At 45.8% G+C, this 144179-nt stretch overlaps 2 protein-coding genes across 2 annotated transcripts; both read left to right on the top strand.

The window, feature by feature from the left end:
* Positions 1 to 732: 732 nt before the first annotated feature.
* Positions 733 to 107796, top strand: LOC130024616 (CAP-Gly domain-containing linker protein 1-like). The gene is given in 12 exon segments (XM_056115319.1): positions 733 to 817; positions 1553 to 2094; positions 3049 to 3173; positions 4272 to 4494; positions 7014 to 7188; positions 7191 to 7210; positions 7565 to 7673; positions 8742 to 8881; positions 9087 to 9881; positions 12118 to 12333; positions 19438 to 19570; positions 107726 to 107796. Coding segments are annotated over 12 exon segments (2634 nt in total).
* A 5847-nt stretch (positions 107797 to 113643) lies between these two features.
* Positions 113644 to 118616, top strand: LOC130024804 (zinc finger protein OZF-like). Its single transcript, XM_056115585.1, has 3 exons — positions 113644 to 113767; positions 115170 to 115259; positions 117129 to 118616. The coding sequence occupies exons 1-3, from the start codon at positions 113644 to 113646 to the stop codon at positions 118583 to 118585; spliced, it is 1671 nt and encodes a 556-aa protein (XP_055971560.1). The 3' UTR covers positions 118586 to 118616.
* Positions 118617 to 144179: the final 25563 nt, after the last annotated feature.

Raw genomic sequence — 144179 nt, forward strand, 5'->3', positions numbered from 1 at the left:
CTCGGGAATCACTCCTGGCAGTGCTTAGAGGACCATATGGGATGCTGGGAATCGAACCTGGGTCAGCCGCGTGCAAGGCAAATGCCTTTCCCAGTGTGCTATCGCTCTCCAGCCACCCATGGCGAAGTCTTGCTGGGTCTTTTTCCCTGGCAGTTCTCAGCCCATAGAAAAAAGTGTGCCTGTTGCTTGCCTTAGCTTCTACGTGTAACCCCGGGCCTCTCACACATGTACATACGCACACACGCACACACAAGACCAGCCATCACTGCTGAGTCGCCTGCCGGCTCGTCAGTGTCTGGACGGGGAGGTGGTCAGAGACACTCGCGGTGCTCAGGGATGATTTCTGGCTCCTGAATGTGTTTGGTGGTGGGAGTGATGGCAGGGAGGGCGTGAGGGTCAGTTGCCTGCAGGGCAAGTACCTGTCCCCTCTGCTCTCTGGCCCCGAATCGGCAGTTGTTTGTTTGTCTGTTTTGGATTGAGTTTTTGCGCAGGAATGGCACTTGGTGGGCTCAGGGGGCTGTGCGGGAGACTGGGGGTCGCACTCGGGGTGGCGAGTGCCAGACTGGCAGCTGTCTGGGCTCCGGAAGCTGCTGTGGTCGCTCGCCTGAGACAGACTCTCTCCTCTGCTCTTCAGAGATTTAGTCCTGAGAACGAGTGTGCCTCAGAAGGCCCCAAAGTGGGCTCGATGGTCGGGGCCTGGTAGTGGCCGCGGCAGCGTCTGACCGCCTGACCATGAGTCTGCTGAGGCCCAGCGGGCTGAAGGCCCCCACCAAGATCCTCAAGCATGGGAGCTGGGCCCTGAAGACACCCTCGGCCGGTAAGTGCGCTCAGCCCAGGCCAACGGAGACTCATTCCCACCCGGGAACCCCATCCCGAGTCCTCGCCCGGGAAGGGCTCCCTGAGCTGTAGACACGTCCGTGGCTCTGGGGACAGCTCTCACACACGAGTGTCACGTTCTGTGAGTTTAGTGTCACGGCAACCGGTGACAGCTGAGGCGACCAACCCGCTCCCTTCTAACTGCTAGCTCCCTGGCCCGGGCTTGGGGACAGGCTTAGGGAGGTGGACTCACCTGGACTAGAGGGCCTCATTGGCGGCCAAAGCCACAGTACAGCGGGGAGGGCAACTGGCACCCCATGTGACTCTCCACCCTCAACCTCACCATGAGTAACCCTGAACGGAGAAACAGAAATAGGCCCTGAGCATTGGCTGGGTTGCTCCCCGCCCAAAAGAAAAAGAAGATGGGCCAGTGGACATAGCAGAAATAAGACACTGGGTTCGAGCTTTCACCTGGCTTGGTCCGTAGTATCACGGGGTGTATCCAAAGATTTCCCTGAGCTGCCCAAAGTATGACTGCGGCCTGGGATGCTGCGGTAGGTGAGCACGTCCGCTTCACGGCTGGCCCGGCCAGGCTTCGCCACAAGCAGCCCCCGTCATTGGCTGGGAGTAGCCACGAGCACTGCTGGGTGTCCCTCTCCCCCAACCACACTTTAACTGCACCTGCACAGGCCCTTCCTGTCCCTTCTGACCCTTTTGACCCTTTCTGCTGTTCCAGCGGCTGCTCCCGTTGAGATGACCGTGCCTGGGGAGAAAAACCCCAGCGCCCCCTCCTCGGAGATGCAGGAGGAGTTTGTGGGCGACTTCCAGGTCGGGGAACGAGTCTGGGTGAACGGGAACAAGCCTGGATTCATCCAGTTCCTCGGGGAGACCCAGTTTGCCCCTGGTCAGTGGGCCGGGATCGTCTTGGACGAGCCCATCGGCAAGAACGACGGCTCGGTGGCGGGTGTGCGCTACTTCCAGTGCGAGCCCCTGAAGGGCATCTTCACCCGGCCGTCCAAGCTGAGTAGGAGCTTGCAGGCCTACGATGAGACCAACTGCCGGCGGCCAGCGCCTGCCGCCTGGGCCACACCGCCCCTGTCGGCCTCCCCGGCCCTTGCCGGCACCACGAAGGTGCCCCAGTCCCCCGCGAAGGAGTCACCGGCCACCCCTCACATCAGCAGCCTGACCAGGACGGCCAGCGAGTCCATCTCCAACCTCTCTGAGGCTGGCTCCCTCAAGAAAGGGGAGCGGGAGCTGAAGCTCGGGGACCAGGTGCTGGTGAGTGCCGAGGGCAGCGGTCGCGGGTGGCTGTCCATTCGCCTGTCTGGTTCATCAGTTCCTCCAGACTCGCGCTTTGGGTGGAAGAAAGGAGTAGCCGGGACGCCTGGTCCTGCAGTTTCCAGCGTGATGGATGCGTGCGGGGATGCTGCCAGTTTTACCAGTTTAGCCAAAACAGGGTGGAGGGGTCATGCCGTGGGGAGGGGTCATGCCTTGCACGCCTCTGACCCGGGGTTTAAATCTTGGTCCCATGTACAGTCCCCCAAGCACATCCCGGAGTGATCCGTGAGCACCAAGCCAAGAGTAAGCCCTGAGCACTCTGAATGTGACTCAAAAACAAACCAATGAACAAAGTTGGAAATCGGTTCTATTTCTCTGGTTTTCGATGTTTTTGCTTGGGGCGTCACAGGGTGGTCGCACACAAAGCCAGTGCCCTTCCCCCGGTGCTCCAGCCCTGTTTGTCAGCATTCCTGTCAGTGTCCAGCGCTGTGATTCTGTTTTGCTCTGTGTCCCGGGAGCCAAGCGTCAAGCCAAGGCATAGTGAAGGAGAACTGGAAGATCGAACTCTGCTAAGATACGAGAACAGTCATTTTCCTTTAGCTGGTTTCTGGCTTAATTGTTCTCCAGCGGTGGGGTTGCCAGTGCTCCGCTCCCACACCCAAGGGGCAGCGACCCCCTCGCCACACCAGGTGGCTGGCCTGGGTCAGAGATTCCCGGGAGTGTGGTCAGCCAGGCCACCAGTGACAGCGAGTGGGTGTGAATGCCGCTGCCTTGCATGGACACTGAGCAGCAGCGTCTGCTCACCCTGTAGGCGTTGCGGGGGGAAATGGCACTTTGACCTTTGGGGTTTCTTCAGGAAATCCCGACTCTGAAGCCAGAATGTTCGTTTGCGGGGGTGGGGGCGCTGTGCGCAGTCCAGGGTGCCTGACCCACGTCCCTCCATCCCTCCAGCAGGTGGGAGGCATGGAGGCCCGTGTGGTGCGCTTCCTCGGGGAGACAGACTTCGCCAAGGGGAATTGGTGCGGCGTAGAGCTGGACAAGCCACTGGGCAAGAACGATGGTGCCGTGGCCGGAACGAGGTGGCTCCCCCTGCCCCCCTAGACAGCCTGGGGCCATGCACGGTGCCCGGGAGGCGCTGAGGGGACTGCAGGCCACTTCACTTGGTTCTTAGGCGGGGCCACTTCCGGTGGCACTCGGGTACCTTGCAGGGATGTGGTTACAGCCTGGGGCCCCCATATGCAGCTGTACTTGGGCCGCAGGAACCCCCCGGGCCTGCTGTCACCCTTCAGATGCCGGGGAGGCTGCTTGGAATCGCCCTTGATTTGCGTGGTGGGGGTGGGCGGCATGCGAGCGAGTGTGGGTGTGAATGTATGAGGGAGTGTGTATGTGAGCGTGTGAGTGTGGGGCTGTGAGAGTGTTGGTGGGGTCGTGGGCATGAGAGTGTTGGTGGGGGTGTGAGCGTGTTTGTGGGGGAATGAGAGCGTGTCAGTGTTGGTTTGAGAGCGTGCAAGTGTTGGTTGGGGTGTGCGTGTGTGTTACTGTGGGGCTGTGGGTGTGTGGAAGTGTTGGTTGGGGTGTGAGTGTGTGTGGGTGTGGGAGTGTCGGTGGGGTGTGAGTGTGAGTGTGTGTTGGTTTGGGTGTGAGTATGTGTGTTTCTGGGGAGTGAGTGTGTGTGAGTGTGGGGCTGTGGACATGTGGGAGTGTCTGTTGGGGTGTGAGTGTGTGTGTTTGATGGGGTGGGAGTGTGAGAGTATGGGAGTGTTGGTTGGGGTGTGAGTGTGTTTGTTGGGCTGTGAGAGTGTGGAAGTGTGGGAGTGTTGGTTGGGGTGTGAGTGTAAGTGTGTGTTGGTTGTGGTGTTTATGTGTGGGAGTGTTGGCTGGGGTGTGTGTGTATGTTAGGTTGTGAGTGTGTGTGAGTGTGGGCTGGTGGAGGGTATGATGTTTGTTGGGGTGTTAGTGTGAGTGTGTTTGTTGGGGTGGGAGTGTGAGAGTGTGGGAGTGTTGTTTGGGGTGCGTGTGTGAGTGTGTTTGTTGGGGTGTGAGTGTGTGGGCATGTGGGGCTGTGGGAGCGTGTTCGTTTGTGGGGGTGTGAGACTGTGGGACTCAGTGGACTTCTGGGTCGGCGCTTGTGTCTCTTGCCGAAGGTGTTTTTGTCCCCCCCTCCTCATTGTCCGCAGGTACTTCCAGTGTCAGCCCAAGTATGGCTTGTTTGCTCCCATTCACAAAGTCACCAAGATCGGCTTCCCGTCCACGACGCCGGCCAAGGGCAAGGTGGCCACCGTGAGGCGTGTGATGGCCACCACCCCCGCCAGCCTGAAGCGCAGCCCTTCGGCCTCCTCGCTCAGCTCCGTCAGCTCCGGGGCCTCATTCGAGAGCAGCAGACCCGGCCGCACGGGACTAGTAAGCAGCCCCCCACCACTGCGGGGTGCTCGGGTCCCCACAGAATCCCACAGCCCCAGGGGCGAGAGGCGGAGCAGGAGCACGTGGGCTGAGCAGCTCCGGGTGGCAGGCGAGTGGCTTCTCAGCCACCACCAGTGACAGGAGCAGGGATGGGCCTTTCCTGGGGTGCTCAGGGCTCCTCTCTGGCCTCAGGCCACCTTAGGGATGAAGTGGGGTAGCTGAAGGGGTGCCTGAGTGTCAGAGCGGGGCCCAGAGACTCTGGGGAACGCTTGGCCCTTCATCTTGCTTCTTTGCTCTCTCCGTCTCTCCCTGCTCCCTCCTGTCCCTCTGCACCGCTGTCCACATGCAGAGTGGCCTCGACTTCTGTCCATTGCGGTGCCGCAATTCAAAGCTGGGGCCTCGTGGCTTCTCCCCTCACGTCTATCTGAGTCATAAACACTAAAGTGTGTCTGAATATGCAAGGGTGCCCTGAGATATTGTCCACAGGGAAACGGGCCCACGATGGAGAGGGTGTCCCGGGGGGCTGGCTTTGCTGGGGGCTGCGCTTCCTGCCGCCGCCTCTGCTCCGTGCTATTGACCCTCGATGCGGAAGAGGAGGGAGTGAGTGTGTGTGCAACAGAAGATACAAAACAGATGACACGGGAACGGGAGCCAGGAGGCCACGTGCCGTGGGCACAGGCCTGGGGCCAGTCCTGTCTTGCTCGACCACCACCAGGTTTCCCTGCCCCACGTGCATCCTCACGTCCGACTCCTCCTTCCCTTCGCCTCACCATTTAGGAGGAGAGCAGACTCAGAAGCCCCTCTCCTTCCCTCGCGAACCAGCCCATTTGTGGAATTTGGTTTTGTTTTTCTGCTTGACTGTGGGCTATACCCTACAGTGCTTCAAGGGGCCGTTTGCAGTGCTGGGGTTTTGCCGGTGCCTCCCACCTCCAAGCAAGAGCCCTACGCCTGAGACGTATCTCCAGCCCCCCCCCCCGCTATCTTGTTTTGTTCTGTTTTGGGGTCACACTTGGCAGAGCTCAGGGCTTTCTCCCACCTCTGTGCTCGGGATTATTCCTGCCGGGCCTCCAGGATTGACCCTGGGCAGCGCTGGGGCTTCGCTCTCCAGCTCTTTGGCCCCTGCCTTGCATATCTTTATGCAGGGTGGAGCTCACTCCTAAACTGAACATCACCGTTAGCGTCTATGACAGGAATATAGAAAGATTCTGTGTGACTTCACGGAAGTATACCTTGACAACATAATTCCATAAGTGCACACACAAGCGTTCATACACACAGTCACTCATACATGTACACATAGTGCATACCGTATATACACAGGCTTATGGGTATACACACACAGGCACATACATGCATAAACACAACGCGCGCATGCACACAGGAACATACATGCACGCATACATACATGCACACGGGTCCGTGCGTGCCCTGTGGAGGCAAGAGAACCTGCGGCTGGACCGCAGCAGGGCGATGGAACAGGGATGGCCGGGCAGAAGGAGCGGAAGTCCTGGCCATCGCCGCTGCAGCCCCCCGCCACCATGTGCCCGAAGAATGAAGATCAGGTCCCGCCTTGTCCCCTCCTGCAGGGGCCGTTGTGCAGAGAGGGATCTGGGTCTGCAGAGCAACATGAGTGACCACGAGCCCAGGATAGAACGGACAGGACCCCCGGTCCCCGCAGCCCTTCAGCCCACTCCCCTCCCCTCCTCACTGTCTTTGCCTCTTCTCTCCTTCCCTTTGTGCTTGGTCTTTCCCTGAGCTGCCCTTGCTGTCCTGCTCGCTGGGCGTGAGCCCTCACACATTCGAACCCACCACTTTTTCCTTTTTTTTCCCCCGGACTTTGGCCATGCCCCAGCAATACTCAGGACTTACTCTGGACTCTGCACTCAGGAGTCACTCCTGGTGAGCTCGGGACCCTATGGGGTGGGTACCTGTAATCCAGCTCAGGTCAGCGGCGTGCAAGGCCAGCGCCTTTCCCGCAAGTTTATCATTCTAGCCTCTCATCTTCCATTTTCGAAGGCAGATGGCAAAGGGGTCTTTTATAGGGTCACACCCAGTGACCCCTGGGGGCACGGGGCCATTCCCAGAGACAAGAGTCTCTGGTTACTGCTATTCAGGCATGGGGCGGGTGCCCGGGAGAGCGAGGTGAGCTGGAAGGAAGAGGAAGAGAGAAGGGACAGGCTGCCCAGGGAGACCCTGACGGACCTGCAAGGCTGAAGATGCTGGAGCCGGCCTCAAGCTCAAGCCAAGGGCTCAGCCTTAAGGAAGCTCAGGCCAGAGCGGGCTGTGGAGGGGGCTGCCTCCGGCTCTGCAGAAGAGTCTCTGGATTCCCACGAGGCCCGAGATCAGTGGAGCCCAGTTCCCGTCCAAGGATCTTCGGGAAGGTTTCATGACGTTTCTGCTGAGAGTCGCTGGCCCATATGCAAGGATGCAGCACTGCTCCATGTGCTTTGCCGAGGATCACCGCGAGCATGCCCGTGTCGGCCGGCCCCATCCCCTTCACGTCTCTTTTTCCTTTGCAGTTGCCGGAAACCTCCTCCCGCTACGCCCACAAGATCTCTGGCACCACCGCCCTCCAGGAGGCGCTGAAGGAGAAGCAGCAGCACATTGAGAAGCTGCTGGCCGAGCGGGACCTAGAGCGGGCGGAGGTGGCCAAGGCCACGAGCCACATGGGGGAGATAGAGCAGGAGCTGGCCCTGGCCGGAACGGGCACGACCAGGTGACGTCTGTGCAGACGGCAGTGCCGGGGCCGAGAGACGCCTGCGGTAGAGGCTGGGCGCGAGCTTGGTGCAGGCGGTGCAGGCAGAGGCCGTGGGTCCCCGTCTGCCGTCGTTGCGGTGGCGTCCGGCGCGTGGTTTGATCGCATGCGCCTTCTGCTCGCCCTGTGGGGGTTTAGGGAGTGCCGAGTTGTCCGCGCCGGTGCTTTCGTGGTGTGGTTCCCCTCTGGCCTTCCAGAAATGCCGTAGCTTAGGTGGGAGATCCATTCAGCTTGCCGTGGTGACAGGTGGCGATGCCAGCCCACAGAGGGCTGTTGGGGGCGGGCGAGGCCACTCACGCGCCATTGCCTCTACAGCACGTTCTGGAGCTGGAGGCCAAGAACAATGAGCTGCGGGCCATGCTGGAAGCGACCGACTGGGAGAAGGTGGAGCTGCTGAACCAGCTGGAGGAGGAGAAGAGATGAGGCCGTGCCCGGAGCTGGGGGCTCCCTCGGCTGGGGCACTCCTGGCCTTCCAGGGCTGTGAGAACCAGAAACCAAAGGGTGCCCAGTCCTGAGCGCGGCCTCACCGGGAGGGCTGGGGGGGGAGCTCAGTGGAGCCAAGCCACCCCCGGCCCTCCCTGCTGTGTCCACCTGGCCTGGTATTCAGGAGGCCTGTGCTGGGTGGCAAGGAACTGTCCTAACCCAGTGGGCCCTGTGGGAGTCCCTGTGGTTAAGTCCCAGGCGGGAGGAAACCCACAGTACTCATGGGGCACGACAGCCGACAGACAGGGCTCAGGGTAGGCTGCAGACAGACGGACGTGGTGCTCAGGCCGGGGTGCAGACAGACGGACGCGGGGCTGAGGCCTGGCCGCAGACAGATGGACACGGGGTGCTGGCCGAGACCGCCTTTTCAGATGGGCTCCCGGCAGTGTGGTGCCCAGGGGCACTGCCAGTGCCTGGCTCAGCCCCTCAGCTCCACGTGCCGACTCGACAGTCACTGGGAGCCCCTCCTCTCCCCGCCCCCGAGTCGTTGGCTGCTTCTCCCCCAGGGGCTCAGTTGTTGTCCCAATGTGGGGACAGGCGCTGGCTGCGAGGGACTGGCATGCGCCGCGGGTCAGTTTTTAACCACCTCTGTTAGCTGCAAGGCAGAAAGGGTTGATATGACACTGCACCTGGCGTTGGCTCGGCCTAGCTTCCTCCTGTAGCCTGTGGGTCCCACCCAGTGTTCGAGGCTGAGGGGACTCGCTGACTTTCTTTTTTTTCTTTTTGGGTCAACCCAGCGATGCTCAGGGGTTACTCCTGCCTCGGAACTCAGGAATTACTCCAGGCATTGCTCCGGGGTCCATAGTGGTATGCTGGGAATTGAACCCGGGTCGGCCACGTGCAAGACAAACGCCCTGCCTGCTGTACTCTCGCTCTGGCCCTCCCCGACTCTCTCAGCCCTCCTGTGTGTGGAGCCGGGGGCTGGGTCAGGCGCATCTACAAGATGGTGGCCCTCATGGGGGGCAGCAGTGACGCCCCTCACAACGTCTCCCTCTCCCCCACAGGAAAGTGGAAGACCTCCAGTTCCGAGTCGAGGAGGAGTCCATCACCAAAGGCGACCTGGAGGTAAAGCCCGGGCAGGTCCCGGAGGCTTGCAGGCTGCAGGCAAGGATGCGGGGCGGCCTGGCCGACCCCGCCGGGACCACTTCTGCTGGAGACTCCAAATCAGACAGGGATACCTGGGGTCATGCACCTGGCAGGGCCCGGCTGACACATCTCTGCTCCTTGGGGCTGGAGGCTGCTCTTGATGAGCGTTTTTCTCTCGTTCTGACAGTCGGGTCTATGCCTTTGCCTCAGCTTTGATTTTCAGTCGAGCAGCACAAATCAAATCCTTTAGAACCCCATTTTTGGGAAGCTTTTCCTTAAAACAAGAAGAAGCAAAGAGTCAGTTTGGAAAAGAAAAATTTCTATTTCTGCTTCTTTTCCTTCCTGCTTTAAGTTCATGGAAATTTTGTTTTCCCACCAGAAGGAGGTGAAGTCCCTGCAGGCGGCCTCTGAGAAGCTCGCCAAGGAGAACGAGTGCCTGAGGACCAAGCTGGACCATGCCAACAAGGAGAACGCGGACGTGATCGCCCTGAGGAAGTCCAAGCTGGAGACGGCCATCGCCCCGCACCAACAGGCCATGGGCGAGCCGAAGGCATCCGTGAGCCAGGGGGCGGGCACCGAGGCGGCCGAGCTGGCCGAGCTCAAGATGCAGATCGAGAGGCTACAGTTCGAGTACCAGCAGGAGGTGGAGAGCCTGAAGGCCCAGCAGGCGGCTGAGCGTGCAGCGCACGCCTCTGAGCTGAAGACGCTCAGGTCGCGGCTCTTCAGGACGGCCCAGGAGCAGAAGAACAGCCTGGAGGCCGCAAGGGCCAAGCTCGACCAGATTGAGGACCAGCACCTGGTGGAGATGGAGGACGCCCTGAACAAGCTGCAGGAGGCGGAGACGAAGGTAAAGCACCTGGACGGGTTGCGGGCCGTGTGTAGTCAGCAAGCCCAGGCCCTGGCCAATGCCACGGCACAGCTGGAGGCCACCCAGCAGAAGCTCTTGCAGCTCGATGGGCTCTGGAAGGCCAGTTCCGAAGGTCAATTGGGAATGGAGAAGCTCAGGCAGCAGCTCCAGGTGGCTGAGCGGCAGATTCAGGAGTTAGAGAATGCAAAGCGGGCCGAGAGCTGCAGGTTGGTACTCAGGCGCCCTCGCCCACTTCCACGCTCGCTCCCTGCATGCTGTGTGTCAGTCTGCTCGCCGCCGTGTTCCGGCTTGGTGCTGACAGGTCTCCCGGTCACGTCCCGTGCGGTTCCCTCTGAGGGGACTGAGAAGGTGTCGGCACGATTCTGGGGCTGTCATTGGTTCCCAGCATCTGGATGCCGTGCTAGCCTTGGCCCCGGCTAATCGGGCCCGTCTGGGGTCTTTCTGAAACAGAGAATTCTTCACGAGGCCAGTGAGAAAACAAGATAGGAGCCCCCAGAGCAAACTCTGCCCCCGCCCCTTGGGCCCGCTGCATACTCGCCGAGTTCGCCCAAACACTTGGACTCGAGTCAGGCCACGAGGGTCTTTCACTGACCTTGCTGACCACCTGCTCGTGTGACGGGCTTTGCCCTCCTCTCCCCGGGGCGCCTCAGTTCCCAGCTGGTGCTCGATGCCTCTGAGCCTCTGAGCTCCCTCAAGGCTGGTGACGTGGCCCATCTTGGTATTTCTCATTGCCAGCCCCTCCCTCCCTGCAGCACAAGCCCCCACCCAGCCCTGCAGAGATTTCATCCCTTTCAGCCTCTAAGGGGTGCTTGGGCCAAGTCCGCCTTCCCGCATGGCCCTCTGCTGGCCACGGGCATGGACTCTCATTGTAGCCCTGACCCTGGGGAAGGACGAGACAGTGAGATCTGGGCCAAGCAGAGGAAGCTGCAGTTCTCACCAAGGACCCTCGAGAAATGCCCTTTTCCTCCTATAGGATTGTCGTGGCAGGGACGCTCCCTCACCCCCAGCGCCCCCCGCGCTGGGCACTTTGTTGGAGAAACTTCTCTGTTGGCCAAGATGGAAGGGCTGTGGGCTTTGTAGACAGGACTGACAGACATAACAGAAGGGCCCTGAGACCCCCGGGAGTTCCTCTCAGGACTCAGGACTCCTTGGCTGGCTTTCCAGAAACACTGGCTGAAACAAATGGAATCAATTCCTAGGACACAGCAGGGGATAGCTGACCCACTTGTTCGCATCAAGATGTAACAAACGTCAAGTTCTGGTGACTGCTGTCTAGTGGATTAGAGGGTCTTCATTTTAAATTTCATATTGAAACCCCTCAAACTTTTAAAGTCACAGAAAAGAAACTACAAGGAAGTAAATCTTGGGGGCCGGAATGATAGTACAATGGGAAGGGCATTTGCCTTGCACGCGGCCCACGTGGGTTCGATCTCCATCATCCCATAGGGTCACTGTCATTGTCTCTACCCTCCCGTTGTTTATCGATTAGCTCGAGCTGACCCAGTAACGTCTCCATTGTGACACTTGTTACTGTGTTTGTCATATTGAATACGTCACGGGGAGCTTGGCAGGCTTTGCCGTGCAGGCGAGATACTCTCAGTGAGCTGGCCGGGTTACTGCCAAGGAGAAATTCCTGAGCACTTAGGGTGACCTAAAAGGACAAAAGAGAAAAAAAAAAAGATATCCTTTTCTTCCCTTCCTCCCCTCCCTTTCCCTTTCTTCCCTGTTTCCTCCCTCCCTCTTTCCTATGCTTAGCCTCCCTCCTCCCTTGCTTACTTCCCCCATTGGTGCTGCAGTTCCAACTCGGGCCTGGTGTATACTCCAGTCCTTTGTGCCGTCTCCTCGCCCCTGGAAAGTCAGTCTTTCTCAAAGGCTTTCTTATTTTCTGGTCACGCCAAAGTTAGGTCTAGAAAACGCCTCTGTTTGGGCCGTTTTCAATAACCACTAGACAGTCATCACCAGAACTGCCGGCGCCAAGGCCTTGGCTTCACGAGCTTCAGGCAATCACACTCACCTCACACCTCTGTTCTTCGGGGTTGTGTTGGGTCATGGGCTTCTCATACGTGTTTTCTGTTTTGTTTTCCCCTTCCCATTCCTGTTTGTCTCCTTGGTCCATTCACTCCATCCTTGTGACTCTGGTAGGCCGATAGCCTGGCCGAAGAGCTGCAGGGGAAGGGGCTAGCGCTTCGTAGTCTTCAGGAGAACTTGAACGAAAGCGGCCGAGCTGAGGGGCCGTGTGTGCGCGCGTGTGTGTGTGCATGTGTGTTTTTTGTGTGCATGCTGGTGAGCAGAGCAGAGGGGCCGTGTGTGTGCGGGTGTGTATGTTTGTGTGTTTGCGTTGTGTGTGTGTGTGTGTGTGCTCGTGTGTGTGCGTGTGTGCTGGGAGCGGGCAGGGGGCCGGCTGCTGACGGTGGCCCCTGGCTCCCCGCAGGAGGAGAAGGTGGACGTGAGCCGCAGCCAGTGCCAGGCTCTGCAGGCCGAGCACACCAAGGCCAGCGTGGAGATCCAGGGGCAGCACGAGGAGGCGCTGCAGGCCCTGCAGAAGCTGCTGCTGCAGGCGAAGGAGAAGCTGCAGGCAGCGGAGGCGGAGAACGGGAGCCTGCTGCGACAGGTGGCCTAGCTGAAGTCGCAAGCCGATAAGGCCAAGGTGGGTGGGCGCAGGGCAGCGCCGCGGCTGATGGCGGCCGTCTCGGGGTCGGGCTCTGTTGGGGGGCCTTGGCCTGCAGCCGCAGACACTTCCCCCACCCGGCGGCGGCTGTGAGAGCAGGAAGGGGGTTGCTCCCGGGGCGCCCGGCAGAGCATGCGGAAGCCCAGGGACCCCAGCTTGGGTTTTCCGTTTTGTTTTGAGCTTGTTCAGTACGTTCAGGCCTTCGTGTTTTCACTTGATTGCTCAAAGGCATTTTTTAGTGTGTATCAGAGAAATGTTAAGGTTTGAGGCTCAGTGGAGAGAAATAGAGCGGCTGGAACTAAGGCAGCAAGAGGGCACTTGCTGTGCACGTGACCCACCGGGGATCCCCAGCATCCCCCATGGTCCCCCAAGCACCCAGGAGGAAGCCGTGACCTCTTCCGGGTGTGAACCCCAAAACAAAAAGGAAAAGAATGTACACACACATATATGTGTGTACATACATAACATGTACCTATGTGTCCATCTTTATATACATACAACAAGTGCATTTGAATACATATGTACGTATTTGGATACATTTTTAGTTTTACATGCTTTATATCATGTATAGTTTATATATTAATGTGTATGCGTATACATATATGTGCTTGTATGTATATGTGTGTATACATATCTATAAGCCAATGGAAAGAAAACGGAAGCGGGGTTACATCAGAGGAAACCAGGGCTGCTGAGTGGCGGCCGTGGCCTGTGTGTGTGTTGGTGCCCGGCCTCTTTCCACCACGCACCGCAGCCAGGGCTACGTCTCCTCTCTGGACCACGTGCACGGCCCAGTTCTGTGGCCAGCAGCCTCGTGTGCATGCTCAGGTCAGTCCCATTCCGGTAACATGGCCGTCAGCGGTCAGCTGCCCAGCACACACCAGTAGCCTGCTGCGGCTCATGGCTGCTGAGCTGGACAGAGAAGATAGCCCTTGCTGCAGAAAGTTCTGGAAAGTACATGGCGGTTCAACTGTGGTGTGCATTGAGACTCAGAAATGAAAACGCACAACCCGTTGCTGACGGGCAGGGAGAGCAGGTGAGGGAGACCCTGACCCGTGTGCGGCCAGTCCTCCTGGAGCCCCTGGGACCCTCCCAAATGACTGCAAACACTGCCCTCCCATTGCTCATCGATTGGCTCGAGCGGGCCCACTAATGTCTCCATTTTGAGACTTGTTACTGTGTTTGGCAAGCAAAAACTGTTGGCTTCAGTCTCCAAAGCTTGGTGGATTCGTCTGGATTTTCTATAAAGTGTATAACTTTGGGGACTAAGTCCATTTCCTGCCTCTGTTTGTCCCTGTGAAAATCGTTTGACAAGCAGTGGTTGCTTTTCCCTTCCCCTCCTGCACAAAGTTCCAAAACAAAATACTTTTTGTAGTTCTTTGAATTGTATTGAAAACTAGTTTTTGAATGCATCCCTTCTAGGACAGAGTGATGGATTTTATAATAGAAGAATTGTAGTGGGGGGAAAAAATCTTATGCCCCAATGTCAAGATCCAACTGTACTTACACCTTCCGGGAAGCTGTCAGGAATCATTTCAGACGGCATTTCAAAAATCAAATCGGCTGATAGTAGAATGGGTAGGGTTCTGCCTTGTACTCGCCAACCCGGGGTTGATCCCCAGCATCCCGTATGGTCCTCCGGCCCTGCCAGCAGTGATCCCTGAGCACAGAACCCTGAGCGAGACCCGAACACCAGCAGGTGTGGGGCCCCCATCCACAAAATAGGCAGGTAGTTATGTTGACGCTAAGAAGCTAACTGTGTTTGAGCCTCTCCATCCTGAGTCTGTGTGTGCGTGTGTGTGAGTGTGTGCGCGTGCGCGTATACACGCGTGTGCAGGTAAGACTACTCTGCCATTTTCATTTCTGGTATTTAGGCCACATGAAGTGCTTGGCTTGCTTGTGCCTGCTTGATCTCATTCTTGTTTCCATTCTTCCCCGCTTTTTGTTTCTGCAGTCCTTAACTTGCTTATTAAGCTCGGCCAAAGAAGAGATGGAGCTGATGTCAGAGGATCGCAGGGCCCTGAGGTCAGAGAATGAATTGCTGGCGAAGGAGAAGAGCTGTCTGAAGTCCGAGAGAGGGTGGTTTCAATTGAAACTCAGAGAAGCGGAGGCCAAAATCTCTTCTCTGCGGGAAGAGCAGAGGAAGTTCTGGCTGTTGAACCAAGCGATTCGCTTGGATAAGGAGAAGGTCATCGAGGCCAGGTGGGCAGCCGAGAAGCTCTGCCAGCAGGAGCGGCTGGACCGAGAAGCCCTCGAGGCGGAGAAAGAGAAAGTGCTGGAAGAGGGCAGGGCGGTGCAGGAGGAGCTCCAGAGGGTGGGCGCGGAGAAGGACGCACTGCAGGTCGCCAAGCTGGGGCTGCAGGCCCTGGTGGAGGAGCTGCAGATGAGCAAGAGCAGCCTGGTGGCCGAGTGTAACAAGGGCCTGGAGGAGAGGGGCCAGCTGGAGGAGCATGTCAAGAAGCTGGTTCTGGAGAACGTATCCCTGGCCAAGGACAAGGACAACATCATCCAGAAGCTGCAGTGCTCCTACGAGTAGCTGGCTCGGGATCAGAAGTCGCTGGTGCAAGAGATCGAGGAGCTCACGGCTGAGAAGGAGGAGGCCGCCCGCGTGGAGTCGGCCCTGCGTGAGCAGCTGAACAGCCTTGGCTCTGAGAAGGAGCTGCTGGGCCAGAAGGCCACGAAGCTCCAGCGGCAGCTGCACTGGCTGCTGAAAGACCAGGCACTGCTGGAGGCGCAGCAGACCGAGCTGCTGGCCGAGCGGGAGGCGTCCCTGCAGGCCCTGGTCCCTGGAGGACACCAGGAACACCAATGCGATGATGCAGAGTAAGGTGGGTGATGGTAGTGACCAGGGCTGTGTAGGCCCAGCCTCAGCCCTGAGAGAAACCATATCCTGGGCCATAGTGATAGCACAGTGGGGAGGGCGTTTGACTTACACACCGAATTCCCAGGTTCAATCCCCGGCATCCCATATGGTCCCCTGAGCACCGCCAGGAGTAATTCCTGAGTGCAGTTGTAGGTGAGCCAGTGCCCTCTGACCTCACAGCCACACTTTCCTGGGCTCGAGTGACTGCTGACAGCCTGAGCTGTTCCACCCTAGCCAGGAGTGATCCCTGAGCATAGAGCCAGGGTTTAGTCCCTACCCCACCGGGTGTGGCCCCCAAACAAACCAAACTGACTACCCACAAAGGTTCTAGATAAGCATGTATACATACACAGACATGTATATATGTATATATGCGTGTATGCTTCAAAAGAGTCGGGGAATATCTACCATTTAAAATATCCGAGAATGATGCCGGAGCAATAGCATAGCAGGTAGGGTGTTTGCCTTGCACATGGCCAACCCAGGTTCCATCCCCGGCATCCCATATGGTCCCCGAAGCACCGCCAGGAGTACTTCCTGGGTGCAGAGCCTGGAGTCACTCCTGAGCAATGCCGGATTGTGACACAAAAAGCCCCCTCCCCAAATGGTTCATTAAAATAACAGAAGCCAAAAAGAGGGAAGCTGAGGAAGAAGGGGCTGTGCTCCCCTGGCGCCCATGAGAACCAGGGGCCACGCACATGCTGCCGGAACCCCACCCCCACACGCTCCCAGCACAAGAGGTGATGCTTAAGGAGTGAGAGGCCCCATGGACAAGGACACATCCCTTCAGTCAAGGGGTCATGTCCTTGCCAGAGCCCTCCAATGCCCTGCCTCTTGCTGCTCTCCCAGAACCTGGGCTTCGGGCTCCCATCAAATTGGCAAATCTTCACTTTGCCAGAGTCGAACACCACTTTGGAGGGCTTCTTCCCTGCCAGGAAGGTTCAGTCGCAAACGGAAACGCCCACCAGCATGTGGCTTTTCCAGCCTCATTGCGCATGCTCTAGGCCCAGAGCTGGGGGAGTCTGGTCCTCTGGGCTGCCTTCCTGCTTCTTGCTCCTGTCGAGGGAGACAGCTGGGTGGGGTCCTCTGGGGTTTGCACACTTGGCTGCAGTCCAGTGCCCGCACCTACCATCACCAGGCCCGGGTCTGGCCTGCAGCAGGAGTCAGCCTTGGGGCCTCCTTGATGTCTCTCCTTCCCCAACCCCCCTTCCATCCCACCCGGGTCTGCAGCGCTTTATCGTTTGAATCCTCTCCGAGGAAGGGGACCATCTGGGTCCCAGTGCCCTGAGGAGTTCCCGCACACCCTCAATTCCTGCACTTCTGCACTTAACAGTGGGCTGAAGTGAACTTTGCACGTGGGCTGTGCAGGTGGACCCTGTGTGGGCTTGTTGGGAACTGAACATTTCCATGTTTTGTTTTGTTTTGTTTTTTTTCAGCTGGAGGAAGAGAGATCTGTGTTTCTTGGCTCTAGTGTGGGATGGCCTGGGCACTCTCAGAGACTGGCCATCAGAACTTGCCTTGAGGGAGAAAAAGAATCAGTCTGTTTTTCTGGTTTTATTTACACTTTCTTTGGGGGCCACACCTGGCGATACTCCAGGCTTCCTCCTGGCTCTGCACTCAGGAATCACTCCTGGCTGCTCTCCGATGGCCCCTACGGGATGTCAGGGATCAAACCTGGGTTGGCTGCATGCGAGGCAAGCACCTTTCCCGCTGTGCTATCACTCAGACCCAACGCGCCTGCCAGTTTTCAAGTGAAACATGAATGTTTGTGCCTACAGTCATGCTTACTTTTGTAAAGTGGGATTTCCCCCCGCCCCATTCATTTGAAAGAAGTGAGTCTGTCTTTGTCTCCCTGCTCTTAGAGGAACCAAGGGGTACCAGCATCTCCTCCTGGGGTCTTCCCTGGGCACCCGGGAGCTTGCGCTCAGGAAGGGAAAGGGGAGCTCTGGCTGCCTCCAACCCTGGGGCGGGGACTGGAAGCGGGGCCCAGCCTCCTCTGTGGCGGGCTCCCATGGCTCCCGCAGATGGCTCACCGTCTCACGCTCTCCTTGAACACAGATTGATTTCCTGAATTCCGTGATTGTGGACCTCCAAAGAAAGAATCAGGACCTCAACATGAAAGTGGAGATGATGTCCGAGGCGGCTCTCAAAGGGAACGGGGACGACCTCAACAATTACGACAGCAACAACTTCGGCCCGGCCACCTCATTCTCTGCACTCTGCAGAAATCTCCAGCAGTTCCTGGATTAGATAGCAAGCTACTTGTGAAACACCTAAAATAACCAATTTACTGTCTTTACAAAGTTTACTTTTTTTCCACTGTGGTTTTAGATGAATGTATGATGAGAAATTCAACATTAATAATTTTGGATTTTCTTATCACAAAAAATTAAATGAAGGACCTGAACCATCAGAAGGTGATCATCCAGTCTGAATGTATTTATCTTCATTTGAATGTTTTCTAGTTCTGTAAAACGTGATAAATAATGTACCATCAGGGCTACATGGATTATAAGAACTTCTATCATTGTATATATGCTTTTGATGTATTTTCCTCTGGAGATTATCAAGTGTCTCACCAGTGAAAGATCGTAATCCATTGACATTTTGAGTAATAAACACGATTGAAATTGTTTCACAAACTATGTAAAGCAGTATTAAAATTTGAGCAAACAATGTTCTATATCTACTTGAATAAAATTATTTCCTTTTTGCCAGTGATAACTGATTATTCTCCGGTTTATTTATAAAAGATTTTTGGCTAGCAATCAAGAACTATAGAGTCAAATAAGTCAAAGAGTTTCTACAATGGAATTCTGATACACCAATTTCTTTTGGTTTCTTTATGTTTGTGCCACACCTGGTGATGTCTTAGGGCTTATTCATGGCTCTGCACTCAGGAATCACTCCTGACAGTGCTTGGGCAGACTATACGGAACGTCAGGGATTGAAGCCAGATTGGCCAAAGCACATGCCCTACCAGCTGACCTATTGCTCTGTGCCTGTATACCATTTTCTTAAAAGTGTTTATCTTGGGCTAAAGAGGTAGTACAGTGAGTAGGTTTCTTACCTTGCATGTGGCTGATCTGGGTTCAATCGCAGGAATCTCATCCAGTCGTCTGTGCCCTGGTAGGAGCAGTCTCTAAGTGCAGAGGCAAGAGTAAACTGTAAGAAGCACTGGGTTGGGGGTATGGTGCCACCAGCAGGTCAGTCTGTAGCTGTGAGGCGAGTGCATCAGCAGCCTGATGGCGCCTTCAGACTTCCAGGTACCCCCAAATTGCTGCTGTGCCTTGGGTCATACCCCAAAAACTTGGGGCAGAGTTTACCAAGAAAGTAAACAGGCAAAAGTTACATACATAGCACAGAGGGTAGGGCGTTTGCCCTGCACGCTTCCTACACGGCCAACTAGAGTTTGATTCTTCCGCCCCTCTCGGAGAGCCTAGCAAGCTACCTAGAGTATGTCACCTGCATGGCAAAGCCTGGCAAGCTACCTGTGATGTATTCGTTATGCCAAATACAGTAACAAGTCTCACAATGTTATTGAGGAAAATTGATAAATTGATGAACATGAGAGGACATTGACAGTGACATAAAATAAGAAGGGAGCCTGAGGCTAGTCAGGGTCGGATACACAGTATCCCACCGTTTCTTTCCTTTTGTTCCCACCTGCAGTGCTCAGGGCACGACTCTGGGGGTGCTGGGGGCGTGGTTCTGTGGCCTGTGAGGAAGGCTGCGCTCCTGCTCCTCCTGCATCTCTCAGCCTCCTGCCGCCCCTGCCTCCCGCAGCCCTCCTCCCAGTTAAAACTGTGAGTTCCGGGGGCGGGGTGGGTGACTCTGGTGCCTGATCCAGGAGCTTGGAATCAAATCCGTGGACTCAGACCTGCAAGGCCGGTGCTCCGCCGCCCAGTTACACCCCTGCCCCCCACCTTTATCTATTTAGCTTGCCCACTCCTCCCATCTTGTTTTTTTCAAAATATTTTGTTTGACGTGCACACCCTGGATCTCGAGTCCAACCCCTGGCTCTGCGCTCAGGATCACTCCCAAGTCCCCTTGGGGCGTCCTTAGGGTGCGGGGGGGGGGGGGGGGTGGATCCTGGTAGGCCTCGTGCAAGACAAGCGCCCTCCCCGCAGTAAATCGATTCTAACCCCGATGGACATCGCTCGGATGGAAGATGCCTGGGACCCCACAGGCCTGTTTGGATGCCTCGGGCCCCTACGCAGCGGTTCACCCATTCCCTGCTGGCCGTCTGCGGTATCGCAGTTCGGAGCCCGTGTGGTCTCTTTGCCGCGGTGCGCCCACCCTCTGCTGGCCGTCTGCGGTATCGCAGTATGGAGCGTGCGTTCAAGGTGGGAGGTCTGTGAGTTGCGTGCGCCTGCAAACCCACCCAGCCTTCCTCCCACGGGTGCAGTCGCTGAGCCCACCCCTGCTTGCACCTATGGGAACCATAGTGACATTATGGACCTGAAAGGAGGAGACACAGGATGGAAGGACTCTTCCGTGTCTTTGGGCTCATAGATACCAGGAGTAACAGTGACACTCTCTGTGACTGTCCACAGCGCCCCAGCTGCCCAAAGCTCACCGTGGTTGTCGTAGACTCTTTCAACAATCATTTATACTCTTAGAAACATGGGGCCGGAACGATAGCACAGTCGGAGGATTTAATCCTGACTCTGCATTCAGAAGTCGCTCCTGGAAGGCTTAGGGCACACCTGTGGGATGATGGGGCTCTAGCTCCAGCCAGCCTCGTGCAAGGGAAACCCTCTACCCAATATGCTCTCTCCAGAACCTTCCTACTATGGTTCTTCCTTCCTTAGGAAGGGTTCTTTGGATATTGTTTTTGTATTTTTTTCTTTTTTGGTCAAAACTGCCCAGCTCGGGGGTTCTTCCTGGCTCCGCACTCAAGAATTACTCCCAGCGGTGCTCAGGGGACACTACGGATGCTGGAAATCAAACTGGGGTTGGCCGCATGCAAGGCAACCCTCCTCGCTGTACCATGCTCTGGGTCCAGGCTCTGCAGAAGCGTCTTGAAGATTAGGGGTTAAGAGTCAGCTGAAGGGTTGCAGCAGAACCTAGAAAGGGAAACCGTCTGAGCCCTGCCCTCTTCTGGCTCAGCTACTTCCCATCCTCTCAAGTCTCCACGCGTCCCCCAGCTCAGAGGCTCTCTCAGACCAGACAGTCTGAGTGTTCTGGAGCTTCAGTACATAGGCCCTTGGTGAATTATTGGGTCAAGCCCTGGGCAAATCCAGGGAGGTCTGGAAGATGCAACCTTTGTTTACTTTGGTTTCCCCTGACAAATGACCTTCACAGCCTGAGTGACTTAGCGACTTTCCCAAAAGTGCTTCCTTCACAGAACCAAGAAAACTTCCCAGAGCTGGAGAGATAGTATTGGGTGAAGGTGCTTGTCTTGCTAGTGACTCTGAGTACAGAGCCAGAAGTAGCCTTGAGCATGGCTGGTGTGCCCCAAACTCCCTCCCACGGAAACCAATCAGACAACAAAAGAAGCAAAGATAAATTAGAAAAAGCCCTGGCTGGGGTTCCCTGTGCTAGGAATAAGGGTAAATAAAGAATATGATTTTGTACTATAAATCACGGTATCAGGGAATTAGCTAAACAGGTTGGGGTGCAGGCTTGCTTCCCATTATTCATGGTCCTGGAGAATAGCCGGGAGCAGTGCTTGAGCACTAAGTTGGGAGCAGCCACGAAGGACTGCTGGGGGTGGCCACATATTCTGGCCACACCACTGGGAGCTGTGGGGGGGGGGTGTATGTCAGTATTAGAAAGGAGAGAAAGCATTGGGGTTTATTTGGTGATTTGGGGGAAGGGTCTGAGGCATTGGAGGCTGTGGTTGGTATCAACCTCAGGGGATTGGACCCATGCCGGGATGTGCTCTACGATGAAGTCACACACCCCCATCTCTCAATACACTTATCTGGTTCTAAGGAGAGGCGAGACTCAGCTATCATTGCAAAGAAGCAGCAGTTTCCGATGTTGGCGGCGATAGAGGGAAAGTGGGCTTTCATCGGTGGCACTAGGCTCCTGTTGGTTTGTTGCTGGTTTGCTGCATTTTTTCAGAGTCTCAGGGAAACATGATATGGGCTTGGAAAGTCTGTGGAACTGTTTATGTCTAAAAGAACAGCATGAGCCAGAGAGAATTACAGAAGGCAGGACTCTTGCTTTGCACGCAGCTGACCCTGGTTCTATCCCCTTCACCATATCTGGTCCCTGATTCCTGCCAGGAGTGATCCCTGAGCACAGCCTCCCAAACAAAACAAAACAAAAACAAGACCAAATATGTTTTCTCTGTCAAATAGATTGTTTTCTTTGATAGGTCATTGTAAAAAGTTCAAATCTGGGGTAATTTTTATTCTTGGCTATAGTTGAGGAGTGGTGAAAGTTTCTTCTTTTTTATTGGGGGGGAGGGGAGTGAGCACTCGTGGCAGGGGTCAGAGGACCTGGGGATAGAACCCAATTGATGTGTTCAAGGCCATCACCTTACTGAATGTACTGTCTCTCTAGCTCCCAAAGATTTTTCAGAACTTCTAGGACCTCAAGTAACTTTTGCACCAAGGAAGTCATATGTAGGCTGGAGAGATAGAACAGGGCTTAAGGTTCTTGCCTTATGTGGGCCCAATCCCAGGTTCATCCCCCACGCCTTGTATGGCCCCCTGGGCATCACCAGGAGCAATCCTTGAGCACAGAATGAAAAATAACTCTTGAGCACTGTGTTGTCAAGTATGGCCCCCTCCACACCCCAAGTGGAAACAAAATGAAGTAGTAGATAGATTGTCAGCAGGAACCCTGGGCAATGACTTCTTGAGAAGTAATGAAACCAAGATGGGGCCTGAAGAAGTGACTCTTTCTCCAACTCTAAAGTAGAAAAACATATTATGGCTGGACCCACTTTGTGGACACAGGAACTAAGGCCTGATAAGATTCTAACTGGCACCAGCCCAGGTCCAGTAAAGGCTGGACCCCTTTTCGGAAAGAAGATCCAGCAGGAGAATGTGATAGGAAATGAAGATGGACCATCGAACGTTTCAAATGTTGGGGCCCAAGCTATAGCACAGCGGGAGGGCCCTTCCTTGCACAGGGCCGACCCCAGTGCGATCCCAAGTGGTCATCCGAGCCCCACTAGGAAAGATTCCTGAGTGTAGAGTCAGAAGTAAGTCGTGAGTACCACGGGTGTGGTCCCAAAACAAAAACAAGCAAACTGAAAATTAAACAAAACAAAACAACAATACCAAGGTATTTTTTTAATCTAGGGTGAAAATCCCACACATGGTGGTCTGAAAATCCCACACCTATACAATCATTCCGCAAGGTCAGTTTTGTGCCCGCAATACTGTGTGTGTGGGGGGGGATGGGGTGGGTAATATAGGGTGGCTGACTAAAAAGCCCAAGTTCTCTCTTGAATGCATCTCTCTCTCATTCACTTTCTCTCTCTCTCTCTCTCTCTCTCTCTCTCTCTCTCTCTCTTCTCTCTTCTCTTTCTCTCTCCCCTTTAACTCTAAGTTAAAACTTTTTGACTTCACTATTTGTCTCTTTCTGAAATTCTTTTCTGGGAGGGAAGGCAGCATTCCTGGTAAGTCTGGGTCAGACTTAGGCCTGCCTTTCTTTTCCTGCCAAGAGTAACCCCTCTCTCTACTCTGGGCCCCGCAGCTCCCAGAGCTGGGAGGTCGGGCCAAGGACCTGGTAAATTCTTTCCCGCAACACTAATGCTATAGAAAATCAATGGTGATATGTGTGGTGTTGGAATTATGTGTCCGCGAAAGCACCAAGAACAGTGTTGCGAATCACAGAACTATCATCCAAACAAATATATTAAAAATAATATAGTTTTGGGCTGGAGTGATAGCACAGTTGGTAGGGCATTTCCTGTGCATGCGGCTCGATTCCCAGCATCCCAGAGAGTCCCCTGAGCACTGCCAGGAGTAATTCTTGAGTGCATGAACCAGCATCGCTGGGTGTGACCCAAAAAGAAAAAAATTTTTATTTTTATTTTTTGCTTTTTGGGTAACACTTGGCTCTGCTCAGGGATTCCTCCTGCCTTTGCACTCAAGGATTACTCCTGGCAGTGCTTGGGGAACCCGATGGGATGCCTTGGATAGAGCCTGGGTTGCTCGCATGAAAGGCAGCATACCTTTGTACTATTGCTCCACCCCCAAAAATAAAATAAAATAATAAAAGAGCACTAGTAAGATGGAAAGAAATTGAAAGGCATTTGAGCACATAAACACACATCAATGATGTGAAGGAGTGACCTAGCTCTAGAGTCAGTCCCAAGTCAACTACATGGAAAATGCCAGATCCAGACTATGACTGCCAAACTCAAAATGTGCTTGTCCAAGTGGAGGGCTGGAGGGTGACAGTGAACCTGGGGACCCCAGTGGGGCGATGGTGATTCTGGTAGTGGGATTCGTGGTGGGATGTTGCATGTGTAAAACTCAACAATCTCCTGCCATGGAACTCAACATTGCTTTAATAAGCCGGAGGATGGTAGAAGACAGTGTGCAAGCTGCCTCTTGGGTTCAGAAGACGACTGGGATCCTGACCATTCTGCAAATGTCAGCTTGGTCTTTCCTGTCTCATCCAGGGAGGGTCAGTGGGGACCCCCTTCCAGTTACCCATAAAATGTGGTTCTGAGATGCCTCTCACCTCTGCCTATGGGGTTTGTTTCTCGCTGCCTCTCTCCAGACTTCTGCCTGACCCTTTTGTCAAAACACTTCAAACATTTCCTCCTAATCCTGTTTCTTCTAATTGGCTACCTATGGAATAAAGAATTTTGAAATTTTTGCTTATTTTATGATCCTTAAAACAAAATTGGAAAAAAACTCAACACAAATACAATTTTGAAAAAAAAAACCCTTATCTATTAATATCTTTGCAAATCACGGTGCTTTATTAAAAACAAACTGAAATAACTTGGAAATTGCAGGGCAGTGTGTATGCGTATATGTGTGTATGTTTGTATATGTGTATAGTCATGTATGTTTGTGTGTGTTGTATGTATGCTTGTCTGTGTGCATGTGTATGTGTTTGTATTTGCAAGTGCGTGTTTGTATTTGTGCATTTTTCTGTGTTTGTATATATTAATTGTGTATACTTGTTTGTGTTTGTATGTGTTCATATGCATATATGTGTGGCTTGTAATTATGTGTTTCTGTTTGAAGTGTTTGTGTATGCTTGTGTTTATGTGCATGCACGAGCATTTGTGTGTTTGCATGTATGTGTATGTGTTTGTAAGTGTGCATTTGTATTTGCTTGTGTATGTGGTTTGCATGTAGGTGTGTTTGCATGTGTGTGTATGTATGTGTGTGAGAGTGTACGGACAGAGCATGTGAAAAGTTGAGGGTGGAGATCGCAGGTCTGGCCTCTCATTAGCAATGTTAGCAGCTCCCTAGCTTTCTGAGGAGCTTGCCAGGAGCTTGTAAGTGCTCCATACCCTCAGCAGCTCTGAGGCACTCAGAGGCGCCTCACACCCTGGGGCATCCCTGCTGGCCCATTAGCGCTGTAGGCTCTAATAAGCAAACAAGCAAGCAATGCCCCCACCCCGCCCCCCAGGAGGGCCTGTCACTTCCTGCGCTTGCTGCCACCCAGGAGGACAGCCAAGGGCCCTGGGCACCTTGGGGACATGGGGCTCCCAGGGGCCCCTCTGCAGGCGGAGGAGTAACTGCTGAGCTCCTGAACCTGTTCCACTGGAGGGAGGCGTGGCGGAGCTGGCAGCCTCCTACAGGGCCCTCACTCAGTTCTCCACTGCGTGTGCTACTTCTCTTTTTAAAAATATAAACATAATTTTAGGACTTTATTTTTTTATTAAAAATTATCTTGGATAAAAACCATATGATCATATCAATAGATGCAGAGAAAGCATTTGACAAGATCCAGCACCCATTTATGATGAAAACCCTCTTCAAAATGGGGATAGAGGGGACTTTCCTTAATATAGTTAAAGCCATTTACCACAAGCCTACAGCAAGCATCATCCTCAATGGGGAAAAACTGAGAGCCTTCCCCCTAAGATCAGGGACGAGACAAGGATGCCCACACTCTCCACTGCTGTTCAATATAGTACTGCAATAGCGGTTAGGCAAGAAAAAGATATTAAGAGCATTCAGGTAGGAACGGAAGAAATCAAGCTCTCACTATTCTCAGATGATATGATACTATACTTAGAGAATCCTAAAACCTCTACCAAGAAACTCCTAGAAACAATAGACTTGTATAGTAAAGTTGAAGGCTGTAAAATCAATACCCAAAAGTCCAGGGCTTTCCTATACGCAAATTGTGAGAGAGAAGAAAGTGACATGAAAAAAACAATCCCGTTCACAATTGTGCCCCAGCAAATCAAGTACCTAGGAATCAGCTTAACTAAGGAAGTAAAGAACCTGTACAAAGAAAACTACAAAACGCTACTTCATGAAATAAAAGAGGACATGAGAAAATGGAAAGATATCCCCTGCTCATGGATCGGGAGAATTAACATTGTCAGAATGGCAATACTTCCCAAAGCATTGTACAAATTCAGTGTGATCCCTATAACGATACTCATGACATTTTTCAACTAAAAATGGAGCAAACACTCCTGAAATTCGTATGGAACAATAAGCCCCCAAGAATAGCTAAAGCAATTCTTGGGAAAAAGAAAATGGAAGGAATCAACCTCCTTAACTTCAAACTCTACTACAAAGCAGTAACAACTAAAATAGCATGGTACTGGAACAAAGGCAGGGCTGCAGACCAGTGGAACAGAGTTGAATATACTGACATCTTCCCCCAGACATATGATCATCTAATCTTTGAGAAGGGAGCAAGAAATGTGAAGTGGAGCAAGGAAAGCCTCTTTAACGAATTGTGCTGGCAAAACTGGACAGCTACATGCAAAACAGTGGGCTCAGATCTCTGCCGAACACCATGTACAAAAGTAAGATCAAAATGGATGAAAGACCTCTACATCAGACGGGAATCCATAAGTATTGTCAGAATGGCATAAGGTACATTGAAGACAAGGTTGGCAAAACCCTCCATGACATCGAAGCGAATGGTATCTTCAAAGATGTCATGCCACTGGTCAAGCAAGTGAAAACAGAGATAGATCAATGGGACTACTTTAAACTAAGAAGCTTCTGCACCTCAAAAGAAACAGTAACCAAAGTACAAAGACAGTCTACAGAATGGGAAAGGATATTCACCCAATAGACATCCAACAAAGGGTTGATATCAAGGATATACAAAGTACTGGTTGAACTCCACAAGAAGAAAACATTGAACCACATCAAAAATGGGGCGTCGAAATGAACAGAAACTTTCTCAAAGAAGAAATCTAAGTGACTAAAAGGCACATGAGAAAATGCTCTACATCATTAATCATCAGGGCGATGCAGATCAAAACCACAATGAGATATCATCTCACACCACACAGACTGGCCCACATCCAAAAGAACAAAAGCAACCAGAGTTGGCGCAGATGTGGCGAGAAAGGGACCCTCCTTCACTGCTGGTGGGAATGCCGGCTGGTTCAGCCCTTTTGTAAAACAGTATGGTCGATTCTCAAAAAATTAGAAATTGAGCTCCTATTTGACCCAGCAATACCACTCCTGGGAATAAATCCCAGAGAGGTCAAAATGTATACTCGAAGTGACATCTGCACTTGTTTGTTCATTGCAGCACTGTTTACAACACCCAGAATCTGGAAAAAACCTGAGTGCCTGAGAACAGATGACTGGTTAAAGAAACTTTGGTACATCTACACAATGGAGTACTATGTAGCTGTTAGAAAAGATGAAATCATGAAATTTACATACAAATGGTACTACATGGAAAATATCATGCTAAGCGAAATGAGCCAGAAAGAGAGAGACAGACATAGAAAGATTGCATTCATCTGGGGAACATTAAGTAACAAAATAGGAGACTAATACCCATCCTGATGGCACCTTCAGACTTCCAGGTACCCCCAAATTGCTGCTGTGCCTTGGACCAGACCCCAAAAACGTGGGGCAGAGTTTACCAAGAAAGTAAACAGGCAAAAGTTAGGTATGTGGGAGACACACCCACAAAACATCTCCAGTTCAGCTATATATTTGGAGGCATCGCCTCTCTGGTTCCTGATTGAACTGCTTAATGGCCATGATCCCAGACACTCAGAAACAAATCTCGAAACCCAACAGCTTTTTGCAGAAATGTGTCGAGTCCCTGCAGTAAGTTACAGGCGCTGGTCCACTCCAGGTGGGAATAGATTTTGTGCCTTGGCCTGTTCCCCCCTGGCACCCCTCTGGCTGCCATCCTCCAGAGGCCACTGGACAATCAGGTTTGGGCCCACAGTGACGAGACACGTAGGGCCTCATGGGATGGGGGTGGAGCTGGCCCTGTCCTCCCCAGTGAGATCCCAAGTCGTCACCCACAAACGGCCTCTCTGGCTTCTGATGAAGCTGTTTAACAGCCATGATCCCAGAGACTCAGAAACAAATCTCGAAACTCAGCAGCTTTTGGCAGAAATGCGTCAGGACCGCACAATAGGTTACTGTTGCCGGGCCGCCCGAGGGGAGAACGGGTGCTGTCCCTGCGCCTGCTCCCCCTTGGCGGCTCAGTGGCCACCATCCGCCAGAGGCCATTGGACAGTCAGGTTTGGGCCCACAGTGACCAGATACGTGGGGCCTCATGGGATGGGGGTGGAGCCGGCCTTTTTCTCCCAGTCTCAACAAGACCCCAAGTCACCGCCCACGAATGGCCTCTCTGGCTCCTGATTAAGCTACTTAACGGCCATGATCCCAGAGACTCAGAAACAAATCTCGGAATCCAGTGGCTTTTGGCAGAAATGCATCCAGACCCTGCAGTAGGTTACTGTCGCTGGGCCATTCCAGGGAGGAAAGGGTGCTGTCCCTCCACCTGCTCCCCCTTGGTGGCTCGGTGGCCGCCATCCTCCAGAGGCCATTGGACTGTCAGGTTTGGGCCCTCAGTGATGAGACATGTGGGGTCTCACGGGATGGGGGTGGGACCAGCCCTTTCCTCCCCATCCCAACAAGACCCCTAGTCACCGCCCACTAACGGCCTTTCTGGCTCCGATCAAGCTGCTTAACGGCCATGATCCCAGAGACTCAGGAACAAATCTCGGAACCCAGCAGGTTTTGACAAGAAATCCCTCCAGATTTAATTGTTAAAATTTTGGAATCCCAAAATCGCGCAGCCACTACTGCAGCCACATGACATCATATGTTATTTAAAACCAGGAATAGAAAACAAATTGTCTACTGTTGCCTTTTCAGGAGATTTGAGTGTTGGAGTAAAATCCAAAATAATAATGGTGGGTCCGATGTCAAAATTTTGAATGTAATCAAAGTAGAGAGAGAGTAATGTGGAAATCATCTCCTCCACAGGTAAGGAGAGGGTGTGGGATGGGGGTATACTAGGGTTTTTGGTGGTGGAGAATGGGTACTGGTGAAGGTATGGGTGTTTCATTGTATGACCAAGACTTAAACCCGAAAGCTTTATAACTGGTCTCATGGTGATTCAATAAATAAAATTATAAAAAATGAAAAAAAAAACCACTGGTGAGGTTTAAAGGTAAAAAAAAGTCAAAACAGGGGGCTGGAGAGATAGCACAGCGGGTAGGGCGTTTGCCTTGCACGCAGCAGACCCGGATTCAATTCCCAGCATCCCACATGGTCCCCTGAGCACCGCCAGGAGTAACTCTTGAGTGAAGAGCCAGGAGTAACCCCTGTGCATCACCAGGTGTGACTCAAAAAGCAAAAAAAAAAAAACCCAAAACAAATAAAACCTTTATTGTATTATTGCAAAGCTTCCAAATAAACGTAGCCTAAAATGAATACCTTCAGTGATTCTCCATAGCTATTTCACGAGATGAAACTAAAAAGACACCATGCAGTACAAACACCATCAATCCATAAAGTCTGGGAAAGAAACTGGAAGTTGCTATATTATTAACCCAAAATTAACAGATCCAAAGATGTTTATAAGCACCAACTCCTGTACGTTTGACACACGTCTCCTCAGTTTGATTTTTCTAGAGAAAGAGCTTGAGCAAGACCGTTACTTTTAGCCTACATAATACCCAATAGCAGTCCTTGACTTTAGAATCTATGGTAGGGAATTCAAACGGTCTATACATGAATCATGGTTACTTTGCAGGATATCCAAATATTACATCGTACTGTGAATATTCTGTAATACTAGGTTGTAAGTCAGTAAACTCTAGATTGGAGAGAGAGCCCTGGGGCAAGGCTGATGCCTAGCAAGCAGCAAACTCAGATTCCTTTCCCTGGCACTTCATAGGGTCCCCAGTATCCCCTCCAGGAGTGATGCCTGAGCAGAGCTCGGAGGAGCCTCAGCACTGCTGGATATGGTTCCCAAGTCCCTTCACAAATATAAGTAAGCACACATTTTGTGGAATATGATATATATGGTCACAGTCCTCCCGTTGTTCATCGATTTGCTTGAGCGGGTCCAGTAACGTCTCCATCGTGAGACTTGTTGTTACTGTGTTTGGCATATTGAATATGTCACGGATAGCTTGCCAGGCTTTGCCTTGCGGGCGAGATACTCTTGGTAGCATGCCAGGTTCTTCGAGACGGGTGGAGGAATCGAACTCGGGTCGGCCATGTTGCTGCGTGCAAGGCAAATGCCCTACCCGCTGTGCTATGGCTCCAGCCCATAATACACACACACACACACACACACACACACATATGAGATTGATATCCAAGGCTAGAAAAATGGGGGCCAGGAGGCCTTGTCAATGGTTGGAAACAACCACACGTGTAGGGGACAGAGGATGCTTAGGATAGAGTAGGGACCAGTATGGCAATAATGGTTGTGATGTAGGCAGGTAGATAGGGAAAGGCCCTTTGCAATGAAACAAAGTTTCATGGAAGAAGAATTCTAGGAATGAGCCACCTTGTGGATACAGAAAGCAAAGGCCTGATAAGACCATCCGCAGACCCTGAGGATAAAGGCCTCCTCCCCATGAAATTCCTCTTTTTGGACCTCCCTGGTAACCTCCTTAGCAACAGACTTTTACCTGGGAAGAAGCCCCAGGTGGGGGCAGGTTGGAGAAACCCTATAAAGACCACCTTGAACAAAGGAGCCCATGTGCTTCTTGCGCCCATGTGGCCGAGCACACGTGGTGCCCGAGCACATGTGTCGCCCGCATCTCCCCTCTTGAGATGTGTACTTTCATGCTTTCGTGTCTAATGCTGGGATGTGTGTAGGGGCTCTCTCCACCCTCGGAGAAGCCCGCGTTCTCTCTGGACGCGTTACTCTCTCTCTCTGTCTCTCTGTCTCTCTGTCTCTCTGTCTCTCTGTCTCTCTGTCTCTCTGTCTCTCTGTCTCTCTCTCTCTCTCGTACTCTCCATTCCCCCGCTTATCTGCTTATCCCTTTCTCTCCCTCTCCAAAAATCCTCCAAATAAAATCTATTTGTTTCACTGCTTGTCTACTCCTGAAATTTCTTTCTGCGAGGCGAGACAAGAACCCAGTAACCTTGAGTCCCGGGTGGCAGAGGCGGGTGGGGAGAAAGTGACCGTCTTTCTCCTCCCCGCTTCACATAAGTCACCCGTGGGGCCCACCAACATCAGTTGATGACCACGAAGGGACAGGCAGTGAAGAAGTCCACGAGGAAGGAGGTCATCTTTGGAAAATCTGCTGTGGAGGTATGCTCCCTTGGAAATCTCTAGGGGGGAAGGGGGAGGAATGTGATAACCTCTGTATGAATGTGTGTGTATGAGCACCCTGATAGGTCCTCCTATCGGGCATGATTTTGTAGCTCCATGACCTGGCACTCTTAAAGTCCCCCTAAAGTCACGGAGCTCGAGTGGGCTGCCTGTGATTCCACGGAGAACATCTGGTCAATGGTGGCACTGGCGTAGCTGCCGGTCGCAAGTCACAATGCTGAACCACTAAGGGTAAGTTCTTCACCGGCCAGGCAAGCATCTGAATGGTCTCTGCAAAGAGGCACCCCTCCTTTGTCTGTCTCTTGTCACTGTCCACTATAGGTCCACTATGGGAGGAAGGGGAGGAAAGCCCAATAGTGTGAAGATCCTGGGAAACTAAGGCAGATCAATTTCTAGGTAGAAATGTCTTTCCCCAAGCAGTCTCAGCAGAATCAGCTAGAGGTCAATTCAAATGCTAATGGAGGCTGTCAGCAGGTTTAGCCCTAGGCAAAGTGAAGCAGAGAAAAAAAAGCAGTAAAAAGACAGGCAAGAAGTTTGTGGAAGAAAGCATGTCAGCAGGGAGCACTGGAATAAGTGGCAAGCTAAGAAAGGCAGAACCTTTCTCTTCTCCCCTTAATAGGCTTCTTGGAAACCCATGGCACTCTAGCTATGGCTCCACACGTGCAAGCCATGATTGTGAGGACGCTCGGGAGGCAGGCCCCAGGGACGCCTGGGGTGACTCAGAAATCTCTAAAGGAGACGTCCTTTCTTGAGAGATTTTTCTGATGGGTCAGCATGCAGTTGTGGTCCTGTCCGCTCTCTCTCTAGAACCACAACACTTCAGAAGGGGACAAAGCCCCTTGGGAGAAACTATTAGGAGGAGAACTTGCTAAGGAGTTATCCTACCCTAGATTTTTCTTTTCCCTCCCTTTCATAGGTTATTGCTGACACTTAGGTGATATGGGAAATTCTACATCAGTATCTAAATATTCTCCTTTGGGTTGCTTGTTAAAACACCGGAGTTGCCTGAAGCTAGAGAGCTTAAATAAGAGGTCTTGTTGACCTCTGTGAAACCACGTGGCCTGAGTATAAGCTAGAACTTGGAGAAAGATGGCCAGTGAGTGGCAGTTTGCATTACCAGATCATTTTGCAGTCAGATCTTTGCAGGTAACAAAAGAAATAGGATCATCAAAGCAGAGGAGGCGGGACAAATGCAAGATCATATGATTAATTGTTTGATCACAGAAACAAAGAAGTGTCACTAATGTAGTCTATCCCCATGTCTGATAAGAAGATACCAGCTCCCTGCCTCAGAACTAGCCTTGATCAAAATATGGTAACATCTGAGAACCTTAGGTTTCAACTGCTTTGTCATAGTTTATTTTGCTCGCTTATATCAACAAAAGCGCTTTCTTGACCCATTTTTTTTAACAAAGAGGAGACTGTCTGGTTAGGCTGGGAAACGGCAAGCAGTGTTCCCAATTGGCCGACAGGGCTTCTTTGGTCTGGGGACTGCCCTTCCTTCCTCAGTCCATCAGTTTTCTCCCTGCCATTTTTGAAGGGTCAGATCGATCGATCAACTGCAGATGTATGTACATGTACGTGTGGTGGTCTTTCGGCAGTTCATTGTCTGTCTGTCTGTCTGTCTGTCTGTCTGTCTGTCTGTCTGTCTGTGTGGAACACTCGAGTGCTGGAACCAGGTTGAAATCAGAAGTAGAAATTCTAGAGAAGTCAGTGATATGCAACTCAGTGATTGAAGGAATGCAGTTGTTTTTGGAACTTGCTAGACGAGGTTTAAATGAAGATTTCTTATCAGAAGGTCGAGCCTACAGAGAAACAGAATTCTCAATCTAGATTTCTTATTAGAAGAACGTTAATGATTACTAACAGGATTAGAAATCCTTTTGAACTTAAGAATCTGTACTATCTAGAAGAGCTGTGAAACTAGAGCCTGAAACTGAAGTGAAATAAAGTTCAGAGAATGCAAGGCTTTATCTTACAAGCCTCAGCCAATTGTAATGAGGAATTTAGCTGTTTTACAAACAACAGAGCTACATAAGCCACTAAAATAAAGTTTCCTCATATTAATAAATAGTTTTCTTAGGTTACCATAAACATTGACAGTCCAGGTGCTTTTTTTTATGCTAATATCAAAGTTTGGTAAAAACGAAAGGGCTTTTTCTGTGTCTGAAAGTATGTTTGTATTCTTGTGGAATTGGTAAAAGTATCTGGTGTAGAAAGCTTATGATTGTAATAACTAGGGGACAGGAACTATTGAAATGAAGCCAAAGAGGGTTTTATCATGTTTTATATTCATTGGCGGTTCAAAGGTTTTATGCTGTTATATCAATGTACATATTTGTATCTGCATTGGATTAGAATATTTGACCTAGAAAATCTTGTGAGTTGAAATAATGTGGTACATAAAAACAGGTTCATGTTTATTTTAAAATATGAGTTTCTAGAGTTATAAAGTTTGTTGCAAAACTTATCCTACCAGTGGTTTTATTTGATCTCTGAGACTTTTGGGAACTAAAATTTCTAAAGGTACCTAGCAAAGAATTATGAGTGATCTCAGATGTCATCTTGATAGTCTGAAGCCATAGCATTGCACCTTGGTGAAAGTATGAGATAACTGTATTGTTAATCAGCCTGTCCAGCATTTGAAAATGCATGCTAGTATTATGATAACTTTATTTCATGCCAAGCCTTGTCACCAGGTATCAACCTCGTCCTGACCTTCAGAGAAATGTGTGAAATCCTTTCTGTTCCATGGTAATCTAGGAGTGCTTTAATCTTTTTGTATTTGTGTTTTCCTAGAAATCTAAGAATTCTAAGATGTGTCTTGGTTAATTTCTAATGTGAAGTGAACTTTTGCCCAGTGAATATATGTTGTAAGAACTTTTGGGAGTATCTCTAAAGCCTTTTAAATACCTATAGAAAGTGATGTAATGCTTTTGAAATGGTACTGCAGAGTAGTTTTGTCATGTTAAATGAGATGATTGGTAACTAGTGTCTAAACTTGGTAGATCATGTTGTACCAAGTTCAGTAAAATAAGAGTTTAAACTTGTGGGATGACTATTAGGAATATAGATGTGTGTCTTAAGTCAGAAAGATAATGGATGGAGACATCAGTGAGAAAAAGGAAAGGAATTCAGTTACAGAATGTATGTAAAAGGAATGTGTATATGAGGTTTGAGGTTGTTTTAAGAAAAGGAACTGATCAAATTGTTTTGTTATAAGAAACTCTTTAAATCACATGCAGATGGGAAGGGGGGCGTGCCGGTCCATCCTTCACGCCCTACCGAGGTCACCATTTGCCCCCTGCGAGCGGCTCTCCAGCACAGCCACGGCCCCAGAAGCACAAGGACTTAATGCAGAACCCGGCAGCTTGGAGCAGAAAAGTGAACGGACTATGCGTTAATCCAGGCCATCAGGTCTGTCCGGAGGGGAAAGGGTGTTGCCCCAGTCGCCTTCTCCTCTCTGGAAAGAAAGATGGCGGCCGCATGGGAGCCTTGTGGACAGCAGGTATGAGCCGGGGGTGTGGGGGCGACTAAAACCTCATGGGAAGGGGGGCGTTTCGGTCCGCCCTTCACGCCCTACCGAGGCCATCAGTTGCCCCCCACTAGCGGCTCTCCAGCACGGCCACGACTCCAGAGCACAGAAACCAATTTCTTAACTATCTGACTTTCAGTAGAAATACTTCCAGGGTCAATAAGTAAAATAGCAGAAATCCAAAACCAACATTTAATTCTTGAACCCAGCTGTAGAAAGCAAATCACTTCACAATGCTTTTTCAGCATGTCTGATTTGGGGGGGGGGGGGGTAATCTCTAAATAATAGTGGTGAATCTTTTAATGAAACAATGAATCTAATCAAAGCAGATAGAGTGTTAACTAGAATTCATCTGCCTCACAGGGACTGGGAGGGGTGGGGGGTGAGGTCTTATTGGGGTTCTTCATGGTAAAAAATAAGTATTGGTAAAAGGGAAATGTGTTTGATATTTGCATGGCTGAGACCTAAACCTGAAAGCTTTGTAACCTTTCCCACAGTGATTCAATAAATAAATAAATTTAAAAAATAAATAAATAAAAAATAAATCACATGCAGAATTGTTCTAGTACCTTTTCAGTAAGATCTATGGAAAAGATGATAGGTGGATTTTCCGGACTCCTATTACAGTGCTCTTAGATAATTTTCAAAAGTTGCAGGAAATCAAGGGTTTTTTGACTTGGGGTTAAATGAATTAGACATGTTAAACTGTACTCTGGACTCCTGGTACAGTGCTCTTATTAATGGGAAATTAAGGTTTTCAACATGGGAATGAAAACATGATGTTAAACTGTATGCTTTATCTCTACAGATTTTTGCTTCTTTTGACTAGGACCCACAGCAAACAGGTGTATTACATCTCTGTGAGTAAATTGAAATGCTTGCTTTTCTCTTCTTTTGTACCTTCAGTATGTTTTTTGATGTTTCATGGCACTATGTTGGTTTGCATAAATCTAGATAAGTCTTTCCTCTCTGTAATAGGGTCTACCCCTCATGCAGACAGGAAAAACCAACTATGGGACCCCAAAGCCCTCTTCCAGGGAACAGTCAGGGGATCTGTCTAAATGACAGGAGCAGGGATTTAACAAGTACTGTTTCATATACCCTACAAACCTCAGGGCGAACCTACAGGCAGGCCAGCTCAAGGAAAGACTGGAAATCATCACTGCTGTGGAGAATGAGGAATCCAGGACTCTGCAATGACTAATTCAGTCTGGGCCTACCCTCAGCGTCAAGGAAAAACCTGGAAACCAGGATTTCTCCCAGCCCTGAAGAAGGGATAGGATGGACTCCTTTCTGCCAGGACATCTCTGTGGAAAATGAGGGCCAAAGCTACATCCAGTTCAACCTGAAGGCTCAAAGCCATCCATCCAGTTCATCGCGGGACATCTTCTGGCCAGGCCTGGGTAGCTCTGACGTGCCAAATCAGATTAATGCCACTCTTGGTGTGTCTCCTGTCTTTAGCCGATCCCCAGGACTTCTCAGTAAATAATGGGGTATCCCAAATGGAGAGTTCTCTAAGCTTACTGTGTTTATGCAAAAGAACAAGCCAGGTTTGTTAAACTATCTTGCAAAGTTTTAAAATGAAGGTGGAGAGAAAACCATGTTTCTGCAACTTGCTTTTTGTAAGAATCAGATTGTAATTCTACAGAGGTGATTGAATAAATGTATTTCATCTTGATCTAAAAGGTACCCCTCTTTGGGAAATTTAGATAAAACTTGGTTTACTCTCTGTAGGTAAACAGCCTAATGTGTAAAGGAACTCAATGTTATACATGCTGTTACTAGTCTGATCAGAGCATTGGAAGCCAGAGCTTTTCTAGGGTGAAGCTCATCTCAAAGTACAGAATTGCTTTCCCCCAGCCTGTGAATTGGCCACAGTGTCGAGAAGAGCATCTAAACTGGCTCAATTAGAATGCATTAATATCTAGTTCTAAAACACTGTGAATTTTCTTTCTATACTTTTTGTATTGCATCTCATTTTCTGTGAACAGTCGTTTGGAGAGAACAAGGATGTTAACAGCTCTTAATTTTTGTTGCATCATGGGATTAACACCAGAGAGTATTTCCTCTAAGCCAGAATGTTCTGCAGAAGAGGAACAGTGGGCATAGTGGACATTGGAGGTTTCCAAAAGGAAGTTGGTGGATGATTTACCCAACAAGGAAAGTTGGTAACTCCTGGACCAATGCAATGGAATATTATTTATTTATTTTTTTTTTATAATTTATTTATTTATTGAATCACTGTGGGAAAAGTTACAGAGCTTTCGGGTTTAGGTCTCAGTCATGTAGATACCGAACACATTTCCCTTTACCAATACTCATTTTTAACCCCGAACCCCAATAGACCCCCACCTCCCACCCCTCCCAATTCTTGTGAGGTAGATGAGTTCTAGTTAATACTCTATCTACTTTGACTAGATAGATTATTTCGATAGAAGATGCACAATTATTGTTAAGAGTTTACGACCCACCCCCCCCCCCCAATCAGACATGCTGAAACAGCGTTGTGAAATGATTTGCTTTCTACAACTTGGTTTAAGAATAAACCGGCCGCGCGGTTTTGAATTTCTGCTATTTTACTTATTGACCCTGGAAGAATTTCTATTAAAAGTTAGCTAGTTAAGAGATTGGTTTCTGTGTCCTGGAGTCGTGGCCGTGCCGGAGAGCCGCTCGTGGGGGGCAGCTGGCGACCCCGGTGGGGCGTGGGGGACGGCCCACAAAGCCCCCCTTCCCATGAGGTCCCCGCTGCTCCCCCCCCGAGCCCGGCTCAAACCCGCTTTCCACAAGGCTCCCGTGCGGCCGCCATCTTTCTTTCCAGAGAGGAACGGGCGGGCTGGTCAACGCCCTTCCCCCTCCGGGCAGGCTTGGTGGCGCGGATCAACACAAGTCCATTTGCTTTTCTGCTCCAAGCGGCTGGTTCTCTGTGCTAAGTCCTTGTGCCTCCGGGGCCGTGGCCGTGCCGGAGAGCCGCTCGTGGGGGGCAGCTGGCGACCCCGGTGGGGCGTGGGGGACAGCCCACAAAGCCCCCCTTCCCATGAGGTCCCCGCTGCTCCCCCCCCGAGCCCGGCTCAAACCCGCTTTCCACAAGGCTCCCGTGCGGCCGCCATCTTTCTTTCCAGAGAGGAACGGGCGGGCTGGTCAACGCCCTTCCCCCTCCGGGCAGGCTTGGTGGCGCGGATCAACACAAGTCCATTTGCTTTTCTGCTCCAAGCGGCTGGTTCTCTGTGCTAAGTCCTTGTGCCTCCGGGGCCGTGGCCGTGCCGGAGAGCCGCTCGTGGGGGGCAGCTGGCGACCCCGGTGGGGCGTGGGGGACGGCCCACAAAGCCCCCCTTCCCATGAGGTCCCCGCTGCTCCCCCCCCGAGCCCGGCTCAAACCCGCTTTCCACAAGGCTCCCGTGCGGCCGCCATCTTTCTTTCCAGAGAGGAACGGGCGGGCTGGTCAACGCCCTTCCCCCTCCGGGCAGGCTTGGTGGCGCGGATCAACACAAGTCCATTTGCTTTTCTGCTCCAAGCGGCTGGTTCTCTGTGCTAAGTCCTTGTGCCTCCGGGGCCGTGGCCGTGCCGGAGAGCCGCTCGTGGGGGGCAGCTGGCGACCCCGGTGGGGCGTGGGGGACGGCCCACAAAGCCCCCCTTCCCATGAGGTCCCCGCTGCTCCCCCCCCGAGCCCGGCTCAAACCCGCTTTCCACAAGGCTCCCGTGCGGCCGCCATCTTTCTTTCCAGAGAGGAACGGGCGGGCTGGTCAACGCCCTTCCCCCTCCGGGCAGGCTTGGTGGCGCGGATCAACACAAGTCCATTTGCTTTTCTGCTCCAAGCGGCTGGTTCTCTGTGCTAAGTCCTTGTGCCTCCGGGGCCGTGGCCGTGCCGGAGAGCCGCTCGTGGGGGGCAGCTGGCGACCCCGGTGGGGCGTGGGGGACAGCCCACAAAGCCCCCCTTCCCATGAGGTCCCCGCTGCTCCCCCCCCGAGCCCGGCTCAAACCCGCTTTCCACAAGGCTCCCGTGCGGCCGCCATCTTTCTTTCCAGAGAGGAACGGGCGGGCTGGTCAACGCCCTTCCCCCTCCGGGCAGGCTTGGTGGCGCGGATCAACACAAGTCCATTTGCTTTTCTGCTCCAAGCGGCTGGTTCTCTGTGCTAAGTCCTTGTGCCTCTGGGGCCGTGGCCGTGCCGGAGAGCCGCTCGTGGGGGGCAGCTGGCGACCCCGGTGGGGCGTGGGGGACGGCCCACAAAGCCCCCCTTCCCATGAGGTCCCCGCTGCTCCCCCCCCCCGAGCCCGGCTCAAACCCGCTTTCCACAAGGCTCCCGTGCGGCCGCCATCTTTCTTTCCAGAGAGGAACGGGCGGGCTGGTCAACGCCCTTCCCCCTCCGGGCAGGCTTGGTGGCGCGGATCAACACAAGTCCATTTGCTTTTCTGCTCCAAGCGGCTGGTTCTCTGTGCTAAGTCCTTGTGCCTCCGGGGCCGTGGCCGTGCCGGAGAGCCGCTCGTGGGGGGCAGCTGGCGACCCCGGTGGGGCGTGGGGGACAGCCTGCAGTGGAATATTATTAAATGGTTATACTTTAACACCAGTGAAAACCATCTTCCATGGAAAGGAACTGAACAGCAAGTAAGGTAGAAGTAATTCAGAACTGTGCTTTCTGTGCCATTAATGAACCTAGAGGAAATCCTGATCCTCCTCTCCTAACACCTGTTCAGCATCAAGGAACTTAGAGGAGGGTCAGCAGCTTGACCTTATGCAGATGATCAAATGCTCATACGTTCAAGGTATAAATACCCGTTGGTTCTCATTGAGAGCTTCAGTGTATGGGCAGAAGCTTTTCCTATCTGTACTGAGAAAGCCAGAGAACGGCTTGGTGTTTCTGTGTGCAGTAGAAAAATCTGGACACAGGAAATCATTTCTCTATCAACAAACCTGCGGGTAGAGTTATTCCTTTCCATTATTTTAGTGATAGATATGGGTATGGCATTAGGTCGCTTTGGTTTCTGTTGTTTTAACTCTTGTTTTTTAAGACAGCAAACAACATTGTCCTTACTGGGTCAGAAAGGAACTTCTACTCCTCCAGGGTCTAACCATTTCAAAGTGATATCCCTCAGTCTAATCGATCTGATCTTTTCTTTCAGATAACTTCAGGAACCCAACCAATTCATTGCTGAGGGCCACTAAAAAGCTGAAGTAGCATGAGATTTCACCCCCTGCGGAGGCAGGGCCAGCCCCCCATTGTCAGCATGAAGCAGCTCCAGAAGATGGACCTTCTGCCATTCTCCCTTAAAGATTCAAGGTGGTGGCATCTCTAGGGGAGATTTGATGTAGACAGGTAGATAGGGAAAGGCCCTTTGCAATGAAACAAAGTTTCATGGAAGAAGAATTCTAGGAATGACCCACCTTGTGGATACAGAAAACAAAGGCCTGATAAGACCATTGGCAGACCCTGAGGATATAGGCCTCCCCATGAAATTCCTTTTTGGACCACCCTGGTAACCTCCTTAGCAACAGACTTTTACCTGGGAAGAAGCCCCACATGGGGGCAGGTTGGAGAAACCCTATAAAGGCCACGTTGAACAAAGGAGCCCATGTGCTGCTTGCGCCCACGTGGCCGAGCACATGTGGTGCCCGAGCACATGTGTCGCCCGCATCTCCCCTCTTGAGATGTGTACTTTCATGCTTTCGTGTCTAATGCTGGGATGTGTGTAGGGCTCTCTCCACCCTCGGAGAAGCCCGCGTTCTCTCTGGACCCTATACTCTCTCTCTCTCTTACTCTCCATTCCCCCGCTTATCTGCTTATCCCTTTCTCTCCCTCTCCAAAAATCCTCCAGATAAGATCTATTTGTTTCACTGCTTGTCTACTCCTGAAATTCCTTTCTGCGAGGTGAAACAAGAACCCAGTAACCTTGGGTCCCGGGTGGCAGAGGCGGGTGGGGAGAAAGTGACCGTCTTTCTCCTCCCCGCTTCACATAAGTCACCCGTGGACCCACCGACATCAATATTACAGTGGGAGGGCTCTTGCCTTGTGTTTTGTCTGACTCAGGTTTGATTCCCGCACTCCGTATGGTCCCCCGAGCACCGCCAGGAGTGCTCTCTGAGCACAGAGCCAGGGGTAAGCCCCGAACACCGCCAAATGTGCCACAAAAAAGAACTGTCTTGTTACAGATTCGTTTTCTGCATTTACTGTTATGACTAAGGAGAACAAAAACTTCAACCAGAGTATCAGGAGAAAAAGACATAATTCAACAGGATGGAAAAAATCTTGAACTGAGGTGGGGCAGATAAGCTCAGAATTTGAACTTCCTGCAGAAATGCAAACGAAAGTCAGAATGAAAAGGACAAATAGGGGAAGTGCAGGATAGCACAGCGGGCAGGGAACTTGCCTTGTTTGAGGCCAACCCAGGGTCTATCCCTGATCCCCGGCATCCCAGGTGGACCCTCCCCCCGCCAGGAGTGATCCTTGAGCGCATCGCCAGGAGGAAGCCCCTCACATCACCAGGTGTAGCCCCAAAACAAAAGAAAAAGGCAGATGGGCCTAAGCATATCTGAGCTTTGCTCTGAAGTCTGGGGCCACAGGGAGCAAAGGCTTTGCAGGAGGCAGAGTTCCCTCCCTCCACCCAGCCCTCAGCAAGGAGCCAGGAGTATCCCCAAGGCCAGCCCACTGCCAGGCTGCCAAAGATGGAGGACACAAGGAAGGGAAATGCGTTTCCCATGAAATCTACTGTGCTGTAGATTTTTTTGTGGATTTTTTTGTTAGCTTTTTTCCATGTATTTATTGTGGCACTGTGACTGAAAGCACTATTAAAGTTTCAGGCATACATGACCCAGACCACACCCACCACCAGAGTGTGAGGGAATAATACTTTTTTTTTTTAACAAAATGTCGTTTAAATTTTGAGAATTTTTTTCTGTGTGAGTTATTTAAAAAGTACATATAATATAAAATATACATAAAATTTCATGTAATGTGCATTCTAGTCATTTTTAATGATATAATTATTTATATTTAACTTACTTAATTTAATTATAGATATGTTGCTGTCCAACTGATCTCTGGACTATTTCATCTCATCTTGAAACTAAGCCACTACTTTGCTTCCCTCTAACTGCATTCCATTTTATTTTATTTTTTATTATTTTTTTGAAAAATTTTTAAATTTTTATTAGTGAAACACCATGAGGTACAGTTGTAGACTTACAAATTTTTGTGCTTGGGTTTCAATTATACAATGATCAAGTACCCATCCCTCCACCAGTGCCCATTTTCCACCACCACGGGTCCCAGTATCCCTCCCACCCCCTACATCCCACCCTGCCTCTGTGGCAGGGCATTCCCCTTTTTTTCCTCTCTCTCTCCTTTTGGGAGTTGTGGTTTGCAAAAGAGGCATTGAGTGGCAGTCATGTTTGGTTTAGTCTACTTTCAGCATGCTTCTCCCCTACTGGGAGGATCTTCCAAACACCCGTTATTTGGTGCTCCCTTCTCTATCTGAGCTCCCTTTTCCCCTAGCATGTGTGGCTGGCCTCCAAGCCATGGAGCAATCCTCCTGGTACTAATCTCAGCCACTCTTGGGTGTTAGTCTCCTATTTTGTTACTTTATGCTCCCCAGATGAATGCAATCTTTCTATGTCTATCCCTCTCTTTCTGACTCATTTTGATTAACATGATACTTTCCATGTAGTACCACTTGTATGTAAATTTCATGATTTCATCTTTTCTAACAACTACATAGTACTCCATTGTGTAAATGTACCAAAGTTTCTTTAACCAGTCATCTGTTCTTGGGCACTCAGTTTTTTTCCAGATTCTGGCTGCAGAATGCTGCAATGAACAAACAAGTGCAGATGTTACTTTGACTATACTTTTTTGCCTCTCTGGGTTATACTTCCAGGAGTGGTATTGCTGGGTCAAATGGAGTTCAGTTTCTAATTTTTTGAGAATCGTCCATACTGCATTCCATTTTAACCTAATCTCATGGCAACTCGCATTCTAATTTATTGGGTAAATTGACTACTATTTTATAAATTATAATTATTGGGTAAATTGACAAATTGCTATTGGTATGAAACAGTATGCACATTTTGTGAATAATTTATCTCACTTATCATGTGACAGACTTTTTATTTGTTTAGGCTGTATAGCAACTAACTGTGTGCACACATGATCCATATTTTCTCTTCCCAGTTATTGAATGCATGTATATTTAGTTTGCATCTGTTCATTTAATTTTTAGGTAAATTTGTTTATAGTTTCATTCATGAAGTGTTATAAATCATAAGGATGTAGTTATTGCTTCCTGATAGTCTCTCTCTCTCTCTCTCTCTCTCTCTCTCTCTCTCTCTCTCTCTTTCTCTCTTTAAACGTAAGCCCTAAATGGGATGATTTATCAGAGGATTCTTTTTTTTTTTCATTTTTTCTTTTCTTTTCTTTTTATTAAGAGTCTCATGCTCTACCAACTGAGGTAGCCGGGTGCCATGACAGCACAGTGGTAGGGCATTTGCCTTGTGCGCAGCTGGCCTGGCCGAGCCGGGTTTGATTCCTCTGCCCCTCTCGGAAAGCCCGGCAAGCTACCGAGAGTATCTCACCCGCACGGCAAAGCCTGGCAAGCTACCCGTGACATATTAGATATGCCAAACACAGTAAAGGCAAGTCTCACAATGGAGACGTTATTGGACCCACTCAAGCAAATCGATGAACAATGGGAGGACAGTGCTTTCTTTTTATAAGAAATTTTCATAGTTCTTTTCATTGTGGTCCCACCATTTAATATTCCATTCCAAAGGGCATAGAGATCCTATTTCACACAATTCTGCACAGTGATAACCTAATTTTTAAATAACCTAATTTTTAAAAGGGTATTTCTCTTAATGAGTTTATGATGATACCTCTTTCTGATACTGAACCTTATTAATGAAGAATGATTTTAAGTATTTTGTTATTATTCAGCATTTGTGTATCTTCAAATTAATATACATTTAGTCCTTCACCCTCTAGTTTTAATATATTTTTAGTGTGTTCAAATTAGTTTTTGTTTTGTTTGATTTGTTTTTTTGGGCCATGCCCAACTGTACTCAGGGCTCCCTCCTGGCTGGGCACTCAGGGGTTACTCCTGGAGAGCTTGAGGGACCATATGGGCTGCAGGGATCACACCTGGGTTGGCCTTATGCAAAACAAGTGCCTTACCTGCTGTATTATCTTTGTGACCCCAAATTCAAATTGTTTTTTAAATCTAGATATTCAATCCTATATCTAGGTAGAAAATCAATCTAGATATTAAAGCTTTGAAATAATGTTCTACATTGCAGTTTCATTGCACAAGTCATCTATTAGTAGGTTTTATTCTTTTGAAGTTGTCGTAAAATGTAATTCTATTAAAATTAAAAAATTATTTTTCATTTGTCCCTCTTAGTAGTTAAACATAGAGGGGTTTCTTTGATGAGAAATTTTTTATTCTGCAACTTTAGTGTTTGAATTTAACATTTTTTGTAGTTTCAACTTTTGGAAACCTCAGGATAACATTTACATAAATGTATCATATTTTCTGTGCTACAAGATAATTGTATAGGACCAGGGAGAGAGTAAAGGGGCTATGGTACATGTCATATGCCAAACCCAGGCTCAGTTTGAGGCATCACTGGGTGTAGACCTGGAGTCCTTGAGCACAACCATTGAGCATTATAACTATTTGTATGTAAAATTTATACTTTTATATGTAAAATCTCTCATGTTGATATAACTTGATGATGCAGATTGCTAAAGATTTAGATGATTTAAACACAAAAGCAAAACAAATAATTGAAATAAAAGTTAAAATATGATAAAATCACTTACACAAAAAATGATTGATGTAAATCACTCAAAAATTCAGATCAGGGGCTAGAGTGATAGTACAGTGGGTAGGGTGTTTGCCTTGCAGGCAGCCGACCTGGTTTCAATTCCCAGCATCCCATATGGTCCCCCGAGCACCGCCAGGAGTAATTCCTGAGTGGTGAGCCAGGAGTAACCCCTGTGCATCGCCGGGTGTGACCCAAAAAGAAAAAAAATTCAGATTGTTTAAACACAAAAGCCAGATTTACTTTGTTTTGGAACATCGTGAGTTAGAAGTTTTCTTATGTGGGGGTGAAGGGGGTAAGACACTTGGCCTTATACACTGCTGACCTGGGTCTGATCCCTGGTGTCTTATATAGTCCTGCAAGCAATTCCAGGAGTAATTCCTGAGCACCAAGTCAGGAGAAACCCCTGAGCACCACCAAGTGTGGCCCAAAATTTAAAAAAAGTTAAAAATTAAAAATAAAATTTCTCATGGGGCTGGAGATAGTATAGCATGTCGGGCATTTGCTTTGTATGCAGTAGACCTGGGTTCCATCTCCTCAACCCATATGGTCTGAGCCTACAGGAGTAAACCCTGAGCACTGCCCGGTGTTGCCCTTAAAAAAGGAAATAAATTTTCTTACAAATTTCCATGGTGATATAGCGGAGGAACAGAAAAAAAAACAGGGCAAAACGTGTTGGTTATTTATTTTGTGTTGTCTTTAGTTGCTGTAGTTTCCCAGAAGAGTTCTGGTTATTCACAAATATGATTTGGCTGGAATTTGTTAGTATCTGTAGGCATGAAATCTGGGTCTTCCTGTTGCCATATTACTGACATCCTAGAATTACCATTTAGTTTTATATGAGAACTTTAAAAATACTTCACTTAGTTGAGTAAATTAGTAAATTAGATAATTTCATTTCTGATTTTTTCCAGATATTTTAGCGCCTATCACCAAGATCTCATCAAAGCCAGACATAGATGATTCACTCCCAGAAATGCAGTTCAGAAGGCATGGAAGATGCACCTTGAGAATCTACATGTAGAGAAAAAAAATGAAAATATGAGCGAGAGTCTGAATTGCAGAACAGTTCTCATAGTGGACATAACCAAAGTGGGAAAATTAGCTATTATAAAATCTCTACAGATAAGAAAGATCAAATATATAATGTGTCATGGAAAGAACTCAATGTAAATTCACTTAGCTTTGTAGGAAAAGTGACTTCTCTAAGAAAAAACCCACATGAATCTTTTAAACTTCCATATTCTTTGAAAGGAAATTTGAAACATCTTACCTTGACATCATGGTCACCTAAATTCCTTGATTTCCCTTTGGATTCACTCTGGTACTGTAGTTCCCATGGGTTTGAATACATTTATAATGATATGTGTCCACCATTATAATAATATAGAGTAGCTTCATTAATCTAAAAAACATGTTTTTTTTTTCTTTTTAAACTTATCCTTTATTCATGGCGGAACAGCACTGGCTGCCTTTGTTTCCCTTCTCTTTATAATTTAGTCTTTCCACTTCCCTGTTCCCTTCCCATTCTCCCCAAATGGGTGGGGATTTTTAGACTCTTGAGAGCATTACCATATGTGATGTTTCTAGGGGTTGTCATAACAATTGTATAAGGTCATGGTGGTGGATTTGTGTAATGCAACACAAAGAGAAACATTGAAATTATAAGATGGTGGTCAAGTTTTTATCTTCAATTGAGCAATGAAATGTTTGTAAGGTTGTTGTAAACCATGTGCAGGGTTTATTCGCATAGGGGATCTGTAAACTCATATACACGTGGGTCCTCCTGAAGGTAAGTAAGTAAAGGCCCTCCCGTTATTCATCGATTTGCTCGAGCGGGCCCAGTAACGTCTCCATTGGAGACTTTGTTGTTACTGTGTTTGGCATATCCAATACTGTCACGGGGAGCTTGCCAGGCTCTGCCGTGCGGGCGAGATACTCTCGGTAGCTTGCCGGGCTCTCCGAGAAGGGTGGAGGAATCGAACTCGGGTTGGCCATGTTGGCTGCGTGCAAGGCAAACGCCCTACCGCTGTGCTATTGCTCCAGCCCTCCTGAAAAGAGTTGAAAAATTATAGGGGCTGGAGTGATAGTATAGCAGGTAGGGTATTTGTCTTGCACCTAACAAACCCGGGTTTGACCCCCCCCCCCCACCCACCCAGTGTCCCATATGCTCTCCTGTGCACTACCAGTAGTAATTCCTGATTGCAGAGCCACAAGTAACCTTTGAGCATCTCCAGGACTGATCAAAAAGTCACACACACACACACACACACACACACACACACAAAGTTATCTATTACAGGGACAGACTAAGGCCATAAGGCCCCAGTCTGGGCAAATTTAAAGTTCCCTAAATGGAGAAACATTGCATGAAAACAGGTAACGCCTCTTCATTAATTAGGACTGGTGCCGCTCTTATAGGCCTTTTTTCCTGGCGGTTTGTTCGCATTGCTTGCCCTTCTCCATTTTATTTAATGGTTGTTAAACGTCGCCTGTATTGTATGCTTTTATTTGATTTTGGGGCATACCCAGAGAATGAATGTTCAGGGATATTTCTTGGCTCTGCACTCAGAAATTACTCCTGGCGGGGCCATTTGGGATGCTGGGGATTGAACTCAGATGGGCCATGTGCAAGGCAAATACTCTACCTACTGTACTAACCCCTCAAAAGGCAAAAGAGGCCCGTGAATGCCAATGGGAAGGCTGCTGAAATGGAGCTCTGTGCCTGCCATGGTGGCTAGAGTTTGAAGTCAGGACACCACGCTCCACCCCTCCCTGTCGACACCTGGGGGCCACAGGTCACGTCTTTCCTGAGCGACCCTTTGCTGTATGCTCTTAAGAAACTGTGAGACTCTGAGAAGTCCAGTCATTTGTCCTGGACACGCAAATTTACGAGGGGAAGTGGCAACACGTGTGAACCACAGAAGGATGCCGCCAGGTTCTGAGTCCACAAGGGAGATCACCCTGGAGGTGGCCCCCTGCACCCCGGCTGCCCCTCGATGGTCTAGGGAGGCTCTAGGGAGGCTCTAGGGAGGCTCTGGCTGGGCCTGCCCAGGAGGACATGAGCTCAGGTCTTGTTCTGCTGGATCAGTGGGGAGGATGAGGCAGGGCAGAAACAACGTAGTCTGGGTACTTGCTGCCGGTCCTGGTGTCCTGGTGATGGTGGAACTTAGGACCCTTTCAAAGCCCAGAGAAGCTTTTACAGTTACAACTCTTTTTGTTTTGTTTTGTTTTTTGGGTCATGCCCATTGATGCACAGGGGTTACTCCTGGTTCTGCACTCACTGCTCAGGGGATCGTATGGGATGCTGGGAATCGAACACAGGTTGGCTGCGTGCTAGGCAAACGCACTACCCGCTGTGCTATCGCTCTGGCCATGCCCCTGCACTTACTCTCTCTTTTTTTTTTTTTTTTGCCTTTTTGGGGTCACACCCAGCAATGCTGAGGGGTTACTCCTGGCTTTGCACTCAGGAATTACTCCTGGCGGTGCTAGGGGGACCATATGGGATGCCGAGGATCGAACCCGGGTCGGCCACGTGCAAGGCAAACGCCCCACCCGCTGTGCTATCGCTCTGGCCCCTGCTCTTAATTCTTAAGCCAAGTGTAACAGCCATTGAGGATCCCTGTGAGCGGCAATACTGTGTTCGCGATCCCCCGCTGCCACCCGCTGGTCAGTATTGGTACTGCACGCCGCCTGGCGCTTTCTGGCATTGCAAAAGATCAATGAAACAATTCAGCGCCGGGAGCCTGCAGTGCTAACCTGTAGTAGTAGTGGGTAGGGCACTGCTTTGCACGCGACCGACCCAGGTGCCATTCCTAGAGCCCACTAGAAGTGATCTCAGAGTAAAGGCAGGAGTAAACAAACTTTGAGCACCGCTGGGAGTGGCCCAACCCCCGAAACCCCCGGCGCCTCCAAGAATTGAAAAAAAAAAAATTAAGAAAACCAAGGCAGTCTCCTTTTTTTCCCCCGGACCCAGGCGTCGCCCGACTCCTTGTTGCACTCGCACCCAAGGCTTCTCCAGAAAAAAATCTAAAAATAAGAAAAACTGAAATATTTAAAAGATCGATACAAAAGTAATTAATAAAGTTTCCTTTCTTCCAAGGTAATATAAAATCATGCTCATAATACATCAAAACTTATGCTTGCATAGCTATAGCTTTATATTTGTAAATCTGCATCTTTAAAATATTTACAATTTTTATTAATTCGTATTTATAAAATATATTTATAAATCCTTTATTAAAATTATATTGTAATGAATTATTAGATCCACGTTTTTTTTCTTCCTTTTTTGGGGGTCACACCCGGCGATGCTCAGGGGTTCCTCCTGGCTCTGCACTCAGGAACTACCCCTGGCGGTGCTCGGGGGACCATGTGGGATGCTGGGAATCGAACCCGGGTCCGCGGCGTGGTAGGCAAACGCCCTCCCCGTTAGGCTATCGCTGCAGCCCCTGGAGGTCACTTTCCTATGGCGCCCAACCCCATAAACTTAAGCCCAATAAATCAACTAATCCAAGAACATCCTTTCTCCACACACCGCTCGCGACCGCTGTCCCTACTCTTCGCGCAGTGCCCCGCGTCAGGCTTCGCGGGGACCCAATTGGGGCGGGCTGGGGGTCTGCGGGGTTTCCCGAGCCAGGAGCTGGCTGAGGGCCCGGCCTGAGGGGCTGGAGAGCCGGCGGCGCTTGTGGCTCAGCTCTTGGGGACGCCCGAGGGTCCCGAGCCCTGTCCGGGGAGGGCCGTGGGGCTCGGGGGGTCCCTGAGGGCCGGAGACTGTTCCCTCAGGAACGTGGCCGGGACGGGAGGGGTCGGGGAACCCTCGGGCGCTCCGTGGAGAGGTGGGGCAGCCCTTCCCGGGGGCACCGGGTCTGTCCCCGCAGCGCCAGGGCTCGAACCCGGACCGCGGCCCTGTCGGCTGTGGGCCACGCCCCCCACGCGTTTCTGTCGGGACGGGGACTCCGGGGGAAGGGCTGAGGGCCGGGACCGTGACTCTGCCCCCGCCCTGACCACCCGGGAGGCCCTCCTGGTCGCCTGTCCCCGCGTCGCCTCAAGGCGCGTCTTGCCACTCTGTGTGTGTGTGTGTGGGGGGGGGGGGGGGCGGGTCCTGGCCTCGAGACTGGAGAGAAAGTTCCAGAATGGCTGAGGGGCGTGAGGGAGACAACAGAAAGCTGAGCTCGTCTCCTGGTTCTAGAACTCTCCATGGGGCTGAGACCGGATGCAGAGGGGGCGTTGAGAGGCCGTCCTGAGGCGATGAGGCTGTGGAGCTGGGGATCCTGTCAGGAAGGCTGAGGCGCTGGGGGTCTCCAGGGAGGGGGAGTCCAGCACCCTGTGGTGGCCCTCGGAGCACTCCTGACCTGGACCTGCGGCGGGGGGAGTGCCGGGAGCCCCGAGGGGCAGCCCGGGAGCTCGATGGGGCAGTCGGACCCGGGTCCTGGGTGGGTGTGGCCTGAGGCCTTGGGGTGTCCGGGAGAGCAGGATGGACAGTGGGAGTCGCCCTCGGGCTGAGGAGCGCAGGGACTGGGCTGTGGTCAGGGGCCTTTCGAGGACTGCGCATTCCTCAGTGAGGCGGGGCGCCAAGACCCTCTTTCTGCTCGGACCCGGGTTTCTCCCCGAGCCCGGGAGAGCACAGGCGAGTGGTCCATGCCAGCGCACAGACCCACAGTTAGGGCCTCACCCAAGGGTGTCGCAGCCACCTCCCCCAGGACTCCGCTGGGTGGTCTGAACTTGTCAGAGTTGGGAGCGGGTTGGTGTATAGGTAGTTACTCTCTCTGCGCTCTTGAGTAGATTTATCTATCATCTGTCTGTCTGTCTGTCTGTCTATCTATCTATCTATCTATCTATCTGTCTGTCTGTCATCTATCTATCTATCTATGTATTTATTTATTTTTGGACCCACGGCAGAGCCTGGCAAGCTCCCCGTGGCATATTCGATATGCCAAAACCAGTAACAACAAGTCTCGCAATGGAGACATTACTGGTGCCCGCTGGAGCAAATCGATGAACAGCGGGAGGACAGGATGGTGCTATTTATTTTTGGGTAGTTTTGATCTTTTATTTTTCATGTATGCCTTTCTTTCTGACGCCGTCTCTGTGGCCATGATTCAGGATCCCCTCGACCTGGATGCAGTTCTTCACGTGATGGTGATGCCAGGGCAGGGGTGGGTGGTCATCAGCTTGTGGTGCTCACCAGGGTCACTTATTTGCTCAGTGTCACTCAGGTGTCCTTAGGGTCATCCTCGTTTTCTAAGGACACCCACGTTGGGGGTCACCGTGGCCATGGCCTGGAGCTCTCACCAGGGATGTACTTGTGGTAGCGATGTGTGAGTGGGCAGTGGCATGGGCAATGCCAATGCGGCAGAGTTCCCAACAGTGAAGCAGAGACCTACCTGCTGTTGTGGTGTGGGGCATCCCCAAAACTAAGACACCACCTCTGGCTGGTGCCATATAATCTCACCAACGGTCACGATCCAGAGATTCATTAGGAATCTCTTGGAAAAGAGCATAAAATGTCTCGCCATAGCCATGCCGCTGGACTGCACACGAGCCTGTTTCATTCAGGGAAACCAGGAGGGGGACAGGTGAGACCCCTCCCTGCCCCAAGGAACCAGCCCCAGCAGCCCAAAATCTCCAGAACTCAACCGCTGCCATGCTCACGGTCACTCTCCGCACATTCAGGTTGAGTTTCACCCATGAGTGAACCTATTCTTGGATCATGTGGCCACAACTCATAACTTACACCACTAATATTCTAAGAGTAGTGCACCACATGTAATAGAATTTAAAGTAGAAGGCAGCCAGTCTTAGAGGGAAATATATTTTACAGATATAATATATATATATATATATATATGCATTACAAGGCTCAATCTTTAACAACATGTTAGTAATCTCTTATGGAAGGGCTTAATGGCCCCTGAGTGAAATACAACAATCTCCACACACTTTCCTCTAAGGAAACTTTTTTGGATCATTTTCAGCAGTTTATTCATAACAAACAATACAAAATAAATTATTTCTGTTCTGCTTTGGGGCAGGAGTTTGGGATGGAAACATTTGAAATGTGGTGAGAAAGTGTAATGGTGGTGGCATTGCTGCTTGAATATTACATGTAATCAAATATTGTGAACGATTTTATAAAAATAAAATTTAAAAAAGTTACTTCTTTTTTTAATGTAGGAATACTGCTATTTATTCAGCCACTGATTAGGCTGATTGAATTGTGCATGAACTCCCCAAAAATTTACTTCTTAATAATATTTATAGTCATTTTGTATGGACACAGTAAGAGAAATATTAAGGTTATTTATTTATTTTTTTGCTTTTTGGGTCACACCCGGCTTTGCACAGGGTTTACTCCTGGCTCATGCACTCAGGAATTACTCCTGGTGGTGCTCGAGGGACCATATGGGATGCTGGGAATCGAACCCGGGTTGGCCGCGTGCAAGGCAAACGCCCTACCCGCTGTGCTATCGCTCCAGCCCTGAAATATTAAGTTTTAAGGGTGACTCTCCTGAGGCCATCTCCCTATATATGTCAGAACACAGTTCTCAGACCACGTTAGTCTTTTTCATTTCCTCTCCTAATGTTTTGTAGGGTTTTTGGGTTTTTTTGTTGCTGATCTTTGTGAATAATTTATGCATCCTGAATATCAACTCTCTATCCAATGTGTTGAAGACAAATATTTTCTCCCATTCAGTTAGCTGTCTTTTAGTTTTACTCTGTGTTGTTTTTGCCATGTAAAACGTCTTTCATTTGATGTTGTCCCATTTGTTTACCTTTTATAGTGTCACCTGGTCAGTGGCTCTGTATCATTGAAGACACCTTTGGGATTGAGATCTTGGAACATTCTGTCTATTTTTTGTTGATGCATTTTATCAATTCTAGTATGATGATCAGGTCTTTGATCCACTTTGAATTGACTTTTGTGTAAGGTGTGGAATATGGATCCTGTTTTAATTTTTTGCATGTGGTTATCCGGTTTTGCCAGCACGATTTGTTGAAGAGGCTTTCTTTACTCCATGCTCTCAACACCTTTGTTAAAAATTAACTGACCATATATGTGGGGGTTGGTTCTTGGATATTCTACTCTTCTTTTTTTTTTCTTTTTGGGTCAAACCCGTCGATGCACAGGGATTACTCCTGGCTCATGCACTCAGGATTACTCCTGGCGGTGCTCAGGGGATCATATGGGATGCTGGGAATCGATCCTGGGTTGGCCGCGTGCAAGGCAAATGCCCTCCCCGCTGTGCTATTGCTCCAGCCCCTGGATATTCTATTCTGATCCATTGATCAGTCTTTCCTTATTCCAATACCATGCTGTTGTGATCACTGTGTATTTATAGTATAGTTTCAAGTTAGGTTTTTGAATTGTAGTTCCAAGCATTTTAGGTTTAACATTGGGATGTCTTTCTCCTCTCTCAAGGAGTTTAAGTTAATTGAATTACACCCACTCTGCTGCTCCTGGCCGTACCCCCTATCCCACCAGGGCACTCTCGATCCTCCATGTTTATCTTTAACCTCTCCTTTGTGTTTTTCTTCCCCTATCTGTTAGCCACAAATATCTCCTAATCAGACATGGTAACTTAAAAAGTCAAACTTGATGGTTCTGGATTTTGTATCACTATCACTATCACCCCGTTGTTCTTCAATTCGCTTGAGCAGGCCCAGTAACGTCTCAATTCGTCCCTGTCAAGTGCAAGAGTAGCCCGATGACATATTGGGGGCTCCTTAAGTGTCAGGGGAATGAGGACCATTCATTGTTACTGTATTTGACATATCAAGTACGCCACGGGTAGTTTGTCAGGCTCTGCCGTGTGGGCGGGATATTCTTGGTAGCTTGCCGGGCTCTCCGAGACCTATGGACGCTTTTGGGGCAGCCTCTAATCACCTTTATAGGTGTTCGTACTCAGGCATATCGGTGGTATGATATTCTCAGTAGCCTGCCAGGTTCTCTGGGACCGCTGAACTAGAGCTGTTACTGACTGGATTCCACGGGACATCAAAAGACCGCGTGGCTGCCCACCTACCAGATGTTCAGACTTCTTCATCAAGACCATGAACGATCGGTTTGACGCTCTTCGTGTTCCTAGAGCGAACAGATGCCATTGGACTACACTAGCACGCGACAGGGACAAATGGAGACGTTACTGGCGCCTGCTCGAGCAAATCGACGATTAACGGGAAGTCAAGTGATCAAGTGATCAAGTAGTTAAATGCTTTTATTTCAGGTCTCATTTTACTCTTATTCTGGTCTGAACTTGAGCAGAAGGTAAGGGAGAGGCCCCGATGGCTGGAGCACATGCTTTGCCTCTGTGGAACCCTGGGTTCGAGCCTTGACCTTGCTTAAAACCCACCCTACCCCTGCCAAGCACTGCCAGAGGTGCCCCTGAACACCAAACTGGAAAGAGTCCTAGAACACTACCAGGCATGGTCCTTGGGGGAGATTCTTGATGCTGTTTAAATTTCTTAGTTTGTGATTGGCCTGTTAAGCTTTCTATTTCCTTGTAGTTTCAGGGAATTACATGTTTCTAAGAATCTGTCCATTTATTCTAGTTTCTCCACCTAATTGAGTAAAGTTGTTCTTAGTAAGATCTCATGATGTCTTGGTTTTCTGAGGGGACCGTTGTAATTTCTTCGCTTTCATTTCAGATCTTATTTGAGTGCTTTATCTTTTTTTTAACTCATGAGTCTAGTCAAAGGTTTGTATATGTTATTTATTCCTTTGAAGAACCAGCTTATGATTTCATTGATTTTTTGTATTGCTTGTTTGGTCTCTATATCATTGATTTCTACTCTGGATTTTATTATTTCCTTCCTTCTGCTGGTCTTTGGATTCATTTGCTGTTCATTCTCCAGGTGCTTGAGATGTGCATTTAGATTGTTTATTTTATTTTTTTTCTTATTTCCTAATATTAGTAGGCCTATATCGCTATATTGCTATAAAACTCATATTGCTATGAGTTTCCCTTTAAGTATAACTTTTACTTTTTCCCAAAGGTTTTGATAACTCATTTCTTTATTATTATTAGCCTTAAGAAATTTTTTAATCTCTTCCTTGTTTTCCTCTTTGACCCAGCTGTTATTTCATAGTGTGTTGGTTAGTCTCCAGGTGTTAGAGTTTCTCCACATCTTCTTCTTTATTTTTTTCTTTTTGGGTCACACCCGGCGATGCACAGGGGTTACTCCTGGCTCTGCACTCAGGAGTTACTCCTGGCGGTGCTCAGGGGACCATATGGGATGCTGGGAATTAAACCCGGGTTGGCCACGTGCAAGGCAAATGCCCTACCCGCTGTGCTGTCTCTCCAGCCTCCCTCTCCACATCTTCTTTTTATGATTAATTTCTTTCTGTGGTCCTATGATGATACTTGGTATGATTTTTTATATTTGTGAGTTTATGTAGGCTTGTCTCTTTTTTTTGTTTGTTTGTGTGGTTTTTTTTGTTTTTTTTTGTTTTTTTTGTTTTTTTTTTTTTTGCTTTTTGGGTCACACCCGGTGATGCACAGGGATTATTCCTGGTTTATGCACTCAGGAGTTACTCCTGGCGGTGCTCAGGGGACCATATGGGATGCTGGGAATCGAACCCGGGTCGGCCTTGTGCAAGGCAAACCCCCTACTCACTATGCTATTGATCCACCCCCCAGGTTTGTCTTTTGACTTGATATGTGATCTGTCTTGGAGAATGTTCCATGTGTACTAGAGGAGAATGTTCCATGTGCTCTAGAGAAGAATGTGTATTCAGCTTTCTGAGGATGTTTACATCCAGTATGTATCCTGTATATATCCACTAGTCCCAACTCTTCTAGTTCTTCATTTAGTGCTCTTATGCCTGTACTGTCATTCTGTCTAGTTGATCTGTTCATTGGTGACAGTGAAGTGTTGAAGTTCCCCACTACTATTGTGTTTCCATCCACATGTTTCTTTTGGTTTGCGAACAAAAGTCTGAAATCCTTGCTGATCCTACATTTGGTGCATATTTGTTAATTTGTTAATTATAGTAAGTACTTCTTGTTCTCGTTCTCTTACCCAACAACTATGCCCATCCCTATGTCTAATTACTTTTTTTAGATTGAATGCTGTTTGGTGTGATATAAATATGGCTGTCCCAGTTATTTTCTGTTTATTGTCTTGTATGATTGTTTTCCATCCTTTCACTCTGAGTCTGTGTCTGTCCTGTGATCTTAGATGTGTTTCTTGTTAGCAGCAAATGGATGGGTTTTGTTTCCCAATCTATGTCTTTTGATGGGAGAGTTCAATTCGTTGACATTCAGAGAAATTACTGAAATAAAGGGCTGTGGTTGCCATTTTACTGTGTGTCATTGTTGCTTCTACAATTGGATATTTGGTTTATATAAATGATCTTCTAGAGTCTCTTTCAGGGCAGGTTTAATTACCGCAAATGCTGTCAGCTCTTGCTTATCTGAGAATGTTTTTATCCTTCCCTCCCATATAAATGAGATCTTTGTTGGGGGGTGAACTCTAGGTTGAAAGTTTTTTTCAGTGAGTAATTTGAATATGTCATTCCACTCTTTTATTCCTATACATTTCATATGATATTCTTGATATTCTTTTGTTGATATTCTGTTGATATTCTTTTATTGTTTTCCTCATATTTAAGGTTTCTCTTCTCTCTTGAAGCTTTAAGATATCTCTCTTACCCTTTCCCTCTCTCTCTGGATTTTCCCATTTTGATTACTATATGAACAGACAGAGCGGCATCTTGAACTCCCGAGAAACCTCAATGAGCTTGGTTATCGTGTGGATATGGTCGATGGTGCTGAATCCTTTGCGGAACCTGGCTTGCTCGCATGGTTGTCCTTCATCTAGTGTTCTGCCAATCCTATTTAGGATGACTCAAGTGAACAACTTGTAGATGACAGACAATAGGCAGATCGGGCAATAGGTGCCAATGTCATAGATGTCTCTCTTCTTGAGCAGTAGTATGGTCCTGCTTATTTTCCATTGGGACGAAACCTTGCATTCAGACAGGTAGCATGTGAAAAGCCGAGCCAGTGTATTGATGAGTACTGACGGCAGGTTCTTCAGGTGTTCAGGTCTGACCTTGTCTGGGCCGGGTGCTGTTTGTTTCTTTACTGACGAAATGGCGTGTCGGATTTCGGAAGGGAGAATGTTGGGAACGACATATCCATCCTGCGGAATTTGGTATGTCGGCAAGTGGACATGGCTATCAAAGAGATTTGAGTAGAAGTCATGGATAATCTTCTCCATTGCCATTCTGGAGGATGTGATAGATCCAACAGGACGTCGGAGGGCAGTCATCTTGGTCTTGTAGTTGGCAAAGGACAGGCGGGCGTTACGAATACTTTTCCCAGCTTCTGCCACATCTACCAGCACTTCTGCACTTCTCTCTTTGAGGTCTTCCTTGATTGCATCTCTGCACTGCTTTGCGAGCTCGGATATTAGCTTGTGGTTGCCTGAGGCATGCGCCAAACCACGCTGGCGAATAAGCTCAAGAGTTTTCGAAGACAGGCGTTTTTTTGTGGCTATCTCTCTCTTGGCATTCTTCGCACAATCATGGAGGTGCTGAACCAGTCGATCATATTCCTCGTCAATGTTGTCAACAATGGCATCTTCCCGTGTTGCCGCAATAGTGCCAAAGAGCTCCCAGTTGGTGGTCGTTCTGGGAGTTCTCTTCTTAAACTTTGCAACCCTTTCTCCCTGCTCTGTGAAGTAGAATTTTGCACGAAGGAGACGGTGGTCCGATCCCGTTTGGAATTTTGGGACAACAGCAACATCAGTCAGGCAAAACCGTCGATTGAATATGATGTGGTCAATTTCGTTGTGGAACCGTTCACCGGGAGACTCCCATGTCCAACGTTTAGATTCGGCCTTCTGGAACTGTGAGTTACCATGAATGGTCTTGGTCGACATGATGAACTCAGACAGTCTCTCACCCTGTTCGTTCCATTCTAGGCCAGGGGTCCTGATGTGAAGTTCTTCAGCTGATCTTCTTGGTCCATCTTGGCATTAAAATCGCCCACAATGATCTTGTAGAAGGTGTGGTCTTCTTTATAGAACTTCTCCAGCTCCTTGTAGAACTTCTCAATTTCTCTTTCATCATAATGAGATGTTGGTGCATAGACAACGAAGATAGAAACTGCCGGCAGTGAGTCACATCTATTCAAATGTAAACGTCCGATTCGGGTTGTTAGGTATTCGAGTGAATCAATGCTCATGGCTAAGTTTGTGTTGACAAGAACACCAACGCCTCCGACACCTCTTTTATCGCATGTTCCGAGGAATAATTCTTCTCCAGTGTCGAAAAAGTCATGGTGAGATTCGTGCCTTTGATTCTGCTGAGACGGAAGCGGTCATTGAAGCCCTAGCCAATCAGGGCATTCAAGCCCAATACATCAAGATCCTCCATGAGCTGTATTGTGGATTCACTACCAGGATCTCACCATTCTGCAAAGAAGTAATCATTGATGTCAAGAGAGGGGTTCGGCAGGGTGATACCATTTCACCGAAACTCTTCAGTGCCACCCTCGAGAACATCATGCAACGACTGGAATGGGGAGGAATGGGAGTGAAGATAGATGGTCGGCAACTACACCACCTCCGCTTTGCTGATGACATTGTTTTAATAACACCAAACATCAGCCAAGCGGCACAAATGCTGGCCGACTTTGAACGTGCGTGTGGAAAGGTAGGACTACAGCTGAATCTTACGAAGACAATGTTTATGAGAAACAGCCTTGTTCCTGATGCCCCATTTGCTCTCAACGGAACGACCATCTCTGAATGCAACAGCTATGTGTACCTAGGTCGAGAGGTCAACATGACAAATGACCTGGCACCCGAGCTGCGCAGGAGAAAGAGAGCGGCTTGGAACGCCTTCAAGAACGTCGAAGAAATAGCTAAGAGGACGAAGAACCTCCGGCTCCGGGCACATCTCTTTGATTCCACTGTTCTTCCTGCATTAACGTATGCCTCAGAGACCTGGGTCCTACGCAAACAGGATGAGAACGCTATTCAGGTCTCCCAAAGAAGAATTGAAAGAGCTATGCTTGGAATATCACGTTTCACTCAAATGAGAGAAAGAATCCGGAGTTCCGACATCCATCGACGATCAAAAATCAGGGACGCTGTCTCATTTGCCAAGGTGTCAAAAATCAGATGGGCTGGTCACGTAATGAGATTTAAAGACGACCGCTGGACTAGAGCTGTTACTGACTGGATTCCACGGGATGTCAAAAGACCGCGTGGCCGCCCACCTACCAGATGGTCAGACTTCTTCATCAAGATCATGAACAATCGGTTTGAGGCTCTTCATGTTCCTAGAGCGAACAGATGCCATTGGGCTACACTAGCATGCGACAGGAACAAATGGAGATGTTACTGGCGCCCGCTCGAGCAAATCGACGACTAACGGGAAGTTAAGTGATTAAGTGATTAAGCGATTACTATATGTCTTGGCATTGTTCTGCTTGGGTTTATTTTACTTGGTACTCTTCGGACCTCTTGAATCTATATATCAGCCTCCCAGAGAGTGGGGGAAATTCTCCTTTATTATCTCTCCCTTTACTTATTCTTAGCCTTTCCCATTTTCTTCTCCTTCTGGTATTCCTATAATTCAGAGATTGTTCCTTTTGCTGTTTTCCATTAAGTACCTCATATTCTCTTTTATTATTATATTCTCTTCTAGTGCTGCTTCTCTTCACTTTTGCCAGTTCCCTATCAATTCTGGCTTGTAATTTTGTCTTTAAGTTTGTCTATATGGTTTTTCTACCTGAGCAATTCTGCTATTAAGGTTTGCTCTTGTATTCTTTAGCTCCTTCAGTTCATTTTGTCTGGAATCTGTCATCGTCTGAATCAGTTCTGCTTTGAATTGGTCAGTTTCTCATCTAGTTACTGCTAACTTCACTAGCCAGTGCTTGCTTAATTTTGGTTGCCAATATTATAAGCATTGATTAATGAGTCCTCATAAACCAGGCTCAAGTTTTTTTTTTCTTCTTGGGCCACACTTGGCCATGCACAGGGGTTACTCCTGGTTCTGCACCCAGGAATTACTCCTGCGGTGCTGGGGGACCATCTGGGATGCTGGGGATTGAACCTGGTTGGTCGCGTGCAAGGCAAATGTCTTAACCTCTGTGCTATATTGCTCCAGCCCCGGCTCAAGAGTTTTAATGTGCTTGAGGGTTTCTATCTCTGTCTGACACACCAGTTGAGTTTCTTAGTTTCTTCAATGTTCTTTGGGTTTTATGTAGGTTAATGTTGGAGTTTTAGATTCCCAGTTATTTAAGAACTGATATGTTCAGTTGTTTAGACCAGAGGGCTACTGGCAATATCTCTGCAGTTCAGATTTCCCATTACTTTGTAGTGCTATTAGACTAGGGTAGGGAGTTTTGAACTAGTCACTCCATTTAATTGACTGAGCTATATGAAGTATGGTTGTTGTATTCACCGGCTTCAATATAGAGTGTGTTCAATAGTACTCTCATGTAGACATATTAGCAGTTTTGGGCTTGGAGAATTAGAGTTGATGTCAGATGGGGTAACTCCCTGATCTAGGGACTGGGGTACAAAAGGGAGAAGCCTACAGAGTCCCGGGAGAAAGCTGTTCTGTCCAGAGCCAGCTGTGGTGGGAGGGAGCAAGTGGAAGAGTCCCAATACCCAGAGGTACACATCTGGTTTGGAGCATTAGAGATGACATCAGATGGGGTAATCCCCTGATCTAGGAGCTGGGGTTCACAAGGGAGAAGGCTGCATGGTTCCGGGTGAAAGGCATTCCATCCAGAGACTGCCTGTGATGAGAAGGAGCCCTCCTTCCACTTTTAAATTTAATCCTGTGCTCCCTTATGTGGCAGCTCATAGTGTTTCACTTCCATCTATGACACCGCCCAACCCCTCCCTTTTTTGTTTTGGGGCATGGGGAGAAACATCCTCAGTCTGTTTCCTGAAAAGTCAAGAGGCGTTTCATGTCTACCATATTTGATTGGCATTGATTCCTTTCCTACATCTTGGGCAAACTCCTGGCAATTCTCTGCTTTTTTATGTAAGGCTCTGGAGCTCCATCTGATTTCCAATGCCCTGCTTTTCTACAATTATTCCTGTATCGCTATGTCAGCAAACTGGCCTTGTGTCTCTCAGTTCCCACATTTTGACAGGCCTTGTTGAAATCCACCATTGGCTCTCAGAATAATTCTATGACATTCATTGGCATTTTCCATAGTCATTGATAAAATGAACTCATCAGCTTCCTCCTGACTCTGTTTGTCTCTGAATAACCTCCTGTCATTTGTTGATAAAGTCTGTATGAGACTTATGAGGCCTTGACTGACTGACAAATGAAGTTAGATTCCAGATGATCTCTTGAGAAAGTTCCCTGGAATCAGACTGCTCAATTGAATTTGTATTCCACTGGCAGATTGGCCTACTATTCAGGCCATTGTCCTGACCCAATGAGCTGATTAAGGCACTCCAGTTTCAGTATTATGAACAATTTGTTGAGCACAGGCTTCCCATACTTCTGAAGTATAAAATGTATAAACTCTGGTATCAATATGATTTTGAGTTTTGCCCTCAGAAGAATAGATATGTTCGTTTGACAGAGACTGTAGGACACCTCAAAAAAAGTTCCTTTTTCTATTTTGCTTCTTTCAGTATTCTATCTTTGAATTTTATTATTTTGAGTATAATGTATCCTGTAGTTTTTCTTTTTAAAAATTATTTATTTAAAAATTGAATTACTCTGAGATACAGAGTTACAAAGCTGTTCATGGTCAAATTTCAGTCGTACGGTGTTCCAACATCCAACCCTACACCAGCGTATACTTCCCATCACCAGTGTCCCCCAGTCAGTTTCCCTTCTGTCACTCTCCCCCCAGTTTGTCTCTATAGCAGGCATTTTCTTTCACACACACAAACACACACACACACACACATACACACACACACACTCTTTCTCTTTCTCTCCTTTTGGGCATTATGGTTTGCAATACAAATACTGAAAGATTATCATGTTTGTTTCTTTACCTATTTTCAGCACGTCGTTCTTATCCAGAGTGTGATCATTTCTAACTATCTTTGTCATAGTGCTCTCTACTCTATCCCAACTGTCTTCTTCCCTATACTTCAATTGTACTTGAGGTAGGCTTCCAACCGTGGACCAATCCTCCTTGGCGCTTGTTTCTGCTGTCCTTAGGTATTAGTTTCATATTATATTTTTTTATATTCCACAAAGAGTTTAATCATTCTATGTCTATCCCTCTCCTTCTGACTCATTTCACTAAGTATATACTATGCCCATCAATTTATAAACAAATTTCATAACTTCATTTTTCCTAACAGCTGCATAGTATTCGAATCATTGTGTAGATGTACCAAAGTTTCTTTAATCAGTCATCTGTTCTTGGGCACTCATGTTGTTTCCAGATTCTGGCTATTGTGAATAGTGCTGCAGTGAACAGAGAAGTGCAGATATAATTTCTGCTGTGTGTTTTTGGGCCCCTGGGGTATATTACTAGGAGTGGTATTGCTGGGTTGTTGGGGTCTCAGTAGCCGGCCTGAGACTTTGACCAAACCCCCTGCCCGCATAGCAAGAGCTGGCCCTCTTTACAGGGACCCAGCATTCCACACATGTAGGCATTCTGGTTGAGGAGACAATGCGATGAGGGGCGTGACAGTTAGCATTTGCCTGAGCTGATTAACCTGGCCCTGAGAATGGGGAATACAAATCATTAACTAGCATCTGTACAGAGCTTGACGGGATAAATGTGATATATGCGTGGAATGTCCCCTGATTGTGTGTGCATAAACCCCCCTGTGTAAGAGTCAATAAACGGAGAACTGCTTGACCACCAGTCTCCCCTGCTCTGCTCAGTTTCTTTCTCGATGATGGGGGTGGGCGGCAGGGTCCACTGAGCAGAGGGCCAGGGCAGAGGCTTCTCCCCTTCCCACTCCCTCTCCCATAGGGAGTAAGTCTGGCAACTTCGGGGGATCATACTCCAGTGTGCCAGGGTTGACTGGCCAGGACCCCGACACTGGGTCATGTGGAAGATCAATTTCTAGTTTTTTTTTTGAGGAATGCCCATAGTGTTTTCCGAAAAGGGTAGACCAACAATGTCAGCATTCCCACCAACAATGAAGAAGAGTCCCTTTCTCCCTGCATCCACAGCAGTGCTGGTTTTTCTTGTTTTCTTTGTGATGTGTGCCAGTCTCTGTGGTATGAGATGATATCTCATTGTTGTTTTAATTTGCATCTCCCTGATGATTAGTGATGTAGAGCATTTTTTCATATGTCTTTTGGCCATTTGTATTTCTTCTTTGAGGAAGTTTCTATTCAGTTTTTTCCCTCACTTTTGATGGGGTTGAATTTTTTTGGTAAAGTTCTACCAGTGTTTATATATATCTTGGATATTAACCCCTTATCAGATGGGTATTGTGTAAATAATTTTTCCCAATCTGTGGGCTGTCTTTATATCTCGGTCACGTTTCTTTTGAGGTGCAGAAGCTTCTTAGTTTAATGTAGTCCCACTTGTTTATCTTTGTTTCCTTTTTAGTTTTTCATTTTTTGCTTTTTGAGCCACATTCGGCGATGCACAGGGGTTACTCATGGCTCTGCACTCAAGAATTACTTCTGGCATTGCTCAGGGGACCATAGGGGATGCTGGGAATCGAACCCGGTTTGGCCGCGTGCCCTACCCACTGTACTATCACTCTAGCCCCGCCTCTTGTAGTTTTTCTTGGGTCTATTTTCACTGGAATCTTTTGGGCCTCTTTTATCTTGGTACCTATAATCCTCAATTCTAGGAAGTTCTTATTGATGATTTCTATTGTTTCTATATCATAACATAATAGCCTACCTGTTCTGCAGAGACTCAAATATATATATATATATATATATATATATATTGCTTTTTGGGTCACACCCGGCGATGCTCAGGGGTTACTCCTGGCTTTGCACTCAGGAATCACTCCTGGCGGTGCTCGGGGGAGCATATGGGATGCTGGGAATCGAACCCGGATCGGCTGTGTGCAAGGAAAACGCCCTACCCACTGTGCTATTGCTCCAGCCCCACTTTTTTTTTTTGCCTTTACTTTCGGGGTGGTGGTGGTGTCACACATGGCGATGCTCAGGGGTTACTCCTGGGTCTACCCTCAGGATTTACTCCTGGTGGTACTTGGGGGACTTTATGGGACACCGGGTATGAAACCTGAGTCACTGAATGCAAGGCAGATGCCCTATCTGCTGTACTATCACTCCACCCCCTCCAGTGATCCTTATATTTTTTTCCTCTGGAATTCATCTTGTAGTTCTCTGATATGTGTTTATTTATTTTCAGACTGTCACCTTCTGTTGTTTTCTAGCAGTTTCCTCCTTCTCATCTTGGAGTTCCTCAATATTTTGATCTGTTGAAGAATTTTTATCGTCTGAAAAGGTACACCCTTCATGCAACCATTGTCCATTAAGGCACTGTACCACTAGTTACAGAGAGGAAAATTAGTTTAATCCTGTCTTCCCTGCTTATTTCAATCAGTTTTTTGAATTTTATTTTTTTAATTGAATCACCGTGAGATACAGTTACAAAGCTTTCATGTTTGAGTTTTATCATACAGCGATCAAACACCCATCCCTCCAACAGTGCACATTCTCCACCACCAATGTCCCCAGTGTACCCCCCCCCTTTCCAACCCTTCCCCTGCCTCCATGGCAAATAATTTTCCCCATACTCTCTCTCTACTTTTGGGCATTATGGTTTGCAATACAGACACCATCTCAATCATTTTTGCATATATGTTTCAAACACAGCATGGAAAAAAGGAGGTAAATTGGTTTGTTCAGTAGTATTGTGATCTAGACTAATTCTGACTAATTCATTGCATGTCTAATAAATGTACATTTAAGGCCAGAGAGATAGTACAGTGCGTATTCAGCACTTGCCTTGCCCAGCACCACCGGGAATAATCCCTGAGTGAAGAAGAACCAGAAGTAAGCCTGAGCACCGCTGGTAGTAGCTCCAAAACAAACAAACAAACAAACAAAAATAATGACCCAACTCTCCTACTTTCCTCCCTCCATAAAATCACTGGAACCTATGCTGAGGTCACTTTCAAACAGCCCATGACATCACTTTTCCACGTCGTGGGTGCTGATTCTTCCTGTCATGGCAAAATATAGCTATGTGACCCTGTGATAAATGGGCCCCAGAAAAACAACGCCTTCAGGGGGTGGTTTATTTACATTTTATCAAACTGTATTTGTGTATATTTCTCCTATTTACTTTTTGATATATAGAAATATCGATATATTGATTGTAATAAATATAAATATCTGACAGAATGGTGGACAAAGTATTGAATGATTTTTCAAAGCACACAAGAAGACTAACTTGAATATACAACTTAGATTTAAAAAAAAATTACCCTGGGGGGGGGGGCTAGAGCAATAGCACAGTGGGTAGGGCGTTTGCCTTGCAAGTGGCCCACCCGGGTTTGATTTCCAGCATCCCAAATGGTCCCCCAAGCACCGCCAGGAGTAATTCCTGAGTGCATGAGCCAGGACTAACCCGTATGCATCGCCGGGTGTGACCCAAAATGCCAAGGGAAAAAAAAAAACCTGGTGAAGGGGACAGAACAGTGGTTAGGGTGCTTGCCTTGCACCTGGTCGACCCTCGAGCCTGCTAGAAATAATCCTTTAGCACAAAGCCAGGAGAAAGCCCTGAGCACCGCTGGATGCGGCCCAAACCACTCTCCCCCAATCCCTCCCCCAGAAAACAAAAAGAAAAAGAAATTGTGAAAAAAGTAAGGTTTTCAGAATCACTAGCAGTGGAGAAAACCCAAAACAAAGTAATCTGGTGGGCGAGAGGCGGAGTGGGGGCTGCACATGCGGCAGTGCTCATGGCTCACTCCTGGCTCTGTGCTCCTGAGTCATTCCTGCGGGTCCTAGGGCTGGAGTCCCTGCCCGACCCTGCCTGGGACTCCACTTCAGGCCCATCGCTCAGACCTAGAAACAAAATGCCCAGAGCATTTTGACTTAGAGATATAGTTTAGGGGAGAGGGAGGTGGCCTGGCACGCCACCCCGCTTCCAGCACCAACAGGGTCCCCGGAAGCTTCCCCAGGAGTGATCTCCCCGCACAGGTCTGGGAGTGAGCCTAAAGCACCACTCCGTGTGACCTTCAAACAAATCCCAGCAACCAGCAACCAGCAACTCAAGTAGACAGTCTCCCAGACAGTCAAGGAGGGAACAGCCACACTGCGATCACCTGGGACAGGGATAAACACATTCTTAGCACTGTAGCACTGTCCTGCCGTTGTTCATCGGTTTGCTCGAGTGGGCACCAGTAACGTCTCCATCGTGAGACTTGTTGTTACTGTTTTTGGCATATCGAATATGCCATGAGGAGCTTGCCCGGCTCTGCTGTGCGGGTGGGATACTGTTGGTAGCTTGCCGGGCTCTCGGAGAGAGGTGGAGGAATCGAACCGGATCGGCCACGTGCAAGACAAACGCCCTACCCGCTGTGCTATCCTCCAGCCCAAACACATTCTTACACATTCTATTCCAAGGCTCCTTTGGTTTTTCACAGGGGATTGTCTTGGTTTCCTCTTCCCCTTGGGGAGAGAGCAAACCAGGAGGTATGCAATGGCTACGATTGGCCAGAAGATGGCAGCAGAGGGTCCAGAGCGATTAGACAATAGGCAGGGCGATCGCCTTTCACAGTGGTCCCATCTCAGGCATCCCATATGGTCCCCCAATCACCAATAGGAATAATTTCTCAGTGCAAAGCCAGGAGCAACCCCTGGGCTCTGTCAGATGCGCCCCCCACCAAACAAACAAGATGGCAGTAGAGTTATCTACAAACAAAAGACTCACTCTCACTGCACCCTAAATCTTTATGGAAAAATCAAGCTAAGAGATAGGAGACAGCTGAAGGATGGCTTTGCATGCAGGAGCCTTAGATTCAATCCCTGGCACCACACACTCCATCCGACCCCCAAGAACTGCTGGGTCAAGCCTCCCCAAACCAAATGAAGCACACACAAGTTAAACTAAAGTTTTACTTTAAGGGCTGGTGCAACAGTACCTCTGGTAGGGCACTTGACTTCATATGGTTGACCTGGAATTGCTCCTCAACAACACATATAGTCCCCAAAGTCTCATTAGAGGTGATCCCTGAACACAGAGATGGGAGAAAGCTCTGAGCGCCACTTGGTGTGACCTAAAGAGTTAGAAAGTAAAAGAAAAACTTGGGGGCCAGACCAACAGTACAGTAGGTAGGGCATTTGCCTTGCATGTGGCCAATCTGTGTTCAACCCCTAGGACCCATATGATCCCCTTCACACTGCCAAAAGTGAGCTCTGAATGCAGAGCCAGGAGGAAATCCTGAGCCCAGATGTAACCCCCAAACAAGCAGAAATATTACTTTAAATGGTCCAAAGACACATGTCAATTAATTTCTGACCTGAGTTTATTCAGAAAGACAGTACAGTTCATATCTACCCATACTATAAATAGAATGCATGATGGGTAAAAACACCAGGGTTATCATACAAAGCAGCAAGCCCACTCTCAGGCAGGGGTGGGGGTGGGGGGAGAAGGGAGGAGAAAGAGCATATTTTGCATTTGGGAAAACCGCAAAGTGCCCTTCGCAGTGTTGGGAACAAACCCAAACCCAGAAGAAAGAGCGCTCCTCGATGTGATCCACACCCTGCCCACACATACACACACATTGCTGAAATTGTAGCTTATGCTCACAATTGCAATCAAAAAATTTCAATACGAACTGCTTAGAGCAGTTAGAGCAGTTTGAATGTTGGAAACAATACAAACTGTTGTTTAATGGGAGAAAGGAAAAATATTTAGCCACAAAAAGGAAACAATTTGGATAGATCTTGGCCCAGGGAAGAATCTTAGGACCATATATAAGATATGAGAGATCACAAAGGAACAAGATGAGGGAGATGACTCCGTGACCAAAATGCCAGCTGGGCAAGGTGGAGGTCACCAGCCCAGTTTGTGGGGGTCCGCAAGTGCCCCTATTAGGTTCCCCAGCAACTCCATCCACCCTTAGGGACGCTCTGCATCAGGACAGAGGGTGCTGGTCACTGACTTGCCACCAGGAACCCACGGCCACTGCAGCTATGAGAGGCCTGAGGCCTTCCGGAAACATGTCCCTGACAGCTTTGCACATTGACGCCACGTGACCCCCGACATGGAGCCCTAAGGCAATGAGGGGGACCCCAGGGAACCCGGTTAACCACTTAATGGAGCGTGTGACCCTCGTGGGCACTAACCGCCCACCGACACTGCGGCCGAGCTTGCAAGCACCGTTCTAAGTGCGTGGGAACCTCTGGGCATTGCGAAGGGCCGGCCACGGAGGGAGAAGGAGGCGAGACGGAGCATCAGAGTTGGAGTAAAAGGAGGATAAACACGTCTGGGAGCACGGGACTGTGATTCCACCGTGTGCTGACAGCTCCCGGCTCCGAGAAGAAGCTCAGGCTTGGGTAAGAGTGACCAGTGAACTGTGGCTCGGTCCGAACTCGGCGCGCTGACACGACCCACAGCCTGTGTCCTACCGGGCTCGAGCAGAACCAGGTCCCACCACGCCCCGACTCGCAGAGGCAGATGCCGGACCCCGAGGGCCCCGGACCGCGCCCCGATTCCTAACTCCAGACCCCCAGGCCGACGCTCTGCGGACACCCGCGCCCCAATCCCCCATCCCCGCCCCCTGCAGTCACCGCTGCCCCTCGAGCGTGGTTCCCCCGTCCAGCCCAGATCAGAGCTCCCGGGATGCCTCAGTGCTCTCCTCTCCCGAGGCGCCCCTCAGTGCTCCTGCCTCTCCGGGGCGCCTCTCATGGCTCCCACCTCTCCTGGGGCGCCTCTCAATGCTCCCCCCAGTGCTCCCACCACTCTCGGGTTGCCCCTCAGTGCTCCCACCTCTCCCGGGGCGCCTCTCAGTGCTCCCCCTCAGTGCTCCCTCCTCTCCCGGGCAGACCCGGAGTCGGGGAGCGGCGAGGGCCGGTGAGGGGCTCTGGTGCCCGTCGCCTCCCGGGAGACTGCCCAGCCCCGTCTTCCTGACAGAGCCTCCCACGCTGCACAGCCCGTCACCTCAGGACTCGGTGTGTTTCTGCGTCCGGGGCCGAGGGACACCACGTCTGGGTCACAGCCCCCCTGAAAGTTCCAGAACTCACAGACAAGCCAGCTTTCCAGAACCCCTCAGACTGCTTCTGTGCTGGAACTTTCTCTCTGGTCTCCAGGCCAGACCCCCCCACCTCCCCCACACACACATTCCCGCCTCCGCCGAGCAGCAGAGCTGCAGGACGCGCCTTGAGGCGTCCCGGCAGAGGCGACAAGGAGGGCCTCCCGGCTGGTCAGGACGCGGGCAGAGTCAAGGTCCCAGCCCTCAGCCCGGAGGTCCCGTCCGGACAGAAACGCGTGGGGGGCGGGCCACAGCCGGCAGGGGCACGGCCCGGGTTCGAGCCTTTGCGCTGCCAGGACAGACCTGGTACCCCGGGAAGGGCTGTCCCAACTCTACATGGAGCGCCCGAGGGTTCCCCGACCCCTCCCGTCCCGGCCACGTTCCTGAGGGAACAGTCTCCCGCCCTCAGGGACCCCCAACCCCCACGGCCCTCCCCAGAAGGGGCTCGGGACCCTCTGGCGGCCCCAAGGGCTGTGCGACAAGCACCGCTTACCTCCATTCACGGGATCTACCGTCCATCAGTCTTTTGAAAAAATTTATTGAAATGGCATAATTTATAGAGTTATCCACAGATGGAGTGAGAGCGATAGCACAGCAGGTAGGGCACTTGCCTTGCATGCGGCAGACGCAGGTTTGATTCCTCTGTCCCTCTCGGAGAGCCAGGCAAGCTACCGAGAGTATCCCGCCTGCAGGACATAGCCTGGCAAGCTCCCCGTGACCTCAACATCAGACCAGAATCCATAAAGTTCATTGAAGACAAAGTTGGCAAAACCCTCCATGATATTGAAGCTAATGGTATCTTCAAAGATGTCATGCCACTGGCCAAGCAAGTGAAAACAGAGATAGATAAATGGGACTATCTTAAACTAAGAAGCTTCTGCACCTCCAAAGAAACAGTGACCAAAATACAAAGACAGTTAACAGAATGGGAAAGGATATTCGCCGAATACACATCCGACAAGGGGTTGATATCAAGGATATACAAGGTACTGGTTGAACTTCACAAGAAGAAAACATCTAACCCCATCAAAAAATGGGGCGATTAAATGAACAGAAACTTTCTCAAAGAAGAAATCTGAATGGCTAAAAGGCACATGACAAAATGCTCTACATCATTAATCATCAGGGAGATGCAGATCAAAACCATAATGAGATACCATCTCACACCACAGAGACTGCCCCACATCCAAAAGAACAAAAGCAACCGGTGTTGGCGCAGATGTGGCGAGAAAGGGACCCTCCTTCAATGCTGTTGGGAATGCCGACTGGTTCAGCCCTTTTGGAAAACAGCATGGACGATCCTCAAAAAATTAGAAATTGAGCTCCCATTTGACCCAGCAATACCACTCCTGGAAATATATCCCAGAGAGGCAAAAAAGTATAGTCGAAATGACATCTGCACTTGTTTGTTCATTGCAGCACTCTTTACAATAGCCAGAATCTGGAAAAAACCTGAGTGCCCGAGAACAGATGACTGGTTAAAGAAACTTTGGTACATTTACACAATGGAATACTATGTAGCTGTTAGAAAAGATGAAGTCATGAAATTTACATACAAGTGGTACTACATGGAAAGTATCATGTTAAGTGAAATGAGTCAGAAAGAGAGGGATAGACATAGAAAGATTGCATTCATCTGGGAAACATAAAGTAACAAAATAGGAGACTAACAACCAAGAATGGCCGAGATTAGTACCAGGAATTTTGCTCCATAGCTTGGAGGCCAGTCACACATGCTCAGAGAAAACGGAGCTCAGACAGAGAAGGAAGCACCAAATAAAGGGTGTTGGGAGGATCCTCCCAGGATGGGAGAAGCATGCTGAAAGTAGACTATAGACCAAACATGATTGTCACCCATTGCCTCTTTTGCAAACCACAACACCCAAAAGGAGAGAGAGAGAACAAAGGGGGAATGCCCTGCCACAGAGGCAGAGTGAGATGGGGGGGATGGGGGGTGGGAGGGATACTGGGACCGATGGTGGTGGGAAATGGGCACTGGTGGAGGGATGGGTACTTGATCATTGTATAACTGAAACCCAAGCACAAAAATTTGTAAGTCTACAATTGTACCTCATGGTGTTTCACTAATAAAAATTTAAAATAAAAACAGTAACAACAATTCTCACAATGGAGACGTTACTGGTGCCTGCTGGAGCAAATCAAGGAACAATGGGAGGACAGTGCTACAGTGCTATATCCATAGATGACTTTTAGAAATACAATATTGCAGCACCCGTCCCACCACCAGCGTCAACTTCCCTCCACCAATGTTTCCAAGTCCCCTTCCATATGCCCCACCCCCCTCCAGCCTGCCTCTTAACAGGAACTTTCCTAAGTTAGCTTGCTAAAGTTTGGGTCTCTTGACTTCAGTGTTCACTCTGGTTTGGATATTTGGCTCTATCATTCTTTAACACCACCTTTGTGCCTTCGTCCCCTTACCTGACCCCATTGCTTCTCATCTGTCTCTTCTCTCCCATCCCTCCACTCTTTCCATGTCCCCTCTAAACTCTGGGTTAAGGTTGATCTGGCCATCTGGGGATCCCCCCACCCCTTTAAAACATTGCTTTCCCTCATCCAGTTATTCTAAACACGATATGTAAGTGATATTCTCCTGTATTTATTCTTATTCTTCTGGATTTCTTCATTTAACCTGTTGTCTTCCAGCATAGCCATGTTGCTGCAAATTGCATGATTTAATCATTCCTTACGGCTGTGTAGTATTTCACATCTTCATGATCCACTTATCTGCAGTTGGAATCTAGGTTGATTTAGAATCTTATCTATTGTACTGAGTGCTGCAGTGAATAATGGTATGTGTACATTCTTTTGAATGAATGTTTTTCTGTCCTGGGGATATATATTCAAAAGTGGAATTGCTGGGTTATATGGGAGCTCAATTCTGAGTTTATTTATTTATTTTTTGTAGGAGTACTGCTATTTATTCAGCCACTGATGAGCTGATTGAATTGTGCATGAATTCCACCTTACTTTTTTTTCATTTTTTATAATTTTATTTATTGAATCACCGTGAGAGCAGTTACAAAGCTTTTGGGTCTAAGTCTCAGTCATACAATGAAACACCCGTACCTTCACCAGTGCCCATTCTCCACCCACAACAACCCCAGTATATCCCCATCCCACACCGCCCCCCCTACCTGTGGGGCAGATGATCTCCACATTACTCTCTTTCTACTTTGATTACATTCAATATTTTGACACCAGACCAACCATTATTATTTGTGATTTTACCCCAATGCTCAGATGTGCTGAAAAGGCAACAGTAGACAATTTGTTTTCTATTGCTGGTTATGAATTAACATATGATGTCGCGTGGCTGGAGTAGGGTCATGTGGTTTTGAAATTCCAAAATTTTAACACTTAAATCTGGAGGGATTTCTGCCAAAAGCCACTGGGTTTTGAGATCTGTTCCCAAGTCTCTGGGATCATGGCCGTTGAGCAGCTTGATGAGGAGCCAGAGAGGCCGTTCGTGGGCGATGACTTGGGGTCTCGTGGGGTGGGGAGGACAGGCCCGGCTCCACCCCATCCCGTGAGGCCCAACAAGTTTCGTCACTGCGGGCCCAAGCCTGACTGTCCAGTGGCCTCTGGAGGATAATGGTCACAGAGCTGCCAGAAGGAAACAGGCGGAGGGACAGCACCCTTTCCCCCCTGGGGTGGCCCGGCAACAGTAACCTACTGCAGGGTCCGGACACATTTCTGCCAAGAGCCGCTGGGTTTCGAGATTTGTTTCTGAGTCTCTGGGATCAAGGCCATTAAGCAGCTTGATTAGGAGCCAGAGAGGCCATTCATGGGCGATGACTTGGGGTCTCGTTGGGGTGGGGAGGACAGGCCCAGCTCCCCCCACCATCCCGTGAGGCCCAACAAGTTTCGTCACTGCGGGCCCAAGCCTGACTGTCCAATGGCCTCTGGAGGATGATGTCCACCAAGCCACCAAGAGGGAGCAGGCGGAGGGACAACACCCTTTCCTCCCTGGGGTGGCCAGGTGACAGTAACATACTGTGGGGTCCGGACGCATTTCTGCCAAAAGCCACTGGGTTTTGAGATTTGTTTCTGAGTCTCTGGGATCATGGTCATTGAGCAGCTTGATCAGGAGCCAGAGAGGCCATTCGTGGGCGATGACTTGGGGTCTCGTTGGGGTGGGGAGGACAAGCCCGGCTCCACCCCCATCTCATGAGGCCCTGTGTGTCTCGTCACTGGGGGCCCAAATGTGACTATCCAGCGGCCTCTGAAGGATGGTGGCTACTGGGCCGCCAGTGGGAACAGGTCAAGGCATGAAACCTATTCCCACCTGGGTTGGCCCAGCACCGGTAGCCTACTGCAGGGACCGGACGCATTTCTACTTAAAGCAGCTGGGTTTTGAGATTTGTTTCTGAGTCTCTGGGATCATGGCCATTAAGCAGTTCAATCAGGAACCAAAGAGGCCTTGCCTCCAATTATATAGCTGAGCCAGAGGTGGTTTGTGGGTGTGTTTCCCACATACCTAACTTTTGGCCGTTTACTTTCTTGGTAAACTTTGCCCCAAGTTTTTGGGGTCTGGCCAAAGGCACAGCAGCAATTTTTGGGTATCTTGAAGTCTGAAGGCGCTATCAGGCTGCTGATGCACTCTCCTCACAGGTACTGATTGACCTGCTGGCGGCACCATACCCCCAATTCTGAGTTTATTGAGTAACCTCCATACTGTTTTCCACAGGGATTGGGCCAGACAACATTCCCACAGTGGATGAGAATTCCTTTGTCACCACGTCCTCACCAACACAGATTGTTCCCAGTATTTTTGCTAGATTCCATTCTCACTGGTGTAAGATGATATCTCATAGTCATCTGGGATTGGCTTTCTCTAGTAATAAGTGATTATGAGCACTTTTTCATGTGCCTGTGGGCCATCCATTGGTCTTCTTCAGAGAAGTGTGTGTCCATTTCCTCTCCCATTTTTTTTTTTTGCTTTTTGGGTCACACCCAGCGATGCTCAGGGGTTACTCCTGGCTCTGCACTCAGAAATTACTCCTGGTAGTACTCGGGGGACCATATGGGATGCTGGGAATCGAACCCGGGTTGGCCGCGTGCAAGGCAAATGCCCTACCCGCTGTGCTATCGCTCCAGCCCCCAACTCTCCCCATTTTCAATGGAGCTTTTAGATTTGTTATTGTTGATCTTAGAATTTAATAGACCCTGAGTGCCAACTTTTTTTTCTTTTGGCTTTTTGGGTCACACCTGGCGATGCACTCAGGAATTACTCCTGGCGGTCGGTGCTCAGGGGACCAGATGGGATGCTGGGAATCAAACCCAGGTTGACCTTGTGCAAGGCAAAGGTCCTACCCGCTGTGCTATTGCTCCAGCCCCATGAATGTCAACTTTTTATATGATGTTTGAGTGCAAATATTTTCTTTTTTCTTTCTTTTTATTTTATTTATTTATTTATTTATTTTGCTTTTTGGGTCACACCCAGCAATGCTCAGGTGTTACTCCTGGCTCTGCACTCAGGAATTACTTCTGGCGGTGCTTGGGGGACCGTATGAGATGCTGGGAATCGAACCCGGGTTGGCAGTGTGCAAGGCAAATGCCCTACCCATTGTGCTACCTCTCCAGCCCATGCAAATATTTTCTACCACTCAGCGGTCATTTAGTTTAACTCATGTCTCTTTTGACAAACATAAACATTTTAGTTTGATATAGTTTCATTTGTTTCATTTTGATTCTGTAGCCTTTGCCAAAGGCATCTTATTGTTGAGACTCCTATGAGATCTAGGTTTTGGAACATTCTACCTATATTTTCCTCAGTGTTCTTTATAGATTCAAGTCTAATCTCAAGATCTTTGATCCACTTTGAGTTGAATTTTGTGTAAGGTGTGAGATACGGATATAGCCTTAATTTATTGCATGTGGTTATCTAATTTTCCCAACACCATTTGTTGAAAAGACTGTCTTTATTCCATTTTATGCTCTCAGCTTCTATATCGAAAATTAGCTGACTATACATGTGATGTATGTGGAGTTTATCTTTGGAAATTCTATTCTAACCCATCACTTTGAAAAATTCTTTACATTATGAAATTCTTTCTATTCCAGTACCATGATGCCTTTTTTCAAGTTAGGCAGTAAGATGTCTCCCAGATTTTTGTTTTTCAGTATGGTTTTGGCTATGCAGGGATATTTATGAATCTACACAAACTTTAGAATGGCCTCTTCTAAGTTCTTGAAGAATGTTGCCTGAATTTGGTTAAGGTTGCATTGAATCTATATGGTTTAGATAAGATGGTCATTTTGACAATATTGATTCTTCCAATGCAAAAACATGGAATATTTTTTCATTTCTAAGATCTTCAACTTATTTCTTCAAAGTTTCGAAGTTTCTGTCACCTCTTTTGTTGAGTTGATCCCTAGGTACTTAATCTTTTTGGACACACACCCGGAGATGCACAGGGGTTACTCCTGGCTCATGCACTCAGGAATTACTCCTGGTGGTGCTTGGGGGACCATATGGGATACTGGGAATCAAACCCGGGTCAGCTGCGTGCAAGGCAAACACCCTACCCACTGTGGATTGCTCCAGCCTCCTTTTTGGACATTTTTAAATGGAATAGAGTATTTGATCTCTTTCTTCTCTGAGTCATTATTTGTATATAAGAATGCAACCAGTATTTGTGTATTGACTTTGTAGCCAGCTATTTTGTGGTATTGGTTTATTGTTTTTAGGAGCATCAGTCTTTTTTGCACCTTTATCCAGTTTAGATTTTTCACCCACATTCATGCAAAAGGTCCAACCTGCCTAGAAAGGTCCATACCCTCAGATCAAAAGAACAGAATTAAGAGCTCAGAAGAATACTCTCAAATGTATTGACAGTTCAACTATAAAAATGGGCTGGGGCTGGAGTGATAGTACAGTGGATAGAATGTTTGCTTTGCACATGGCCAACCTAGGTTTGATCCATGGTATCTCATACGGTCCCTCATGCACCACCAGGAGTAGTTCCTGAGTGCAGAGCCAGGAGAACCCTTGAGCATGGCCTGATGTTGCAGAAAAGGTCGGGGTGGTGGTGGCTAAGTGTATGAATAGAGGAAATAAAGTCTTTTCAACAAATGTTGCTGGGAAAAATGTTTAGTTTCATACAAAGAGTGAAATGATCTCTATCTCACATATTGCCCAGTGGCTAATTTGAAATGGGTAAATGATGTTTAATTAGATGAGAGTGCATTAAATACTTTGAGGGAATGTAATATATAAAACTTTACATTACTCACCACAAGGGAGTCTTTACTGAGATGACCCTCTGTCAAAGAAAGAAGAAATAAAAAATGGGAATATGTTAAAATATCTGCACATTACACATAGAAAAAAAACAACTGTTCTTCAAAACATAAAGCCCTCACAAAGTTCAATAACAACAAAATTAGCGAAATGGACAAAGGAGTGGTAGACACATCCTCAACAAAGACATAAAACTTACCACTAGTCATATGATAAAATGTGTTCATCGGCACTGATTATAAGGAAAATACAATTCAAAACAACTATGAGATGACATTTTATAGTAATGAGAATTGACTTTATCAGAAAAAGGGAAATATAATAGTGTTTCTGGGCATGCAGAGAAAAAGGGACCTTTGTCAACTATTGGTGGGACTGTTTGGATCAGAACTTATGGAAAATGGGGAAGGGACTACTCAGAAAATTAAGACTAGAACATCCACATGAAGCAGTGATTCCCTATCTGGGTTAGCCAAAGAACACTAAACCATCCATATCCAAGTATATATGTGTACCTATGTTCATTGGAACATTATTCAGAATAGCCAAGGTCTGGAAAGAAACCAAATACCTAACAACAACAATGGATGAACATATAATAAAAAATCCAACCATTACATATAATGTAATTTTACTCATCTGAGAGAAAAGTGACATGAAATGAAGTGAGTTGAATGGAAAAAGAATCAAATAAATATCAATTTTAAGATATAAAGAAAGAAAATAATAAGACAGTAGCCAAAGGAAACAATCTCTAAAAGAGTGTCAACAGAAGAGATCTGTGGCAACTAAAGTGAGGAGTAAGATGGTATATTGAAAGAGTAGGGAGTGGTAGCACTCTAGTGTTGGGAGAGGTGAAGTAGCATTACAAGTATAAAACAGTTATGCTGAAAATACTTTTTTGGGGTCACACCTAGCAATGCACAGGGCTTACTCCTGGGTCTGCACTCAGGAATCACTCCTGGAGGTGCACAGGGGAACATATGGGATAAAGGAATGAATCCAGATTGGCTGCATGGAAGGCAAATTCCCTACCCACTGAACTATCGCTTGCTCTGGACCCTGATACTGATATTCTTATAGACAAAATTACAAAAAAACTCTCCCTAAACCCAAAGCTCAATCCAAGGCAAGTTTAGGAGAGTGTACTTCCAAATGACTGAGTACGATGTACACTCCAACTTTTCTCATGTTCTCGTAGAAAGTCAAAGAATCCATGAACAACCTCTGGTTCGCTGCACACTCATGTGGCTTTGTCCAGAGACTCATAAATAAATCTTGAAAGAGCCACCAAAAATCCTTTGGACACCTGCTCAGGATTGAGACACTCATGGCACCCATAAGGGAATGTGCCAGTCCAGGGCCTGCCCAAACAGAGTCCTGGCAACCACTTGCTCCCACCTGCAGAATTGCCATCATGTCTGGCTTCATTACCTCGGGTATCAAGCCTCACTCAGAAATCAGCCTACTGACAATTCAGATATGTGGGTCTTTGTGACTGAAATCGCTAATCTTTCTTGGAGTCTGAATAGGCTACCTTCTCTCACCTACCTGTATTTCCAGAAGTCTCAGCAGTCATGTCCACACTCAAAACCGCTCCTCAGTTAAAAATTTAACTCCAGGGGCTGGAGCAATATTACAGCTGGTAGGGCATCTACCTTGCATGTGGTCGACCCAGGTTCGATCCCTGGCATCGCATATGGTTCCTCATGTACTGCCAGGAATAATTCTTGAGTGCAGAACAAGGAGTAATCCCTGAACAACGTCAAGTGTGACCCCAAAAGAAAAAACAACTCCAGTTGTACCACCCAGATAAAAATTCTGGACTTCCTGGAGCATATGGCTCTATTCGCAGCCATGTAGCAGAACCTGGCAAGCTCCCCATGGCGTATTCGATGTGCCAAGAACAGTGACAAGTCTCACAAGGAGATATTACTGGTGCCCGCTTGAGCAAATAGATGAACAACAGGATGACAGTGCTATAGATTATAATTATTATTAACTGAAGTCTTATCTTTCTTCTTTTTGAAGTATGACATCATTGATCTTACTGAGATGAGAAGGCATCAATCACATCACGCCATTTTCAACACTGGAGAAGAACTGTTCCTTGGAACATGCGACAAAAGAGGTGTTGGTAGTATTGGTATCCTTGTCAACACGAACTTAGCTATGAGCATTGATTCATTAGAATGCCTAACAACCCGAATCAGACGATTACACTTGAATAGATGTGGCTCACTGCCGGCAGTTTCTATCTTGGTTGTCTGCGCACCAACATCTAATTATGATGAAGGAGAAATTGAGAAATTCTACATGGAGCTGGAGAAGTTCTATAAAGAAGACCACACCTTCTACAAGATCATTGTCGGTGATTTTAATGCCAAGATAGGACCAAGAACATCAGTCGAAGAACTCCACATCAGGACCCACGGCCTACAGTGGAATGAATAGGGTGAGAGACTGTCTGAGTTCATCATGTTGACCAAGACCATCCATGGTAACTCACAGTTCCAGAAGGCTGAATCTAAACGTTGGACATGGGAGTCTCCTGGTGAACAGTTCCACAACGAAATTGACCACATCATATTCAATCGACGGTTTTGCCTGACTGATGTTGCTGTTGTCCCAAAATTCCAAACGGGATCGGACCACCGTCTCCTTCGTGCAAAATTCTACTTCACAGAGCAGGGAGAAAGGGTTGCAAAGTTTAAGAGAACTCCCAGAATGACCACCAACTGGGAGCTCTTTGGCACTATTGCTACAACATGGGAAGATGCTGTCATTGACAACATTGACGAGGAATATGATCAACTGGTTCAGCACCTCCATGATTGTGCGAGGAATGCCGAGAGAGAGAGCCACAAAAAAGCCTGTTTTCAAAAACTCTTGAGCTTATTCACCAATGTGGCTTGGCGCATGCCTCAGGCAACCACAAGTGAATGTCTGAGCTCACATAGTAGTGCAGAGAAGTGATAAAGGAAGACCTCAAAGAGAGAAGAGCAGCAGTGCTGGTAGATGTGGCAGAAACCGGGAAAAGTATTCACAATGCCCACCTGTCCTTCGCCAACTACAAGACCAAGATGACTGCCCTCTGATGTCCTGATAGATCTATTAGATCTTCCAGAAGGGCAATGGAGAAGATTATCCATGACTTCTACTCAGATCTCTTTGATAGCCACGTCCACCTGCCCACATACCAAATTCCGCAAGATGGATATGTCATTCCCAATGTTCTCCCTTCTGAAATCTGACACGCCATTTCGTCAGTAAAGAAATGAACAGCACCTGGCCCAGACAAGGTCAGACCTGAAACCTGAAGAACCTGCTGTCAGTACTCATCAATACACTGGCTCAGCTCTTCACACACAACCTGTCTGAATGCAAGCTTCCATCCCAGTGGAAAACCAGTAGGACTATACTACTGTACAAGAAGGGAGACACCCAAAACATTGGCAACTATTGCCTGATCTGACTGTTGTCTGTCATCTACAAGCTGTTCACTTGAGTCATACTGAATAGGATTGGCAGCACCCTAGATGAAGGATAACCATGCAAGCAAGCCGGGTTCCAAAACGGATTCAGCACAATCGACCACATCCACACGATAACCAAGCTCATTGAGGTTTCTTGGGAGTTCAAGATGACGCTTTGTCTAACATTCATTGATTTAAAGAAGACCTCTGATTCTGTTGAGACAGAAGTGGTCATCAAAGCCCTAGCCAATTAGGGCATTCAAACTCAATACATCAGGATCCTCTGTGAGCTGTATTATGGATTCACTACTAGGATTTCACCATTCTACAAAGAAGTGATCATCGATGTCAAGAGAGGGGTTCGGCAGGGTGATACCATTTCACCAAAACTCTTCAGTGCCACCCTCAAGAACGTCATGCAACGAGTGGAATGGGAAGGAATGGGAGTGAAGATAGACGGTTGGCAACTACACCATCTCCGCTTTGCTGATGACATTGTTCTAATAACACCAAACATTAGCCAAGCGGCACAAATGCTGGCCGACTTCGACTGTGAGTGTGGAAAGGTCGGTCTACAGCTGAATCTCACGAAGACAATGTTTATGAGAAACAGTCTTTTTCCTGACGTTCCATTCGCTCTCAATGGAATGACCATTTCTGAATGCAACAGTTAGGTGTACCTAGGTCGAGAAGTCAACATGATGAATGACCTGGCACCTGAGTTGTGCAGGAAGAAGAGAGCGGCTTGAAACGCCTTCAAGAGCTTCAAAGAAATAGCTAAGAGGACAAAAAACCTCTGCCTCCAGGCACATCTCTTTGATTCCACGGTTTTTCCTGCATTAACAAACACCTCAGAGACCTGGGCCCTACGAAATCAGGATGAGAACACTATTCGGGTCTCCCAAAGAGGAATCGAAAGAGCTATGCTTGGAGTATCATATTTCACTCAAATAAGAGAAAGAATCCAGAGTTCCGATGTCCATGGATGGTCAAGAGTCAGGGATGCTGTCTCGTTTGCCTAGGCGAAAATCAGATGGGCTGGACACGTAATGAGATTTGGAGACAACCACAGGACTAGAGCCGTTACCGACTGGATTTCATGGGACGTCAAAAGACCGCGTGGCCGCCCACCTACCAGATGGTCAGACATCTTCATCATGACCCTGAATGATTGGTTTGAGGCTCTTCTTGTTCTTAGAACAAGCAGACGCCATTGGGCTACACTAGCATGTGACAGTGACGAATGGAGATGTTACTGGTGCCTGCTCGAGCAAATCGATGAGTAATGGATGTCAAGTGATCAAGTGAAGTCTTATCAGATTTCAGTTCATGTGTCCATAAAGAACCAGTCAAAATTCCTTTTTTGAGTAATTTAGAGCTAGTGATGACTTATTAAAATATCATCTTGGTGTTGTTACTCCCTGAGAACTTGTTGCCATAGTTCCTCCTGTTATCTTTCTACCTGCTTCAGTGAATTACTATTTTTAATTACTATTTAAAGAATATTGTGCATCTTGGTGGGCTGGAGCAATAACACAGTGGGTAGGGCGTTTGCCTTGCACGCAGCCAACATGGTCAACCCGAGTTCGATTCCTCAGCCCGTCTCGGAGAGCCTGGCAAGCTACCGAGAGTAACTCGCCCACACGACAAAGCCTGGCAAGCTACCCGTGACGTATTTGATATGCCCAACACAGTAAAAAGTCTCACAATGTTACTGGGCCCGCTCGAGCAAATCGATGAACAATGGGAGGACACTGACAGTGACAGCGCGTCTTGGTACCTGAGCGATAGTATAGAGGTAGGTCCCTAAACTTTGCTGGGTGTGGTCCCAAAACGAACAAACACTTCTACACCTCTTAGAGAAAATCGACACTTTGATCCTAGGCCAAGACAATGATTACAGCCTATAAAACACGTTCTCACATGAACCTTTGTGGAGTTTTCTCCTCGTAGAACATTAGAAAAGGGCTGAAAAAAACAAATTCCCATGGTGGATTATGTTTCCAAGAATTTTAGGCTTAACATTGAACTGTCCTTTCTCTTCCTGCAGGAAGCTTAGGTTAAATTGAATTACACCCACCACAGTGTTCTGGAAGCACATCCAAATCCATCAGTCACTCCCAATCCTCTGTGTCTATCTTTAACTTCTCCCTGTGTTCTTCTTCCCATTAATCACAAATATCTCCAAATCAGACATGGTAACTTGAAAGTCAAACTTTCTGGATTTTGTATATGTAAGTGAAATATGCTTTTTCTCTTTCCTTTATGTCTTTTGCATATTTTTATTTTAGAGCAATTTTTTTTTGTATAGACACAGTTTATAGAATTTTCTTTTTGTTTAAACCACAAAGAAGCAACTGTTAGTTCTATGCTTTTGTAATACGGGAGTTAACTGACCCCTAATTATATTTTCTCTGGACATTGCCTAATGTTCTGCCGGATTTTAGAGGAAAGGTATTTGCGTTTTTTGCCAGTGACAAAGCATCTGACATGGGGGATCCTGATACATGGCATCAGAGTTGTGATTAGTACTGAGTTTGCTTTTCAGAAAAAAACAAAACGAAACAAAAAAACCTATTGTTGAACTCTGAGGGGTTCTTCCGGGATGCCAGTGGGTTTTGTCCATACATGAATTTTGATACATTTCCCACATTCTCTTGGGTGGCAGGGGCTGGGGAAATCTCACTTTCCTCAACAGCATCCAAGTCTTCATTTCGAACTCTCTTGTCAACAACGAATTCCACCTGGAGGTCAGACCATCCACAAAACTGACAGTCAGCTTTCTCTGGGCACCAGAAATATCTCAGTGGCGAACTCTAACAAAGCCTGCGCCCCAGGTCTGGGTTTCCATCATCGCGATCGCAGCATCCCAGCAGGGGCGCCCGCGCCCACAAACTCGCCCGGGGCAGGCGGCGCGGCGCAGCGCATTGTGGGAAATGTAGTCGGCGCGGAGCCGGGTCCCCAGGTGCGCCGGCACTTCCGGGTTCCACCTTGCCCGGTCTGGACCAGCCTCACCCACTTCCGCCAGGACTTCCTGCTGCTGGTGCCGGTGGCAGTTCCCGGAAGTTGCTCCACGTGGCGGACGGTTCCCTCAAGTCCTCTGTGAGGCTGGAGTAGGATCGCGGGCGCTGGACACAGGTTCGGGAGGAGCGGAGGGTGGGCGAGGGGACGGGGGCCCGTTGGGATGGGTCTGGGCACAGGTTCGGGAGGAGCGGAGGGTGGGCGAGGGCACTGGGCCCGTTGGGATGGGTCCGGACACGGGTTCGGGAGGAGCGGAGGGTGGGCGAGGGGACGGGGCCCGTTGTGAGGCTGACCAGGAACCCGGCTCCGGACACTGGGAGTGGGGGGGGAGTGGAACTTCGGGGCGTGGAGCCGATAAAGGTGGGAGAAGGGGGTCCCGGGGGCCAGTGACCGCCCTGAGAGAGCGACCCCCTCCTGCTCGGGTTTCATCTCTGACAGTGCCGGGTGGGTCCGGGCTGTCAAAGTCCGCCGGGAGCACAGGACAGTCGTTAACTGCAGCCCAGGGTCCCTGGACCTCACGAAGGGGGTCTGGGTCCCCAGCCTTTCCCGAGCTTTCAGGGGTGCATGATCTGGGAAGAGATGGTTCTTTGCAGGAGAAGGAAAGTCAGTCCTGAGCGCTGCCCAGATTTCCCGTTTTTTTTTTTTTTTTTTTGCCTGTCTGTGCAGGGGTGGGCGGGTGGGCGGGATCAGGAGGAAATGAATAGTGAAGGAACAGAGTTGTTATTTAGGAAATAGGAGGGTGGAAGGGTAACACTTTCAGGAGAGAATGCAGACTTCTCCAGAGGGGAGAGAGTGCCACTTGCTTTTGTAAATTTTCTTACTAAGAGTTCCACCAAGTTCCAGACCTGGGGCTGCCTGTGCAGAGGAGACCGTTGCCGGAGTTTTGAGGAAGTGAGGAATATTGACACGTGGTGCTCTTCCCCATTGTCAGGGATTTTTGTTCCTGCTGAGGTTCCTCTTCTGAGATGCTGCATCCTTCCCTGTGCTGGTGTCAGCATTGTTCCCAGGCCCCTGAGTTCTTGGTTTTTCAAAGCGGGTGCATCTTTTCTGTTCCTGGGATGGTGACACTGATTTTGCATTTTGTTTTTTCTCCTTAAACTCATGCAAGGAGCTCCCTGTCTCCCTACTTGCTCAGAGCTGAGAGCAGCCGTGAGGCTGGAGCCGCAGCCCTGAGCACCCAGGGTTCAAGGTTCCGGGAACAGAACAGTTGATGAAGGGACCTAAGTGAGGTTGTGAGGGTGAAAGTGCGCCTCAGTGTTTGTGGATTTGGGGTATCGATGAGGAGATAGAAGGTGGAGATACCTGAGCACAAGCCTGGGCCTGACTGTCAGTGGTGGGTGGGTGTGACTGTTGGATGTGACAGTAGGGTCACAGAGTGGTTGGTGAGGGCAGCCGAGTGCAGGGTGAGCATGAAGTCAGAGACACGCACGAGGTGGGAGGAGGCAGAAGAGCCCATTGAGAAGACGCAGCCCGAGAGTAGCTTTGTTCCTAGCTTGAAGGAGGAGTCTTATGGGCTGTGACAGCTTTCCAGAGTGGGACTCAACCCCTGCCTGTGAGGCTGCTGGAAACTTCAAGTAGGAGAGTCTTCTTCAGTGCAATTGGGAGCATTTCTGTTGGTTCATTTAGAGCATCTGGAAGGGGGAGTTGCTGAATTATTTTCTTTTTCATGTAAAGCTGTGGTAGTCCAAGTAGTTCAGACCCTCTGAACTGGGGCCAAGGTGGTCACATAGTCCGGTGTGTGGTGGCTTTGTTGTACCTGAGTGCAGCGTCTGCAGGGACTTGGCTGCTCTGGGAGGTGAGTGGAGCATTGGGCCTCCTGTGCTGGGAATGACATGAGCTGTCTTGGGCACCCATGGTTACTTTTCCAGAAAGGCAGGAGCATGATTCCTGCAGCCTGGAACCCTGGGTGTGGAGCCCTAGCTGGTAGGTAGCTCAAGAATGCATGTTCCGAGACCTGCATTCTTGTACCAGTTCTACCGAGAAGTACCCTGGGTGAGGTCACTACCCTGTATGACATTTAGGTTGTGCCTCTGTGAATTGAGTACATTAGTCACTAGGGAGACGCCCAAGGGCACCCTCTGGGAAGTGCATGTGACCTCTTCCTCCTGTACATGTCTGTTTGTGGGATTTACTGGGATCTTTTCAGCAGAGAAATGTCAGGACACTTGCACTGTGTAGCCTCTGCTTTACTTTTAGGGAATGTACATTAGACTTAGTTTCGGCAGACCTTGAACTTGAAGAGTTTTTGGGACCTGAATGAATGTACAGCTTGCCTTGAGTCACACAGCTCTGTGAAGCATAAAAGGGAGACACCTTTTATGTAGTAGGAAGGACAACCTGGAGGTCAGCCTGTGACCTGAGCCCTCTGCTTCCATGTCAGAGCACAGACAGAAAATGACAGGAAAGGGAGCTGCTAACTTGGCGTGACCCAGAAATGACTGAGCCTTCTTCCCAAGGTCAGTGGGATTTGGGTAATTCCACCTCCTCTGAAAGTTGTCAGAAATTTGGTGATTTTGTTAGGTTTGGACTGACTCCCAGTAGGAGACCTGAGCTAGATGGAAAGGGGAGGGCGAAGGCCTAGGAAATGTTTCTTATTGGAGTGGTTGGAAGTATAGTGAACTAACCTGCTAAATCTTTGTATTTTTCCTTTTAAATTTGTGAGCCCCACCTGACAGTGCTCAGGACTTAGTCCTGGCTCTGTGCTCCGGAATCATTTTGGTGGGCTTGGAGGACCATATGGGATGCTGGAGCTCTAACCTGAGTAGGCAGTAGGCAAGGGAAGCACCGTCTTAGCTGGACTATTTCTCCAGCTCTGCACTTTTTTCTTTATTTTCAACCTGGTTGCTTCCTGGCTTCCTGGCCTGACCTTCCACATATTTAGTCTATTAAGGTGACAGGAAAATGGTTAAATTGTCAGAGCACATGCCTTGTATTTGCAATGCCCTGATTATCCCAGCCACCGCATGTGCTGTGCTCTAGTTTTTAGGCGTGGTTTGCTCCTGTGACTTTCGCTGAAAGTTTCCCTGAACTTCAAAACCCCAATAGGGTTAAGTGTGACATCTATGAAAACAAATCTAATCACAAATTTGATATGCAAAGGCAGATTGATTCTGGGTCATGAATGAATGTTTTACCTGGTAGTTCTCAAGGATTTGTCAGTTATTTTTGCCTCATAAGAAAGTTGAAAACAGGGGCTGGAGCAATAGCACAGTGGGGAGGGCGTTTGCCTTGCACGTGGCCGACCCGGGTTCAATCCTCGGCATCCCATATGGTCCCCCAAGCACCGCCAGGAGTAATTCCTGAGTGCAAAGCCAGGAGTAACCCCTGTGCATGGCCAGGCGTGACCAAAAAAAAAAAAAAAAAAAGAAAGAAAGTTGAAAACAGAGACCAGAGTGATAGTGATACCTACAGCAGGTAGGGTGTTTGCCTTGCAAGCATCTGACCCAGGTTTGAGCCCGGGAATTCCATAGGGTTTTCCAAGCACTGCCAGGAGTGATTCGAGTCAGAAGTAGGAGTAACCATTGAACATTGCTGGGTGTGACCCAAAAAATCCAAAATAAATAAATAAAAAAGAAAGTTGAAAAAGAAAAGTTGAAAGTTGAAAACTGAAGCAACATCCCACATGGTCCACGGGGTACTGCCATGAGTGATTCCTGAGCATAGAGTCAGGAGTAAGTGCTGAGCGCTTGCCGGGATTGGCCTGAAAATGAAACCAAAAACATTGTTTTTGGAAACAGAACTGCATTTGGGACTTAGTTTTGTCAGGATCCCATAGTTTGTACATTAGGCATCCTGAGTTTTGTCCAGTGTTTGCCACAATTAAGCCACATTTGTTTTTGACACAATATTTGGGTTAAGTTTGATTAGATATTTTAAGAATTTCTTGATATAAGCATACCTATCCTTTTTGCCACATAATTATAGATTGTGGGTTTTTAGGAGTTAATGATGGGAATAAGTGTTTCCCACTTATTGGAGAATTCTTTACCAGAAACCACCCATGAAATATCTAAATTAAATTACTTATCATAGGTTCTTCTGAAAATTTCTCAAGATGTAAGTAAAATAAGGTAAAATATCTCTATTTTTATTTGTTTATTTGCTTTTTGGGTCACACCCAGTGATGCACAGGAGTTATTCCTGGCTCTGCTCTCAGGAATTACTCGTGGAGGTGCTTGGGGGACCATATAGGATGCTGGAAATCGAATCCGGCTCAGCTGCATGCAAGGCAAATGCCTTACCCGCTGTGCTGTTGCTCCAGCCCCCAAATAAAATATCTCTAAATGCCACCATTTTCTCTTTTTTTTCTTTATGTAGAAAGTTTACAAACCATCTTCTGATCTGTAGACAGTTTATTGCTCTGATTCACAGTCTTAGTTCTGGTAACCACACTGACATCTTTCCAGCTGACATTTCTTATGCTTTTGAAACACTGTGCCTACAAAGTCCTATTCATTGGATTTAGCACATAATTTTCTAGACCTCCTCACACAAATCAATAAGATATGTGATGTTTGGGACATAGATATAATTATTATGCAATTAGCACACACTAGCTTACAAGCTAGTGGGTTTTTAGTGCATAGCAGGGCAGAGTGATAACACAGCGGGTAGGGCGTTTGCCTTGCACGTGGCCGACCCAGGTTCGATTCCTCCGTCCCTCTCAGAGAGCCCGGCAAGCTACTGAGAGTATCCTGTCCACACGGCAGAACCTGGCAAGCTCCCCGTGGCATATTCGATGTGCCAAAAACAGTAACAACAAGTTTCACAATGGAGATGTTACTGGTGCCCGCTCGAGGAAATTGATGAACAACAGGAGGACAGTGCTACAGTGCTACAGCTTACCAGCCAATCAAACCATCTTCTTTGCTGCAAGCTCAAGGCTTCTACTTCTCTTTTGCTTGGGGCCATACCCAGAGATGCTCAGTGGTTTCTCCTGGCTTTACACTCAGGGATCGTTCCTGGTGGAACTCTGTAGATCATATGGAATGCTGGTGGTTAAACCCAGATCAGCTGTGTGCAAAGCATGTGCCTTACCTACTGTACTATCTCTCTGCCCCCCACATTTTTTTTTCCTTTAGTTTTTAAGTTTACGTACTACACCTGACTCCTAGTTCTGTCTTGTTGATCATTCCTCATGCAGATCAGGGGGCCATATTTGGTTCTTGGATCAAACTTAGTTTGACCCAAGGCAAGCAACTTACTTGCTATATTATTTTTCTGGCCCCAGATACTTTAAGCTCTCTTGTGATAGTCATATGGTACTTTGTATAAGTCTGGTTGATTTAAGATTCTTACCCTTTTTTATTTATTTGCTTTTTTGGTATGGTGGTGGGAGCACCAATGATTTTCAGGGATTGTTCCTGTTTATACACTCAGGAATTTCTCCTGGTGGTGCTCCTGGGACTCTATGTGGTGGAGCTCGAACCCAGGTCATCTGTACAAGGCAAACGCCATTATATTGAAGTAACAGGCCTAAGATCTCTCACTTTTATTATGGTGGTTTCTATTGACTTGCCTGAGTCAAGGACTTCTAATAAACAAAGCCCCTACTTACAGATGACAGTCTTTCAATAGAAAAGCACTTTTATTCCTGTGTATATCAGTACAGATTTCCCAAGCAAGTCAAATGAAAAAATCCAGGTTAATTTTTGTTGGTATTTCAGTATAGGGAAACAATACTTTCAAAACCAGTGCTGGGTACCAGAGAGATAGTAAGGACCTTTGCTTGTGTGAGACTGACCTGGATTCTGTCCTGACAACACAAATGGTTCATCAAGTAGCACCAGCTGTTATCCCTGAGCACAGAGCCACAGGTAAGTTCTGAGTATATAATCTATATTATGAGTGTAAATACTTGGTGTTATTTATTTTCTTTCTTTCTTTTTAATGTAGGAGTACTGCTATTTATTTAGCCACTGGTTAGCTGATTGAATTGTGCATGAACTCCACCTTACTTTTTAAAAATTTTTTATAATTTTATTTATTGAATCACCGTGAGAGCAGTTACAAAGCTTTCGGGTCTAAGTCTTGGTCATACAATGAAACACCCGTACCTTCACCAGTGCCCATTCTCCACCCCCAACAACCCCAGCATACCCCCATCCCACACCCTCCCCCTACCTGTGGGGCAGATGATTTCCACATTACTCTCTCTCTACTTTGATCACATTCAATATTTTGACACCAGACCCACCATTATTATTTGAGATTTTACCCCAATGCTCAGATCTGCTGAAAAGGCAACAGTAGACAATTTTCTATTGCTGGTTATGAATAACATATGATGTCACATGGCTGCAGTAGTGGCCGGGCGATTTTGAAATTCCAAAATTTTAACACTTAAATCTGGAGGGATTTCTGCCAAAATCTGCTGGTTCCAAGGTTTGCTCCTGAGTCTCTGGGATCATGGCCGTTAAGCAGCTTGATCAGGAGCCAGAGAGGCCATTCGTGGGCGATGACTTGGGATCTCATTGGGGTGGGGAGGACAGGACCGGCTCCACCCCCATCCTATGAGACCCTGCATGTCTCGTCACTGCGGGCCCAAACCTGACTGTCCAACGGCCTCTGGAGGACGACGGCCACCAAGCCGCCAAGGGGGAGCAGGCAGAGTGATAACACCCTTTCCCTGGGGTGGCCCGGCAACAGTAACCTACTGTGGGGTTCAATGCATTTCTGCCAAAAGCCACTGGGTTTCGAGATTTGTTTCTGAATCTCTGAGATCATGGCCGTTAGGCAGCTTGATCAGGAGCCAGAGAGGCCGTTCGTGGGCGATGACTTGGGGTCTCGTGGGGGTGAGGAGGACAGGACCGGCTCCACCCCCATCCCGTGAGGCCCTGCGTATCTCGTCACTGCGGGCCCAAACCTGACTGTCCAGTGGCCTCTGGAGGATGGCAGCCACCGGGCCGCCAGGGGGAACAGGCCAAGACACGAAACCTATTCCTACCTGGGTTGGCCCAGCACTGGTAACCTACTGCAGGGTCCGGACGCATTTCTGCCTAAAGCTGCTGGGTTCCGAGATTTGTTTCTGAGTCTCTGGGATCATGGCCATTAAGCAGTTCAATCAGGAACCAGAGAGGCCATGCCTCCATTTATATAGCTGAGCTGGAGGTGCTTTGTGAGTGTGTTTCCCACATACCTAACTTTTGGCCATTTACTTTCTTGGTAAACTTTGCCCCAAGTTTTTGGGGTCTGGCCAAAGGCACAGCAGCAATTTTTGGGTATCTGGAAGTCTGAAGGCACCATGAGGCTGCTGATGCACTCGCCTCACAGGTACATATTGACCTCTGGCGGCACCATAACCCCTGTTATTTATTTTCTTGATTTCTTCTTTGATCCAAGTCATTCACAGCATGTTATTTAATCTCCAGTGTTTGAAGGTTTCCATTTTACATTTGTTACCATTGTGGTTAGAAAATATGCTTATGTGGTTATTTTATTTTTATTTTATTATTATTATTATTATCATTATTATTTTTAGTGTGGGAAAATGTATTGAAACACCATGATTTAAAAATGTTATTTATATTAAAGTTGTTTCAGGTATTCATTGTTATAATACCAAATCTCTCAGCAGTATGATCTTCCCTCCACCAATTAAATTAACACAGATTAAATAACATGCTGTGAATGACTTGGGTCAAAGAAGAAATCAAGAAAATAAATTACCAATTATTTACACTTATATATAGATTGTAATAAGCCCAGTTCTTAACCACCCCCCCAAACCTTAGAAGGCACAACATTTAAATTTAAATTGCTTGTTTCAACATATATCTCCCAATGGTTTTACTGACGTTATTGTCTGTGTTTTTTGAGGTGCCATTTGAGCCTTCTGTATGATTATTTTTTTGCCCATTGAGCTTAGTGGCTACACAACTTTCCCCATATAATTTGCTGTGTCAAACTGGTCTGTCATAACTGAAATTTGGAGTTCTAATATACATTTTTTATTGAGGTATCTTTTGTATCCCAAATATGTGTATTTAAGAATGAGCCTTAACTTCTTTATGATGGATATCTTTGTACATACATATTAAGTTCAGTACATACATCAATTACTATATTTATTGACCTCATGTTATTGACCGCTATATTTTAGTGTTTGGGGGCACATCCATGCTGTTCGAGTGCTGTTCTGGGTTAGGTGTCAAGGTGTTGCTCTGATGTTGCCAACAAAACATACATTACTGGTGATCAGACCCAGGGCTCGTTGATGTCAGCATGCACTCCAGCCACTTTGCCATCTACCTGGCTTTCATGAATTTTTGTTTGTTTGTTTTGGGGCCATACCTAATGATGCTCAGGGTTTACTCTTGGCTTTGCAGTAAGGAATTACTTCAAGTATTGCTTGGGGCACCATCTAGGATGCCAGGGGATCAAAACCAGGTTTGCTATGTGCAAGATAAAAGCCCCACATACTGTAGTTTCTCTCCAGTTCCAAGGGGATGATTTTTAAAATGCAAAGCCAATCATGTAACTTCTTTGTTTTATTTTATTTTTATTGAGGTTCTGTGATTTGGGTCCTTATATTTACTCTGATTTTGGGGCCACCCTTGATGGTACTGAGAAATTATTCCTGTCAGTGCCTGAGGGACCATATGGGATGGTAGGGATTGAACACAGGTTGGTGGGGTATAAGTTGAGCGGCCAATCCCCTCTACTATCAATCCAGTGCGATGGACCCTTGTTAAACCCTTGTTTAGGAAGTGGCAATGTTCACATTGGGCGATATTTCAAGTAACAAGAAAGAAGCATTGCATATTGCAAATTATTGTGTATTGTAAAATTCATTATGGAACACAGTGGTCTGAGCATCAGGGAGATAGCTTAATGAGAAGTCCATGCCTTCCTTACATGATGTCATGAGTTTGATCTCTGTCACAACATAGCACCCTTGACCCCTGCCTGCCACCTAAAGAAGTGCTGCAATCAACATTTTTGATTCCCTGAACCTGAGCACAGGCTTGCATCGCTGGGTTGAGTGTCTGGGAATGCACCTTGGGCCCCTGTTGGAATCTATGCTGGCACTGTTCCAGAACCACCTGGTTGGTGCCACCCTATTGCTCAAGAACCTCCTCCTTCCCCTGACCCTCTGTCATATATGACACATATAACTTTAGGGATCTTAGATGCGATTATTATACAATTAGCAGGTCCTAAATTAAAATTCCGTGAAACCATTTTATTTACTGTAAGAACAGTGCTGCCACATTTGGGACTTGAGCAGATGTGTTTCTCTTTATTTGGGCTTTTGGGCCTATCTGGCTGTGCTCAGGACTTCCTCCTGTGCTGTGATTGAAGATCACTCATGGCGGGGTCAGGGGGCTCTCATGTGGTGCTGCTGGATCAAGCCCGGGTTGACTATATGCATGCATGCACCTCTACCTGCTGCATTTTGTGTCCAGCTCTAGATTTTTTTTGTTTGTATTGCTTTTTGGGTCACACCCGGCGATGCTCAGGGCTTACTCCTGACTCTGTACTCAGGAATCACTCCTGGCAGTGCTCAGGGGACCATATGGGATGCTGGGGATCGAACCCGGGTCAGCCATGTGCAAGGCAAACGCCCTACCCGCTGTGCTGTCACTGCAGCTCCAAGCCCTAGATTTTTTTTTTTTTTTTGCTTCTTGGATCACACCGGCGATGCACAGGGGTTACTCCTGGCTCTGCACTCAGGAATTACCCCTGGTTGTGCTCAGGGGACCATATGGGATGCTCAGAACCGAACCCGGGTTGGCCGCGTGCAAGGCAAATGCCCTACCCGCTGTGGTATCTCTCCAGCCCATCCCCATAGTTTTTTTAAACTGTATTGCCTGCATGACAAGTGGGGTGGTAGTCATCTGGTGCTTTGTCGAATGCTGGTTGATTTCAGATCTTGCACTTGAATTATGGTTGTTGCTTCTGACTTAGCTGAGTCAAGCATTTCTTTTTTGTTTCAATGTGTTTTTTGAGCCACACTTGCTGAGGCTTAGGGTTTACTAATGTCTCTGTGCTCCTGGATCAGTCCTGGTAGGATCAGAGAACTTTATGTGGTGTCAGGGATTGAATCTGGGTCAGCCACGTGCAAGGCAAGCACCCCACCAACTATACCATGTCTGTTCTCTGACTCAAGCACTTTAACGTGCTAAGCCCAGGTCATTGACAGATGACAGTCTTCCTATAATGGCATTCTAGTCAAAAAGTACGTTTTATCCTGTGCATATCAGTACATTTTCCCTTTTAGCTAAACAAATCAAATGACAATGACCAGATTGCATTCAGAGCAGCTTTACTATAGGGAAGCAAGACTTTCAAAACCGCTGCTGGGGCTTGAAGACATAGTGCAACTGTAAGGAGCTTACCTTGCACATGGCTGTCCCAGATTCTATCCTGGCACCACATGTAGTTCCCCAAGTACCAGCCAGAGTAATCCCTGAGTGTAGAGCCTAACCTGAGTGCTCCTGAGTGTGGCCTCAAACCCAATGAAACAAAAACCAAGAAAACTAGTACTTGGAATAATACACTACCCATAAGTACAGTATTTTTTTTTCTTTTTGAGTCACACCCAGCGATGCTCAGGGTTCACTCCTGGCTCTACACTCAGGAATTACTCCTGGCGGTACTTGAGGGACCATATGGATGCCAGGGATTGAACCTGGGTGAGATGTATGCAAGGCAGTGCCCTACTGGCCATACTGTTGCTCCAGTCTCTATATTTTTTTTTAATGTGAATTTTTGGACTAAAATTTATTTTACAAGATACCTTAGGATGTTTAGATGCACAAATGGAATAAATTTATTATATGTGACCACCATTAGAATAATGCAGAGTAGCTTCATTGACTTAAATTGGGTTCTTTTTGTTCATCCTTTTTTAGTAATTGTCAATAGCAACCACTGATGTTTTTAGTTCCCATAGTTTTGCCATTTACCTTCCCTTCCCCTGGGCCTGATCTCACATTATGGAAGAAAAAAAAAGTGTATATTTTGCTTTTTCCACTCTGAGACATCCATATTCTCTCTTAAACACATATCCCTCTCTCTTTTTCCTTTTCTCGTTTCTCAAATAAACTTACTTCTCAGATACTTAAAGTCTAAGCTATAGTTTGGCACATGACCAAAGAATGTCAGTCTCCTTTCTATAATTACTGGTTCTAAGCAATAAATATTGTACACGGAGGATAGTTAGGGTCTCAGTCCCCTGACAACATGCTTTTTCTCTTTTATTTCTGTATTTTTTCTTCATCTTTGCCGAGTCCTTTCTTCAGGCCTGTTCATCTGGAACTGGTCCCTGGCAAGATGGGATTTATATGGCATGGATGCTAGTGTCCCAAAAAACTTTAAAGATATGCGCAAAGATCCCTTGGTCTTCATGGTTTGATAACTGGTACTTATGACCCAACTTTCTGGAGAACTGTGGATTCAGACAGGAGTAAGGAGTTGCTCTTTGCAGGGAAAGAAAAGTCAGTTGTGCCTCAGCACAGACTTTCCAAGAATCTCAGTTTCCCTTGCAGAAAAGTTTTAGGAGGAGGATATAAAAGTTTTAGGAGGAGGATATAAAAAAGGGAAGATACAGTTTTGGGTAAGGAAAATTACTTCATGAATTGTGAGGGGAGAGGAAGAGAGACATGTGTGTCGAAGAGAGAAAACCTTCAGATAAAGGGAAAAAGTAAAGACTGTATAACTGAAGTTTAGATTTGGTCCAGTCTCCAGGAAGGAAAGTGAGTCCCACATGTCACTATGAAGTTGATTTTAGAGCGTTTTCCTGGCGTTAAGGAACTTGTTCCTTAAGTAAAAATACATATAATTGTAAGCTCTAAAATTGTCATTTAAAAGAAAAAGCAGACATAAAAACCACTTATAACAGGATTTGACTGACAATAGGTAAGAGAATAAATGAGCTGGAAAATGATCAAGTGTGTAGGGTACTTGCCTTGCATGCAGCCCACCAGCTCAATCCTGGCATCCCATATAGTCCCCTTGAGCTCACCAGGAGCAAGTGATTTCCTGAATGTAGGTAGAGCCAGGAGTAAGCCCTGAGCAGAACCAAATGTGGCTTAGAACACACACACACACACACACACACACACACACATATACACACACACACACACGAAGAAGAAGAAGGAAAAGAAGAAGAGGAAATGTTTGGGAAGAGCTTGAGAACACATTCTTTGTATTCTGGGGCTCTTACAGGCTCAGTAGCAGAGGTGAGTCTCACATACACATATACACACACACCACACACACACACAAGAAGAAGAAGAAGAGGAAGAGGAAGAAGAAGAGGAAGAGGAGGAGGAGGAGGAAGAAGAGGAAGAAAGAGAAGAGGGAGAAGAAAAGGGAGAGGAAGAGGAGGAAGAAGAGGAAGAGGAAATGTTTGGGAAGAGTTTAAGGACACATTCTTTGTATTCTGGACTCTTACAGGCTTGGTACCAGAGGTGAGTCTTGCAGTGTTCCACGGAGCATGCACTCCCAGGGTGGAACTCATACCCTTCTACATAGTGTGGTCCAGCCTATGTACTGCTTCTTTGGCCTCTAAACAATGGCGTGAAGCAGATGAATATGGGGATTAAATGAGTGTTGAATAGTAAAACCTCCATTTCCAAGACAAGGTAAACTAGATTACAAGGGCAACCACAGAAGTAGGACACTGCTCAACACATTTCAAAATAACCACTGAAAGAGAGGCAGGAAAATGAAGCATGTGCCACATTGAGGGACAGTTCCTGTTTCCCTGTGCTAGTTCCAGACACTGGATAAAAAACCATACTTTCACCCAGAAATAGGAATGAAGACAGAAAAATACTCTCGTTGGAGGCAGGATGGTCCCTAGATGCCAGCTTACAAAATGAGCCAGAATCGTGTCAGCATGAAAATACAGGACACAGTGTGATCAAAAAGACAAAGACAGGTCAGGAATATTTCTTTTTTCTTTTTTGCCTTTTGGGTCATGCCCAGCAAGTCTCAGGGGTTACTCACTGGCTCTACACTCAGGAATTACTCCTGGTGGTGCTCGGGGGACCATATGGGATGCTGGGAATTGAACCTGGGTTGGCCGCATACAAGGCAAATGCCTACCCACTGTGCTATCGCTCCAGCCCAGGTCAGGAATATTTCTAACAATTCCTGCCCATCATTATTGACACCAGACCTGACTATATTCCAGAAATAGGCCTGGAGAAAACACAAGTCTTTTACTCAGAGTCATCATAGTGAAGAGTAAATACCTGGGGCTAGAGTGGTGGTACAGAGGGAAGGGCACTTGTCCTGCATGTGGCTGACCTGCGTTCGATCTGTGGCCATGTGTCTGTATACTGGGGCTCTTGCAGGCTCAGTACCTGAGTACCACCAGGAGTGATCCATGAGTACCACCAGTGTGGCCCCTAAACAAATATTCTTCAAAAAGGACATTGTTCCTTGCCTTTAGAAAAGTGACCATTGTATAAAAAAGGAGCTGCTGACAGGAGTAGTTTAGCTCCTGAAGTTGTGTGAATGTGACCAGGGAAAGCAACACTGGTCAGTGATGGAACTTGTTTTGGCTGCATGCAGGACGTACACTCTACCCACTCACTGTACCATAGTTCTCTCCCCTTTTGCTCACTCTTTCCTTCAGGGTCTTGTAGTTTGCAATAGAGGTATTGAGTGGCCATCGTGTTCGGTCTATAGTCTACTTTCAGCACTCATCTCGCATCCCGAGCAAATCCTCCAAACATCCTTTACTTGGTGTTCCCTTCTCTATCTGAGCTGCCTATTCCCCCAGCATGTGCTACTGGCTTCCAAGCCCTGGAGCAGACCTCCTGGTACTTATCTCAACTATTCTTGGGTGTTCGACTTGGGTGTTATATTCCCCAGATGAGTGCAGTCTTTCTATGTCTGCTCCTTTCTTTCTGGCTCATCTCACTTAGCATGATATTTTCCATGTAGAACCACTTGTATGTAAATTTCATGACTTCATCCTTTCTAAGAACTGCATAGTATTCAATTGTGTAGGTGTACCAAAGTTTCTTTAACCAGTCATCTGTTCTCGGGCACTCAGTTTTTTTTTTTCCCGAATTTTGGCTATTGGGAGCAGAGCAGCAATGAGCATAGAAGTGCAGATGTCATTTTGACTGTACTTTTTTGCCTCTCCAGGATATATTCCCAGGAGTGGTATTGCTGGGTTAAATGGGAGCTCAATTTCTAATTTTTTGAGAATCGTCCTTACTGTTTTCCAAAAGGGCTGAACCAGTCGACATTCCCACCAGCAGTGATGGAGAGTCCCTTTCTCGCCACATCCATGCCAGTACGGTTGCTTTTGTTCTTTTGGCTGTGGGCCAGTCTCTGTGGTGTGAGATGATATCTCAGTGTTTTGAATCCTCATCTCCCTGATGATTAGTGATGTAGAGCATTTTCTCATGTGCCTTTTTGCCATTCAGATTTCTTCCTTGAGAACATTTTTATTCATTTCATTGCCCTATTTTTTGATGGGGTTGGATGTTTTCTTCTTTTGGAGTTCAACCAGTGCTCTGTATATCCTTGATATCAACCCCTTATCGGATGGGTATTGGGCGAATATCCTTCCCCATTCTGTAGACTGTCTTTGTTTTTTGGTCACTGTTTCTTTTGAGGTGCAGAAGCTTCTTAGCTTAAGATAGTCCCATTTGTCTATCTCGGTTTTCACTTACTTGGCCAGTGGCATATCATCTTTGAAGATACCGTTAGCTTCAATGTCGTGGAGGGTTTTGCCAACCTTGTCTTCAATGTACCTTATGGATTCCGGTCTGATGTTGAGATCTTGAATCCATTTTGATCTTATTTTTGTACATGGTGTTAGACAGAGATCTGAGCCCATTTTTTGCATGTAGCTGTCCAGTTTTGCCAGCACAATTTGTTAAAGAGGCGTTCCTTGCTCCACTTCACATTTCTTGCTTCCTTATCAAAGATTAGATGATCATATGTTTGGGAGGAGATGTCAATATATTCAACCCTGATCCATTGGTCTGCGGCTTTGCCTTTGTTCCAGTACCATGCTGTTTTAACTATCACTGCTTTATAGTAGAGTTTGAGGTTGGGGAGGTTGATTCCTCCCATTTTCGTTTTCCCAAGAATTGCTTTAGCTATTCGTGGGTGCTTATTGTTCCATATGAATTTCAGGAGTGTTTACTCCATTTCTTTGAAGAATGTCATGGGTATTGTTATAGGGATCACATTGGATTTGTACAATGCTTTGGGGAGCATTGCCATCTTGACAATGTTAATTCTCCCGATCCATGAGCTGGGGATATCTTTCTATTTTCTTGTGTCCTCTTTTATTTTCTGAAGTAGCGTTTTGTAGTTTTCTTTGTACAGGTCTTTTATGTCCTTAGTTAAGCTGATTCCTACGTACTTGATTTTGTGGGGCACAGTTGTGAACGGGATTGTTTTTTCATGTCACTTTCTTCTCTCTCATTATTTGCCTATAGAAAAGCCATGGACTTTTGGGTATTGATTTTATAGCCTGCAGCTTTACTATATAAGTCTATTGTTTCTAGGAGTTTCTTGGTAGAGGTTTTAGGGTTCTCTAAGTATAGTATCATATCATCTGCAAATAGTGAGAACTTGATTTCTTCTTTCCTACCTGATTGCCCTTCATATCTTTTTCTTGCCTAACCACTATTGCAAGTACTTCCAGTACTATATTGAACAGCAGTGGAGAGAGTGGGCATCCTTGTCTCATCTCTGATCTTAGAGGGAAGACTCTTAGTTTTTCCCAATCCATGACTCTATTTTAAGTTCCAGTGTCAGTGAGACTTCTGTCTGGAATTTTTTCATCCTTTCATTTGACCATTCTAGCTGTCTGAGAGCCCATGCGGTTCCGCAGTGGATCCTAACAGATAGCGCTCCATGTCCTGTCACTCCAGCTCTTTCTGCTCCCTGCAGCCTCACCTGTATCTTGTAGTTTCTAAGGCATGAGTGTGGCCTCTAGAACTTATTACTAATAAACATTTCTGTTTCTCTTTCCTTGGGTTCTAGTTGAACATGATCTCATGCACTAGTGGCACTGCAGTTTTAATTTTAGATTATCATGTAATGTTGTAACCGTATAATAAAATGAGGACACTGTGGTGTTTTCTTTTCATGCAGCTGAAGAAACATATATGGGTTCTGTGACCCCAGTGACAATCAGAGCTAACATTTAGTCTGGTGAACTTTCCTTCCCATTTGAATTCAGTTTATTCACATTTCTTTTAGAGGGTCAAATGAGAACTTCCCACTGAACCAGAATTCCAGGTGACTGTCAGTGAATAAAAACAAGTTCTTGCTCATTACCTGATCTTAGGTGGGGGAAATTCAGGAGCCCAAATCAACAAAACTCCTCTATGTTGCTTACACATTAGAGCATAGGTTTGTGGAAAACGTGGTTGGTCCTGAACTGTATATTTCAAGGGTGTTTGGGAAATATCTAGGGTTACTTCTCTGTAGGTCAGGAGCTATCTGTATTCCTTAGGAAATGGCAGTGTTCAAATAAGGAAACTTGTGCAGAAAAGAACAGTTTGTTTCAGGTTTAAATACTAATTAAAGTTTAAATACAAATTAGAACGTATCTGTACAGATTTCTCCTTCGCTGAAGAGAGCCAGATGTCCAAGCAAGATCATTGTTAATCTTTCTCTGTATGAGGAAGCAGAATTTCAGACTCTTTATTGAATACTATGCCACTCAAAATATGTAGGTGCATTTTTTCATGTAATATCATTCATGATATATAAACTGTGAAGTGTAGATATTTCAAAAGCCATATATGTACCTTAATATGATCACCAAAACAGAGCACTGTGTGATATGACATTATTACTAGGAATTAAATGTTTTATAGCACTGTAGCACTGTCCTCCCATTGTTCATCGATTTGCTCGAGCAGGCACCAGTTACGTCTCCATTGTGAGACTTGTTACTGTTTTTGGCATATCAGATATGCCATGGGGATCTTGCCAGGCTCTGCTGTGCGAGCGGGAGGGGGATGGAGGAATCGAACCCGGGTCGGCCACGTGCAGTGCTAATGCTCTAGCCGCTATGCTATTGCTCCAGCCCCTGCTATCGCTCCAGCCCCAAATGTTTTATAAGATTTAAATGTTTTATAAAACTTAATTTTTTTCTTTTATTATTTTATAAGGAAGTTGATCATGTGGTAGAATCAAGAATGATCCACTAATTTTGACCCTTGGCTGTGTTTGACCCCTATGCAGTTTGTCTCTTACAGAGGTCTCCCAGGGTGTTCCAAGGACTGCTTGTCCAAGTATCAAACCACCAAACCCTCACTGTGAGATGTCACTTTTCCCAGAGTGACCTCATTGTTCCCCGAGCATCGATGAGTGTAATCCCAGAATCCATTTTTTTTTAAGTAACAGGTTTTAAAAAATTTGCATATAAGTATAAATGGTTTGTAAATTTGGATAATTAATGGACTCAGTCCTTCATCAGAGTCTTGCCTTTATCTCAAGATATAAACTGTCATTTTCCACACAAGGCTCTTCTCTTTTCCAGCTACTGAACAGAGAGCCCTGGACACTAGACTCTAAGGCCCAGGAGGAGGCCGGGCCCATCCTTTCCCGACTCCTCCTTGGTCACTCCCAGATCTGTCTCTCGAGTTTTCTGTGTTTCATAGAGCAACAACAATGAATAAATCTCTGGTGAGTAGCTTTATTTTGTTTCTGTTTATTTTACATTATAGTTTAGGAGGTTCATATGTTTTCATCAGTTAAAATGAAAAGGTATAATACAGTAAATGTCTACTTAATGGAATTATGATTCAATAAAAAAGAAGGCATGTAGATTACCAGGAGGCAGTCTGATCTTGAAGTCATTTAGATACATGTATATATTGTCCTTAATCCTGTTTTATTTTATTTTTGGTTCCTCAATGGCTATGCTCAAGAATTATTACTAGTTGTATGCTTGCCTGTCATTCCTGGGAGTATTCAGCCATGTGGTGCTCAGGATGTACAATACATGGTGCTAGGGATGAAATTTGGGCTCTCTGCCTTCAAAGCATGTGCCTTGCCCATTGAGCTCTGTCTCCATCCCTGGTATGTGGTCTCTCAGATCACGTGGCAAAATGGCTCAAACATGTTTGCTAGGTCATCAGTATATTTGGAGAAAAGCATGCTGTATTTTTTTTTTTTAATTTGGGGGCCACACCCACCTGGGCTCAGGGGATACTTTTGGCTCTGCTCTCATTCAAGGAAGTGCCCTACCCACTGTGATCTCTCTCTCTGCTCCACACCCCACATTTTAATCTGGTATAAATTTCTTCTGTTTTAAGCAAAATCATGGCAGTGTGAGTTTGTATATTAACTTCATGATGTTTCTGTAGAGGTGTGTATAAATGTGTATACACTACTGGAAAGTAATTCATACATTAAATGCTTGCCTGCCATTTTCTTTTCTTTCTTCTTTTTATTTATTTATTTTTGAGTCAAACCTGGCATGCTCAGGGGTTACTTCTGGCATGTACTCAGGATTTACTCCTTGTGAGATTAGGGAAACATAATGGGATGCTGCAGACCAGCATGCCCAACTGTGCTCAGGGATAACTCCTGGTGGTACTTGGGACCATGTGAGAAGCCAGGGTTTGATCTGGATCAGCATTGTGCAAGGCAAATGACTTTCCTGCTCCACTATCTCAGCAGTTTCTCAGTGAGCAGCTACCTCTTCAGCTTTCACTGCACTTTTTATTTCAACATAAGTTGGGTGTGGCTCCAACACAAACACCCCCACTTTCCTTGAAGACTGTTCAAGGGGAGATTATCACTCATAACTCCTTAATAAGAGAGTTATAAAAGCGTAATTAAAGAAACTGCAGATCTCTGAGGACATAACAGCCCTGCCCAACTCTGGAGACCTGTACTGAGGGGACCAAATCCAAGAATGGCTTCTTGTGCTACTGGATGATCCCAGACAAAGTTTAAATGCTCATCTAAGAATTCCCAACAATTCAGCTCAGTTTTTTGTTTGCTCCAGCCACTTCACAGGAATGGGCAGATCAGCCCCTGGTCCCGTTTGAGTGCAGCTCCAAACTTCTTTGACTTTAGTTACATCCAGATAAACTCACCATCCACTGAACACACATTGAATATACTTAAGCTATCAGATACTCTTGCTTGCCTTCTCCCATCTTAAACGTGCTTGGAATGTTTATGATAATCAACAATTGGGCCACAGCATCTACAGAAAATCCACTTTATAAGAAAGTGTTGGGCATCTCATTGAATTTATGGAGTACTGTAAGGTGAAAAGACAGAAAACAGAAGGGTTATGGGTTTTTTTTTTTTCCCCAGTAGAGATATACAATGGGAAGCACACTGGGTCTGGAGAATGTTGCAGCACTCATTCAAATTAATTGACGAATGATGAGAAGGTTAGCAACTGGGTCTCCACTTTGTCATGGTATTATGCTGGGGAAGAGGTCATAGAAGGTTATTTATCCTTCCAGTAGTGTACCTGAATGAAGTCTGCCCATCACAGCTGTTACACAAACTCAGGAGAGAGTTTATATTACTTGATTTAGTGAAGCAACAGTTTGCTGTTGTTTGGGGGGCCACACCCAGTGTTGTTAAGCACTTACTCCTTGCTCTGCGCTTAGGGATCATTCCTTGCAGTATTTGGGTAACTGTATGGGATAGTGGAGATTGAACCTGGGTTTGTAGTGTGCAAAGCAAATGCCATACCCCAGTTGTTGTTGTTTAATAAAACTTGCTTAGAAAGATGTGAGGGAAGGCAAAGACGGGAAATAGGTGTTTAAGAGAGAACAGGCCATAAGAGCTGAAAATGCACATCATTTGCCTGGGAGAGAGAAAAATTCAAAGTGTGGAGGCTCTGGAGAATGATCTCCTCATGTACCCCCAGGGGTTAGTCCTCACTGAACTTTTAAAATTATTTGTATTAAAACACCATTATTTACAAAGTTGTTTCTAATACAGTTGTTTTCAGGCATAGAATTTTCCAACACCAATCCCAGCAACAGTATGACCTTCCCTCCCCCAATGTCCTGTTCACCTGCCATCCTCTAGCCTGCCCCCTCAGCCAGCACATATAAAATTTACTTCATAATGCTTGCTCCAGAAAATATCCCTTAGAGGAATGACAAATTAAATGATCAGAAAACGCATTTTTAAGAAGTTAATTTGTGATGACTGTTATATGATTTTTAACCTATGTAAATAAATAATGTATAATAGAATGTGTATTCTCATTTACATAACTAAGGTTTCAATTCTAGCATCTAAATATATTGGGAAAACTGCATAGCTCCATGTGAAAAAATGAACTCTGACCTCTATCTAACACCATGTACAAAAGTAAGATCAAAATGTATTAAAGACCTCAACATCAGATGTGAATCCATAAGGTACATGGAATATGTAAGACCCTTCATGACATTGAAGCTAAAGGCATCTTCAAAGATGAAGCACCAATGACCAAGCAAGTGGAAGCAAAGATTAACAAATGGGACTACATTAAACTCAGAAGCTTCTGCACCTCAAAAGAAAAAGTGACCAAGATACAAAGCCCATGGAATGAGGAAAATTATTCATATGATAAGGGTTTAATATCAAAGATATATACAAGACTGGTAGAACTTTCCAAGAAAAAAGCATCCAACCCCATCAGATGAACAGAAACTTGTTCAAAGAAGAAATTCGAATGGCAAAAGGCACATAAAAAATGCTCTGCATCACTAATCATCAGGGAGATGCAAATCAAAACAACAATGAGACTGGCACACATCCAACTGGACAAGAAAAACCAGTGCTTGTGGGGATGCAGGGAGAAAGGGATTCTCATTCATTGCTGGTGGGAATGCCACCTGGTTCAGTCTTTTTGGAAAATAATATGGATATTCCTCAAATTGAGCTCCCTTAATGGCCCAGCAATACCACTTCTGGGAATGTACCCTAGGGGTCCAAAAACACACAGCAGAAACACTATCTGCACTATGGTTTTGCAGCCCTGTTTACAAATAGCCAGAATCTGGAAACAACCTGATTGCCTGAGAACGGATGAGTGGATAAATAAACTATGGTACATCTACAACAATAGAATACTATATAGCTATTAGGAAAAATGAGATCATAAAATTTGCCTATAAATGATCAACTTGGAGAGTATCATGCTGAATGAGATGATTCAGAAGGAGAAGGACAGATATAGAATAACTGCATTTATTTGTGGGATATAAAAAAATGGTATGAGACTAATACTCAAGGTCAGGGAAAATGGGCAAGGAAGACTTGGTCAATGGTTGGAAATTACCACAAGTGTGTGTGGGAGTGGAGGGTAGTTATGATAGAGGAGTGTCCAGTATGACGATAATAGTTGGAAATGATAACTATAGACAAGAACTTAGTGCTGAAAGTAGGTAGTAGGTAAAGTGATATACACGATAATCTTTCAGGATCTGTATGGCAAACCATACTGCCCAAAAGTGGGGGGAGAGAGAAAGAGAAAAAAGAGGTACCTGCCATAGAGACTGGGTAGGGGGGATTCAGGGGTGGGGTGGGAGGAAAACTAGGGACATTGGTACTGGGAAATGCACACTGGTGGAGGGATTGGTGTTGGAATACTCCATGACTGAAACCCAATCATGAATAGCTCTGTAATGCTCTATCTCATGGTGATTCAATTTTTTCACTATCACTATTACTATCACCTCATTGTTCATCAATTTGCTCGAGTGGGCACCAGTAACGTCTCCATTCATCCCTGTCACGTGCTAGTGTAGCCCGATGGCATATTTGGGGCTCTTTCAGGGTCAGGGGAATGAGGACCATCATTGTTACTGTTTCTGGCACATCGAGTATGCCACGGGTAGCTTGCCAGGCTCTGCTGTGCTGTTGGGATACTCGCGGTAGTTTGCCAGGCTCTCCGAAAGGGATAGAGGTTTTTGGAACAACCTCTAATCACCTTTACTGGTGTTCCCAGTCAGTTATGCGGGCAAGATACTCTTGGTAGCCTGCTGGGTTCTCTGAGAGCAAGAACTAGACAATAAGAGGTTTTGTGGCTGCAAATGCGGCCTTCTGCTTCCAGGAGCTTGGTTTTATATTCTCTGGATCTTGGCCGTTGATGGGGTTACACGGCATTTGGTGGGTGTAACTGTCTAGCTACTGAAAGATGGGGAACCTGGGTGGAGGAGGCCTATTCTCTATCTGAGCAGGCTTGGAGATCTCAGCCCCAGGTCCCACACACAGCTGCTGTCTAAAACCAAGCTCCCGGGGGAGAACAGCACAGAGTCTCCTGCACCCATGCCTGGCTGTCCTCACTGTGGCCCCTTGGAGAGGGGCGGGTTGAGTTTCCCTCTCTGCCCTGAGCAAAGCCATGGCAGCTGAAGACTTCCGGGACCCAGCCACAGTCATGCTGAGACCACTCTCCATATGCTAGGACAAGCCTCAGGCATGAAGGGACCAGCAGAGGAACCCAGGTGTGCGGGACCCAGAACTGAGATCTCTAAGCCTGCTCGGATCGGGACTGGACCTCCTACACCCAGATCCCCCATCTTCCAGTAGCTAGACAGTTACACCCACCAACTGCCATGTAACCCCATCAACAGCCAAGATCCAGAGACTATAAACCAATTTTTTTAAAAAAGGAAAAAATATATATATTGCATTCAATTTTATATTTTATTTGGGTTTCATTGTGGTAATAATCATGTTTTCCCTGTCATTACAAAAAAAATATTTTTTTGGTTTTTTTGTTTTGGTCACATCCAGTGGTACTTAAAACTTACTCTTGTTTCTGTGCTCAGGGATCACACCTGGTTCAGCTCTGGGGAACGTATGGGGTGCCTAAAATAGGCACCTGGAGGGCCATTTGCAAGGCCCTCCCCACTGCACTATTGATCTAACTCCAATAAAAAATACTGACTTCAATATTTGTGATCACTGTGCTTTGCTATCAACAGAAAAATTACATTAATAATAGTTATATTATTTCTTTGTAATTATGGAGGATTTATATTTTTTGAGAAGATATGTTGGGGAACAATTTTCCCCAACATGCCCAGACATGTTGTACACTGGGTCTGGGCAGATGTGGGGTCAAAGGATAATGGGAGCGTGGAGAAACCACTCTGGAAGACAGTTGATGGCTGCTCACTTTATTGCCTAATACACACATATTTTATAAAGTGTCTCAGCTTAAGAGAATGGTCTAATCACATAAAGTTTAGTATTACTGACCTATCACCTTTCCAACTCTGCCCTGGCCCAACCCCAGTTAGGGCTAGATGCTGCAGGAATGTCTCTTGGGGTGGAGGTAAGACTCAAGGCCGGTGCTTGTAAAATCACCCAGATAGTCCCTACTGGGTGCTATGCAGGGAGAAATCTTATCTGCTATGCAGGGACAGATCTTACCTGCTCCGGCACCTCTTGCCATGCTCTACACCTCCCCCTTTTGATTTAAATTTGAAGCCAACAGCATTAATAATAGGGAGATCATAAAAGATTAACCCCCAGTTAAAGGTGTATCACCTTCTCATTCCCTTATTTAGTAATCCATTTAAATGATTATATTAAATTGACTAGTAGTTATTTTGTATGAACACAGCAAGGGATATATTGAGCTTAAAGGTGACCCCTCCTGGGGACATCTCATATCAGAATACAGTTCTCAAGTCAGATTAATCCTTCCCAACAACAGCAGGGTTCTTGTTCAGTGACTTCTCTTAGGGTCATGACAGAAATTGTCCATAACCATTCACTTAACTTGCTATTCCCATTTTGATGTCAGGTTAGCTTGAAACTTGCCCTGGGTTCATCCAGTCCCTTTGTCAGGACCTGCCTGGGTGCTCGGAACCAACGGCAACTGAGGGTTAAGTTGAGTAAATGGATGCCCAGGAGTGAATATTATCTGGAGTTAGTTAACGCCCAAGTCAACTGTCTTCCTGTGTCTTTACAAAAAAGGACAGTGCTCCGAAGTAAACTATGCAAAAGGACATAATGGAAAGGGAAAAGCAATGTATGCACACCCATATATTAGAGTTGAGAGTCGCCACATATAGGAAAATTGGTTGTTAGGGGCTCATATTGCTGAACTCTAAACTGATAGATCAGTACTCGAGTCATCTCCTGAAGATGTGTTTGAGCAAATCTAAGTAAGCAAGAGGCAACAGCTAATAAACAGAACCACAGTAAAGGGGTAAGTAAGGTACATATCCATGGCGGTACTGAGGCAATGGACCAGGAGAAGAGAGGGTGGTCATTGAAGCGTTCCCTAAGAGTATCACTAATTTTTACCATATTTTGGATATTATCCTCAACTATTCCAGATGAATAAAATAACTTTGTTCATCAAGAAACATACAGATCCCCCTTTGTCTGCCATTATTAAGTCCAGTGCTCTCTGGTGTTGAAGAACAACTTCAGCCAGGGAATTAATTTGACGTTGCAGTGTTGCCAGGGATGATGTGGAGACAATTACCCCTTGCAGCTAGCTGATTGGCTAATGCTTAGGCTGTCAGGAGCATTTTGGCCAGGGCGCCAGAGGATAGTCCCTCCAAGGCAGCTAGACCAGAGGCAGCCAAGAGGGGCAGGAAAATTGCGCACTTCTGTCAGGTTCTGGGCAGGAGCCAGGTGAGTTCATCTGAACTATAGAGAGTAAACTGGAGGACAATTTCAATTAAAAAGGTTTTTATCAAGAGGGTGGAATAGTGTCATACAGTGATGAGTCACACCTGGGGGGGGGGGGGGGAGTTCACTTGTAAGTGCAGGAATCTAGTCTGTCACATTCCGTCAGAGCCGGCTGCCCTGTACCGAACCATGATTCCTGTTCTGGGATAAGGCTGCACCAGATTTTGTTGGCAGGGTAGCCTTTGATGGATTTAAAGGCAGTGCTGCAAATAGTGGCCAAGAGAGGGAAGCACATCAGAAACAATCTCTGCCATCTGCAGAAGTTAGTCCCTTAGGAGATTAAGTGCATATTGTAGGTACTGGGCCAGGAGGGAGCAAGGTGGTCCCTCTTGATGGCCTCTTTCAGGGAAAACTCAGACTCCTGGATGATCTGCAGCAATAGAGTGATGCCAGGACAGGGACCAGTGTTCTGGAGATCCGCAGCCTACGTGCGGGCTTACTTGCCCGACTGGTGGTATACAGAAACTCGTCAGCTCCCTCCTGCCAGCTCTGGTGCCAGGGGTCCAGTACCTGTAATCATTTTTCTTGTTAGGGTGTTAAGTAGAAACATGTCAATGGTGTACCTGGTCCCATGTTTGAATAGAAAGTATTCCTAGTTGCAGGAGGCATGATAACAACCTCCACAGATGTCCTTCTGCTGGAGGCAGGACATTTTAACTTTCCGATAAGGAAAGCAGATGTGTTAACCCAGGTGTTATCAATGTCATTGATAAGTGGGATCTCGATGTCTGAGGCACACCCGGTCCCTGGGCAGCGGGCATGTCCCACTGTTTGGGCCTCAACAGTGGTGCTCCCTAGGGTAGTCTGAATTACGGAAAATTCCCACTGAACACTGGCCGGGAGGGTGGAACAAGCATGACTGCAGGTCAGCAAAGCTAAGAGAAAAATAGCAGAGGTAAGGCAGCCTTTTGGACATATCTGCTGCACCTTTGCTTCCCAGCATTGGAGGTCACTCCCGATGATGTCATGTCGGTGCGTCTGTTTCTCCTGCAGCAGGTGGTGCTCCTGTAAGTGTGAGTTGCCTCATTCACTTGATTGGAGAAGGGGAACCGTGCATGGTGAGCTGGAACCCAGACTGGTTTTTCTCCTTCAGAGGTTAGAGGAGAAATAAATCCCCTCCCTGAAAGTAAAAGTGGGCTGGGGCCTTTCCCAGTCCCATACAACGGGTCCTTCCAGTGAAATTAAAGTCAGTCTTATAGTCAGTCTTACAGGTTTTAATCTCCTTAATTTTAATATAGGTGATCCCCCAAGAAATTTGGAAACAAGTTCCTAATCATTATCTAATATCTTAAAACATATATTCATTTGGCAAAAGTTCACTTCACGTTAGATGTTAACCAGGAGACATCTTTAGAATTCTGATTTCTAGGAAAACACAGATATTAAAAGATTAAAACACTAATAGATTACCATAAAACAGTAAAGATTTCACACTTGTGTACAAAGTTTCTGAAGGTCAGGGCTAGGTTGATACCTGGTGACAAAGCTTTACATGAAGTTATCATAATAGTAGCATGCATTTTCATTTACTGGACAGACTAACAGTATAGTCAGTAAAAGTTGGCTAGTTATTTTCCCACATTTTCCATGCAATTCTCCATTTTCTGAAACCATTAAAGCCAGAGGGGCTGTTCTTAGTTGCTTGGATTTTAAAGTGACTCACTTTTTTCTTTCTCTTCAGCAAGAAAGCCTGAATGAAGCTGGTCTGAAATTCCAGCAGGAATGCCTGATATTCCTAAAACTTTTACCAAGATTTTTTGAAGCTGGTCTGCAATTCCAGTAGTAAAGCCTGTTATCTTTACATTTACATTGCACAAGGTACATTGTTATGGCTCCAGACTATCAGGCTGACACCTGAGATTAACCATTATAACTTTGCTAAATTGCTGTAGAAATTTTAGTTACCAAAGGTCTCAGAGATCAAATAAAACACGGTAGGATAAGTTTTGCAATCAATATTATAAGTCTAGAAACTCATGTTCTAAACTAAACCATTATTCATTGAACCAGTTTTTATGTACTATAATTATTTCAACTCAGATTCTAACAATCCAATGCAGATACAACCAAACATATATATTGATGTAACAGCATAAGAAGACCTTTGAACCAATTTTTATGAAACATGAGGAAACCTTCTTTTGCTTAATTTCAGTATTTTTTGTACCTTAGTTATTTCAAATCATGAACTTTCTACACCAGATACTTTAACAATTCCACAAGGATACAAACAAGCTTTCAGACCTAGAAAAAGTCCCTTGGTTTTTTCCAAACTTTGATATTAAAGCATAAGAAAACACTTGAACTACGAATGTTTATGAAAACACGAGAAAACTGTTTTTGGTGGCTTCTGTACCTCTGTTGTTTGTAAAAACAGCCTAATTTTTTGTTAAAATTGGCTGGGGCTTGTAATATAAGGCCTTACATACTCTGAACTCTTATTTCACTTTAGTTTCAGGCTCTAGTTCTGCAGCTCTTCCTAGGTAGTACAGATTCTGAAGTTCAAAAGAATTTCAACTATTAATAACCATTAATGTTTTATTTAATTTATTTATTTATTTTGGGTCATGCCTAGCGATGCACAGTGGTTACTCCTGGCTCTGCACTCAGGAATTACTCCTGGCAGTGCTCGGGGAACCAAATGGGGTGCTGAGAATCAAACCCAGGTTGACCGCATGCAGGGTAAATGCCCTACCCGCTCTGCTATCATTCCACCCAATGTTTTTTATAATAAGAAATTTAGATCGAGAATTTAGATTTCTCTGTAGGCTCAACATTCTGATGAGAAAATCTGTTTAAACCTGCTCTGATAAGTACCAAAAATACCTAAACTTTTTACCTAAATTTTTTAAATCGCTGGGTTACACATCACTGACTTCTTTTGATGATGCTGCTTGCCCAAGGACTCCACACAGACAGAAAAACAACAGACTCCAAACACTACATGTACATGTGCACACATATATATTTTATCGATTGAGCTGACCCTTCAAGAATGGAGAAGGCAGGGAGAAAACTAATGGCCAATTGGGAACCTTGCTCTGCATTTCGCAGCCTGACCAGCATGTTTCCTGCTTGTTAAAAATGGGTCAAGAAAGGGCTTTTGATAATATAAAGCCAGCAAAATACACTGACAGTGTTGCTGTCAGCCTCAGATAGTACCTTTTTTTTCTCTCCTTAATTGACTTTCCTATTTCTGAGGCAGAAAATTAGAATTTTCTTATAAGATATGGGGATCAGTGAGAGTTCTGGACTAATGGGATAGCCCAGAAAATTTTTGGTGGGAACGGGAAAGGTGGGGGTGCTAAGGTCTTCAGAGGCGACCCATCCTTGTGGGTTTTGGACTTGCAGTCCTTTTTCCAATGATGTCCCTTCTGACATCGAGGGCAGAAGATATTAGGTTTGGAGGGAATCTCTGGGGGAGGGAGGTCCTTTTTGGGACAGTTTGTTCTCCAGTGACCTAACTCACCGCATATAAAGCAGTGAGGATTGCTCATGTGATTATCCTGCAAGGTGGCAGCAATTGCAGCATGGAAAGAGGATGAGCCTGTATCTTATGTTTTATGATCCAATCCTTATAATGAGCATGCCATATGCCCTTGCAGGCACACTTACATTCAGGAGTCATTCCATCCCAGACCAGTTGCTGCACCATCTCATTCTGTATGATGGGTTCTGAGACTTTGTGCTCGATACTTTCTTTGACTCTCTGAACAAAGTTGGGTAAAACCTCTGTTGCTTTCTGATGCAGGGAAGTCAGAGACGCGCCAGAGGGCCCGTCAGCACCAGGCGTGAGCCTCTCCCAGGACTGATGGGCGCATAAGCGGACTTGGGAAAAGAAGCCTGCTGGCTGTTGCAACAGGGAGTACGGGTCTCTAGCTACTCGCTCCCCCAGCAGGTGATCTAAGGTCCAAGTTGGTGGGGAGCAGGAGCATGTGTTACAGAGGTCAGTCTCCTGGCACTCATGTCTATAAAAACTTTTCCAGTGATGGAAAAGAGAGCCCGGCAAGATGGTCCAAGCAATGTCCCGCCCATCATGGGGAGTGTTAAGCGATAGAGAAATAGTATATAGTATCGACTTGGTGGAAGGCCATCCTCCTTAATGGTGGTGCAGAGATCCTTGAGTTCCTGAGAAAAATAGGGGGTCCGCCTATGGGGCGCCCTGGCACGACACATACTGGAGAAAGGGGGGATACATCCGGCTCAAGAACTGGACACGGTTGAGGGGTGGGGGCGGTGGAAACTGATGACAGGGGCTGCATAGGGCAATTAACAGATTTGGCAGGACAAAGGAAGGGGAGAGAGTGGCTCTCAGTAGTAGCTGACTCCTCCCCACCAAGGGCCAGCCCTGTCTACCTGGGGATGCATCCGAGGCCTCCTGTGGAGTTCCCGTTTCTTCAAAAGACCTAAGGCACTGGCGAAGGGCTGAAAGAATGACAAAAATCTCAGGGGAAATACTTTCTTATTTATCACCTGAGCCTTAGAGGCCAGGGAATGGATTTGGGACCAGGTGGGTTTGGTGAGCCAGGGAGCGAGCTCACACACATGTCCCCCAAAAGCCTCACCCTGAGACCAGCTAAGTGTTATGCCGTGAGAGTGTAAGATTTCCTGCAAATTGTTTAGAATAATAGTCTTTGGAGCTGGTAGCCCCCATGGTTGTGAATAGAGGAAGGAAGAGGGGAATAGGATGGGGAAAGGGGAGGGCAACTCTCTGATGCTTGCCTGGCGGATCCCTTGTGGGATCTTAAGGTTCCCTTGGCATTGGAGTGCAGGTATAAGCCTACTGCCCCTGCCAGGTTGCTCCCTTGCGGGGATAGTCTCCTTCAGCCGTTACGGGATCCACAGAACCGCGGGTTGGAGCCCACTCAGACCCCGTAGCCGAAGCCATGGGGCCTATTCAATCATTAAATCACAGTCACACTTGGCGTGCCTCATTCGCCCATTCAGAATTCAAAGGTGGAAGGAAAAAAAGGCTGCTCCAGAACTTGTGCTGGCACGGGGCGTGAATGAACAAAGAGGTCGCGCAGGATTACACGCAGGTGTGTGGGAAAAGTAGAAAGACAGAACGGGAAGAAAATGAGACAAGGAAAGATGGTTGAGGGGCTGAAGAAGACCGGTATTCCCCCAGATTGGGTCAGGGGAACTCACCCATCTGAAAACCTCACTGATTACCTTTGTAGGTGCCCTGTGTTCGGGCGCCAGATGTCAGGGAACAGTTTTTCCCCAGTGTGCCCGGACATGTTGCATACTGTATCTCAGCAGATGTGGGGTGAAGGATGACGGGCACACGGGAAAAACCACTCTGGGAGACAGTTGATGGGCACTCACTCTATTGCCAAATACACACCTATTTTATAGAGGGTCTCGGCTTAAGAGGATGGTCACCTTTCCAACTCTGCTTTGCCCCGGCCCAATCCCAATTTGGGCTGGTTGGGAATGACTCTTTGTGGGGAGGTGAGACTCAAGGTTGGATGCCTGGTGTTTGTAAAATACTCCCAGATACTCCCTACTGGGTGCTATGCAGGGTCAGGTATTATCTGCTATGCAGGGACAGATCTTATCTGCACTGGCACCTGTTGCCATGCTCCACAGTTTCTTTGTAATTACAGAGGATTTATATTTTTTGAGAAGATGTAGATTTTTTTCCACTTAACATCACTCTGTGGTATAAAAGGTTTTGCAGTTTTTGTTTTTTTTTAACCTGTCTATGATATTAGGACACACTGTAGCCCTACCAGAGTTATAGTCCTATTCTAACCCAGAAGAGCTCCTACACCCCCATTTTCTTGCTACCTCCCTCTTTTTCTCTGTACTGTTTATCATTTCACCAAATCTAAGCTTATCATTTCATCAAATCTTTGGTATTGATATCATTTCACCAAATCTATGAGTTAGTTTTGGTGTTCTTCCTCCTTCTGTCTTCTGTAGTTATTTATTTTCCACATATTGACTCTTATTTTCTTGGGCTCTTCTTTGATTCATGTCATTCAGAAGCATGTTGTTTAATAGCCAGCGATTCCAAGTTCTTCTCAGTTTATTAATTTGTTTTTGAGCCATACTCTTCCATGCTTATATCTTATTTTTGACTCTGCTCATGGTTATTCCTGGAAATGTTGGGGCCCATATAGGGGGCAATCAAAATATTGGTTTCTGTTTTAGGGTTGTTGATTTCTTGTTTCATACTTTCGTGATCAGAAAATATGCTGACATGATTTCTAACTTGAAAGATTTATTAGGGCCTCTCTTACAATCCACAGTATTTTCCACCCTGGAGATTGTTTTCTTTGATATCAGGAATCATTCCTGAGTAAATTCTGAGCCCACCAGGAGTAATTCCTGAGTGCAGAGTTAGTAGTAACCCCTGAGCATTGCCCAGTGTGGCAGCAAAACAAAACAAAACAAAACAAAACAAAAAAACCAGCAAAACAAAGATTGTGTCACCCCAAAACAAAATAAATTTGTTCACATGTAAAGTGTAGGGCAAAGTAGCATTTGTCCTTTTCCAGTCCAGTGAATGATCATGTTTGGAACATAGATCTGAGCAGGTTGTCCATGTCTGTTTATACGATGTTCCTGAACAAGATTAAAGTTCCTTTTTGCAGAAGTATATTTATCCTTTTATTCATAGTATCAAATACAATTTTGATATATAATGGAGACTGTGGTCCTTATTTTATGAATAAGTTAATATAGAGGTTAAAATGATTATACTGTTACCTATACTTGTACTACAATATAGAATACATGTGTAGTGCATGATATATTAGATAAAACAAACTCCAAAAGGAAATACTCAGACTTCTTCCTTTGGTCCAGTCTTGATGCCACTGACTGAGGAGAAATATGCCCTTACAGGGGATGGTGGTGTTTGAGGATGTGGCTGTGGACTTCACCTGGGAAGAGTGGCAGCAGCTGGATGAGGAGCAGAGGACCCTGTACCGGGATGTGATGCTTGAAATCTACAGTCACCTGGTGTCTCTGGGTGAGTGAAGCCTCTTTTTACTACCTTCTGCCGTTTTCTTTATTAATGAATATACAACATTGTTGGAAATTAAACTTTAAGATTTTTGTACAGAAATATTGTGACTATTTACTAAAATCAAATATTTAAGGTTGCCCATTCATTATTTGTTTTCATTCTTAATATCATTTCCTTTGTATTAAAAATAATAAAATTGGGGTTGGAGTGATAGCACAGCGAGTTGGGTGTTTGCCTTGCATATGGCTGACCTGGATTTGATTCCCAGCATCCCATGTCTTTATGTCACCTCTGGTCTGCTCTTTCCTCAGTCATTCCTCCACTGTTTTGTGATAAGTGTGTAACAAATGTTTGTCATTGTTCAGTATTTACTCTTCCCATGCTTGACCTCTGTAATCCACACAGTGAGATCACATGTATTTTGTTCTTCTCCACTAACTTATTTTGCTAAGTAGTTTTATCCACATGTAAATGAATCATGCAACAACTTGCAAAATATTCAGTTCTGGACATGTAGTTCAACTCTTGTTGGGCTTTTGGATTATTTCCACTACTGTACTAAGTGCTACAATGGACAGGGGTATGCGTGTATGTTTTCACATTAATGATTATGTGTTTTGAAAGCAGATACTAATAAGTGGGATCACTTTTGGGGAGGGGGTGTGGATTGGGCCATAAACTTGTCAGTGCTCAGGGCTTATCCTGACTCTGTACTCCAGGCGGAGCTCAGTGCACCATATGGGATATTGGGAACTGGTACCAGATTGGCCGTTTGCAAGGCATGTGCCCTACCAGATGTACACAGCTTACCCTCTCTATTATCTCTCTGGCCTCTTCGTAGTTTTTTTTTTTTTAAAGTAAAGTAAAGGCCCTCCCGTTGATCGTCGATTTGCTCGAGCGGGCCCAGTAACGTCTCCACTGGAGACTTTGTTGTTACTGTGTCTGGCATATCAAATACTCTCGGTAGCTTGCCGGGCTCTCAGAGAGGGGCGGAGGAATCGAACTCGGGTCGGCCATGTTGGCTGCGTGCAAGGCACACACCCTACCCGCTGTGCTATCGCTCCAGCCCTGCTATCGCTCCAGCGATATTTAGGAATTGTTATGCTGTCTTCTATAGACATCAAAGCAGATGATATTCCTACCAATACTGAATGATGGTCCAATATCACTCCATCTCCTCTGACACTGTTTTTCCTGTCTTTTTCATTTATGCCATTCTCACTGGTATTAGTTGATATCACATTGTTGTTTGGATTTGCATTCCCTTGTAATAACTGAGAATGAACACTTTTCCATGTGCCCACATCACTGGACAGCTTTTAAAAATTGTGTTGCTGTCATTCTTCAAATACTGTGACCTTCAGGTAAGTGTAGAATTTTTCCTTCATTGTTTTTTCATCTTTAGGACATTCACTCACCAAACCAGAATTGATCATCAAGTTGGAGCAAAGAGCAGAGCCATGGATGGTGGATCCCCCAAAGCACAGCCTCTCAGGTACACACTGGATAAAGAGACTAGCAATGGGGAAAGCAGCAGAAATTTGTTGTAGTGAAAAATTTGTTGCTGAATTTCCCTCAGCTTTGAGCCTTGTAGCAGTTACTGTGCATGTGTGAGGCTCATGTATTATTCAGTCTCAAAATATGGCTTAGTTATGTCTCACTTTCTTAATGGATATGTGTCTTCAAAATGTAACTACAAGTGTCTTAGAAATTTGTTGTTGGCCTTAGTGTATCTAGATCTCAGTTCTTGTATCTTCCTTCATTCCCATAGGTGTCCTTTGAGGTTTATTTTTGTCTCATTTCAGATTTTTTAAAATTGTTTTTGGGCCACACCCAGCAATTCTCAGGGGTCACTCCTGGCTCTGCATTCAGAAATTGCTCTTGGTAGTGCTAGAGGAACCGTATGGGATACCAGGGATGGAACCTGTGTCAGCCGTGTTCATTTCAGATGTTTTAAGGTGGGAACTGTTGATAATTTGACTTTGGGATTACCAGTGATTTAAAAACATTTTTTAGTATAATTTATTCTCCATGAGAGGGTTATCTTAAATCATTGATGGGTCACAGAGATTATATGAAGGTTAATGCACTTTGCATGCAGTTAACCTGTTTCGATCTCAGGAACTGCATATGGTCCCTAATCATGGCCAGTAGTGATTCCTGAGCATAGAACCTGGAGTAGCTCTGGGTACTGGAGCCTTATACTAATCTCAGGGGAGAGAGCGGGAGAGAAAGCTTTGAAGATGGCCTGTATTGCAAAAATGATATACTTTTTTGTTTTTTTTTAAATCTGTGGAGTATATACCCTGTTGTTCTCAGAACTTACTTCTGGCTCTGTCTGCAGGTATCACTCCAAATGTGCTTTACTTTTGTGTACCAGGAATTTAATTGGGTTGGCAGTGTGCAAGTGAAGTACTTTAACTACTGTATTATATCCCTGCCCCCATCCCAAAGTGAAATAAATACTTTTGACCAAGTAAATATGGCACAAAATGATAAGCAACAAAAAACCTTTCCTCATGAGGCCCCAGCAATAGTATAACAGTTAGGATGTTTGCCATGCCCGTTGCTGACCTAGGTATGATCACTATCATCACGTATTGTCCCCTGAGCCCACATACTGATGCATGAGTTCAGAGACAGGAGTAAGTTCAAAGAACCATAAGGTGTGGCCCAAAAACAAACAAACAAACAAAACCTTATATGCAGTTTTCCCGAGAAAGTAATGGTGTGATACTTAACTAGGAATCAGTAGATATTTGACTTTGTCTAACATGAAACATACTATGCCCTTAAATAAACCAACCACATTCCGCCATATTCTAGGATGAGGTAAAACAAATAAACCCAATGTATATAAACGATCCATGTCTATTTAGTAACTTCTTAGTGACTGTTAGTAGTCTCTTGCATTTATTATATCATAATACATAAAATATTTGCTATTGCTATTTTCAAGCATAAGTTTTCCTGTATAAGAATCAGTACAAAATATACCCTAGTTAGTATAAGATAATGCACAGAAAAATATAGGAAATCAAATGGTAAGTTAAAATCTCTGTAGTTTGCATAATTTTATGAATAATAGATAATAACATATCCAAATTCTTATGGCTGAAATCACTTAATCACTTAATCATGGCTGAAATAGAAAATAAAAATAAGCACAACTTCATATTAGACTCTCAATGCATTTATTATTTAATTCATGTTGTAAAAAATCATGTTTTAAAAGCAAATAACATTTTTTAAAAAGTACCTTTTCCCACTGTGTTTGAAAGAAACTACATTTACAGTATAAATCACAAGAAATGCTTAATTGTTTTCTAATATGAATATATGCATATGTGTATTCTCATTTTAGATATTCAGCTTGAGCAAGACTTGATTGAACATAACCAGAGAAAGCTGTATGGACAGTTTTGGCGAGATGAAACTCCCAAGAGGAATAAAAGAACAAACGAAAGAAATGATCACAAAATTACTTTTAATTGTAGCTCTATCCACATTTCAGAAGTGGCAGTAAATAATGAAACATATCCTATCATGATTCCCAAGAAACTCGATTCATATATGAACAGTTTTCAGACTAATGATCCTCATGAAATCCACCCTATACAGAATCTTGAGACCTACAAAACATTCCGAAATATCACTGATCATCCAGAAATGCATGGTGATATAAAACATCATGAAAATCTGAAAGATGATCAGTGTTCAGTCCTCAATATACATCAGGGAACACAAATTTTAGAGAAAACATATGAACGTAAGGAATGTGAAAAAAGTTTATCTCAATCACGAAGACTCAGTGTACATCAGAGAATGAACGCAGAGGAACAAACATTTGAAAGGAAAGAATGTAGAGAAACTTCATTAGGTACGCCAAATCTCGTTAAATATGTAAAAATATACACCGAAGGGGAATCCTGTGAATATAAAGAATGTAGGAAAACTTTCTCATGGAAGTCACAGCTCATTCACTATGAGAGAATTCACACAGGAGAGAAAACCTATGAATGTAAAGAATGTATGAAAATTTTCTCACGGAAGTCAAATCTCACTATACATATGAGAATTCACACAGGAGAGAAACCCTACGAATGTAAAGAATGTAGGAAAACTTTCTCTTGGAAGTCATCTCTCACACAACATAAGAGAATTCACACAGGAGAGAAACCCTTTGAATGTAAAGAATGTAGGAAATCTTTCACTCAGATGTCAAGCCTCACTCAGCATATGAAAATTCACACAGGAGAGAAATCCTATGAATGTAAAGAATGTAGAAAAACTTTCTCACGGAAGTCGTTCCTCACTCAACATGTAAGAATTCACACAGGGGAGAAACCCTTTGAATGTAAAGAATGTAGAAAATCTTTCTCCTATAAATCATGCCTCACTGACCATGAGAGAACTCACACAGGAGAGAAACCCTATGAATGTAAAGAATGTAGGAAAACTTTCTCCCATAAATCAAGCCTCACGGACCATGAGAGAATTCATACAGGAGAGAAACCCTATGAATGTAAAGAATGTAGGAAAAGTTTCTCCTATAAATCAAGCCTCACTGACCATGAGAGAATTCATACAGGAGAGAAGCCCTATGAATGTAAAGAATGTAGAAAAACTTTCACACAGAAGTCAACCCTCACTCAACATATGAAAATCCACACAGGAGAGAAACCCTATGAATGTAAAGAATTTAGGAAAACTTTCTCCTGTAAACCAAGCCATGAAATATTTCATAAAGAAGAGAAACCCTATGAATGTAATGAATTAGGACAATTTCCTCAAGGAACTCATGCTTTACTCTTCATATGAGAATTCACAGAGGAGAGAAACCCTATGAATGTAAAGAATGTGTAAACTTTCTCATCTAAATCATGGCTCACTGAGCACGAGCAAATTCGGAGGAGAGAAACCCTATGAATGCGAAGAATATAGGAAAACATTCAATAGAACTCTGAGTTCAATCATCAAAAGAATTCCTACAGGACAGAAAATATTTGATGGTAAAGAATTTTAAGAAAACTATCGAAAGTAAAGCCTCAAAATATCAAGCCTGCAAAAACATTATATTCTTACCAGAACAAATTCTTCTCTTGGACAAGAAGCTATTATGCATCTTTTCTCCTGTCTTTCCTATATGCATGATAGCATGGCTTAGCTGTCTGCAGGAAAAAGAGAAATATAAAAATAATTATTACTGGGGCTGGAGCAATAGCACAGTGGTAAGGTGTTTGCCTTTCATGCCTCAGACCCGGGTTCGATTCCCAGCATCCCATATTGTCCCCCGAGCACTACCAGGGGTAGTTTCTGAGTGCAGAGCCAGAAGCAACCCCTGAGCATCGCTGGGTGTGACCCCCAAAAAATTAATTTAAAAAATCATTACTTTCATATGTGCCTGCTAAAAATATGACAAAAACTCCTGGTTTTTAATCCTTTGTGAGCTGGCTTTGTGCAGAACCCCAGATTTATCTTGTAAGCCACAGGATGGAGTCAGCGACATGTGACAAAAGTTTGGGGCTTTTTTTTTGGTAATTGCAATATGCGTTCATTGTTATCAGAGCACTTAAGTTTGGAAAATGCTTTTCAATGCAATTTTTGGGTAAAAAAATCATTCAGGAAAAATGTTAAACATATGTTGGTGAGTAGCTAACTGAAAATAAAGTATAATTTTTATATTGTCTTTAAAAGTTTTTAGCAAAATTTCCTTCCAACATTAGGGCGAGTGGAGGGTGGATTGCTCACAGTGCTTGGGTACATCACCGTTGGCCCAAGATAAAAAGTGCTTTTAACTTGTAAGATATATTTTTATACATGCAAAAGTGTTCAGTATGAAAAATTATAAAAAGAATACATTGAGAATGTATGCCATGGGGCTGGAATAATATGGGTAGAGCGTTTGCCTTGCATGCAGCTGACCCGAGTTTGATCCCCAGCATCCCATATGGTCTCCCGAGTACTGAGTACTCTCAGGAGTTATTCCTGAGTGCAGAGCCAGGAGTAACCCCTGAGCATCGCTGGGTGTGACCCAAAAAGCCAAAATGAATAAATAAATAAAATAAGAAAATGTATGCCTGTAGTTATATATTGTTCATTTTATGTTGGGGGTCGTCTTAATCTCAAAAGGACATGTTGCATCATTATATATACTAGCACACTGTCACCATTTCTTTTCTTCTTCATTTTCTTTTATTTTTAAATGTAGGAGCACTGCTATTTATTCAGCCATTGGTTAAGCTAATTGAATTGGACATGAACTCCACATTATGTTTTTTTTTTAATTTTAAAAATTGGCATATTTGATATGCCAAAAACAGTAACAACAAGTCTCACAATGGAGACATTACTGGTGCCCGCTCGAGCAAATCGATGAACAGTGCTACGGTGATATCCATGAGATAGACCATTACAAAGCTGTTCATAATTGGGTTTCAGTCATGCAATGATCCAGCACCCATCCCTCCACCTCCACATTTCTGACCGCCAATGTCCTCTGTTTCCCTTTCCCCACAACCATCCCCCAACACCCCACCCCCACCCCAGCCTCCATTCCTGGGAGGCACTTTCCTTCTCTCTCCTTTTCCTTTTGTGCATTATTGTTTGCAATACAGGTGCTAAGAGGTCATGGTGTTAAGGGCATTCGATCTTTTTATCAGGCCGATAAGGCTGGAGTAGCTATTTAATTGAGTCACCATTTTAGGGTGGAGATGTGACTGCCAAGGTTTCTGAAAGTACAGGGACGTTGGTGAGGTAGCCCATCCTGACCCCAAGAAAGTCTGGAGATTTCAGTCACAAAACCTGCATACCAGAATTTTCAACGGATTCTATCTTGGTGAGGTCTGTCCTGAGACAGTGAGTTAGGCGATTTTGGGTTGTGGAAGCAAGCGGCTGCCGGGGACTCTGCCTGGGTAGGCACAGGCCAACCTGCCCTCTGATTTACCTAGTCTGTTTAGCCATGCGCTCATCTGAGCTTAACTGTGCCTTTGGATCTCTTGAGATTTATATGGGTCTCTGGAATAAGGTCAGTAAATGAGCTTGTATAGCTGAGCTGGAGGTAGTTTGTGGGCATGGCTCCCACATACCTAACTTTTGGCTATTTAATTTCTTGGTAAACTTGGTCCCAACTTGTCTGGGGCTCAGCCAAAGGCACAACAGCAATTTGGGGGTATTAGGAAACCTGAAGGCACTCAGGCTGCTGATGCATTTGCCCCGCAGGTACAGGTTGACCTGCTGGCAGCACCATACTCTCTGTCGCCATTTCTTGTTTTATAAAATCACAATGATTTAGAGAAGTTGTTGGAACAATGGTATTATTGCTGGGCGATGATATTGAAATCACGGGAATTATTTTCTTCTGGCTATGCCCAGCAGTTTCCACACCTAAACTCGAGCCTCGAAAAGGGCTATTAGGAAGGTACAATATACAATATTTAGCTATCCTCCAAACTGCCTTGGACTTGACTTCTCTGTATATATAAGAGTTGTAAGAATTATCACTCGGGTGTAAGGTCTTGAGCTATTGTACCTCACACCCACGTGATAATTTAGGACAGTGTGTTGGGCATTTGCTTTGCACTTAGTCAACTTAGGTTTGATCCCATATGGTTCCTCAGAGCCCCATCAGGAAGAGTTCCTGAGCACATAGGAATAACCCCTGAGCACATTGGGTGTGGCCTGAAAACTTTTAAAAAGTATTTTGGGCTCCAGAGAGTTAGTCGAACAGTTAAGGCACTTTACTTGTGTCTGGCCTGGGTTCCATCCCCAGCATTCCATAGGGTCTCCTGAACCCAGCCAGAAATAATCCCTGAGTACACAACCAGAAATAAGCCCTGAACACCACTAGCTGTGGCCTGAACCAACCTCTCCCCCCCACCCCCAACACACACATACACACAAATTCTTTTTTTTTTTTTTGTACTGGAGAGAATCTGAGCACATGTGTGTAACCTGTGGCCGGCTTGGGTTCAATCCCTGGCACTGCATGGATTTTTGTACCACTGGTACAAAATCCTAAAAAAAAAAAAAAATGATCCTTGGGGTGAAAATAGGAGACTGGAAAATAATGGTAGAGTACATTTCTAGCATGACACGACCCTGAATTTTTTTTTCTTTATGGGTTGCACCCAGCAATGCTCAAGGGTTTCTCCTGGCTCTACACTCAGGAATTACTCCTGGCGGTGCTCGGGTGACCATATGGGGTGCTGGGAATTGAACCCAGTTTGACCACGTGCAAGGCAAACTGTGCTATTGCTCCAGCAACGAAACAAAATTTTTTTAAGAAAACATTTTATTTTACTCTTTCTCTTTTTGGGCCACATCTGACATTGCTCAGGGCATATCCATTGCTCAGGGCATACCACCGTTACACCTTCCCACCACCATTGTTTCCAATTTTCCCAACCAGCACCCAAATCTGCTCCAATAGCAGGACCTAAATAATTTATTTGTACTACTTGTCAAAAATAATTCACTAAAAATGATCAAAAAAGATTTCTTTAGAAAAAAGTGCATGAAGACTGTTGTCACCCTGGATCCATTAAGCTCTTGTATAAGAGATTGCTAATATGTTGTAACAAGTTAAGCCTTGTGTGTTAATATTTTAATCAAGATTGAAATTCATCATTTTATACAAATATAAATATAATGCACTTAAGCAAATTTAGGAAGAAGATAAGGCCCAGAGCGATAGAATAGCAGGTGGGGCATTTGTCTTGCACAGTCAACCCAGATTAGATCGCTGGCACCCCATATGGTCCCTGAGCACTGCCAGGAGTGATTCCTGAGTGAGCTCAGGAGTAAACCCTAAGCATAGATGGGTGTGGCCAACCTCTCCTCTCCACAAATAAGATAAACACAATTGCTTTCAGCAGACCTACATCCATATCAGAGACACTTGTTCACTCAACCTTCTAGAATGGCTGACATTCCTGGTGCCACTTTGGAACCAGAAACAGATTCTCCTCCCTTTTGGCTAGGTATGGGCAGCCTCTATATCCGGTACAGTAGAATAAATAGAATAAGCATCTACACCTCTACAGTACAATAATACACCCTAGTAAAACACCAGCAAGCTCCAAAATGAGATGTGTGAAACCTCTGAAAAATTAGCAGAAGATGAGAACAGTGACTTAGAAAAAGAGAACAGTACACTAGAGAACTGTGGGATGAGTTCTAGAGAAACAATATAAGAATCATCAGTGTGCTTGTATAACACGGTGAATTGTTAGGGAAATCGTAGATAACAATTTCCCAGTTGAGGAGTGTAGGCACTATATCCAAGCAGCCTGAAATGTCCCAATGAAAATATACACAAATTTAAAAAAAAAGAAACTCCAAGACACATCGTAATCAGAATGACAAAAGCTAAAGAAAAACAGAATTTTGAAAGCAGAAAAATCCAAAAAGAAACTTAAGTACAAAGGAAATCCTGTAAGATTCATAGCAGATTTATCAAATGAGACTATGAACTAGAAATGGTAGAATATAGTAAAAACAAAACAAAAAATCAATGAAATCAACACAAAGAGAATTTTCCAACTAAATTATCATTAAGATTTACAGATTTGAAGGAATGATACAACGGTTCAAGGTCAACAGCTTAAAGAATGTACGACCTTCAAAGCAGTGATGAGGGTGGTATTGACTCCTGGTACTCCCAGTTGCCCTCCGCTAGATTAGGAAAAGCCTGTTTATTCCTAGCTGATGAAGTATTTTGTATTCACTTCTCAATAATTAATCAAAATTTTAACTATCATGAACGGTCTATGTCTACTCAGTAATTTAATTTTAATCTATAGAGATTTTATTATAATATTTTGCGTATTAATGCATATACTTAAGTACTGTAGCACTGTTGCACTGTCCTTCCGTTGTTCATCGATTTGCTCGAGTGGGCCCAGTGACATTGTGAGACTTGTTACTGTGTTTGGCATATTGAATACATCACGGATAGCTTGCCAGGCTTTGCCGTGCGGATGAGATATTCTCAGTAGCTTGCCGGGCTCTCCGAGAGAGGCAGAGAATTAAGTACTATCTATAATACAGTATTTTCTAATATAAAACCAATATTTCCTTTTTTAGGATAAAACACACTTTTATACTTTTATAACCCCATTTAGATTTTCCTTTAATTTATAAAAATTCTCTTTATTCTTAATTACAGATTTGTAGACTATTTCATGTATAATTTAAGTGCAACATATAATTCATCCAGTTTTAAAATTATATACCTGTGAAAAGAAGTATATGTAATTTGCAAAAATTTTTAATCAACTTATCACTGATTTACAATTTTGTGAAATTTAATTTTATTTATCCATATTATGTGGATGTCACTACCTCCACAATAAAAAAAAAGGAAAGATCTCTCACAGATGGGAAATAAAGAAACATAATATTGGAAGAACAAATGGTCAAATGTATCAAAACTGGAGATTTTATCTGCTTAACTGAGTTTACCTGGGGGTGAGGGACCTGTGGCTGGGAGGGATGTTGGCACACTGGTGGAGGAAAATGTGCATGCTGGTGATGGGTGAGGTTTTAAAACAATGTACGCATACAAAGTATAATTTACAGTATTGGATGTTGCAAATTGCAGTACTTTTGTAAGAATGGTTAAGCTAAATAAAAATACAAACAGTATTATGTTGTGTTTTGATCTTTGGGCCACACCCCTTAATACTCAGGGGATACTCTTGGCTGCACTCAGGAATTACTTCTGGTGATGCTTGGAGAATAGGATGCTAGGGATCAAATCCAGGTTGGTTGCATGCAAAGCAAAGCCCTACCTACTGTATATCGCTCTGACACCTATTATGCCTTGAGTGAAAATTTTTCTGCTCTTTTATCAAAGATTAACTGACTGTACCTGCCTGTTTCTAGATTGTTTATTCTATTCCGTTCTGAGAATCTGTCCTTATTTTATTCCACACTATTTTATTTTTTTTATTAAAAATTTTTTTAATAGTGAGACATCATGAGGTACAGTTGCAGACTTACACATTTTTGTGCTTGTGTTTCCATTATACAATGATCAAATACCCATCCCTCCACCAGTGCCCATTTCCCAACACCACGGATCCCAGTATCCCTCCCACCTCCCATCCCCCCCATCCCACCCTGTCTCTGTGGCAGGGCATTCCCCTCTGTTCTCTCTCTCCTTTTGGGTGTTGTACCACACTATTTTTTTTTTATTTATTGAATCACTGTGGGAAAGGTTACAAAGCTTTCAGGTTTATGTCTCAGTCATGCAAATATCAAACACATTTCCCTTTACCAATACTTATTTTTTACCATGAAGAACCCCAATAAAACCCCACCCCCCACCCCTCCCCGTCCCTGTGAGGCAGATGAATTCTAGTTAACACTCTATTTGCTTTGATTAGATTCATTGTTTCAATAAAAGATTCACCACTATTATTTAGAGTTTACCCCCCACCCCCCAAATCAGACATGCTGAAAAAGCATTGTGAAGTGATTTGCTTTCTACAGCTGGGTTCAAGAATTAAATGTTGGTTTTGGATTTCTGCTATTTTACCTATTGACCCTGGAAGTATTTCTACTGAAAGTCAGATAGTTAAGAAATTGGTTTCTGTGTTCTGGAGTCGTGGCCGTGCTGGAGAGCCGCTCGCGGGGGTCAACCGGTGGCCTCGGTAGGGCGTGAAGGGCGGAGCGAAACGCCCCCCTTCCCATGAGGTTTTAGTCGCCCCCACACCCCCGGCTCATACCTGCTGTCCACAAGGCTCCCATGTGGCCGCCATCTTTCTTTCCAGAGGGAGGAGGGCGGAAGGGAGCAACACCCTTTCCCCTCTGGGCAGAAATGGTTGCCTGGATTAACGCATAGTCCTTTCACTTTTCTGCTCCAAGCTGCTGGGTTCTGCATTAAGCCCTTGTGCTTCTGGGGCTGTGGCCGTGCTGGAGAGCCGCTCGTGGGGGGCAACCGGTGACCTCAGTAGGGCGTGAAGGACGGACCGGAACGCCCCCCTTCCCATGAGGTTTTAGTCGCCCCCACACTCCCGGCTCATACCTGCTGTCCACAAGGCTCCCATGTGGCCACCATCTTTCTTTCCAGAGAGGAGAGGGCGAATGGGGCAACACCCTTTCCCCTCCGGCAGACTTGATGGCCTGGATCAATGCATAGTCCGTTCACTTTTCTGCTCCAAGCTGCTGGGTTCTGCATTAAGTCCTTGTGCTTCTGGGGCCGTGGCTGTGCTGGAGAGCCGCTCGTGGGGGGCAACTGGTGACCTCGGTAGGGCGTGAAGGACGGACCGGAACGCCCCCCTTCCCATGAGGTTTTAGTCGCCCCCACACCCCCGGCTCATACCTGCTGTCCACAAGGCTCCCATGTGGCCGCCATCTTTCTTTCCAGAGGGAGGAGGGCGGAAGGGAGCAACACCCTTTCCCCTCTGGGCAGAAATGATTGCCTGGATTAACGCATAGTCCTTTCACTTTTCTGCTCCAAGTTGCTGGGTTCTGCATTAAGCCCTTGTGCTTCTGGGGCTGTGGCCGTGCTGGAGAGCCGCTCGTGGGGGGCAACTGGTGACCTCGGTAGGGCGTGAAGGACGGACCGGAACGCCCCCCTTCCCATGAGGTTTTAGTGTACCACACTATTTTTAAAAAGTTATTTATTTTTAATGAATCACTGTGAGATCGTTACAGGCTTACAAACTTTCAAGATTGCATTTTGGGCCAACAATGTTTGAGTACCCATCCCTCCACCAGTGCCCATTCTCCACCACCAATGTTCCCAGTTATCCCTCCCCCCACCTGCACCCCTTCCTACCCTCTGCCTCTGTGTCAGGCACATTCCCTCTTACTTGCTCTGTCCTCTTGGGTGTTATGGTTTGCAATACAGGTACCAAGCAGACATCATGTTTGGTCCATAGTCTAATTTCAGCACGCATCTACTATTCTGAGTGACCCCTCAAACCATCATTTACTTGGTGTTCCATTCTCCATCCCACCACCGACCTTTCTGTCCAGCGCATGAGATTGGTTTTCAAGCTGTACCACACTATTTTAATTACTGCTGCTTTGTAGTACAGTTTGAGATTGAGTAAAGTGATGCCTTCCTTTTTTTTCCCTGAGGATTGCTTTGGCTATTCAGAGGGGCGGGGGTGGGTGGAGGTTATTGTTCCATATGAATTGCACTCATGGATCACTCCTGGCAGGACTCAGGAACCATATGGGATGCAAGGTATAGAAACTGGGTCAGCCACATGCAAGGCAAGCAATTTACTTGCTATGTTATCACTTTAGACCCAGTGAACATTTTAAACTTTTAATTCAGGCAGTGCCCCTAAGATGTAAAATTCAGGTTAATGCATAAAATGCTTAATGTGTGCCATATAATTGAAAAAATCACTGTACCACTGTCATCCCATTGTTCATCGATTTCCTCAAGCAGGCACTAGTAACGTCTCCATCTTAGCCCTGAGATTTTAGCAAGTGCCACATTGGAGGCTCTTTCAGGGTCAGGGGAATGAGACCCATCATTGTTACTGGGTTTCGCATATCGAATACTCCACGGAGAGCTTGCCAGACCCTGCTGTGCTGGCAGGATACTCTTGGTAGCTGTTGGGTTCTCTGAGAGCGAGAACTAGACAATAAGAGGTCTGGGAGCTTGGTTTCATAGTCTCTGGATCTTGACTGTTGATGCATTACATGGTGCTGGGGGCAGTTGGTGAGTGTAACTGTCTAGCTACTGGAAAATGGGGGATCTGGGTGGTGGTGGCCCAGTCCTGATCCAAGCAGGTTTGGAGGTCTCAGCTCCGGGTCCTGCACACCTGGGTTCCTCTGCTGATTCCTTCATGTGTGAGGCTCGTCTGAGAGCGTGGAGAGTGATCTTGAGCATGGCTATGGCTGGGTTCTGGAGTCTTCAGTTGCTGGGGCTGTGCTTGGGGTGGGGGCAGGGAAACTCAACCCAACCCCCTCCTTGAAAAAATATAAAATATAAATAAAACTTTCATCTTACAAGAATGATGTAAAATTCCTAATTTGAGAATATATTATTAAATAAGTTTATATTAAAGAAATTACCTCCCACATTTGTGGAGATAGAATAGCAATTTCTCAAAGTATGGTTATGCCCCCAATATCACTGGTACTTTGAAGAACCAATAATCCTGCCCTATGTGTCTCCATCTTAAAGTTTGGTGAAAACTTACATCAGTGTTGAAATAAATTGCTGGGGAATTATCTCTCTAGAGGCAGATAACATAATGAAGAAATAATACAAATGATTCCCTTTGCTTCCAAAATGGTGTCTTGGGATCATACACAATTAAGGACAAATTTCTTTCTGTTAGACTAATGCACCAAAATAAATCATACAGTTAATGGTTGGAGTAACCATAGGGAAAAGTACCTAATGATCAAACATAGGGAACTTTAAGTATGTTCTCTGGAGCAATCCCTCAGCTTGTCTAATTCTGAGTTGTCTGAGACATGACTGTTGTAGTTTATGTCTCTAATTCAGTCCTAAGTCTGACTTGGAGATGAATGCTTTTGTTCAATCCACCTCTCTTGTGTAGGAACTGAATGTCATTCTTCATCATTAACCAGTTAGGGGAATTCAACATTGTAAATGAAGATTCTTTTTGGAAACCAAGCAAGTGACCTGAATTCAACAGATACTTCATGAAACGTTTTAAAAGACTGAATGTCATTTGCCTAAACTCACCTGAGAACATAACCACCTAGCTTGGAGATAAGAGACCGCAAAATATTTTGTGACTTTACATATTAGTTTAAATTTGTTAATTTAATATTTAAAAAGGAAGCATCAGTTGGATTCAGAAGTACAAAGGATAACAATAAAATACAGAGGATTCTTTTTCACAACCAAAGTATGTGAACAGAAAACTAGAAATTTGAGACTCAAGAACAGGAAGCCTAGTAGTGCCAGTAAAAGTAGAATGCATAAATACATGCAAAGATTTTTAAAGTTTAAGGAAGTAGAAAATTAGAATAACAGGGGTAATGTGTGCAGTGAGACTCAAAACATTTTTATGATGGATATCCTGAGCATGTTTTATGTTTATTCAAAATGCCCAGATACTAAAATACCTAAAGGTACATATATTTTGAAAATAGTAATAATAATATATTACTGTATCCTCTCTCAAGTTTGTTATTTACATAAAATCATCAGTGTGAAGAAGACTAAGAAGTTTGTTTTTCAGTTGCTGCATCATTGCTGAGTCTGAATATTTTTGAACTTTTTGCGTTTTTATTTTGTCCACTAAGTTATTTACTTTGCAAATAATTTATGCAAGTTACTTACACAGTATTTTACTTACTGGGATTTGAGTTTCAATTATTTTTTATTTTATACTATCAAACCCAATTAAGAATGCTCCTCACAAACCTTGCTTTCTGATGTTTAATCATTTTGCATGTGTTTAAAAGTATTTGAGAATGAGCATTTATAAATTTGTGCCAATTATATCCTCCAGTGATATTGAACTAAGTACCTATTATATTTTAAATAGAGAAAGCTCTTAATTTATACTATTATGTGCTCTTGATGGGCTGGAGCTATAGCACAGAGGGTAGGGCATTTGCCTTGCATGTGGCTGACCCAGGTTCGATTCCTCCACCCCTCTCAGAGAGCCCGGCAAGCTACCAGGAGTATCTCGCCTGCACAGCAAAGCCTGGCAAGCTACCCATGACATATTCGATATGCCAAAAACAGTAACAAGTCTCACAATTTGTTGGGAGACGTTACTGGTGCCCGCTCAAGCAAATCAATGAACAACGGGAGGACAGTGCTATACAGTGCTATATACTCTTGATAATAGAGTTGATGGTGTATTACCTCTGTATTCTAGTTCACTGATAGAGGCAGCCGTAGGCTGGGCTCCTGCAGAACCAGTCCTCTGGAAATGAAGGCTTTAGAGACCTGAGAGGGAGTTGTTTAAGTACATTTTAATACTTTATATCATATTGTCAAAGCCTCCCATGAGAATATCTTACAGGAGACTCAGTTCCGAGATTTGTTTCTGCGTCTCTGGGATCACGGCCATTAAGCAGCAGCTTGATCAGGAGCCAGAGAGGCCATTTGTGGGTGGCGACTCAGGGTCTCTTTGGGGCCAGGGAGGAAAGGGCTGGGTCCACCCCCATCCCCTGAGACCCTGCATGTCGTGTCACTGCTGGCCCCTACCTGGCTGTCCAGAATGGTATAAATGCTAACACTCAAAATATCACATAAAGGGTTGATATTTAGGATATATAAAGTACTCAAAAAGATCAACAAAGAAAAATCCCAAAACTGTCAAAAATGGGGAGATAGAATTAACAGACACTTCTTGTAGGATGATAGGAAAGTGGCCAATAGGCACATGGAAAAATGCTGATTATGTTATCGTTAGAGAAATTCAAATCAAGATGAAAATAATATATTATCTTACAGCTGTGAGGGTGGCACACATCAAAAATAGTGAGAAAAATCTATGTTGATAGGGATGTGTTGAAAAAGGAACTCTCATCCATTGCTGGTGAGAATGTCTGGATCAGCCCCTATGGAAAACAATATGGAGATTTCTCAGTAAACTTAGAATTGAGCTGCCATATGACCCAGCAATTACACTTTGTGGTATCCACCCCCAGGACACACAAAAAATCATTCTCAAGAACCATTGCACACTATTATTCGTTGCATCACTTAGTGTAATAGCTAGAAGATGAAATAAATGACAGATAAATGAATTATAAATAGAATACTATGCAATGAACGATGAAATCATGCAATTTGCTGCAACTTGGATAGAACTGGAAGCTATCAAGTTCGGTTAAGTAAGCCAGAATGACAAATATAGAGTGATCTCACTCATTTGTGGTATATAGAATAACTGGAGTAGGGAATGCAATTTAGTAATGGTGGAATGCCTAGATAACCCTGGACGTGAGAGAATAGTGATGAGAAGGACAGAGAAGGTATAAATCAAGCAATGGGGGGGTGGAGGAAGAAGATGAGAAAAAGATGTTAGGTGGGAGCAAGAGTCGGGAGTGTGGGGCATCCTGGTAAAGTGGGGAAATGGTACAGCAATGTATCCAAACCACAGACTCAAAACACTGGAAATATAAGATTCAAACTGCAAACTTTAAAATGTTTCTGTCAAAGTGTCAGGCTGGGCAGTGGGTGGGTGGGAATAATGAGGGTGGGAGGGAACTTGGAACACTGGTGGAGGGAAGTTGACACCCGTGGTGGGGTTGGTGCTAGAACATTATATGTATAAAACTCAACTTTCAATAACTTTGTAAATCATAGCTCTTTAATTATTTTTATTGATTTTTATTCTTTTTAATTTTTAACATATCTTTATTCCAATAATTTCTCTGAATGTCAATGGGCAGATCACCCACATAAAAAGGCACAGAAGTCTGGATGGATCAGGAAACAACCCAACTTTCTGCTGCTTATCGAACATACACTTGAATTCATGAGATAAACATGGGCGTAAAGTGAAAGGATGGAAAACGATTATACAAAGTAACGGTGTGGGGTAAAAGGCAGGGACAACTCTACTTAGATTAAAAAGCATTCAAACTAAAGAAAGTAATAATATATAGGGACTGTCATTATGTACTGGTTAACAGGTAAGTAGAATAAGAACATGTTAACATATATGCCCCAAATGAAGGCAAAGGCAAGTTTATAAAGATACTGCTCATAAAACTTTAAAATTGCACCATTGGGAACACAGCAGTAGTGGGGGATTTCAGTATCAGACTTTTGCCATTGGACAGACCAACCAGACAGAATATCATTAAAGGAACAAGAGCCCTCAATAAGGAACTGAAAAAATTGGGGTTAATTGACAAAAACGGACTCTTTACCATCAAAAACCTCAATACATGTCCTTTTCTAGTACACATGGAATGTTCTCCAGGACAGATCACATGAACAAAACACAAATATATATAAACTCACAAAAAATTTAAATCCTTCCCTTTGAGACCAAGCACAAGGAAAGGATGTCCACTTTACACCATATTAAATACATTACTAGAACTCCTAGCTGCAGCAACTAGACAAGAAAAAAAAAATAAAACAAATGCAATTGAAAAAGAAGTTGCAGATGACATGACAATGTATACATGGATTCCACCAAGGGCTACCTAAAAATGAAACATTTAGAACAATAAGCCAATTTAGCAAATTAAAAAGCTACAAAACAAACAAACACTGTTCTCCCATTGTTCATCAATTTGCTCCAGCGGGCCCAGTAACATCTCCATATTGAGACTTGTTGTTACTGTGTTTGGCATATTGAATACGTCACAGGTAGCTTGCCAGGCTTTGCTGTGTGGGTGAGATACTCTCGGTAGCTTGCCGGGCTCTTCGAGAGGGGCAGAGGAATCGAACCCGGCTCAGCCGGGTTGGCTGCATGCAAGGCAAACGCCCTACCCGCTGTGCTATCGCTCCAGTCCAAAAGCTACAAAATAAACTAAAATTTATTGCATTCCTATGTACAAATAGTAAAATACAAGATAAAGATCAAAGAGTATACTCCATTCAAAATAGTGCGCTACACAGCTGAAAACTTCCAGAACCCAATCACCACCATTCTCATAGCCAATATCCACAGGTTCAGATGAGCTGCATCCAATCAGTGAATCTGTTGAAAAACTCAGGAATGGAGGTTTTGTGACTGAAATCTCCAGGCTCTCACGGAGTCAGGAATGGGTGATCTCTCCCTCATCCCCCTTTTCTTCTTGAAGTCTGTCAGTCATGCCCATAAACTGCCTCTGGTACCATATAAGCTAATTAACCAGCTATGATCCAGAGACTCATAAATAAATCTTGGAAGAGATCAAAAAGCTGTAGAGATGATGCCTCTGACACCAAAGTCACTATCCAGTTAAAAATTTAACTCCACCTCTTAAAATTTTAGAATTTCTGGAGCTCACAATATCTCATACTCTGTACCACTGATGTACCAGGAGTAGCACACATTGAATAGGATGTAAAGTAGAAAGCAACCGATCTCAATTAAAAAAAAAATTAGCAGACAAGTTTCAACCTGTAACAACATGTTAGTAATCTCTTATAGAAGAACTCAATGACTCCAGGGTGAGTACAACAATCTTCACACACTTTCTTCTAAGGAAACATTTTTGGATAATTTTAAGAGAATTATTCATAACAAACAATACAAAATAAATTATTTAGGGCCTGCTATTGGGGCAAGCTTGGGTGGTTGTTGGGAAAATTTAAAATAATGGTGGTGGGGAAGGTGTAATTGGGGTGAGGTTGGTGGTGAAATATTTGATGTAATAAATTAGTGTGAACAACCTTATAAAAATTAAATTAAATTAAAGAAAAGAATGGTGCCCCAGAGATCAAGCTGCCAAGCCACCATATCATTCCAGGAAGATAGACTTCTGGGCTGAACATTGTGGCCTTCTTGGAATGGGGGTGGGCAGAGATGTTCTTCCCTACTAGATAGTCTCAGAAGCCCCCAACCACGCCCAGTATCCTCCAGCATATAAATATCCCGGTTTCATAGCTCCTTGACACCTCCTCCAAATTTCACAGTATCAGTATCCCCGTAGGAGCACAGCAAATTTGATAGGAAAGTTGTGTGAAAGTTCACCAAGTTCAATAAGTGAAAACAGTAACAAAACAAAACAAAACAAAACAAAAAACCTCAACTAGCACCAACCAGCTTGGTAAATCCTCAGTCAATGACTTTAGTAACAACATTGTAAGATGTAACAAAAAAATGGATTTTTATTGATCTATTAATGGATTTTATAAAAAATGGATTTTTATTGATCTATTTTCTGATCATTCTTTTGCCATTTTGTTTTAACAAGCAATATGAAGTAACTTTGTGCTGCTAAGGAAGCAGGCTTGGAGAGTCAGGTAGGAAACTGGGGACATTGGTGATTCCCGGTTTCTCAATCAGAGATCCATCTACTTGGGATACTATGGTGGCTTGGTGGCTTGATCTGTGGTACACTATTTTGGACATACAGGTGGTGGGATTAGTGTTGTAGCATTAAATGCATAAAACAACTTTATAAATCATAGTGTTTAAATTAAACAATTAAAAAAATTTTATTAGTGAGACACCATGAGGTACAGTTGTAGACTTACAAATTTTTGTGCTTGGGTTTCAATTATACAGTGATCAAATACCCATCCCTCCACCAGTTCCCATTTCCCACCACCACGGATCCCAATATCCCTCCCACCCCCCATCCCCCCATCCCCCCATCTCTGTGGCAGGGCATTCCATTTTGTTCTCTCTCAAACAATTTTTAAAAGATTTATATTACAAAATTTTAAAAAATGGTTCCCACGATGAGAGAACGGATTCACAAAACTGAGTTTTGTGGAGTGGGTGGGAGGTTAAAAGGGAGGGGCACTGGGATCTTTGGAAAAAAGATATGGGCACAATGGTGAAGGGTGTGTTGTTGAAATTACGTACATGGGAAACCATCATTAGCAATAAATCACAGTAACTCAGTCAATTTAAAAATTAAAATAAGTAAATAAAAATAAATTTAAAAATAAATTATAAATTCTGATGATGAGGGACCTGAGAGATAGAAAAGCAGATAGAGAGCTCACCTTGCATGTGACCCAACCCAGGTTCCATCCCTGGCACTCCATATGGTCTCCAAAGTCCCACCAAGACTGATTCCTGAGTGCAGAGCTAGGTAGAACTGAGCCCTGAGCACTCCCCCTCCCTACACACACAAGTAAAAGCATGATGATGGATTTTTTAAAAGTACCCTTAATAACATTGAAGTATCTGGGAACCAACTTAGCAAAAGAGGTGGAAAACCTTTACCTGAAGAACTGCAAGTCACTTATATAAAAGAAATAAATGAAGGGCCTTAAGAAAATGGAAAAATAGTCCATGTTTATAGATTGGAAGAATCTATTAAATTTAAATCACAATCTGACCTAAGTTATTATATATATTATATGGATTCAATGAAATCCTATCAAAATCCCAATGACATTCTTCAAGAACTTAGAATTATTACTAATAAAACTGGTATAGAATCATAAAACACCCCAAATAACCAAAGCCATGTTGAGAAAAAAGAAATTGGGAATTACTGCATTCTCTGACTTAAAAGTGTATTGTAAATTTATAGTAGTTAAAACAGGACAAGGGAAGATTGTAGACCAATAGGTTACAACTGAGAACCCAATAATAAACCTTCATGTATGGACTGATAATCAAAATTGCTAAATAAAGGAACCAAGTACTTGAAGTAGAGCGAAAATGCCCCCTTCTACAAATGGTGCAGGGAAAACTAGATAGCTACATCCTAAAAAGAAAAGAAACTGATCTGTATCTCACACCTGACACAAAAGTCAGCTCAGGGGCCTACGAGATAGTAACACAATAGGGCACTTGCCCTGATACATCTAACCTGTGTCAGACATTGCCATTGGTTTTTTTTTTTCTTCTTTTTTTGGATCACACCCGGCAATACACAAGGGTTATTCCTGGCTGATGCACTCAGGAATTACTCCTGGCTGTACTCGGGGGACCATATGGGATTCTGGGAATCGAACCCGCATTGGCTGCATGCAAGGCAAACGCCCTACCAGCTGTGCTATCGCTCTAGCCCCTGCCATTGGTTTAAGAGCTGGTCCAATCACCCACAGTTTAACATCACTGACCTATCACCTTTCCAACTCTGCTTTGCCCCCGGCCCAATCCCAGATAAGGCTAGATGTTGCAGTTAGGAATGCAGCTAGGTGATAATTCTTGGGGAATGGGACTCAATACCAGATTCCTGGTGCTTGTAAAATGCGCCCAGACACTCCCTACTGGGTCACCATGCAGGGACAGGTCTTATCAGCTCTGCTGCCTGTCACCATGCTCCACAATAACTCATTGTCATCCTAATTTGAATTTCCCTGTTAATGAGTGACACCTCTTCTATCCCTCCACTCTACTCCTCTCCTTTTTGTTTTTGGGTCACATCCTATGGTACTCAGGGATCACTCCTGGCTGGTAGATCGAACCCAGGTCAGCTGAGTGCAAACCAAGTGTCTCTATAAAATATGTGTATAGTTGACAATAAAGTGAGTGGCCATCAGCTTCTCCTGGAGTGGTTTCTCTGCACACCCGTTGTCCTTTGCTCCTCATCTGCCCAGACCCGGTGCGCAACAGTTCCCCAACATCTAGTACCCTGAACGTGGGGCATCTACGAAGGTAATCGGTGGGGCACCTACGAAAGTAATTTGGGATGGGTGAGTACCCTGACCCGATTCGGGGGAATACTGGGCTTCTTCAGCCCCTCAACCGTCTTTAGTTGTCTCATTTTCTTCCTGGTCTTTCTTTTTACTAACAGTCTTTTTTATTTCCTTTCTATCTTTGAATTTTGAACGTGTGAGTGAAGTGCACCAGTGAGTGTCCGCAGGGTGAGTGAATATGGTCCCACTCCTACGGGATCTGAGTGGGCTCCAACCTGCGGTTCCATGGATCCTGTAATGACTGAAGAAGATTATCCCCGCAAGAGAGCAACCTGGCGGGGGTGGGGGATGGGTGAGGGGGTGGGGTTGTACCTGCACTCCAATGCCAAGGGAACCGTAAGTTCCCTCGAAGATCTGGCCCGGCGAGCACCAGAGAGTTGCCCTTCCCTTTCCCCCCTCCCTTTCTCCCTTTTCCTCCTTCTATCCCTAACCATGGGAGCTATCAACTCCAAGGACTCTCTTGGTTTAAGTAGCCTGCAAGAGATCTTACACTCTTGCGGCGTGACACTTAGCCAGTCTCAGGGTGAGGGTTTTGGGGGGACATATGTGTGAGCTCGCTCCCTGGACCACCAAACCCGCCTGGTCCCAAATCCAGTCCCTGGCCTCTAGGGCTCAGGCGAGAGATAAGAAAGAATTTCCCCTGAAACTTTTGCCAGTCTTTCGGCCCTTCGCCAGTGAGTTAAGTCTTTTGAAGAAGCTTGAACTCCACAGGAGGCCTCAGACGCATCCCCAGGCGGACAGAAGTTCACCCAGGGTGGCCCTTGGTGGGGAGGAGTCAGGTGCTGCTTCTAAGGGTCCAGCTGAGAGCAGCTCTCTGCCCTTTCTTTGTCCTTAAGAATCTGTTAATTGCCCTATACAGCCCCTGCCATCAGTTCCCACGGTCCCCACCCCATCCCCCTATCCAGTTCCTGAGCCGGATATATCCTCCCTTTCTCCAGTATGTGTTGTGCCAGGGCGCCCCTTCCATGGAACCCCCCTATTCTTCTCAGGAACTCAAGGATCTGCGCACCACCATTAAGGAGGGTGGCGTTAAGGCACCTTGGACCAAGTCAATACTGTACACCATTTCTCTGTTGCTTAACACACCCCATGATTGCGGGGATGTTGCTTGTTGCTCATGCTCTCCTGCCCAGAGACTTCCAATTGAATCCCCAAATGGATTAGTGCCATACAGAGATGTCTCTGGAACCCAACCAGTGACAATCTAGAAATTTACATTTACAATTGTGGCCATGCGAGCTCTCATGATATTCAAAATTAGCAATGGAAAATAAATTATTTAGCGTCTGCTCCTGGCAGATAGGCTTAAATGGTGGTGGGAAATTTTGAGCAAAACATGATGCAAAAAATTAGAGAGAGAGAGAGTATTCGGGAAATTGTCTGCCATAGAGATAGGGTGAGGACTGGGATGTGTGTGGCAGAAAACGTGCACTGGTGGAGGGATGTGTGTTCCATCATTGTATGGCTGAATCTCAAACATGAAAGCTTTGTAACTCTATCTCATGGTGATACAATTAGCACTGCACTGTATGATAGCACTGTCCTCCCGTTGTTCATCAATTTGTTCCAGTGGGCCCAGAAACATTGTAAGACTTGTTGTTACTGTGTTTAGCATGTCGGCTTTGCCGTGCAAGCGAGATACTCTCGGTAGCTTGCCGGGCTCTCTGAGAGGGGCGGAGAAATTGAACTTAGGGGAGAAATTGAACTTGGGTTGGCCAGGTCGGCCGCATGCAGGGCAAACGGCCTACCCGCTGTGCTATCGCTCCAGCCCAGTGATACAATTAAAAAAAAAAAAAGGTAATGTGGCGTTCGTGCCCAATTCAAATTAGCTTTATCAATGGCTGAACAAATAGCAATACTCCTAGATTATTAAAATACAAAAAAAATCAGAAGTAGAAATCCTTAGATTTGGGCAAGCAGGATCATCGCGAGAGATCAGAGTGATATGCAACCTAGCACTTTAAAAGGTTTAGTTTTTTGGACAGAGAAACTGAAATTCTCAATCTAAAATCTCTTATTGGAAACACATTATGGTTATTAAAAGTTGAAATTTGTTTAAGCTTCAGAATCTGCACTATCTAAGAAAAACTGCAGAGCTAGAGCCTGAAACTAAAGTGAAATAAGAATTCAGAGAATGCAAGGATTTGTCTTATAAGTCTCGGTCAATCTTAATGAAAAGTTAGGGCATTTTACAAAACAACAGAGGTACAAAAGCCACCAAAAACAAAGTTTGCTCATGTTTTCATAAACATTGGCAGTTCACATGTTTTCTTATGCTAATATCAAAGTTTGGAAAAAATCATGGGACTTTTTCTGGGTCTGAAAGCTTGTCTGTATCCTTGTAGAATTGTCAAAGTATCTGGTGTAGGAAGCTCATGATTTGAAATAACTAAGGTACAAGAAATACTGAAATTAAGTCAAAGAAGATTTTCTTATGCTTCATAAAAATTGGTTCAAAGGTTTTCTTATGCTGTTATGTCTATATATATATACATATATATGTATCTGCATTGGATTATTAGAATCTGAGTTGAAATTATTGGGGTACCTAAAAACAGGTTCAAAAAGTAATGGTTTAGTTTAAAACATGAATTTCTACAGTTATAAAATTGGTTGAAAAGCTTATCCTACCAGTGTTTTATTTGATCTCTGAGACTTTTGGTAACATTAGAGCAATTTAGTGAAGAGTTATAATGGATTAATCTCAGGTGTCAATCTGATAGTCTGGAGCCATACACTGTACCTTGGTGGCACTATAACACTGTAGCACTGTCCTCCCATTGTTCATCAATTTGCTCAAGCGGGCACCAATAAGTCTCCATTGTGAGACTTATTGTTACTGTTTTTGGCATATCAAATACACCACAGGGACCTTGCCAGGGTCTGCCATGCCAGCTTCAGGCTTTCTTAGAAGAAAAAAAAGTGAGTCACTTTAGAATTCAAGGGTCTTAAAATTTGCCCTTTTGGCTTTCGTGAGCTTGTTGAACAAAGGTGGCTGCCTCCCCCCAACTCTTTCTTCTCCCTCCAACTTCTCTCAGTAGAGGCCAATTAAAGCTGAGAATGGTAATAATTTACAGTCTCATTCTTATTTCAGAAGTTGATATCTAAGTGTTAAAAGTTTTGAATGCCTTTTGAATAGAAAATATCCAGACAACAAAATATGTATTTTGTGGTAAAAGGAGTTTAAAGTTTAAAGTATTCTGGAAGAAGAGTTTTGTCTCAAGAATTATGAAAGAAAATAGAAGATAAAACAGAAAACTAGGGGTCAGAGAGATAGTACAGCAGGTAGGGCGTTTACCTTGCACGCAGCCGACCTGGGTTCAATCCCCGACCTCCCATATGGTTCCTCAAGCACCGCCAGGTACAATTCTTGATTGGAAAGCCAGGAGCAACCTATAAGCATCGCTGGGTATGACCCAAAAATCAAAAACAAAAGCAGAAAACTAGAAGGAATATTTGTCCTTCATACTGAGATATAGACAATCTAAAACTCTGCTCCCTTTCTCTATATTGTGTGATTTTCAAGGATTGTTTAAAATACAAGCTTATAAGCTTAAACTGCATATACTACTATTTGAGTTGTGTACTGGAGAGAAAGAAAATTGAGGATAAGTCATTTTGAAAAAAAAAGTACAAAATGCAGTCCACTGGAAGTGATGAAGTGAGCAACCATTGAAGGAATATGTAGGTAAATGAAATATATGAATCTTGTAAGTATGGTTTACCCATATTTTCTAGGATTCTATAAGATATTTTTAAAAAATTAATTAATTAATTTAAAAATTTTTATTAGTGAAACACCATGAGGTACAGTTGTAGACTTACAAATTTTTGTGTTTGGGGTTCAGTTATACAATGATCAAGTACCCATCCCTCCACCAGTGCCCATTTTCCACCACCACGGGTCCCAGTATTCCTCCCACCCCCCACCCCCATCCCTCCCATCCCACCCTGCCTCTGTGGCAGGGCATTCCCTTTTGTTCTCTCTTTCCTTTTGGGTGTTGTGGTTTGCAAAAGAGGCGTTGAGTGGCAATCATGTTTGGTCTATAGTCTACTTTCAGCATGCTTCTCCCATCCTGGGAGGATCCTCCCAACACCCTTTACTTGGTGCTCCCTTCTCTATCTGAACTCCCTTTTCCCCTAGCATGTGTGGCTGGCCTCCAAGCCATGGAGCAAAATTCCTGATACTAATCTCGGCCACTCTTGGGTGTTAGTCTCCTATTTTGTTACTTTATGTTCCCCAGATGAATGCAATCTTTCTATGTCTGTCCCTCTCTTTCTGACTCATTTCGCTTTATGTTATAAGATCTTTAATTGTAAGCATTGTAAACCTTTTGAATATAGAACTGATGTCATGCTTTTGAAATGGTACTGCAGAGTAGTTTTGTCATGTTAAGTGAGATGATTAGTAACTTGTGTCCAAACTTGGGAGATCATGCTGTACTAAGTTCAGTGAGTTTAAACTTGTGGGAGGACTATAAGGAATATAGATGTCTTAAGTCAGAAAGATAATGGATGCAGATATCATCAGTGGGAAAAAGGAAAGGAATTCTGTTAAAGTGAAGTTGATTCTGAAATGGGATGAAGGAAATTTACAGGACAGAATGAATGTAAAGGAATGTGTAGAAGTTTGAGGCTGTGTTTTAAGGAAAGGCACTGATCAAACTGATCAAACTATTGTTATAAGAAACTCTTTAAATTACATCTGTAAAATTGTTCTAGTACCTTTTTGGCATCTCATTGTGATCTTTTTGGCAAGATCTTTGGAAGAGATATTGGACAGATTATCCAGACTCCTGTTACAATGCTAGTAGATAATTGAATTCTTTATTTTATATTTATTTATTTATTGCTTTTTGGATCACACCTGGTGATGCACAGGGGTTACTCCTGGCTCATGCACTCAGGAATTACTCCTGACAGTGCTCAGGAGACCTTATGGGATGCTGGGAATCAAACCTTGTGCAAGTCAAACGCCCTACCCACTGTGCTATCGCTCCAGCTCTGAATTCTTTAAAAGTTGCAGGAACTCAAGGTTTTTCAACACGAGGTTGAATGAATTAGACACTATTAAACTATACACTGGACTCCTGATGCAGTGCTCTTAGATAATGGGAAGTCAAGGTTTTCAACATGGGATTGAATGGATTAAACATTCATGTTTAAACATGATGTTAAACTGCATGCTTTATCTCTACAGATCTTAGCTTCCTTTGACTAGGACCCACAGCAAACGGGTGTGTTACATCTCATTGTGAATAAAGTGAAATGTTTGTTTTTCTCTTCTTTGTACATTCAGTATGTTTTTGATACTTTATGGCACTATGTTGGTTTGCATAAATCCAGATAATTTATTCTCTGTAGTAGGGTCTACCCCTCATGCGGACAGGAAAATCAGCTATGGGACCCCAACGTCCTCTTCCAGGGAAACTGTCAAAGGATCAGTCTAAATGACAGGAGTAGGTATTTAACAGGTACTATTTCAAGTACCCTACAAAACTCAGGGGGACCCTAGAGGCAGGCCAGCTCAAGGAAAGACTGGAAATCATCACTGCTATGGAGAGTGAGAAATCTAGGAATCTGCAATGACTAACTCAGCTTGGGCATACTCTCACGGTTAAGAAAAAACCTGGAAACCAGGATCTCTCCCAGCCCTGAAGAAGGGATGGGATGAACTTCTTTATGCCAGGACATCTCTGTGGAAAATTAGACCCAAGGCCATGTTCAGTTCAACCTGGAGGCCCGAGGCCACCTCCAGTTCATTGTGGGACCTAATCTTCACATCTTGTGGCCAGACCTGGGTAACTGACGTGAGGTAAAGTATTAACACCGTTATTGGTGTGTCTCCTGTCTTCAGCCAATCCTCAGGACTTCTCAGTAAATAATGGGGTTCCCCAAATGGAGAGTTCTCGAATCTTGCTGTTTATGCAAAAGAACAAGTCAGGTTTGTTGAATCATCTGGCAAATTTTAAAATGAAGGTGGAAAGAAAATTATGTTTCTGTAACTTGCTTTTTTATAAGAATCAGATTCTAATTATACGGAGGTGAACTTGCCTGGCTCCTGGCTCCTGCCCAGAACCTGACAGAAACGCGCAATTTTCCTGCCTCCCTTGGCTGCCTTTGGACTAGCTGCCTCCGTGGGACTATCCTCTGATACCCTGGCTGAAACACTCCTGACAACCAGAGACTTCACCAACCAGCTGCTGGGGGTGATTGACTCCACCACATCATCCCTGGTGACACTGCACCGTCAGATTAATTCCCTGGCTGAAGTCGTTCTTCAGAGAGCATTTACAGCAGACAAAAGGGGGGAGGGTCTGTGTGTTTCTTGATGAACTGTATAAAATCTCTGACCCCCACCCCGGGCCGCTCACCCAGCCAGGGGCAGCCGGTGGATGAACCAAGGGCCAAGTCGGTTGGTTGATCAGATGCTGTTTATTCCATTCTCCCCACATGCCTGCCCCAGTCTCTCTGAGCCTCCCATTCTAGTCTCACACTCCCTTCATTCCCGTCTCCTTCTGTCTCTCCTGCTCATCTCTTCATGCTCCATCTCGCAGCCTGGGCTCTCATTCTCCATGTGCCTGCTCCTGTATTCTTCTTCTACATCCTCTCTCTGTCCCCCTTGCTAGTCTCACCGAGGTCCATCTTGGCACCCTGCTCTCTCTCTCTCTCTCTTATCTCTCCAACTCTCTCCAGCTCTCTCTCCAACTCCCCAGCACTCTGGGCTGACACTGCACCCAGTCTGGTAACAAAATCAACATAAGAAAGCCCTTCCAGAGGGCCCACAAAGTTCAAAGGGAACACCACCCAAGAGGTATTTCAAAGCCCTTCCTGACTACCCAGGGCAAAATACCTCTTAAGGTGTTTTTCTCCTTTCCTCAGTCCAATAACTTTATCAACATCTTAATACTAGTTATTTTTGGGGCTGGAGTGATAGCACAGCGGGTAGGGCATTTGCCTTGCACGCGGCTGACCCGGGTTCGATTCCCAGCATCCCATATGGTCCCCCAAGCACGGCCAGGAGTAATTCCTGAGTGCATGAACCAGGAGTAACCCCTGTGCATCGCTGGGTGTGACCCAAAAAGCAAAAAAAAAATACAAGTTATTTTTGTATGGACACAGTAAGAGATAACATTGAGGCTTGTAGGACAGCTTTCCTGGGACATCTAGCCACAGACTCAGACTACAGAACTCAGGCCAGATTAATCTTTCCTAGTCCTACAGGGTCCGAATCTAGTTATTGCTTTTTGGATCATGACAGCATTTGTCTATGACCAAGCTTTTAACTTATAGTTAAGCATTATGGCACTTCGGCCACGCCCATGTTGATGCCAGGGTAACACATAGCTTACCGCTTGCGCTGATTCCATCCAGTCCCTCGTCAGGACCCTGCCTTTGGGGGTGCTAGGAAGTAAGGGCAGCTGAGGCTTAGGTAGAGAGAACAGATGCCCAGGAGGAAAATATTACTGAGAGTCATGTTACAAAAGCATAGCATATACTGTCTTCTTGTGTCCATACAAAAAGGACATTGCTCTGAATAAACTATGCAAAGGACTTAGGGAGAAGAGAAAAACAATATTTACAAGTCAACAGAGCACAAAGTTTACAAATAAACACAGAGGAATGCGAGTACTGTGATGGGAGCAACCCAATAAACCTAAGCTACCTGAGGCTATGCAGGAAGGACAAAACAATGTTATTCCACAATAAACAATGTTGTTATTTTACTAATGAATCTGGGATAGTTGAGGATGATATCAAGAATATGGTTAACACTCACAGTAATCTTAGGGAACACTTCAATGACCACCTCCTCTTCTCCTCGTCCATTGCCTCAGTCCTGCCTTGGATATTTGTCTTACTGACCCCCTTTATTGTGGTTCTCTGTTTATTAGCTGTAGCCCCTTGCTTACTTAGACTTGTTCAAACATGATTCGGGTATCGGTCCATCAATTTACAATTCAGCAATATGAGCCCCTAACAACCTATTTTCCTATTACTCCCAACTGTAATATATGGGTAATATTTTGCTTTTCTCTTTCTCTCACTAGCTAAAGGAATGAGGTTATGCACCTTTAATTGGGGTAAACCTTTTATGACCTCCCTATTACTAATGCCTTAGGTCTTGAATTTAAATAAAAAGGGGGAGATGTGGAGTATGGTGCCAGGCAGCAGACA

This window comes from Sorex fumeus, unplaced genomic scaffold, assembly GCF_029834395.1.
Source record: "Sorex fumeus unplaced genomic scaffold, SorFum_2.1 ptg000029l, whole genome shotgun sequence".
In the NCBI taxonomy this organism is placed as follows: Eukaryota; Metazoa; Chordata; class Mammalia; order Eulipotyphla; family Soricidae; genus Sorex; species Sorex fumeus.

Bases quoted from the DNA above. Each gene is read 5' to 3' on its own strand.
- LOC130024804 (XM_056115585.1), top strand. From the start codon at position 113,644: ATGGTGGTGTTTGAGGATGTGGCTGTGGACTTCACCTGGGAAGAGTGG. The intron at 113,768-115,169 runs GTGAGTGAAGCC...TTTCATCTTTAG, and splicing joins CAGTCACCTGGTGTCTCTGG to GACATTCACTCACCAAACCA. The intron at 115,260-117,128 runs GTACACACTGGA...TTCTCATTTTAG, and splicing joins CCCAAAGCACAGCCTCTCAG to ATATTCAGCTTGAGCAAGAC.